General features: G+C 51.5%; 8 protein-coding genes and 2 long non-coding RNA genes across 42 annotated transcripts in view; 7 read left to right on the forward strand and 3 right to left on the reverse strand.

The window, feature by feature from the left end:
- Positions 1-20,111: 20,111 nt before the first annotated feature.
- ATXN2L (ataxin 2 like) lies at positions 20,112-32,401 on the forward strand. Of its 21 annotated transcripts, none has more exons than XM_038539933.1 (24): positions 20,249-20,550; positions 22,088-22,124; positions 22,306-22,362; positions 22,450-22,521; positions 22,870-23,020; positions 23,405-23,529; positions 24,377-24,468; positions 24,887-25,087; positions 25,806-25,981; positions 26,162-26,275; positions 27,259-27,474; positions 27,564-27,635; positions 28,101-28,171; positions 28,354-28,649; positions 28,738-28,807; positions 29,296-29,442; positions 29,562-29,634; positions 29,725-29,912; positions 30,226-30,355; positions 30,441-30,562; positions 30,714-30,926; positions 31,102-31,345; positions 31,495-31,654; positions 31,923-32,401. In XM_038539933.1, the coding sequence occupies exons 1-23, from the start codon at positions 20,249-20,251 to the stop codon at positions 31,647-31,649; spliced, it is 3,324 nt and encodes a 1,107-aa protein (XP_038395861.1). In that variant the 3' UTR covers positions 31,650-31,654; positions 31,923-32,401. The 21 variants fall into 21 exon arrangements, with proteins under 21 accessions (XP_038395860.1, XP_038395880.1, XP_038395879.1 ...); XM_038539931.1 differs by having other exon boundaries at positions 31,900-32,386; XM_038539947.1 differs by having other exon boundaries at positions 31,102-31,291; positions 31,618-31,654; positions 31,900-32,386.
- Positions 32,402-34,218: 1,817 nt separating this feature from the next.
- On the reverse strand, positions 34,219-37,858 carry TUFM (Tu translation elongation factor, mitochondrial). Its single transcript, XM_038539953.1, has 10 exons — positions 37,661-37,858; positions 37,363-37,557; positions 36,741-36,907; positions 36,382-36,486; positions 36,127-36,291; positions 35,842-35,974; positions 35,656-35,760; positions 35,392-35,543; positions 35,165-35,284; positions 34,219-34,585 (listed from the first exon to the last, which is right to left on the reverse strand). Exons 1-10 carry the CDS (start codon positions 37,701-37,703, stop codon positions 34,412-34,414), a joined length of 1,359 nt encoding a protein of 452 aa, XP_038395881.1. The 5' UTR covers positions 37,704-37,858; the 3' UTR covers positions 34,219-34,411.
- Positions 37,859-38,105: 247 nt separating this feature from the next.
- On the forward strand, positions 38,106-40,763 carry LOC111096259. Of its 2 annotated transcripts, none has more exons than XR_005360755.1 (2): positions 38,106-38,250; positions 39,096-40,763. It is a non-coding gene; the product is annotated as an uncharacterized LOC111096259 (long non-coding RNA). The 2 variants fall into 2 exon arrangements; XR_005360754.1 differs by lacking the exon at positions 38,106-38,250 and adding an exon at positions 38,257-38,733.
- An 8,106-nt stretch (positions 40,764-48,869) lies between these two features.
- Positions 48,870-57,919, forward strand: SH2B1 (SH2B adaptor protein 1). 6 transcript variants are annotated; one of them, XM_038539958.1, is made up of 10 exons: positions 49,004-49,019; positions 50,649-50,674; positions 51,041-52,068; positions 52,520-52,621; positions 52,867-52,958; positions 53,068-53,243; positions 55,496-55,708; positions 55,883-56,094; positions 56,218-56,389; positions 57,127-57,919. In XM_038539958.1, the coding sequence occupies exons 3-10, from the start codon at positions 51,130-51,132 to the stop codon at positions 57,501-57,503; spliced, it is 2,283 nt and encodes a 760-aa protein (XP_038395886.1). In that variant the 5' UTR covers positions 49,004-49,019; positions 50,649-50,674; positions 51,041-51,129; the 3' UTR covers positions 57,504-57,919. The 6 variants fall into 6 exon arrangements, with proteins under 6 accessions (XP_038395885.1, XP_038395886.1, XP_038395888.1 ...); XM_038539957.1 differs by lacking the exon at positions 50,649-50,674 and having other exon boundaries at positions 48,870-49,019; XM_038539961.1 differs by lacking the exon at positions 49,004-49,019 and adding an exon at positions 56,844-56,943 and having other exon boundaries at positions 49,068-52,068; positions 56,218-56,445; positions 57,127-57,269.
- Positions 57,883-63,392, reverse strand: LOC106558930. The gene is made up of 2 exons (XR_005360756.1): positions 62,478-63,392; positions 57,883-58,468 (listed from the first exon to the last, which is right to left on the reverse strand). It is a non-coding gene; the product is annotated as an uncharacterized LOC106558930 (long non-coding RNA).
- On the forward strand, positions 61,911-77,155 carry ATP2A1 (ATPase sarcoplasmic/endoplasmic reticulum Ca2+ transporting 1). Of its 2 annotated transcripts, XM_038539955.1 has the most exons (23): positions 61,911-62,229; positions 62,557-62,574; positions 62,991-63,073; positions 64,421-64,525; positions 65,176-65,314; positions 67,246-67,326; positions 68,179-68,264; positions 68,420-68,717; positions 68,886-69,052; positions 70,786-70,874; positions 71,149-71,251; positions 71,455-71,586; positions 72,913-73,035; positions 73,164-73,382; positions 74,089-74,424; positions 74,584-74,804; positions 74,918-75,120; positions 75,308-75,393; positions 75,486-75,619; positions 75,744-75,861; positions 76,026-76,143; positions 76,393-76,437; positions 76,870-77,155. In XM_038539955.1, exons 1-22 carry the CDS (start codon positions 62,112-62,114, stop codon positions 76,395-76,397), a joined length of 2,982 nt encoding a protein of 993 aa, XP_038395883.1. In that variant the 5' UTR covers positions 61,911-62,111; the 3' UTR covers positions 76,398-76,437; positions 76,870-77,155. The 2 variants fall into 2 exon arrangements, with proteins under 2 accessions (XP_038395883.1, XP_038395882.1); XM_038539954.1 differs by lacking the exon at positions 76,393-76,437.
- On the reverse strand, positions 77,109-90,362 carry RABEP2 (rabaptin, RAB GTPase binding effector protein 2). The gene is made up of 13 exons (XM_038539963.1): positions 89,717-90,362; positions 89,041-89,247; positions 84,506-84,663; positions 81,971-82,081; positions 81,537-81,884; positions 81,190-81,285; positions 81,006-81,104; positions 79,923-80,078; positions 79,012-79,189; positions 78,877-78,888; positions 78,724-78,779; positions 78,378-78,494; positions 77,109-77,767 (listed from the first exon to the last, which is right to left on the reverse strand). Exons 1-13 carry the CDS (start codon positions 89,775-89,777, stop codon positions 77,666-77,668), a joined length of 1,701 nt encoding a protein of 566 aa, XP_038395891.1. The 5' UTR covers positions 89,778-90,362; the 3' UTR covers positions 77,109-77,665.
- Positions 90,363-95,928: 5,566 nt separating this feature from the next.
- Positions 95,929-101,777, forward strand: CD19 (CD19 molecule). 5 transcript variants are annotated; one of them, XM_038539964.1, is made up of 15 exons: positions 95,929-96,080; positions 96,317-96,571; positions 96,906-97,109; positions 97,219-97,533; positions 98,556-98,663; positions 98,905-98,953; positions 99,222-99,310; positions 99,751-99,864; positions 100,014-100,118; positions 100,207-100,275; positions 100,380-100,439; positions 100,536-100,592; positions 101,127-101,219; positions 101,321-101,422; positions 101,577-101,777. In XM_038539964.1, the coding sequence occupies exons 1-14, from the start codon at positions 95,993-95,995 to the stop codon at positions 101,410-101,412; spliced, it is 1,698 nt and encodes a 565-aa protein (XP_038395892.1). In that variant the 5' UTR covers positions 95,929-95,992; the 3' UTR covers positions 101,413-101,422; positions 101,577-101,777. The 5 variants fall into 5 exon arrangements, 4 of the variants coding, with proteins under 4 accessions (XP_038395892.1, XP_038395893.1, XP_038395894.1 ...); XM_038539965.1 differs by having other exon boundaries at positions 97,240-97,533; XR_005360757.1 differs by lacking the exon at positions 101,577-101,777 and having other exon boundaries at positions 101,065-101,219.
- Positions 101,778-109,781: 8,004 nt separating this feature from the next.
- On the forward strand, positions 109,782-120,298 carry NFATC2IP (nuclear factor of activated T cells 2 interacting protein). Its single transcript, XM_038539968.1, has 8 exons — positions 109,782-110,168; positions 110,727-110,799; positions 113,228-113,345; positions 114,139-114,219; positions 114,311-114,497; positions 115,865-116,009; positions 116,138-116,247; positions 118,109-120,298. The coding sequence occupies exons 1-8, from the start codon at positions 109,782-109,784 to the stop codon at positions 118,265-118,267; spliced, it is 1,260 nt and encodes a 419-aa protein (XP_038395896.1). The 3' UTR covers positions 118,268-120,298.
- Positions 120,299-126,177: 5,879 nt separating this feature from the next.
- The window catches only part of SPNS1 (sphingolipid transporter 1 (putative)), an 8,455-nt gene continuing 653 nt past the window's right edge, over positions 126,178-133,979 (forward strand). Inside the window, exons 1-12 of one of the 2 annotated variants that reach the window (XM_038539969.1) lie at positions 126,178-126,511; positions 126,595-126,803; positions 126,904-126,969; positions 129,175-129,311; positions 130,447-130,598; positions 130,707-130,773; positions 131,586-131,731; positions 132,028-132,183; positions 132,472-132,661; positions 133,062-133,127; positions 133,391-133,489; positions 133,823-133,979. The exon at positions 133,823-133,979 is cut by the window's right edge and continues 15 nt beyond it. In XM_038539969.1, coding sequence (XP_038395897.1) covers positions 126,381-126,511; positions 126,595-126,803; positions 126,904-126,969; positions 129,175-129,311; positions 130,447-130,598; positions 130,707-130,773; positions 131,586-131,731; positions 132,028-132,183; positions 132,472-132,661; positions 133,062-133,127; positions 133,391-133,489; positions 133,823-133,979 — 1,576 coding nt within the window. In that variant the 5' untranslated portion in view covers positions 126,178-126,380. The remainder of the gene's footprint in view (positions 126,512-126,594; positions 126,804-126,903; positions 126,970-129,174; positions 129,312-130,446; positions 130,599-130,706; positions 130,774-131,585; positions 131,732-132,027; positions 132,184-132,471; positions 132,662-133,061; positions 133,128-133,390; positions 133,490-133,822) is intronic. The other variant, XM_038539970.1, reaches the window with a different exon arrangement.

Below are 133,979 nucleotides of genomic sequence, written 5' to 3' on the forward strand. Positions count from 1 at the left end.
CAGGATCGTGAGATCAGGCCCCGTGTAGGGCTCTGCACCCAGTGAGGAGTCTACTTGAGATTCTCTTCCTCTCCCTCTGCCCCTCCCTCTCCCAACTCATGCTCCCTCTCTACTCAAATAAATAAAATCTTAAAAAAAAAAAAAAAGAAAATAGGAAATGAGATGTTAGTAATCCATGATGTACAGTGGTGTCACAGTTCATCAAAATGTTACCTGTGGCTTATTTGATGAGTACATATTAACTAAAACATGTGTTTTGGGAGCCCAAGTGGCTGTTGCATTTGACTGTTGTATCAGTAATGATAACTATGATGACTATAGTGTGGGATGAATTCTTCTATGTGCACTGGATGTTTACAGAGGGAAACTGACAAACTCGGATCCTTTAACTCTCGGGTCCCTGTCGTGTTCTCAGGACCAGAGAGCTTCTATAACAACTCTAAAATTATCGATTATTTCTTGTAGCCACATTATTTTAAGCTGATTTTGCTTAAAATAAAAAATAAAAACTGTGTGGAGGATTTCTGCTTCCAGCCAAGATGGAGTAACAAGGACCAGATTTATCCTCTCTAGAAGAAATGAAATTCTTTTTTCACAGAATATGTGAAATCATCTATGTAAGAAGTCCAATGAAGTCTGCAAAAGTGCTAGTAGAACCAATAAGTGAGTTTAGCAAGGCTATAGAACACAATATAACATGCAAAAATCAATTGTACTTCTATATTCTAGCAACAAATAATTAAAAATTTAAAACACTTACAAAAGTACCCAAAAATGAAATGCTTGGGAATAAACCTAACAAAAGGTGTGAAAGACATGTGCTCTCAGAACTACAAAGTATGAAAAATGAATAATCTCAACAAATAAAGAGCTATAATTTGCTTATTGATTGAAACACTCTATTGTTAAGATAGCAATTCTTCTCAAAATGGTCTATGCAATCTAAACTAAATCCCAACAGACTTCTTTGTAGAACAAGCTATTTCTAAAATGTATATGGGGAATTCCTGGGTGGCGCAGTGGTTTAGCGCCTGCCTTTGGCCCAGGGCGTGATCCTGGAGATCCGGGATCGAATCCCATGTCGGGCTCCCGGTGCATGGAGCCTGCTTCTCTCTCTGCCTCTCTCTGCCTCTCTCTCTCTCTGTGTGTGTTTGTGTGTGACTATCATAAATAAATAAAAATTTAAAAATAAATAAAATGTATATGGAAATGAAAGGACCTAGAATAGTAAAAAAAAAAAAAAAAAAAAAAAAAAAAACTCTGTAAAAGAATGAAAAAGAAGAACAAAGTAGAGGGCTACCACTACAGTAATCTCAAGTTTCATTGTAAAGCTACAGTTATCAAAAACAATGTAGTCTTGTTGTAAAGACAGACAAACTGATCAGTTAAACAGCATAGGAAATGCGGAAATAAACACACACAAATATGGACTGACTTTTGACAAAGGCAATAAAGTAATGCAATGGAGCAAGGGTACCCATTCAACAAATTATGCTAGAATAATTTTTTATTCACATCCTCCACCAAAATACTTTGATCTATATCTCACTCCATATAAAAAAGTAACTCAAAATGGATCATAGACTTTAATGTAAAACATAAAACTATAAATCTTCCAGGAGAAAACACAGTAGGTAATCTTTGTGAGGGACACCTGGGTGGCTCAGAGGTTGGGCATCTGTCTTCGGCTCAGGGCGTGATCCCGGGATCCGAGTTCAGGTCCCACATCGGGCTCCTTGCGGGGAGCCTGCTTCTTCCTCTGCCTGTGTCTCTGTCTCTCTCTGTGTCTCTCTCATGAATAAATAAATAAAATATTTAAAAAAAAAGCAAATCTTTGTGACTTTCTGTGAGGGCAAACACTTCTTAGATTCAACATCAAAAATCTTTTAAAAAATAAAGACTATTAGCCATTAAGTGAGAACAGTTGCTCAAAGAGTTGAGAAAATTTAGGGCAACATAAAAACAATCAGAAAACAAGAGGAATGATTTCAAATGGTTCTTCTTGGCTCTTAATGATTTAACAGATATAACCAATACTGGCTAGTTAGTGTTTAGTTGAGGAAATCAGTGATGAGTTTGAAGTGATTCAAGAATCAGCCTCTTTTTGGGGTGCCTGTGGCACAGTCCGTTGGGCATCTGCCTTTGGCTCAGGTCATGATTCCAGAGTCCTGGATGGAGCCCCACATTGGCCTCCCTGCTGGGTGGGGAGTCTGCTTCTCCCTCTCCCTCTGTCCCTTGCCCCAGCTTGTGCTCTCTGGCTCTATCTCTGCTAGATAAATAGATAAATAGCTAAATAAGGGCAGCCCTGGCGGCTCAGCGGTTTAGTGCCGCCTTCGGGCCGAGGCTTGGTCCTGGAGGTCCGGGATCCAGTCCGGCGTCCAGCTCCCTACATGGAGCCTGCTTCTCCCTCTGTCTGTGTCTCTGTCTCTCTATGTGTGTGTGTCTCTCATGAATAAATAGATAAAGTCTTTTAAAAAATAGCTAAATAAATTTTTTTTTTAAGAATTAGCTTCTTTTTTTTTAAGATTATTTATTTATTTATTTGAGAGAGAAAAATAGAGCAAGCATCAGTGGGAGGAGGAGCAGTGGGAGAGGGAGAAAGAGGGAGAAAGAATCCCAAGCAGATTCCCTGCTAAGTGCAGAGCCTGACTTGGGGCTTGACCTCGGGACCTTGAGATAAGGACCCTCACCAAAACCAAGAGCTGGATGCTCAAGTGACTAAGCCACCCCGATGCCCCTAAAGAATTAGCTTCTGTGAATAGTCTGGGTGGAACAAGGACAGGCAAAAAATATTTTTTTAAAGATTTATTTATTTATTTATTTATTTATTTATTTATTTATTCAGAGAGAGCGAAAGAGAGGCAGAGACACAGGCAGAGGGAGAAGCAGGCTCCATGCAGGGAGCCCAACGTGGGACTCGATTCCAGGTCTCTAGGGTCAAACCCCGGGCTGCAGGCGGCGCTGAACTGCGCCACCGGGGCTGCCCCAAAAGATATTTTTAAAGAAATTGAGGAAATACTAATTTACAAACTAAAGTTACAAACTAAAGTGGAATCTGCTAAAATGTGTTACAACTGATGTTGGTAAAAACATGTGAAGTAGAAAAAGCCTTGGTTGGACAAATTTACAAAGCTTGTGAAAATGTAAAGTGTTTAAAGCTTGTAATTATTAATGTATTATTCTTCAGCAGGTACTTTGCAGAAATTTTTGAATCTATTATATGAACTTCATTTACTCTTGTGGACTCTACCATCATAAATTTTTGTAAGAAATAGAAGCTGAATATTCTGACTTACCCTACTACATAACAATTTGATGTCTTAACAATACTAATGTTCTGTTGGGGTTTTTTAAATTCAAGTTTTAAATTGAAATTTTTCTGGATGAGAAGAACCACACTCAGCCAGCCACTGTTGTCAAACACTGAATGCCTTTAGTAACTAGCTTTTGTTGCAGACTTGACAATGTTTCTTAATGAATTCAACCTAAAATCATAAGGCAAAAATAGTACTTATATACATAACTTATAGTGCTGTAAAGTAATTCTGGTAACAATTGTTTGAATTACAACTTTATACACATGATGCAAAAAGTTAAAACAAAAAGATATCCATCCCCACATAAATTTGAGATGTCTGTTTTCCAAACTTGAGCTACAATTCCAGGAGCAATTTTAGGACTTCAATACAAGTATAAAGGAAGTTTCCATATTTCAAAATCCATTTGTGTGATTGAGGCAATTTCACTTAACCTTCAATTGGAAGTGGTCAAACTGCAATGTGGTGACATGCTGAAAAGCAAATATCAAGTGAAAAATATAATAGAAGTCTATAAGTGTTTTTCAAGTGACAAATATGATTATGTAAAATCATATACTTATGGACTGACATCTGCATTTAACAGTACCTATCTGCATGAAAGACATTTTTAAATATCATGTTACAAATCTGAATTAATAAAGATTTGTGACAGATTTTGATGAGAGGGAACACTAACTTTGAACATCAATTAGACAAAATGTTATAGAAACTTCATTAGTAGACTTATATTACAAAAATTGTACTCAATTATTATTCTACTTTTAAACTCACCAATAAAAATTGTTTTCTCTCTTGTTATACAAGTACTTTATCATACAATACAAATTATACAAGTAATATCTTCATTTTTGCCTGTTGTCCACACCTAAAATATTTACTGTTTGGCTCTTTACATAAAATATTTGCCAACTGCAGCTCTAGAAAATGCAAATAATCTATAGTGACAGAAAGCAGATCAATGGTTGCTTGGGGATAAAAAGGCTCAGAGAGGGGCAGGTGGGAGAGATTACAAAGGGTGACAAGGAAAATTTGGGGGCAACAAATATGCTATTTCTACTATGGTGATGGTTTTTTTCTCTTTTTTTAAGATTTTATTTATTTATTCATGAAAGATACAAAGAGAGGCAGAGACATAGGCAGAGGGAGAAGCAGGCTCTATGCAGGAAACCTGATGAGGGACTCGATCCTGGGACCCCAGGATCATTCCCTGAGCTGAAGGCAGATGCTCAACCACTGAGCCACCCAGGTGTCCCTGGTGATGGTTTTACAGGTATATGAATATGTCAAAATACATCAAGATTTGCACTTCATATATGTTCAATTTATTGTATTTTAGTTATATCTTAATTAAGCTGGTTTCAGAAATGAATTCCATGAGTCAATGAATTACAATAACAGTCTCATAAGTTTCTTATGTGCAGTTCTGGGCACTGATTGAGAAAGAATGGGATCCTGAAACTTGGAACAAGAATGTCTTATTGAACCACGATGAAACTGAAAATTGTGAAAATACCTGTTTTCTGAGTGCTTGCCCGTAGAAGTATCTTGCCTTCCAGTGTCTGGGAATGTTTCTTCCTTGAAAACTCTGTGATAACCTCACCTGGGACAGATTCCTTGGAAGAGGATGTTCATCCTCCTTAAAATAATCACAATTCCCTGTTGCCATTAAACTCATAATAAGGATCAAATATCACTGAGCCCAAAGGATTTAGGTGCACACTGTAACCCAGGAGGAAACAATTTATACAGCAAAAGGACTACAAGATTGATAATATCTATCAGCAAATACCTGGAGAATATGTATGAAAAGGGATCCTATGGGTATTAGGCCAAGCTGAGCAAAATATAGTCCTAGGTTGGGTCAAATTCTTTGATGTGGGTGTACTTATTAGGCAGTATGGACTTAACGTATTAGCTCATGCAGATGGAGGTGGCATTAACAGTTTACTTATTACACTGACTGAAACTCATACTCAACAGTGGCCTACCATAATGAAGCTGCCAGAACTTCCCCCATGTTGTGGAAAAAAGAACCCAAAGGCTTAGACTGATAGGAATATTGGAGTAGACTTATCATGTGCAATCAACATACTTACCTCCTAACTGCATTCTACAAGAAGTCCTAGAAGACATTTCCTCCACTAAGGCATTGAGAAATGCGTTGGTGAAGAAAGCACCTGCGTTACTGAAAAGCTCTGCTGTTGCTCTGTGTTTGTGTAAGCCAACTGGTATTCTATGGAGGATTCACCCTGCAATAGGTTCATCAGATGGGCTCCCTGATTTCAGTGAGGATAATGGGAATCTGAAGTAGCAGAGGCCAAATGACATTATATTTCCACCAAAGATATGATCAGTACATCTGCTGTAAAGGGCAGCAGAGACATACCAGTAATCAGAATACCTTGGCCAAGAGCAATCTTTGGTGGTGGCTAATTGGTCACCATGTTCCTAAGGAAAAAAACAAATGAGCTGAGCCGCCTACTAAGAAGTCACTTGATGTACATAATAAGAAAAAAAAAATCTTGCTCTGGTAGCCGAAATATCTAACTTGAGTCGTTACAGTGGAAAGCCACAGACTCTCTCCCAGTTTCTAGACCTAAATCAGTACAGATTCAGAGCACCTTGATTAAAAGGAAGATGGGGTTGGGGGCGCCCGGTTGGCATAACCGGCTGGGTGCCAACTTTTAGTTTCATTCAGTTCAGGTTGTGATCACAGGGTCTTGGGAATGAGCCCTGCCTTGGGCTCTGTGCTCAGCATGGAGTCGGCTTGAGATTCTCCCCTCCCTCCGTCCCTGTCCACCGCATTCTCTCTCTCTCTCTCTCTCTCTCTCTCTCATAAATCTTTTTTTAAAAGAGAGAGATTGGAGTGCCGTCTGAGTGGCTTAGTCAGGTAAGCATCTGACTCTTGATTTCTGTTCAGGTCATGATCTCAGGGTCGTGGGCTCAGTGGGAAGTCTGCTTCTCTCCCTCTCCTGCTGCCCCTCACCCTGCTCTTGGGCTGTCTTTCATAAATAAACAAACAAACAAACAAACAAACTACACACACACACCCTTTTTTTACCTCCCCCCCCCCCTTTTAAAGGAGATTGGGTCTCCTTGAGAAAAGAACTGTGGACTATTTACTAGAACATGCATTAGGGAAAAGAAAATACCCAGATCTTTTGAGAATTACTAGATACTGGCTCTGAATTGATGCTAATTCCTGGAGGATCCAATTGCATTATGGCCCACCAATCAAGGTGAGGGCTTAGGGTGGCCACGTAATAGATTCTTTTCTCAAGTCCAACTCACAGAGGGTCTCAGCTGATTCACAGTCCCAACCTGTGGGACTTTTTTTTTTTTAAGATTTATTTATTTATTCATTAGAGACACAGAGAGGAAGAGGCAGAGACATAGGCAGAGGGAGAAGCAGGCCCCATGCAGGGAGCCCAATGGGGGACTCTATCCTGGGACTCTAGGATCACACCCTGAGGCAAAGGCAGACGCTCAACTGCTGAGCCAGTCAGATGTCCTGTGGTTATTTCCAAATTCCTGAGAGTATAATTAGCATAGACATCTGTGGCAACTACCAGGATTCCCTCATTGGCTCTCTGACCCTTGGAGTGAGAACATTACGACAAGTAGGTCTAGGTAAAAGCCCCTGGAACTTCTATATCCTATTAAGAGTTAACCAAAAGAAATATCACATCCCTCAGGGAACTGCAGAGATTAATGCCAACCTTGAAGACTTAAATGAACAGGAGTTTGACCTGTGCAGAAATCAGATGGATCTTGGGGGGTGACTGTGGACTATCATAAACTTTATTAGTCGGGGACTCCAATTGTAGCTGCTGTCTCAGATGTAGTATCCTTTTTAGAGCAAATGAACACAGCCTCTATGTGGTGGAATGGCTTACTAAAGACTCAATCATGGTATCACTTGGGAGACCATACCCTAGAAATATGAGGTTATGTGGTGCTGTCTCCCCTACAGCCAGAATACATGGGTTTGAGAATCAAGGGATAGAAATGGATCTTGCTTTATTTCAGTATCACACTTAGTAAACTACTTGTAGAATTTTTGCTTCCTATCATGGCAACTTTGAACTCTGCTAATTTGGAGGTCCTAATCTTTAAGAGGGGAATTCTTCAACGAGGTGACACCAGGATGGTTCCATTGAATTGGAAGATGAGACTGCCACTGGGCTGTATTGGACTTTTTATGCCACTGAAACACCTGGCAGAAAAAGGGATGACTTCTCCGGCTGCTGTGATTGATCCTATGACCAGGGAAACTGGGTTGCTGCTACACAATGGGAGGAGAATGGGTGTTTGGAACCTAGGGGTTTTCTGGGGTGCCTCTTACTGCTTCCATGCCCAATAATAAATGTTAACAGAAAGCTAAAGCAGGGCAGCCCGGGTGGCTCAGCAGTTTAGTGCCGCCTTCAGCCCAGGGTATGATCCTGGGGACCCAGAATCAAGTCCCATGTTGGGCTCCCTGCATGGAGCCTGCTTCTTCCTCTGCCTGTGTCTCTGCCTCTCTCTGTGTGTGTCTCTCGTGAATAAATAAAAAAAAATCTTAAAAAAAAAAAAAGAAAGCTAGAGCAACTACAAGAAGGCAGGACAATTGAGGACCCTTCGGAGATGAAGCTTTGTATCACTCCACTGGGTAAAAACTGAGATTCTGACTGAGTGCAGAGGAAATATGGCTTGGATTCTTGAAGAAGGAACCATAGTTATTAACTATGACCAATTACAGAAACAAGAATCATCATAGAAGCTTGGTATAGTTTCTCTTTGCTTAATCTTTCGTGTATTTATTTGTATATGATGGCCATTTTCTTTTTTTAAATTTTAAAAGATTGATTGATTGATTTATAGCACGCACACATGATCAGGGGAGGAAGAGGGAGAAGGTGAGGGAGAGAATCTCAAGCAGACTACATGCTGAGCAAAGAGCCCAGTGTGGGGCTTGGGCTTGATCTCATGACCCTGAGATCATGACCTGAGCCAAAATCAAGAGTCAGAAGGTCAACCCACTGAGCCACCCAGGTGCCCCTCCTTTTAAATTTTTTATACACATTGTTGCAAGTTAACATTACAATTCACCTTTAGGTAGTAGAATATTCAGGATTGTGACTGAATTTGAGTAGTAATTAACATAACTAGCGATTTATACAATGGTAGTTCCCTCATTTTAGGGAAAAATAAGAACTTCACTTGTATGAAGGATAGCTATGTCTTATTTGATGGAAACATATTTGTTTCATTGTGGTATGGCTGTTCTAATGGATAAAGAAGGGTACATCCTTGAAAGCTGAGCAGCCAAAGATACTATGACAATTGTCAATTTATTGCCTCTCAGCTCCAAATTCACTCTCATTGCTCTGCTTGTGTCTAGCACATAATGGATGCTGATAGGTGAATGAATGACTGAATTTCTTTTTTATTTTTAAGATTTTTTATTCATTTGTTCATGAGAGACACAGAGAAAGAGAGAGAGGCAGAGGGAGAAGCAGGCTTCCTGCGGGGAGCCCAATGCGGGACTCCATCCCAGGACTCTGGGATCACGCCCTGAGTCAAAGGCAGATGCCAACCGCTGAGCCACCGAGGCGTCCCAAGAGACTGAATTTCAACCCTGAGTTTAGAGAATGGGATGGATTAGAAGGTAACTGCCGGAAATATGATATAGTTCTGGGAAACAGAAATTAACAGATAGAACATGGGTACAAAATGAGTCCAGCTGAAAGAGAATTGGATAGGTTGAAGGAGAGGAGAAGGTAGAATTTGGGAGGGAACCAGAAAGAGGAATCAGACAGAAAAAAAGAGGACAGAAGGCACCTGGAAAAATGAATGAAAAGGTGAACTCTAAGTCAGTGAGTGGCATTTTAGACATGAGAAATGGGAGGGGCACTGGGGAAATGAGTACAGGTCTAAGAGGGAGAAGAGAGTTTGTAGAGCGAAGTCTGAGGTTTATGTGGAATTAGACAAAGAAAGTTCCTGAATATGGACTCACCTTCCCCACATCAAGAAAAGGCTGGAAATTCAGGGATTTGGGGAATACTTGGGTGGTGGGGGGATCATTTCTAAAGGATTTGAATATCGAGTTATGGAAAGACCTTTCTTCTTGGTATAAAGGGGAAAGTCTCAAGAAGAGCTGGCTCCAGAGGTTTTAGGAAACTGATTCCCATTTCTTCTTTCCTCTATGGTCAAGAGACTGGCAGTGATGGCAGGGTTTTCAGAGTGATGATGAATCATCTTGGCTATTTGGATGAGTATCACTTCCCTGGCCATGCTATTTTCTACATCTAAAGAAGCATAGAGGTATCCAGGGTGGAGAAGGAGCAAGGTGAATGAGGGGCCCAGATCAAGAAAGATATGAAAGATGGGTTCATGGTGACATGGACTGGGAGGGACAGGACAGCTTGAGAAAGGCAAGAACCTTGCTGCCTTCTAGGTCAATGTGGAAATTCTAGGATTTGGGACATAGAAAGGAGGAAATTAGGCAGTTGTTTCTTTTGAAGGAAATACTTCTCTACTCTGGCTGCCTTGTGCATTCCCAGTCTCCAAGATCTAAAGAGAAGCAGATGGAGAGGACAGGAAAGAAGTGCCACAGAAAACTGAGTTTCTGGCCTTGAGGGAAACTTGGAAGCATAGTCTCTATTAAGATATAGGCTGGAGCTTCCAGGAGACAGGGATGCTGGACCCCCCTGTTCTGGGGAACAGTGGCTGCACCAGTTTGCATTTCCAGGCAACAGTTCAGGAGGGTTCCCGTTTCCCCCACATCCTTGACAACACTTGTTTCTTGTGTTTTTTATTTTAGCTATTCTGACATGTGTGAGGTGATATCTCCTTGTGGTTTTGATTTGCATTTCCCTGATGATGAGGGCTGAGCATCTTTTCATATATCTGTTGGTCATCCATATGTCTTCTTTGGAGAAATATCTGTTCATGTCTTCTGCTCATTTTTTAATTGGGTTGTTTTCTGGGTGTTGAGTTCTATCAGTTGTTTATATATTTTGGATGTTAACCTTTATCAGAGATATGTGCAGATATCTTCTCTCATTCAGTAGGCTGTCTTTTTGTTTTGTTGTTTCCTTCACTGTGCAGAAACTTTAACCTGATATCCCAACAGTTTATTTTTTAAATTTTATTTATTTATTCATGAGAGACACAGAGAAAGAGAGAGGCAGAGACATAGGCAGAGGGAGAAGCAGGCCCCCTACAGGGAGCCTGATGTGGGACTCAATCCCAGGACTCTAGGACCATACCCTGAGCCAAAGGCAGGCGCCCAACCACGGAGCCACCCAGGCGTCCCCTGACAGTTTATTTTTACTTTTATTTCCCTTACCTCAAGGGACTTATCTAGGAAAATGTTACTATAGCAACATCAGACAAATTACTGCCTATGCTCTCTTCCAGGATGTTTATGATTTTAGGTCTCACATTTAAGTCTTTAATCCATTTTTTAAATTTTTATTTATTTATGATAGTCACACAGAGAGAGAGAGAGAGAGAGAGAGAGAGAGAGAGAGAGAGGCAGAGACACAGGCAGAGGGAGAGCAGGCTCCATGCACCGGGAGCCCGACGTGGGATTCGATCCCGGGTCTCCAGGATCGCGCTCTGGGCCAAAGGCAGGCGCTAAATCGCTGCCACCCAGGGATCCCATCTTTAATCCATTTTGAGTTTATTTTTGTGTGTGGTGAAAGTGATCCAGTTTCATTTTTTTATGTATTAGTGTCCAGCTTTCCCAAAACCATTTGTTGAAGAGATTTTTTTTCCTATTGAATATTCTTTCCTGCTTTGTCAAAGATTGATTGACCATATAATTGTGGGTTTATTTCTGGGCTCTCTATTCTATTTCATTGATCTGTGTTTATTTTGGTGCCAGTACCATACTGTTTTGATTTATACAACTTTGTAATATAAGTTGAAGTCTGAAATTGTGATACTTCGAGTTTTGTTTTTCTTCTTCAAGATTGCTTGGGCTATTCAGGGTCTTTTGTGATTTCACACAAATTTTAGGATTGTTTATTCTAGTTCTGTGAAAAAATGCTGTTGGTATTTTGATAGGATTGCATTAAATCTGTAGATTGCTTTGGGGAGTATAGACATTTTAATAATATTTGTTCTTATAATCCATGAGCATGGAATATCTTTCCATTTGTGTCATCTTCAAATTCTTTCATCAGTGTTTTACAGTTTTCAGAATACAAGTCTTTCACTTCTTTGGTTAAACTTGTTCCTGGGTATTTTATTACTTTTGGTGCAATTGTAAATGTCGTTGTTTTCTTAATTTCTCCTTTCTCCTATACTGTTTCATTATTAGTGTGTAGAAATGCAACAGATTCCTGTACATGAGTTTTGTATCCTGTGACTTTACTGAATTCATTTACCAGTTCTAGTAATTTTTTGGTGGAATCTTTAGGGTTTTATACATATAGCATCATATCATCTTCAAATAATGAAAGTTTTACTTCTTTCTTATAAATTTGGATGTACTTTTTTTTTAAGTTTTAAGTATTTTATTTATTCATGAGAGACACACAGAGAGAGGCAGAAACACAGGCAGAGGGAGAAGCAGGACTGGTACTCCAGGATCATACCCTGAGCCAAAGGCAGATGCTCAACAGCCGTCCCTGGATGTACTTTATTTCTTTTGTTGTCTGATTGCTGTCACTAGGACTTCCAGTACCATGCAGAATAAAAGTGATGAGAGTGGACATCCTTGTCTTATTCCTGACCTGGGTTTGATGTTCACTGTGGGTTTTTCATATATGGCCTTTATTATGTTGAGGTATGTTCCCTCTAGATCTACGTAGTTGAGGGTTTTTATCATGAATGAATGTTGTACTTTGTCAAATGCTTTTTCTGCATTTATTGAAATAATCACATTGTTTTTATTCTTTCTTTTACTGATGTGATGTATCACATTAATTGATTTGTGAATTTTTTTTTTGATTTGTGAATATTGAACCACTCTTGCATCTTGGGAATAAATCCTACCCAATTGTGGTGTATATTTTTTTAATGTATTGTTGGATTCAGTTTTCTAGTATTTTGTTGAGGATTTTTGCATCCAAGTTCATCAAAGATATTGGCCTGCAGCATTCTCTCTCTCTCTCTGTGGTGTCTTTGTCTGGTTTTGGTATCATGGTAATACTGGCCTCACAGAATGAATTTGGAAGTTTTCCTTCCTTTTCTATTTTTTGGAATAGTATGAGAAAAATAGGTATTTTAAAAAGATTTTATTTATTTACTCATGAGAGACACAGAGAGAGGTGCAGAGGGAGAAGCAGGCTCCCTGCGGGCAGCCCTATGTGGGACTAGGATCCCAGGACCCCGGGATCACTCCCTGAGCCAAAGGCAGATGCTCAACTGCTGAGCCACCCAGGTGCCCCGAGAATAGGTATTAACTCTTCTTTAAAAATATTTTATAGAAGGGGATCCCTGGGTGGCTTAGCGGTTTGGCGCCTGCCTTCGGTCCAGGACACAATCTTGGAGTCCTGGGATAGAGTCCCACATCGGGCTCCCTGCATGGAGCTGCTTCTTACTCTGCCTCTCTCTCTCTGTGTGTGTCTCTCATGAATAAATGAATAAAATCTAAATTAAAAAAAAAAGAATTCACCCATGAAGCCATCTAGTCCTGGACTTTTTTTTTTGTTGGGAATTTATTGATTGTTGATTCAATTTCATCATTGGTAATCCATCTGTTCAAATTTTCCATTTCTTCCTGCTTCAGTTTTGGTAGTTTATATCTTTCTTTCTAAGATTTTATTTATTTATTTGAGAGAGAGCGAGAGAGCACAAACAGGGGAGGAGCAGAGGGAGAGGGAGAAGCAGACTTTCTGCTGAGCAGGCAGCCCACCAAGGGGTTGATCCCAGGACCTTGGAATCACCGACTCAACCGAAGGTAGACACTTAACGTAACCAACTGAGCCACTCATGCACCCCTTGGTAGTTTTTATGTTTTCTAGGAATTTATCCATTTCTTCTAGGTGGCAGTTTGTTGGCATATTTTTCATAGTATTTTCTTATCATTGTATTTCCGTGGTGTTGGTTGTTATTTCTTCTCTTTCTTTTGTGAAAGAAGACGTTTCTAGCTAGACGTTTATTTATTTTGCTCTTTTCAAAGACCTGAACAGATCATTTATCTATTTTTTTAGTTCTTATATCACTATTTGTGTTCTAATCTTTTTTTCTTCCTTCTGCTAGGTTTGGGTTTTGTTGTTGGTGGTGTTCTCACTCCTTTAGGTGTAAGGTTAGGTTGTTTGAGATTTTTCTTGCTTCTTGAGGTAGGCCTGTATCGCCATAAACTTCTCTCTTAAAATCGCTTTTGCTGCATCCCAAAGATTTTGGACCATTGTGTTTTCATTTTTATTTGTTTCCATGTAATTTTTTAAATTTCTTCTTCAATTTCTTGGCTGACCCATTCGCTGTTTAGTAGCATGTTATTTAACCTCCATGTCTTTGTGCTCTTTCCAGATTTTTTTCTTGTGGTTGATTTCTAGTTTCATTGCGCTATGGTCAGAAAATATGCATGGTATGACTTTCATCCTTTTGAATTTGTTGAGACTTGTTTTGTGGCCTAACAATGTGATCTATTCTGGAGAATGTTCTGTGTCAAGATCTCTGGCAATCCTGGGACACAACCCTACCTGGCAGAAGTTGATTGGAACTGAAAAGCAGAAACCTCTTTTAGACAGAGTACATGCTCTCCAGCTGTCATGGGTGCCTCCTTGCTTCACTCCTTTTGATTACCAGTCCTTTTCATGTAGGTATTTGAGTTAGGGAACCCTCCTCTATTCTGGCCTCTCCTTTTAGATTGAGACTTGGGCCCCAGAGATCCAATTGCTTGCTCTAGTTGGTAGCACTAGTAAGAGACAAAGGCAGAGCTAGAATTCTTGTCTCCTGGGACATATCCTCTTTTCTTTCTGCTACCAGGTGCTGCCTCTTCTTGAAATATGTTTTGGCATTTATGAAGGAAAACTGTCCTTAGAGGATGGGTGTTGGGGAGATGTAATTGGGTTAAAGTCCTTCCTCAGGAATGTCTCATCTTGTTGCCCCAGCCACTCTCTGACATGTCTTGAGTGAGGAATATGGCTTTATTGTTTTGTATGAATAAGGGTTCTACTATCATTTGAGCCTCAAATGGGATTACTCAGATACACTTGGATAAAACACAGTGAACACTGGAATACTGCCTAAGGGTACTCTGGAGAGCTAAAAACTGCTCACCTAATTTATCAACGAGTTTGTGAGTGTTCAGTATATAAAATTAGGTGGTTTACTCTTCTCCTTTCCCTTACTTTAGGGGTACCAAATGATTCTTACTTATATGTAAATTCCTTATTTTGAAAATCATTTCAAACAGAGAAATTGAAAGGCTCCTAACAAAGAACTTAGTATGTTTACCCAGAATGGGGTGCCTTTCTGGCTCAGTCAATTGATCTCTGGGTTGTGAGTTCGAGCCCCATGTTGGGTGCAGAGATATTTAAAAATAAAATTAAAAAAAATAAAGTTTACCCTAGTAAACTTTTCACTAGTTAACATTTTGCCATACCTACTATTTTCTTTGTGTGTACATAAAGAAAATACATATAGGGGCACCTGGGTGGCTCAGTGGTTGAGTGCCTTCGGCTCAGGTCATGGTTACAGGGTCCTGGGATAGAGTCCTGAATCGGGCTACCTGCAGGGAGCCTGTTTCTCCCTCTACCTACGTCTGTCTCTATCTCTCTCTGTGTCTCTCATGAATGGATAAATAAAATCTTTTTAAAAAAGAAAATACGTAATTTTGAACTATTTGAGAGTAGGTTGGCTATTATCTGTATCTTTATTAAGAATATGCTTTTACATAGGGATCCCTGGGTGGCGCAGCGGTTTAGCGCCTGCCTTTGGCCCAGGGCAAGATCCTGGAGACCCGGGATCAAATCCCACGTCGGGCTCCCGGTGCATGGAGCCTGCTTCTCCCTCTGCCTGTGTCTCTGTCTCCCCCTCTCTCTCTGTGTGACTATCATAAAAAAAAAAAAAAAAAAAAAAAAAAAAAGAATATACTTTTACATATCTTTTTTTTTTTAATTTTTATTTATTTATGATAGTCACAGAGAGAGAAAGAGAGAGAGGCAGAGACATAGGCAGAGGGAGAAGCAGGCTCCATGCACCGGGAGCCTGATGTGGGATTCGATCCCGGGTCTCCAGGATCGCGCCCTGGGCCAAAGGCAGGCGCCAAACCGCTGTGCCACCCAGGGATCCCCCTACTTTTACATATCTAAAGTAGTTATCACATTCAGGAAATTATCATGGTTGTATTATAGTCTATATTACAAATTCATTGATTTCCCCCCCATGCCTCCTTTTTTTTTTTAAGATATGTATTTATTTTAGAGAGACAGAGTGTGCAAGCAGGGGGAGGGGCAGAGAGGAGAGAGCCAGAGAGGGGAACCAGACTTTCCCACTGAGCATGGAATCCCACATGGGGCTCCATAGCATGACCCTGAAATTATGACCTGAGCTGAAAACAAGAGTCAGACAGTCAGCCAACTGAGCCACCCAGGTGCACCCCATTATGTCTTTTATAGCATTTTTTTTTTCTTGATCTAGGCCAGGATCAAGTTCATTTATTGTTAGTCACTTTAGCCTTCTTTAACCTGGAACAGTTCCTCAACCTTTTGTCTTTTTTTTTTTTAAGGTTTTCTTTATTTATTCATGAGAGACAGAGAGAGGCAGAGACACAGGCAAAGGGAGAAGCAGGCCTCATGCATGGAGCCTCACGCGGGACTCAATCCTGGGTCTCCCAGGATCAGGCCCTGGACCGAAGGCGGCGCTAAACCGCTGAGCCACCCAGGCTGCCCCCCAACCTTTTGTCTTTTATGCCATGGGGCAGTTTTGAAGAATATGATCTTGTTATTTCTCCTATATGTTTTTCTTTTTATGTGTGTATGCATGTGTATTTATACCTATTAACAGTATGGATTCTTCTTTTATTCAATGGATTATAATCTATTGTTATACTTGCATACTGTGGTACTCAAATTGTATCAGATTTGGCCTCTTCAAGCTAGCTCCTATGCCCTAATACTTTTTTTTTAGTACTTATTTCCTGGCACAACAAAATATTCCAAACTCCCCTGGTATCTTCCTTGTTCTTGCCCAAGCTGGACTGAGGAAGGAGCCCTCAAGAGGCCCTGGGCCCTGGGCTTTTTTTTGTGGGATATTTAGAAACCAAGAACTGAGAACTAGGTATGTGTAAATCAATCTATCATCTTTTTTTTCCCATAAATTTTACACTGATATGTCCTGTTCCTGCTCAGCCCCACAAAGTTTTTGCTCACTTCTTTCATTCCATAATTGCTCTTCCCTACTTCTCCAGTGAGAACCCTGGTTCCTAGCAATGTCTATGTTTACTTGCATGTTCAATCCCCATACCCAAAATAATTTCAAATTGCCATGCCACTATCACTATTGCAAACCTACTAAGAACTCAAGGTTTCCAGTTTTTTCTTTAGGCAGAGGGTGCCTGAAAGTTACTTGAATTAGTTCTATATTTCCCCTTTCAGTGGATTACTTTTATTCATCTGAAATAGAGTTGTGTTCATTTATAAATGTCTGTATTCCATTGTTTTCCTTCCATAAGAATGTGAACAACTAAGCAACCCTCATTTACCCCTAACTGTCATAGGTAACCAATTTTATTGGGGTTTACACGTCTCTTGATTCTCCTCTTCTTTTTTTTTTTTTTTAAGATTTTCTTTATTTATTAGAGAGAGAGACCACAAGCAGGGTTGGGGGAGGGGGGGCTAGAAGGAGAGGAAGAAGCAGGCTCCCTCTGAGTGGGGAGCCCCCCATGGAGCAAGGAGCCCGATGTGGGGCTTGATCCCAACACCCTGGGATCACAACCTGAGCGGAAGGGAGCCTCTTAGCCAACTGAGCCACCCAGGCACCCTTTTTTTTGCAAAAACTTGCAGATACATTTGTTTTCTTTTCTTCTCCTCTTCCTTAAACAAGAGGTAGCATGGTTTGGACTATAAACTTTGCTCTCTTCAGATAATAATATATCATGGAAATCAGTCCATATCAAATCACAGCAATATATAATTTCTAAATTGCATTCAGTAAGATAACATTCCATTCACTTACCAAACAATTTGAGTGACTGCGTGCCAGTCACTGATCTAAACATGAAGGATAGGAAAATGAGTAAATATAGTCCCTGCCCTTTATAACCTCAACTGCATGTAACCAAAACATCCCAGTGCTCTGGGAGCCCAGAGGAGCAGGTCAGTAACAGGATGTTCAAAAGGACTAGGGAGGGCAGCCTGGGTGGCTCAGCAGTTTAAGCACCTGCCTTTGGCCCAGGGCGTGATCCTGGAGACCCGGGATCAAGCCCCACGTCAGGCTCCCTGCATGGAGCCTGCTCTCCCTCTGCCTCTGTCTCTCTCTCTCTCATGAAAAAAAAAAAAAAAAAAAAAAGGACAAGAGATGCCTGGATGCCTGGGTGGCTCAGTGGTGGTTGAGCATCTACCTTTGGCTCAGGTCATTATCTTGGGGTGTTGAGATTGAGTCACGCCATTAGGCTCCCTTCAGGGAGCCTGCTTCTCTCTCTGCCTCTCTGTGTCTCTCATGAATAAATAAAATCTTAAAAAAAAAAAAAAAAGACTGATGCCTGAGGTTGAAGAATGAGATGGTGAGTGAAAAAACAGCACTTGTAAAGGAAGAGTTGAAAAAGGGCAAGGTGAGGGATGCCTGGGTGGCTCAGCAGTTGAGGCCCTTTGGCTCAGGGCCTGATCCCAGGATCTGGGATTGAGTCCCACATCAGGCTCCATTCAGGGAGCCTGCTTCTCCCTCTGCCTATGTCTCTGCCTCTCTCTGTCTCTCATGAATAAATAAGTAAATAAATAAATAAATAAATAAATAAATAAATAAAATCTAAAAAAAGAAAAAGAAAAAGGGCAAAGTGTGCCATGGGAATGGGAGTTTCATGAGGCTAAAACTTAAGAATTTGAGGGTAGGAGCAGGATGTACCTGGGGGGAGACAGAAGTGGCATAGAGAGGCTGGAGTGAGGCGCGGCAGTCTATGCCAGGAATGCCAGGAGAACACTGGGCTGTGTTATTTAAGCATCCAGGAGACAGAGTCTTAAAGACACCACTCAGATCCATTCACTTCACAAGTATTTAATCAACTACCTGCATTGTGCTAGATACTGCAGGAACGGTATCAGTAAGGTCCCATAGGGAGTGGACAGAAACAAAAAGAATTAAAGGAGTTCTTAGAATGAAACGGGGAAATCTGCCAGCCAAGCACGGGAGGAGAACATAACACACTTGAAGCCTGGAGGTAGATGGGAGAGAAGGAATACTTCCCCCAAAAGTAAGGCTGGCTTTTAGCTAGGTATGTGCCTGTTGGTGGTAGAGGGCTTGGGAAGGGTTCCAATGCTAATGTCTGGAGCGAAGGGAGATTTGAGATCCAGGGAGACTGAGATATCCAAAGTTTCATTGGGATTAAGACCACAGACTCATCACTGCTCTACTCCACTCTCCACACTGCAAGGAGTAATCCTCTAGAAATGCAAATCTGACCTCCTGGTTTTCTGTGAAAGGCTCCCTGCTCCTTTGAAGACGATGTCCCAGTCTCCTTAAAAATCTAGTCCCAGGTTCCTTACCTCTCCAGCCTCATTTTTTTTTTTTTTTTAAATCTCTTTCATTTTATACTTCTGCCACGCTTTTTCTTAACTTGGCCACATTCCCCTGCCTAGAAATCCATCACCCAACGCCGGATTCAGTGTCACTCCTCTCTGCTCTCATGGCGCCCTATGCTTCACCTAGTGGATGTCCTCTACCGCCAGCTTTACCTCGGGGAGGACAGGACGTGCTTACATCACGGTTGTATCCGACGCATTCAGCCCCGTGTTCTAACGCCCAACTAATTTTGAGGCCATAAAGCCTGGTTTCATTGAAGAGTTGAATGAGGATCTTTGAATTACACCTATAGGTGCTCTGGCCTTCTGTCTCTGTTACTACGGTGTAAGGGTTCGTTCTAGGGCACGGAGAAACCATTTAGGTATTAAACCGTCGACACTTAAAACGATTTCGGATCTAGCGCAGACTTCTCTGTAACAGGCGGCGTTTCAAGCCGGTACCTCCTAAGGTCCGCCCGCCTTCTCCTTAAAGCAGACAAGGTCCCGAGTAACCGCTCACGACGCCTCGGACCGGCCTAAGAGGGGCGCACGCGGGTTTAGACGTGGGATTTCTTTGCACTAGACTCCGCCCACGGGCCCCAAACGGCGGAAGAACCGCGCGCCCCGCCGTGACACCTCACTCTGCGGCGGAGGCATCCCGACGCTTCGCCGCCGGCGTAGGCGGGGCGGCCGGCTCTTCCTTCCTCACGGCTACTTGGGCTCCTCCCCCCGCGCTTCACACGCTCATTGTGAAGCGACAGCGGCAGCCAACCTCTAGGGCTGTCTGAGACCTAGAGACCCGAACCCCTTGGCGCGCGTGAGCGCCCGCGCCGCTCCTTCCGCACCCCAGGGGCCGGGGGCGCGCGCGAGACTCGCCTTTTTATTCCCCGCTCCGGCCCGGAGCCAACCGCCCCGGCGCGCGCGGACCTCTCGCGCCGCCGCTCCCTCCTCCCCGCCCCTCCCCCGTCGGGAGCTCCCGCCCGCGCGCTCCTCCTCCTCCCCTTTCCCCGGCGACGCGCACGCGCGCCAGGCCGGCTCGCGCCCTCTCGCTTTCCTCCGGCCCGCGAGACCCCCCTCCCCTTCCGCCTCGCGGCGCTTCCTCGCGCCGCGGTCTTCTCTATCCACCCCCGACATCGCGGGGCTCCCCCCGCGCCCGCCAACGGCGGGTCCCCGGCTTCCCGAGCCCCCTTGCTTCCCGCGCTCTCCGGCGGGGGCCTAGCCCCGGCCTCCTCTCTCCCTCCCTTCCCCCTAATTCCCCTTCCGGACGCTGCCATCATGTTGAAGCCTCAGCCGCCACAACAGACCTCCCAGCCCCAGCAGCCGCCCCCCACGCAACAGGCCGTGGCCCGCCGGCCTCCCGGGGGTACCAGCCCTCCCAACGGCGGCCTCCCGGGGCCCTTGGCCTCCGCCTCGGCTCCCCCAGGGCCTCCCGCGGCCGCTTCTCCCTGCCTGGGGCCTGCAGCCGCCGCCGGGAGCGGGCTCCGCCGGGGAGCCGAGGGCATCTTGGCGCCGCAGCCGCCGCCGCCGCAGCAGCAACATCAGGAGAGGCCAGGGGCAGCGGCTATCGGCAGCGCCAGGTGAGGAGGGGTGGGCTTCCGGGCGCTGGTGCCGAGGCTGCGGGGCGGCGGCGGCGGCGGCGGCGGCTCCGGCCCAGCGGCCGGGACCCGAGGACCCTGCGCGAGGCGGGCACCCAGTCCGGCCACCTTGGCGGGGCGCCGGGGGGGAGTGGGGAACTCCCGCGAGGCTAGGGGCGGGCCCCCTCCGGTCCTAACAGGTCGGAGGGAAAGGGTCCCCGCGCGGCCACCGGGACATTTGGGGGCCGTGCTCAGCTCTCAGAGCCTCGTTGGGCCTCGGGGCTCGGGCCCTAAGGGCAGGCGGGGCGCATCCCCCCAGCGCCGTCAGAACGAGGCTTTGGGGGGGCGAAGAGGTGATCGGGGTCCCCGGCTCCATTACCACGAAGGGTCTCGCGGTCCCCGGCTTCAGCCAATAGGGAGTCAGCTGCGGGAAGGGGTCCCCGGCCGTAGCCAATGGAGGGGGGCGCGCGGCCCACAGTTTGGCCAATGGGGAGGGAGGGACTTGGGAGCAGGTTGCTACCTCCCCGTTCCCGGTCTGGCCAGTAGGAGGGGAGCGGGGTGGGCGGGGGGACGGAAGGAGGGACGCCTGGGAGGACTGCGGGCTGGGAACCTCCAGCGCGCGCGCGCTCTCCCCGTACGTGCGCGCGGATGCTCTGTCTCATGACCCGGGCGTTCGTGAGCCGAGGGTAACCTATAGGGCAGGGTTCGGAAGTGTGCGTGGACGGGTTCGCCTGGTGTTTGTGGATGAGTCGTGGACACCGCACTCGGTTTCTTCTGTGTGTGGGTTAATGGAATTGAGAGTGGCGGTACACGCAGGCGCAGTGGGTTCTGGTCGCGGGAGGGGGGATTTTGGAGGCCCGTGGGCTTTACTGCGCAGGCGCGAACCGGGCGAGGCCTCCCCGTGGATGGCTTTTGCGGCTGCGCTGTCCCCCAGCCCCGCCAACGGCCCCCTCATCGCCCTCCTCAACCGCCGGTTACATCAGCCAGCGAGGAGCAGGGTAACCAGGCGATCGGTGACCCCTCCTGGAGTGGGTGGTATTGAGTAAAAGAGGTCGAGAAGGGTGGGTTGTAAAGGGAGTACCCTCCTCCCAGACTTTGGGGCGTAGGGCTGGTGAAAATGATTGTCTTTTCTGTTTGAGAGGTAACGTACCTGAGCTAGGTGGTTCTGAATCTGCATTCCCTGAGCTTTCACCTCTATGTCTAGGGTGGATTGTTGGTTAACGACTACTGTAGCATTGCTTTCTTGGAAGCATGAGGCCCTGGTCTCTTGGAGAAAGTGAGAAGGTTGTGAATTGACAACCGTTGTTGATCAAGGTCTTATTTTTAGTGGCATTTGGTGGAACGTGTTTCCTGACTTTTACTGTCTATGCCTTTCTTCCTCTGAGAGGTGAGAACTTGAAAATCTTGTTGATTAATTGGTTGGTAGTCTAAATTATTTTCTCAGGGTATGTGGTTCTAGGAAACCGAGTTCTTTGAAATTAATTCTATAAGACGGATTGAATGTGGTTAAGTAACTAGTTTCTCGTTTCCTTTCTCACAGGGGACAAAGCACAGGAAAGGGACCCCCACCATCACCGGTGAGTGCCACCCCTCACCCCCAAAGTACAGAGGAACGTGTGGGGATATAGGACAGATCATGTGCACAAATAGTTGGGCTCAGAAGAGCTGGGGCCCAGCACATACAAAGTGGGTGTGAGTGGAGTGTGGGTATTCAGAAGGAAGGTGAAGTGCTGACTAGCTCTTTTATGTTATTGATAGGTGTTCGAGGGTGTCTACAACAATTCCAGAATGCTGCATTTTCTTACAGCTGTTGTGGTAAGTTGGTAGCTAAACCCTAGGTTGTTTGAGACGAGTAAAGCACCAGTTTGCTGGAGACACTTTTTTTTTTCTCCACTCTTCCAGGGCTCCACTTGTGATGTAAAGGTGAAGAATGGTACCATATATGAAGGTATCTTCAAGACTCTGAGCTCAAAGGTTAGTGTACTCAAAATAGTTTATTTTTGGAATTTCATGGGAGGAGGAGGATGAAATAAGCTTACTGGAGATGTGAGTTGAATAGCATTGGACAGCATTGTGTTACTCATTTCTGTAGCTCTGTGCCAGAGTGGTGCTGGAAGCAATAAGAAATGTGGGTTGGAAGTTTGAGGACTGGGTACTTTAATGTTAAAATACTTAGTCCTGGGCTGATGTTGAGAAGGCTGTTTGTGAGAGATAGTGTGGTGTTGGGACAAGGTTGGAAAGAGTAAAAGAAAAGTAGTCATATTTTTACCATCACATTTCCTGATATTGACCCTTTACTATTCGGGAATGGGACTTTTATAGTTTGAACTAGCAGTAGACGCTGTACACCGGAAAGCATCTGAGCCAGCAGGTGGCCCTCGTCGGGAAGACATTGTAGACACAATGGTGTTTAAGCCAAGCGATGTCATGCTTGTCCACTTCCGGAATGTTGACTTCAATTATGCTACTAAAGGTATTGGGTTTTTATGTCAGACTAGAGGGCAGAGAGCAATTACATAATGACTTTTTTTTTTTTTTTTTTTCCTTTCCCCTTTACCATCTTTTTGTCTGAGGAGATGGGCTGGATTTTTCTTCTTGAAAATATGTCTTGATGTCTAAGTTACAGTGGGATGAATTTCTGGCCTGTGTTGCTATTCTTCATGTTTTCCTTGCTTTGTTTTCAACTCCTTCCTCTTGATCTCTTAAGATGAGTCTTGTGCTGCACCCGCCACATTCTCCCCTCCCCCAACCCTGACACACTTTTCTCTGCTCCCCAACTACTTACTGGGGGTGGGAGTGTTGGAAGAAGGCTGTGAAAGAATCCCCTGACTCCTGATCTTTGACTCTACCCCCACAGACAAGTTCACTGATTCAGCTATTGCCATGAACTCAAAGGTGAATGGGGAGCACAAAGAGAAGGTGCTTCAGCGCTGGGAAGGGGGCGACAGCAACAGCGATGACTATGACCTCGAGTCTGACATGGTACAGCCCCCCTTCCCTGAGAACCTGAGAGCAGGGCACTCTGCTGCCCGAGTGTGGGTTGTTGACCATGATGTCACTCTTGAACCAAGAGTGCTTCTGGGGAGGGAGAGAAAAGTCTTTTACTGTTGCCCATTGATGGCTGTCAGGTTCCAAACAAAAAGCTACAAAAAAATAATAGCAAAAATTTGTATTCTCCCACTATCTCTGATTGACAGCTATTAGCATTTGCTTGAAGATTTTTTTTTTCTTCAATTTAACAAAGCATAAGCAAGATTGTGGACCATGTAGACCCATATACCTTCTAAAAACAAATACTTTGCATCATTTAAAAATTCTTATGAGTTAATGCATTGTTACACTTTATTTCATTTGCACAAGAATTTGTTTTCCCTGCTTGTTTTTGAATTTTCATGTTGGTGTATAGTTCTAGTTACTGCTTTTAACTTCCATCTACTTGTGCTTATATGTGTACACATACATGTATATACAACAAAACGTGTTTATCTTTTTGTTTACTGATTGGTACTTGTTGCCATTATTTTGCTGTTAAAAATAGTGCCTTACTGAACTTAAGAATGTGTGTCCCCATGTACACCTATGCCAAATTTTTCTAGCACATAAACCCGGAAATGGATTTGTTAGGTCTTAAAACTTTGGTTTTACTTGTTGCCAATCTGTGCTACAAATTGGTAGTACTGTTGATATTTCTACCAGCCTTGTTCCTTCCTATTTTTCTATTCTTGGTGTGGTCAGATTTGTATGTTTTTCAACCGGGTGTTGGAGAATGACAGGTCATTGTTGTTTTCCTTGCTGAGTTTTAAAAACATTCTCCTGCATCCCTCCTCAGTCCAACGGATGGGACCCCAATGAAATGTTCAAGTTCAACGAGGAGAACTATGGTGTGAAGACCACCTATGATAGCAGTCTTTCTTCTTACACGTGAGTGTCTTGGTACTTGCCACATGGTGTAGTTTGAGGCATGGGGTCATGGCATTTGTTCATGCTTTTCTGGGTGTCCAGGTTGCCTTTACCACACTCCTGGTCTGCTTTATGTGTAATTGTCCTCTCAAAATATCAGGCCATCTCATGGGTAGAATTAGCTGCTGCTTGTCCATTCATCCATACTTTTCCTCTAGAACTTAACCCATGCTTAGATAATACTCTTCTAGTTCAGAGAGAGGCCTTGTTGCCCCTCCTGGGACCTAGTAGGTGCCCATTATATGTGTGCTGAGTTGCTGGAGGGCTTAAACATCTGTATACTTGAGCTGCTGATAGGACTGGCAAATGTTTTTCCTTTCTCTTCTCTTCTCTTGTCCCCTGACACTGGGGTGGTGCTGGTCTATGGTGATCCTCTCAGGGTACCCTTGGAGAAGGACAACTCGGAAGAGTTTCGTCAGCGGGAGCTGCGTGCAGCCCAATTGGCTCGAGAGATTGAATCAAGCCCCCAGTACCGCCTGCGGATCGCCATGGAGAACGATGATGGACGCACTGAAGAGGAGAAGCATAGTGCAGTCCAGCGGCAGGGTTCAGGACGAGAGAGCCCCAGCCTGGCATCTAGGTGATTGCTGGGGACAGCCTGGTGTGTTTGGGGTTCTGGATGCTCCAGGGATTGGGCCAAGAGCTTTGTATGCTCCAATTTAAGCTTCACGGCCATGTGAGATGTAGGTTAGTACATAGTTACTCCCAATTTGCAGGTTTAAGAATGGAGGCCTCCAAGGGAGTGACCAGCGGAGGACGCTCCGTGTCCACGCTCAGCCCCACGCCGGCCCTTCCCGCTGGGCCTTGGGGGGAAAAAAATGGAGGCCTAGAGCAGATGAGTAACTTTCCCAAAGTAACAAAACTAAAACTTACAGATTAAGGGAAAAGTATTGAGTTTTGATAGTCCTTTTTTTTTTTTTTTCTCTGCACATTCATCCATATGTGTACATCTGCTTTAAAGTAAATGAAATCAAAGCGTACATGATGTTCAATAACTTGTAAAAGCTGTACTTTGAACTACGCTGTGACTCTATCTTTCTCATAGGTGAGGAGTGGTAGAACTGTGGAGGTTGGTCAGGTCAGCATTGAGGCAACCTAAGGTCATAAGCTTATAGCTACAGAGCATTTAACCAGAACAGATCTTCAAGCGGGGTAGTGCAAAAAGCTGGAACTAGGCTCTGTGTGTGCATGTGTGCACGCATGCATGTGTGCGTGTGCACTTTTAGAAGGAAAGGTTTCATCTTCCAAAATGTGTGGGGTTTATGACTAATTGACCATACTTGAACTCTCTCCCTTAGGGAGGGAAAATATATCCCTCTACCCCAACGAGTTCGGGAAGGTCCTCGGGGAGGAGTTCGATGCAGTAGTTCCCGGGGTGGCCGGCCTGGCCTTAGCTCTCTGCCGCCTCGTGGCCCTCACCACCTTGACAGTAGCAGTCCTGGCCCAGGTTCTGAGACACGTGGTATCAATGGAGGTGAGTTATCAAGCAAGCAGGCTTTTGTTAAGGGGGTAGAAAAGAGGAAAGGAAGGGAGGTGTGGGAAGGATCCTTGAAAGGGTACATGATCGGGCTGGAAGGGTGATGTGTTGGTGATAATGTAATAGCAGATACTCTGCCTCTTTTTTCCCATCTTTAAAAAAAAAAAAAAAAATTAGGCCCTTCCCGCATGTCCCCTAAGGCACAGCGGCCTCTGAGAGGTGGTGCCAAGACTCTGTCTTCACCCAGCAGTAGGCCTTCTGGAGAAGCTTCTGTTCCACCTCCTCCTGCAGGTAAAATTTCAGTGTTATATATGAAGAAACAAATTGGTGGGGGGCTGTAAGTATCAGTTATGGGAATACTGAAATGGGAGACAGTTTCAAGATACGAGTTGTTTTTTTTTTTTTAAGATTTTATTTATTTTAATCATGAAAGAGCGAGAGAGAGAGAGGCAGAGGGAGAAGCAGGCTCCATCCAGGGACCCCGATGTGGGACTCGATCCCGGGTCTCCAGGATCACACCGTGAGAGAGAGGGAAAGAGAGAGGCAGAGGCACATGCAGAGGGAGAAGCGGGCTCCATGCAGGGACCCCGACGTGGGACTCGATCCCGGGTCTCCAGGGTCACGCCCTGGGCCAAAGGCGGCGCTAAACCGCTGGGCCACTGGGACTGCCCCAATATGAGATGTTTTATAGGGGCTTGGATTTATGCTTTTTTAGGAAAGAATTTATTTCCCTCATGTAGAAATGCCAGCACAGCAATCCATGGCTTGCATTTGGCTGGCAGATGTTTTTTGTTAGTTGTCAGGATGCCTGGCTGGCTCAGTCATGGAACATGTGATTCTTGATCTTAAGGTCGTGAGTTCAAGCCCCACATTGGGCCAAGTCTCCTTAAAAAAAAAAAAAAAAAAAAAAAAAAAAAAAGTCAAACTTAGCTATCAACATTTTAAAACAGGTTTCAAACAGGAGACAAAATTTCTGGTTTCTTTGGAAATACAGAAAGTTCTTTTAAAAAAAAAAGTTCTGCAAACACTGAACGTATTCTGACAGCATGATCCTAGTTAGTTGGGGCTGCTGAGTTGTGACTGCCTTTATAAACATTCCGATCTCTTATAGTGCCCAAGAGTCTATCTTACCTGTATTTGTCACCTGTCTGTTCTCTTGGGCATTTAGGTTTGTGACCTTGCGTATAAAAAAAAAAAAGTGGATAAACTTTCCTTGTGTTTCTGATGGGTTTCCTATGCCCCTTACTCATTGACCAGCAGTAACCATCGTACAGCTTTCCCTTTTCTTGCAGTGGGCCGGATGTACCCCCCGCGCTCTCCCAAGTCGGCTGCCCCTGCCCCAATCTCAGCTTCCTGTCCTGAGCCCCCCGTCGTCGGCTCAGCAGTACCGACCTCTTCAGCTTCCATCCCTGTGACGTCATCGGTTGTGGATCCTGGGGTAGGCTCCATTTCCCCAGCTTCTCCAAAGATCTCATTGGCCCCCACAGATGGTAAGAGCCAACTGGATGAGGGCTTGTGGACAGTGTGAAGTGTGGTTCTGGACAGAAGGACCTTCAGGCATGTGTCTTGTCTTGCTCAGTAAAAGAACTTCCAGCCAAGGAACCTGGGAGAACTCTGGAGTCCCAGGAGCTGTCCCGGATAGCTGGGAAAGGTGAGGATTTTGTTTTCTGAGGTGTAATGTCCCTTTGATTAGGAGAGCACTTCAGATAGTTAAGTGTCTGCCTTCGGCTCAGTCATGATCCTAGGGTTTTGGGATTGAGCCCCGCATCGGGCTCCCTGATCGGCAGGGTCTGCTGCTCCTTCTCCCTCTGCTCCTTCTCCCTGCTTTTGCGCACGTGTGCGCGCGCTCTCTCTCTCTCTCCTCTCTTTCTTTCTCGCTCTCTCCCCTTCTCTCTTTCTCTCTCTCTCTCTAAGAAAATGAATAAAATCTTTAAAAAAAGGTAACGAGAGTTGTGGGGGTTCAGAAACAGCGTGTGGTTGGTTGTGTGATCCTGATTTGCTTTATAGAACTCGTGAGGGTTTTTTTCTTGTTTTCTTTGTCCTTTGGGGTACTGGCATTGTTACCACCTTTTAGAAGAGAAATGTGTATTTTTTCCTTTTTCCCTGTTTGTCCTAGTCCCTGGCCTTCAGAATGAACAGAAACGCTTTCAACTGGAAGAGCTGAGAAAGTTTGGGGCCCAATTTAAGGTGAGGAGTCTGAGAAAGAGCCAGGGTTGTTAGGATGAAGGTGGTAAGGGGGCTTATAGAAGAGGCGAGGCACAGGACTAGGACCAGGGGGGATAGATGAGAGCAAGGATGCAAGAAGGGAGGCCAAGCCTGGGGTCCAAACCAGCTGTCTGAGTACTCTATGCGTGCTGCTTTCCTTCCAGCTGCAGTCCAGTAGCTCCCCTGAGACCAGCCTGGATCCTTTTCCTCCCCGGATCTTAAAGGAGGATGCCAAAGGGAAAGAGAAGGAGGTTGATGGTCTGTTGACTTCAGAGCCAGTGGGGTCCCCGGTCTCCTCCAAGACGGAGTCTGTATCGGATAAAGAGGACAAGCCGCCCCTGCCACCAGCAGGAGGCACTGAGGGGCCAGAGCAGCCCCCGCCACCTTGCCCAAGCCAAACTGGCAGCCCCCCAGTGGGCCTCATCAAGGGAGACGACAAGGATGAGGGCCCGGTTGCTGAGTGAGTAGGATGGGGAGCTGGGTGGGCATTAAGGGAGAGGAGCCCTTAATGAAGGGCTGTGAAGATTGACTTTCCTCTTTCCTCACAGACAAGTGAAGAAATCAACACTGAACCCCAACGCCAAGGAGTTCAATCCCACAAAGCCTCTGCTGTCTGTGGTGAGATGGGATGGGAAAATGAGGACTGGTTTCCTGAGAGGCTTGAGAGTTGGGGTGATAGAGCATGGGGGAGGGGCTGTGAAAGTTGGGCTACTCTGGGGAAAACAGGTGTGACGCTTGGGAATGAAGGGTCATGATATTTCTGAGGAGTGTTTATATGTTTCTCCCTGAGGTTTAGGGGGTTCAGCTCAAGGAAAATGTGAGTTGGGGTAGTTAAGTGTGGATTTCATTCAGGCCCCTGATTTGGTTCGAACTCCTGTGCTTAAAAAAAAAAGCTTGGTGATCATGGAAAAACTATTTAACTTTTTTGCCTTGGTTTCCTCACCTATAATTTGAAAATGCCCGTCTCCTGGTGTCCAATGTGAGGCTTAACCAAGATGCAGGGTGGAATGCATCTGGCATGCAGCACTGTGAATGCTGTATTGCTGTTTAGGCACTGGAGGGGCATACGAAAAGCAAAATTACGTGTCTTCCGTTGTCTCTTACAGAATAAATCGACCAGTACCCCAACTTCTCCGGGGCCCCGAACTCATTCAACTCCCTCTATCCCGGTGCTGACAGCAGGCCAGAGTGGGCTCTATAGCCCCCAGTACATTTCTTACATACCTCAGATCCATATGGGACCAGCTGTTCAGGTAAGAGAGACTGAGCCAGGTCTGGAATAAGGCTCAGTTGGGCTGGTGAGGACCAGATGAGGTCTGTTCTGGGCATTTGTGAGCAAGGTATTCAGCTTCATCTGTGTTCTTGTCCCTAGGCACCTCAGATGTATCCATATCCTGTATCCAACTCTGTGCCTGGACAGCAGGGCAAGTACCGGGGAGCAAAAGGTGAGCGGAGTTCGCAGGCTGGTTGGTGGGGCTGCCCCATTTATTGCCTCCAGATGGAGCTTGAGCTTGGCACTCTTTCCCATATCCCAGGCTCCCTGCCCCCCCAGCGCTCGGACCAACACCAGCCAGCCTCAGCCCCTCCGATGATGCAGGCCGCCGCTGCTGCTGGCCCACCTCTGGTGGCTGCCACACCTTACTCTTCCTACATCCCTTATACCCCGCAGCAGTTCCCAGGCCAGCCTGCCATGATGCAGCCCATGGCCCACTACCCTTCGCAGGTGACCGAGGCACAGGGAGGATGTGGGGGTGGGGTGGGGAACAGAGCTAAGGATCACATCTGTCCATCATCCAGACTCAGTTGGCTGAGAGAGGCCAGCAGTGTTCTGGGTGTCAGACTTGGGCTTCAGTCCTCACTGTGGTAGGACTTGTAGCAAGGTGCTGCTGTTCTTTGCAGTAGAGATAAAATAGTTATCTCCTTGTTGGGGTCACTGTGAATGTTATAAAGGAGTGGTTGTGACAAGGCCAGAATTGTGCTGTACTCGGGTTCTCAGGTGGCAGGATGTGCTGACCACTTCTCTCTTGCCCCTCCAGCCGGTGTTTGCCCCCATGCTTCAAAGCAACCCACGCATGCTGACTTCGGGGAGCCATCCCCAGGCCATTGTGTCGTCCTCCACTCCTCAGTACCCTTCTGCAGAGCAGCCCACCCCCCAAGCCCTCTATGGTGAGTTCTGTGTCCTTCTTGGACTGTGCTCCTTAGCTGCCTCCAGTGTGCTTAGCACTGATTCTCTCCCTCTTTCCTGCTGTAGCCACTGTTCACCAGTCCTATCCACACCATGCCACGCAGCTCCATGCCCACCAGCCGCAGCCGGCCACCACGCCTACTGGGAGCCAGCCGCAGTCCCAGCATGCGGCCCCCAGTCCCGTCCAGGTGCCTGCCCTGGGAGATCCTGAGTGGTCCGGGCAGAAGGGGGTAGCTGGAAGAGGGGGTTGGAGCCCCAGGGGGAGGTTCAGGGTCAGTGGGTGGTAGCCCTGGCACCTGAGGAGCGGGGTGGCACTCACCCTTCCCCTCCCCCTAACAGCACCAGGCGGGGCAGGCCCCACACCTGGGCAGTGGACAGCCACAGCAGAATCTGTACCACCCAGGGGCCCTGACAGGCACGCCGCCTTCTCTGCCACCGGGACCTTCTGCCCAGTCCCCTCAGAGCAGCTTCCCCCAACCAGCCGCTGTGTATGCCATCCATGCCCACCAGCAGCTGCCCCACGGCTTCACCAACATGGCCCATGTTACCCAGGTAAGAACCCAAGGAACTTATTTCCTGTGCTTCTGTTTTGCTGTCAGGACTCAAGACCCAGGCCTGTCCTGTTGTTCAATCCTTGGTGTTCCTTTCCTGAGTGCTCTTAACACCGGCATTCTCAGAGCCCATGTCTAGCTTCTGGGTTGCTCACAGCTGTTCTCATTCTCTACAGGCCCATGTCCAAACTGGAATCACAGCAGCCCCGCCCCCTCACCCTGGGGCTCCCCACCCGCCCCAGGTGATGCTGCTGCACCCACCCCAGAGCCATGGGGGCCCCCCCCAAGGCGCGGTGCCCCAGAGTGGGGTGCCTGCACTCTCAGCTTCCACACCCTCACCCTATCCCTACATCGGACACCCCCAAGGTGAGCAGCCTGGCCAGGCGCCTGGATTTCCAGGAGGAGCCGATGACAGGATTCGTGAGTTCTCGTTAGCTGGGGGAATTTGGCATGGAAGAGCTGATGGGCTGCAGGTGGGGCAGGATGCACGGGTTCTGGGAGGGGAGTGAGGGGTCTTGGAGGCAGGGCTGTCCCACAGGGCGCCCGCCGACCTGCACCTGTCTGTGAAGTATGTAGGGTGGGCAGAAGCCACAGTCGCCGCCGCCAGGGGCTTGCTCCTGGCTCTGTCCTTTGCTTCCCTCCGTCCTCGCTCAGTTGTGATCCAGCAGCCCCCCTCCCCACTGCCTCCCCAGCTCTCAGTGACCCCGACTGTCTCCTGACTTAGCCGAGGTAAGGTCAGCGCAGCAGACAGGGCCAGGCTGGGGTGTGGGGGGCTGAGCTGGGCACATGAGTAAGGGCTCTGGCTCACTGGGAAACAGCGATTGATCTGTGCTTCTGACAGCCCCATGAGACACCTTGAGGAGGCCGCTCCTACCCAAACACTCCCCCCACACCCCACACTGGACGGCATTGGATGAAGGGACAGCTGCTTGGGTTCTAATGCTCCTGCTCTCTTCTCTTTCCCCTCCAACCAGTTCAATCTCATCCCTCCCAGCAGCTCCCCTTCCACCCCCCGGGGAACTGAAGATTGTCCTGGCCGCGACCTGAGACCTCCATGAGTGGAGGGAAGAGTGATCTATGTCTCTTCCCCCAAGCAGCTCGGACCAGTCCCAGCTCCCCAATCCCCCCTTTCCCCTGGGGGAGCTGGGGAATTCCTGCCAAGCACCTTGAAGGGGAGGGGCCTCAAGTGGGCAGGGCCAGGGTCCAGCGGGGGTGGGGGGGTTCCTGCTCTGCCCCTGCCCGTCCCCACCCCATCTTGCCCTCCCATCCTCTCATCTATCCCCCGCTGGAGACGGAAGATCTTTTATTTTCTATTATTTATAACCTCAGACTTGGGCCCCTGTTTCTTTCTTCCCCATTAACTTGAAGTGACCTGTGTGAGAGACAGACAGACAGATGCCCCACAAGGATGGTTGGACAAGGACTTTTACTTTTTATTACATAAAAAATATTAAAAAAAAATTAAAAAAAATAAAATTTTAAACTAACTTAACCTGCCTGTGGTTTCCTCTGGAGAACAGAGTGAGGATGGTAGCTGTGAAGTCTTCGGAGGACTGAGGTAGCCCCCAGCAGTGGGGAGAATGTGGCAGTACGGTCTGAGGATGCTTGTCCTGTCACTGCCACGGGTCACCCAGCTTCCCAGTGGCTTTATTCTTGGATGCTGGCCTCATCCTGAGGTACGATTTCAAGTTTTTATTGCTAGTGTGAGTACTTACGAATTTCATCTACCTCTGCACTGAAAAGTGGTTTTGGCTGCTGGAAACAGCCTACAGGATGCATAGCTGGGAGGTGTGGTGTGTTGGTGGGTGTTGTGAAGATGAGCCCATTGGCAGAAGAGGGGAGATGGCTGGGTTGAGGAGCCTGGTTTAGGGGAGCAAGAAACTAAACCAGGGCCTAAATGGCACAAAAGAGCTAGGTTTGGGAATGTGGAAGTGATAGGTTGCAGAAGTGTTCGGTTATTCCCAAGGAAACAGGTTGCAATTTTTACTGTGTCCTGGCCTCGGTTTTCTTGTCTTTTAAGTGAACATCATTTTGCCCTTAGAGCATCAAGGGGACAGGGCTGGTATTCATGGGTAGGTAGAGGTGTTTCAGCTGAGACCAAAGCCAGAGAAGAGGAGCTGAAAGCAGGGCAGGAAAAGTAAAGGTTGCATCACATCACGGGGAAGAGATCCAGTGTGAGTCTGAAAACATAATTGGTGGCTGTGATGTGGGAGGGAGAGGGTATATAGAGATAGAGGAAAACAAATGTGCAGGGTTGGGGTCCCCAGCGGAAGAGCTCAGGGGCTGGCACTAGGGGCAAGGGGGCAGCAGGAAAGTCACCTGGGGTCAGGATGGCTCAGGTGCAGATGGGACTGCAGTGCTTTTGGGTGGCCTTGAGGCTCACGGGAAGGTCCCTGCCTTCATGCAGTCAGAAGTCCCACAAAACTTCAGCTCACCTCAGAAGCTGAGGAAGGAGAGTAAAGCAAACCTGCCCTGTTGCTGGATAGTCTTTTGTGAAGCTTTTGTCCTTTGTTTAGCCCACCTCTCTGCCTGTGCTGTAAAGTCACAGATTTCAGTTGTGACTCAAAACAGCTCTTGGGTTGGGCCTACAAGCCTCCCCTTTCTGGGTGGCTAGTCAGTGCTGAATATGCTCATTTGTCAGGAAGTAAGGTTGAAAGGGGTGCCCTGCCCTTTAATCCCTGCTGAAAGTTAAGCTTTTTTGTTTTTGTTTGGGGTCAGCATCCTGGCCAATCGTTTCAAGTTTTAAATACATACGCATTCCCATCCTTACTTTAATTTTAAATCTCAGTACATGTTCAAAATGAAACCTTCACTTTATTATTTCTCAATTCTGTGTCTGAAATGGTAGGGGGATAACCTACACAGACTTACCAGGTTCCTCCTTTTAAATGCAGGGTGTTGGTTCTAGCAGTGAGCTACAGTTACCACTGTCCTAAAGCTTAGACAAGGGTAGGTAGATGTTAAGAGCCTCAGTAACTACTACGAGAGGAGAGGTGGGCTTGGCACCTCAGCTGAACACGCGCTGGCTCCAAAGGATAAGTCCCCAGTGTCTCCCATAGGACAGCCAACAATCCAACCACAGTATTTTGCTAGGCAGCCACAACTAACTTCAATAGACCAACTGTGCTCCTTTTCTCAAGTCATTCGTAACAGTTGTGACAGCATTAAGACACGAGCTTTTCCAAACTACCAGAGATGAATTGAGGGATCTCACAAGCTCACATGTCCCCAGCTCCATGTTTAAGTTGGAGAGGATGGGGGAGGGAGAAACAAAGGACACAAGACACACGGCGTCCCTCACTATTCACAGAACAGTTTATTGACCTACCTCACCTGGCAGGCCCTGGGGCCCCTCCTGACCAGGGAAGGGTCAGTCTAGCTGCACCGCTGGGCTGTAACCCACGCTCTGGGGAGGGAGCATCAGAGCTAGGAGAGAATGCTGGGCGGTGTGGCCTTCCAACAACAGAGCCAGAGCAGAGGCCAGACTCAACTCCACTTGAGGTTCTTGTCTTCCTCAGTCATGGCTGGTGTCTCGGTAACCAGGCCTGTGCCAATGGTCCGGTTGCCATCTCGCAGGGTGAAACGCTGGCCTTTCTCTAAGATCATGGGCTGCCTCAGGATTAGGCTGAGCTTCAAGTCCTCCCCGGGCATAGCAAGCTCCTGGCGGGGGCAGAGACAGGGTTCATGCATGGCCCTCAGGACACCTTCCCAACTATTTGCTGCCTACTAGAGTTAAAAGCAATTGACTTTAAATTTTTAAAGTTCTAGGAAATGCAGCAGGGCGGTGTGTGTGTGTGGGGGGGGTGTCTTTCTGGGGACAGCTTCACCCCAGCTGCCAGGCAGATACAAACAGCATATATGGTGACAGAAAAGGATAAGGTGACCAGTGTCCTAAGGTTCCTTCTTGAAAGTCCAGAAAACTTTGGGTCATGCAGCTTTCTTAGTCACAAAACTTTTCTGAGCCATTATGTGTAGCGGAACTCTCAACAGGGAGAATCCTTTTCTGGAAGATCTTTGTACAGATAAATAAATGATAGGCCATGCTAAGTTTTTCACTGGCCCAGGGAATACTGGGTGGAGATTCTCACTCTAAACCCACCCAGCCACCTTTCCATCACTGGCTTTATACCAATCAAGGAAAAGTCACCCATGTTGTCACATAATTGGAACTGTGAGTAGATAGAGCTGATAACGAAGAGTGTCTCTTCTACTTCTTCACATTCCCTGTACCCACCATACCTTCCCTGGTGGCAAGATAACCCGACAGGCCATGTCCCAAGTCAGGGAGAACATGACAGGCATGAAGTGGGACACAAAAGGCTTATGGCGGCCACCCTCTTCTTTGCTGAGGATATAAACCTGCAAGAGAGAGAACAAGGGTGAAGCTATGCTTGGTTGGAAAGACTGCCTCTGCATGGGGCAGTTTGGCTCAGCACTGCCCATCCTCATTGGGAGCCCTCCCTCACCTGTGCCTCCACCTTCTGGTGGGGCTGGATGGATCCTGGCTTAGCCATGACCAGGCCACGCCTCAGGTCCTCCCGCTTCAAGCCTCGGACCAGGGCCCCCAGGTTGTCGCCTGCCTCTGCCCTCTCCAGACTCTTGTGGAACATTTCAATACCTAGGAGGGAGGCGAGACAAGGGAGGAGGGTCTAGGGCAGAGGGAAGGCACAAAGGATCTGCAAGGGAAATCCTGGAGCCAGACCCTGGGTCCCAAGGCATCTTTCCCATACCTGTTACCACAGTGCGAATGTTCTTGCTATGTCCCAGGAACTCACACTCATCTCCCTTCTTCAAAATGCCACGCTCTAGTGTACCTGTCACCACCGTGCCCCGGCCTGGAAAAAAATAGGACAGGACATCAGGTATTCTGGATCAGGCTATAGCTAGAGAAGGGTGCAAGTGAACAGGGTCCTCACCAGGAATAGAGTAAATGGACTCTACAGGCAGCAGGAAAGGCTTCTCCAGGTCTCGGGTGGGTACTGGGATGTAAGTGTCCACAGCATCCAGCAGCTTCTGCACAGACTTCACGCCTAGCTCGGGGTCTCGTTGCTATGGGGGGAGATGACAGGATTCTGAAATTGTCATTCTGTTCCTCTTACTAAGAGATGCTCCCCAGACTCAAAGCAAAGCTCTGGACACCCATCCAGCCCCATCCGATGCCAGTAACAGCCCTTGCCTGACCCCCTCCCCCCCCCCCTCACCTCAAGGGCACAGAGGGCAGAGCCTATGATGACGGGGGTCTCTTCCCCTTTGTAGCCAAACTCAGTGAGCAGTTCCCGGATCTCCAGCTCAACCAGCTCCACCATCTCAGGGTCTTGGACAGCATCTGCTTTGTTTACGTACACCACAACATGCTCTACTCCAATCTGTGGATGGCAAAGAGAGAGAAATAGTATCCTGAATGGACCCAATTTCCCACTCTTTCTCTTTCCACCCCTCCCCAGGCTCTTGAGTACCTGTCTGGCCAGAAGCAGATGCTCTCGGGTCTGGGGCATAGGGCCGTCATTGGCCGCCACCACCAGGATGCAGCCATCGAGAGGGGCGGTGCCTGTGATCATATTCTGAGTAGGAAGAGAGGAAACAACAGCCCAGTTCAAGGACCCCCTCACCTCAGCTCCAAATCCGTCTAACCAAGCACAGCAGTTAGGAATGGAGGCCCACCTTTTTCTGCTATCTCCTTACCACCCACTTTGAGTGGCTATGCCCAGAAATCCAGGACCTCAACCCATGCACCCTGAATATCCTAACCTCTCCACAAGTCCAACATTTTTTCTGGTGGGAGACAGCCCCTGACCCTGTACCCAGCAACACTCACCTTAACGTAATCTGCATGACCTGGGCAATCTGTGTGGGCATAGTGGCGGGCAGCAGTGCTGTACTCGACGTGAGCCGCGTTAATTGTGATTCCTCGGGCTCGTTCTTCAGGGGCATTGTCAATCTCTTCATATTTCTTAAACTTGGCTCCACCTCCCTCGGCTAAAACTAAGGGGAAGGAGAAGAATAAGCCTCTCAGATGAAGTACCAGAGGTAAGGAGGCAAGGCTTAAGCCACACCGAGTCCCTCCCACCTACTATACAAAAGGACCGTCGGCCAGAATAATGTGTCCATGACACACCCTCAGCTCCTGCAGTGGGTGTAACTCGGGTCAGAGGGAAATGTAACAAGGCCTCATGGTCCAGCCCTGCGACTTCTCTAGGGTAAAGCACCCTCTGCCTACAGGGTACTGGCCACGACAAGAGAGAGGCCATTCCGGCTCCCCAGCTTATGCATCACAAAATCTTTCACGTTCAGGAGAAATGTGTTTCCCGCATCTTGCAATCCACTGCCCGCAGGGTTCTGGCTCCTGGGGCCACAACACTTCCAGCAGCACCTCCCCAGCTCCAGGTCTCTCCTGCTGGGCGGGCGCTTCCGGACGCCCCCGACCCATCCCCGCTTACTCTTGGTGATGGCCGCGGTCAGTGTGGTCTTGCCGTGGTCCACATGGCCGATGGTGCCCACGTTCACATGGGGCTTGTCGCGCACATAGGTCTTCTTGGCCTCCACGGCCAGGCCACGGCATAAGCGGGGCAGGGCTGGGGCCTTCAGCGGCCGCAACAGACCCTGCAGCAGGGAGGTCGGGCCGGCGCCGAGACCTGCCGGGGCAGAGGCTGGGAGTCAGGGCGCGGGTCCGATCCCGGCCGCTCGCGACAACCCCCACGTGGCCCCGCGCCGCCATGGCCTTCCCCGCCCCCTCACCGCTCAAGAGGGGCGTCGCGCGCAGCAGGGTGGTGGCCGCCATGGTGGTCGTACTCGAGCCCCGAGTGCCGGGTCCCGGGCGCCCGCGCGTGCTGAAAGGGAAGGGCACGGGGGACTGGAGGTCACTTCCGGCGGAAGTGAAGGCCCAGAGCACAAGTCTGGGTCTCTCTAGCCTCCAGTCTTCATGGCCATCATACGACTTCCGGGCGTAGGACCCAAGACAAGGCCGGGAAGGTGCCGGTGTCTCGAGGGCGGGGAGGGAGGGAGGTTTCCGCAGCGCCCTCGGGCCTCGCGTGCTGATGAGGGCAAAGCGGTTGTCTCTGGCGGCGACGTGGAGCGTCCGGTCTCTCCCCAGCGCCGCGGAGGCTCACGGGCGTTGTAGTTCCCGGGGCGGCGCGCTGTGTTTGCGCGGGGCCTGGGAGTCAGGTAGGGCTAGGCGGGGTCGGGAGCGAGGGGGCCGGCCTCCAGGAGCCCGAGGCGGCGGCCAGGGCCCGGGCTGCTCGGGGGCGTTCTGGCCCAGAGCCCCCGGGAGGCCGACGCACCGCGCGGGTCTGGCGAGAGATCTGGCGGCCGTTGAGCCGCCGCTGGAGGTAGGATCAGGCCCTGCGGCCAGGCTGAGACACACGGGCCTGGAAGCCTTTCGCGGGTAGCGCGCAAATGTGACCCATCTCTCCGCTGAGCCTTTGTTTTCTTATCTGTAAAATGGGAACAGTAGTATCTACTTCGTGGGGAGATTCTGACATCTGGCCCTGAGAGGAAATGAGCTGGACAGGAGGCAGCAATGAGCCCAGGGGCCTCCGGGCCCCACAGTCCTTGACCCTCAAATACCCGCCCTCGGGCTCACAACCTGCGGGGAGAGACAACTTGGCCGTCCACCCCTGGGGCCCCCCAGCAGGCCAGAGACTAATTCCCTTGATCGCTACCCAGTTAACGCAGATGGTACCGAGGTGAGGGACCCGCCGCAGGTGCCCATACCCGCAGCCTGAGTCTTTCTTGTTCCTGCAGTGTCCCCAGCACCAAACATAGGGTGGGGCACCCAGTGAGCGCTCAGGAAACTTCTGTTGACTGAACAAGTGAGTGCAAACCTCGCAAATGACCTTTAACTTTCACCTCCATCATCTCATCACCCTGGGATGAGAATGGCAGTGCTTAACCCAAATGGTGTTTCCCAAACTCATCAGATCCTAAGACTCCACCCATGGTTTTTGTTTCAAATAGATCCCCTAATTCCTCCCTTGAAGATTATAATTCAGGAGGGTCTGAGCACAGACAGGGAAACTATTTATTATACCACACGCTGTTTCCCACGCTCCAAAACTCAGAGCTAGAGCTTTGTGTGTGTATCAGGCATTGTGCAAATGCTTCGTATAGGCTCACATTCAAGGCACCCATGTTGCCCTGTGTGATTGGAGCCATTATTTCCCCCATTTTACAGGTGAGAAAACTGAGCATCAGGGTGATTTAGGAACTCAATACAGCTAACCTCCAAAAAAGTGTGCACTTAACCACTGCCTGGTACTGGCATTGAGCTGTCAATCTACTCAGATAAAATGAAGAACTTGCTAAGACTTCTGTCCTCCTGGCCCTCCAACCCGTCAACTCTGCTTTGGAAGGGCTGGTGCCATAACTAAAGGCTTTCTTTGTCTTTATTCTGTACCTTTGTCACTCCACTTCTAGGAATTTCTCCTAAAACACTACCTGCCACTATCAGAATGTAAGATTTTGGGGGGAGGGAGTGGCACTTGAACAAATGCTTTCTGTTTTAGTGGTACTGTGTTTATTTGAATGTGTGTTAATTTGGAGGAAAAAAACTGGGATGGCAAATACTGAGCTTAAAAAATGAGTCAGGGATCCCTGGGTGGCTCAGCGGTTTGGCGCCTGCCTTTGGCCCAGGGCGCGATCCCGGAGACCCGGGATCGAATCCCACGTCGGGCTCCCGGTGCATGGAGCCTGCTTCTCCATCTGCCTGTGTCTCTGCCTCTCTCTCTCTCTCTGTGACTATCATAAATAAATAAAAATTAAAAAAAAAGAAAGAAAAAATGAGTCAATTTTTAAAAAAATGAGTCAATTTAAGAAACTATGTGGTAGATGATATGGGTAGTGTAACTATATGGCAGATTTGGGGGGCAGATGGTATACGGATGACTGAAATTTGAGAAACAGCAGCCGCTGGAAAGGAGTCCAAAGGAAGAAGACTTTTTGTTGTTGATGAGCTGTTGACTGTGGCATCCTCTGTAAAAGTTGGATTCCTTGATTTACGAGTAACAGAATTTACATTGGCTGGTTTACACAGAAGAAGGATTTGTTTAACTGTTTGAGTTAGCTTACAGAATTGTGGGACAGGCTAGAAAAATTACTACCAAGCCACAGAACTGAATCTGACTTGGCAAGAGAAGCGCTGCTCTCGCTACTGCCACCAAACGCAAAAGGCCAGGACTTTGACTTATCTGTGCCACCTACTTGCTCATGGCACTGAAGCCACGTCTACATCAAGAAAATGACCTTCCCTTCCGACCCTCCTGCCCCCCAAAGTCAGGCACATTCAAAACCTCCTTTGAATGCGTCTGATTGGAGAAGTCTAAATCATCCTGTGTCTGTGTCAGAGGAGTCTGAGAGAGCTGGCTTCACTTTGATGCTGGAGAACAAGAGTGCTAGCAGGGAATTTCCCCAGGTGTCAGCCTTGCCCAGTGAACCCAGATGTCCTGCATGTGGATGTGGGAGCATGAATCTGGCATAGCCACTAGATGACATAGTAATAGAGGGGGCTCAGAGTTGCAGAGACAAGGGGAGCCAACCGCCTGAAAAAATGCTTGTGAGCAGTGCCAAGTGAAGAAGGAAGGCTGACTGCTGGAGAAACACAGCATGTGGGGGTTGGCGAGGGTTAGGGTTAGAGGAAGAATGGGGAGTGAGGGGATGAACAGCAAAGGAAATGGGAAAAAAATCAGGACTTTAGGAGGCTGTGAATTTGCTTAGAGAAACATTTTTCTCTTTCAGACGTGAGTTTTTGAGTGATTATAAAGACTTTTTTGTGCAGAATCTTGAACTCTTTAAAAAGATACTCTTGAAAAAAAAAAAAAAGATACTCTTGAAATCAAATGGCAAATCACAGGCCAGGAGTCTGTGCGTTTGAGCTCATGCTTAACGGCCATTTTTCCATCTTCCTACACACAGGGTCTCGAGTCTGCTCAAGGTGGCCCTTTTCCCAGTTCTGAGAATAAATCCTGACAGGTCTCGTCTACTTCTGGTGGTCCCATTCTCTTTGCCAGGGGCTTTGTTTAGGGTTGGGTGTGTGACTTTCTTGGGGCCGGTGATTGGTAAGAGGAGATCTGCTTTGGGGGGCTTCCAGGAAAGGGCCCCTCACTCTGAAGGAGACACCAAAGAGATGGACTGCCTTCTGATTCTGGGTGTTGCTGGGTGGGTCTGGACGCACACTGGACCAAACCTGGAACTGCTCTGCCCATCATATTTCCAGTCAGTGATGAAGCCGAGATCCAGAAGAGGGCAAAACAGGATTTTAGAAGACTGGACTCCTTGTGAAGACGAATGTCATTATTTAAGCCAGACTGTGTCACAGTTTTCTGTTTGCATTCAAATACCTCCTAACAGATAATCTGTCTTACTGCACTTGATACCCTGAGACATGTTTCTTGGTTTCACTTGTCTGAGACAGAGTGGCCTGAGTAGGGCAAGGAATGGATTTCCTTTCTGTCTGTATCCTCCGCTTGGCCACTGTAGGGCTCTGGTTGATTGCGCTTGAACTATTAATGAGCCTTCCAAACTAAAGGGTGCCACCATGTGGTGTGTATAGACCAAACAATCACGTCTAAAACAGAACCCTTCATTCTCTCCCAAGCTCTGCTTGCACATCTGAATAAAAGGTGCCACCTTTCTAACTTCCCCTCAAGCCCAAAGTCTAACCCATTTACTCAGGCCTGCTGGTTTCGTCTCCAAAATTATCTCAGATGTGACCATTTCTGTCTATCTCCACTGTCAACCCTGTGGTTCATTCTGGGATCATCTGTCACCTAGGTTAGTTCACAACCTCTACAGCTCCTGTTCTTCTCAATAGCTGGCAAATCCATCCTCCACCCAGTCCTCAAATCAGCCTTTAAAATGTGGATCAGAAGGGGCTCAGTTGGTACAGCATGCAAGTTTGTTTTGTTTTGTTTTTTCAGATTTTTTATTAGAGAGAGAGCAGGGGCAGGGAGGTGGAGCAGAAGGAGAGGGAGAAGCAGGCTCCGTGCTAAGGAGGGAGCCTGTTACAGGACTCAATCCCATGACTGGGATCCCATGACCTAAGCCAAAGGCAGATACTTAACCAACTGAGCCATCCAGGCACCCTCAGCATGTGACTCTTGGTCTTGAGAATGTGAGATCGAGGCCCACCCATGTAGAGATAAGTAAATAAAATAAAAATAAAGATTGCCTTTCAAATTTAAATAAGTTAATTAATGTGGATCAGAAATTAACCCTCCCCTTGTGATTCCTTACTATACTTAGAATAAAATCCCAATTCCTACTTTAAATGGGAAAATTGTATGGCAGATGAACTGTATCTCAATAAAGTTGTATAAAAATCCAAACTCCCCCTGTGGCCCACCTCTTTGACTCCATCTAGTATGATTTTCCTCACTCCCAGCCACACCGGCCATCCTGTTCTGCAAACATCCCACCACTGTTTCTACCTCAGCCTTCCCTGTCCCTGTTGTGTTCTTCAATGTAGCTTTCCCCAGGGCTGTTTCTTTCACCATTCAGGTCTACCTCAGATACCACCTCTTCTGTCCAAAGTAGCTCCTAGCCATCCTCTTACCAATGGTCCTCTGTGATTTTCTTCATAGCACCTAAATGTCTAAAACTGTCTTAATAGTTTGCTTGTTGGTTGGTTTCTGGGGTTGTTGCTGTTCCCTGTCTCACCAGATCATGACAATCAGAGCTTTTTTTTTTTTAATTCTGCGAACAGTGCCTGACACTCAGGTGAAGAAGGATTTGTTGAAGCAGCTATGTGTTGAATTATTTCAGTTGAGCATTTATGCTGGGCTTATTAAGTGTCTGATGTTTTCAATGGAAAGCAATTCTTGTAATCACATTCATGTTAAAAATAAACGTGAGCCCCTGTAACTCTTGAAGCCTCTGCTTTATAAGATTGGGAGGGAATGATGAAGTTAAATGTTATGATCTCTAAGGTTTCTTCCAGGTCTGACCTCTAAAGGGAGGGTGGGGTCTGGTGTAACTGGAATGAGTAGTAGGTTGGTCAACAACTTATTGGCAAATGGGGCACTAGGGCCCAGAGCTTTGTCCTCATCAGACTTATTGGAAACTCAAGGGCATTCTTCACTCTTCCCCACCAGCCAGCCTTGGCAGTGCCTCCTCAGAGATCTCACTGGTTATTCTCCTTGCTGCTAACCCCACTGTACTGCCTTGGCCAGGTCAGCACCAGCCCCTCCTGGACCACAGCACTAGTCTCCTCTGCTTCCAGTCCCCACCCACCCCCATACTGGCCCTGGATTTCCTTCCAAACACATAAATCTGATCACTACTACCCTGGTCACTCAGATGTGACTGAAGACATTCCAATTGGAAACACTTTGTGAATATCACACAATAACAAAGGAGTAGAAGGCACTTTTGAGGTGGCCTAGGTGGGTTGGCCATCCAAGAAGACGCCACACTTTGAAGCCTGAAACAGAAGGACGAAGATTGGCACAAGTAGGGGAAATGGTGTATGGAGTGAAGCTGGAGTATTTTAGGCTGTCAAAATGTCCTGAGTGAGCAGAGTATGATTTAGAGGGGCAGGAGGTCCTGACCAAAGCACCAAAGCTGAATTTGACATCCCAGAAAAGACGACATAATAGGAGAAATCCCCATCTCTTACAATGGGGTAGGGTCAAGATGACCTCCAGAAGAATCCCATGAGCAACCACTTCCCTTCCTGTCAGAGACCCTAGTTATTCTTTGTTTTAAGATTTTATTTATTCATGAGAGGAGAGGCAAAGACATAGGCAGAGGGAGGAGAAGCAGGCTCCATACAGGGAGCCCTATGCGAGACTCTATCCCCTGACTCCGGGATCACACCCTGAGCCGAAGGCAGACGCTCAATCACTGAGCCACCCAGGCATCTCCCTAGTTATCCTTTGAAGAGCTACTTTCTGCCGTGCTCAGCCCATCCCAATCTCAGATGAGTGGTCTGTGATCCAGTAATCTATCCCTTGTGATCATAAATACTGGTTCAGGGTTGGTATTCTAGCTTCAATCCCAACTAGTGCACTGAAGTTCAGTTCTGGCACTAACTGCCCAAAGTTAACTCAGACCCCACAAGTTAAAGGGCTCAGAACTCCACAGACTGACCCCTTTCAGATGTGAGCTGCAGGTGGGGTTCCCCAGCCATCTTTGCTTCTGACCACCCTGCTACAGATCTGGGAGTTTCCCATGGGTTCCCCCCCCCCCCCCGCCCCAGGTGTGATAATTTGCTAGAACAACTCACAGAATGCAGGAAGATGCTATACTTATGATTACAGTTTTATAGTAGAGAATACAAGTCAGGAACAGCCAAATGAAGAGAGGCATAGAGTGAGGTCTGGGAGACCTCGTTTCATTTCTTGGGCATGCTTGATTAAATCATTGCCATGTGACTGAATCTCTAGGTCCTCCTCCCCTTCCCGGAGGTCCAGCTGCCTCAAAATCCCAAGCTTCTGGGGCGCCTAGCTGACTCAGGAGAACATGTGACTTTTGATCTCAGGGATTGTGAGTTCAAACCCCATGATAAGTGTAGAGATTAAGGGATGCCTGGGTAGCTCAGTGGTTGAGCGTCTGTCTGCCTTTGGCTCAGGGCGTGATCCCGGGATCTGTGATGGGAGTCCCACATTGGGTTCCCCACAGGGAGCCTGCTTCTTCCTCTGCTTATGTCTCTGCTTCTCTGTGTCTCTCAGGAATAAATCAATAAAATCTTTTTTTTAAAAAAGTGTAGAGATTAAACAAACAAACCTTTAAAAAAAATCCCAAACCTCTAATCACCAGGATAGGCTCTTTGGTGACCAGCCCTCATCCTGACTCTATCTAGGGACTTACCATTAGTTATCTCATTAGCTAAAACTCGGGTGTGATCTAAGGGGCACTTCTTGGTACTACTTGGTAAATTCCAAGTATTTTAAAAGCTCTGTGCCAGGAAGCTAGGACAAAACCCAAATTCTTCATTATACCCGGTGACCCAGGCGGAGCTTATGAGAGTCAGTTCTGTTGCATTTGCCAGAGCTATTGGGAAAGCTCTGATCTTTTCCCACTACAATTGTTAAGCTAGTAGGATGTATGTTTGGAGCTGCTGGTAGCCATCTCGCTACCTACTAGGGGACAATCTGCCTAAGAATTGAGATAGTCCAGAGGGGAGCAGAGCTAAGAGAACAAGTTCAAATGGATATTATTTGAGCCTCTGGCTTCAGCCATGCCTGAAGTCATTCTACCTCTGATTTTTCAATTCTGTGAACCAGTAAGCTCCCTCTCGTTTCATATTTAAATTACTTTAAATTGGGAGTGTGGTGTGTGTGGTGGAGGGTTCCATTACCGGTAGCTAAAAGCATCCCATCACATCCCCTGTTCCTGAGGAAAAAGTGTTTCTCCTTTTTGTATTAATACCTTGGCTTAACATGGGTCTTGCATCCTACCGTTTCCACCTTCCCCAAACCCTTCTTCTGTCATTTCTTTTTTTTTTTTTTTAAGATTTTTATTTATTTATGATAGTCACACACACACACAGAGAGAGAGAGACAGGGGCAGAGACACAGGGAGAGGGAGAAGCAGGCTCCATGCACCGGGAGCCTGATATGGGATTCGATCCCAGGTCTCCAGGATCGCGCCCTGGGCCAAAGGCAGGCGCTAAACCGCTGCGCCACCCAGGGATCCCCTATTACTGTCATTTCTACTGGCTCCTTTCCCTTTAGACTGTTTTTGTTTTTGAAAAGGTTTCTTTCTTTTTTTTTTTTTTTAAGATTTTATTTATTTATTCATGAGAGACACACAGAGAGAGAGGCAGAGACACAGGCAGAGGGAGAAGCAGGCTCCATGCAGGGAGCCGGACCTGAGATCCCAGGTCTCCAGGATCAGGCCCTGGACTGAAGGTGGCGCTAAATCACTGAGCCACCCGTACTGCCCTGTTTTTGAAAAGTTTATTCAAGAGAGACACACAAAGAGAGGCGGAGACACAGGCAGAGGGAGAAGCAGGCTCCCTGTGGGGAGCTGGATGCAGGACTCAATCCCAGCACCCTGGGATCACACCCTGAGCTGAAGGCAGATGCTCAACCACTGAGCCACCCAGGCATCCCTCTCTTTAGACTTTCCACATGATCAAGTCTCCCTGGGGACAGCTCTCAATATTCCTCCTCCCATTTCTTCACTTCCATTAATTCCTCAATCCACTACCATTTGGCTTCTGCTTTTCCCACTTACCTAAAATTACTCTCACTAAAGCCCCTATGCCGTCTTAGGTGATGAGGGATAGAAGTAGAAAAATATTCACCTTTAGCCCGGAAGGCTGACCTAACCCCTGCATAGCCCTGACAAGGATCAACTACGTGCTGGCTGCTACATTCTTAAAGGGTCTTGTGACTGTCTGTACATCTCACTGATAGTTAATATCCAACTGACTGATAAGCACCAGAGAAATCTTGCGAAAGTAGTTACGAGTAGAAATTGGAAGAAAACATTTATGATCTCCCTACATGTCTCCTCCCCCTGAACACTAAGCATATAACCACCAGCTTCATAGGGCAAAATGCAGCTCTTTCTACCCACAGGTCTTGTCCCTATGCTATAATAAAAGCACCTTTTTGCACCAAAAACACCTCAAGAATTCTTTCTCGACCATTCACCCATGGCCCCACATCATTAGTCATCAATGTTTTCCATAGGAGACAATGGCAGTGCCATGGATACCTTTCTAATCATTTGCTTGTGATGTATCTGACCAACTGCACACACACACACACGGACACACACATTCTATATTCCCACACCCCCTGATCTTTGTTGTGTGGTTTCTCTTCCAACAGTAGAATGTCCAGATTTTTTTCTTTTTTGGAGCAATGTCCCCAGGCCACTGGAGGCGTTGTCTTGATGAACTGATGTCTCTAGGAGTATTCCTTGGTCAACGGCTGAGGCATGTTGGTATATGAAAGGCCCCGCTCTGGACAAATCTGACAAATAACGTTCATCAAGCTCCTCTGCAGGATCAAGTTGAACTACTCTCTGCCTGAGATCATGTTTGTTTTTTCTCTCCTACCCTCTCCTGCTTCTCTCCTTACGGGTTTCTTCTAGTAGCATTGTTTGACTAAATCACTCACACATAAATCCTCATCTCAAGGTCTGCTTCTGGGAAACCTGGCCCAAGAGATCATCTGAGTACTTTCTACTCTTTCACTGCCTACCTAATAAACGTGGCTTGTTTTCCACAGCTAGGTCCTGGGTGCTATTCTCTATAGATATTGCCTGGACAGGCACTCATGTCCATACCTTCAGCTGCTCCTCACTTCTGATTATCACCAAACTGCTTTATGCTTTATCAAACTGTAGCTCCATCTCTGCTGGACAGCTCCACCTAGCTGTCCGCAGACACCCCTACACTAATAGTCATTAGCCACATGTGGCTATTTTAATTAAAACTTAAATTGTTCCCTAGTCTCACTAGCCACATTTCAAGTGCTCAACAGCTACTCAATAGATCCAGGCTATCACACTGGATAGTGCTGATACAGAACATCCATCATGGCAGAAAGTCTTACTGGACAGCTTAGACACATTTCCAAACCTAACTCATCATCACCAGACCCTTGCTTTTCTGTATTCCTCAACTGTGTCCCTCTCCTGGAGACAGTGGGCAGAAACTACAGAGACTACAGAAACTAGAAACTAGAGAGAGAGGGTGTGGAAGGGTTTCAGGGACGAGGGAGGTGACCAAAGAACTAGAGTCTTTTCCATTGATATCTTCCTCTGAACTGGGAAGACGGATGGACGAAGATGGTGATGAGGACCTTAGCAAAGGCCACCTGTGAGCTGATGTTAGATTGCTTAGAACACTGAGGAGAGGTGGGGGACTAAGGCTGGATAGGCCAGAACCTGCCCTCCGCAAGGAAGTTTTCCAATTCCATCTGGCAGCCTCAGCCTTGACCAAACATCCTTGTGTGAGTCAGGGCATTTACTCATCCCCCGTCTCTTGTGTTCCAGGATGAGCATTTGATGGAAGCAAATCAGCTAAGGTCAGTTCTGGAAATTTTTTGGCAAATCTTGGAAAGGGGCACGTTCCTTCCACGTGAGTTGCTAAGCTATTAGGAATTCAGTTTGGAGCCATGGAAAGCCATTTTGCCACGGAGATAGGCCTGCCTGCGAATGAAGGCAGAGCTCAGAGAAAGTGAACCACGGTTCCTCACATCTTTTGTCTCTTTTACTCGGCTGTTGCTGAAGAAGCTCGATCTGTTCTTTTCAATGGTTTCAGCCAAGATTCCCCTCTTCCTTAGGCCAGTTGGAGGTGGGTCAGTGACAGACCTTACTGATCTTCATCATGCTTAGGATTTCAACGGCTCGCTCTCGCTTAACGATTCCCAGTGTCTGTAACTGGCCTCGCTGACTCTAATGAGCTCCAGGCGGAATGTCCACCGGCGCCCTGACGTCCCACACGCACGTCCGAAGGGATCCCCCTTATTTCCGCCCTCTGTCTTTATTTCCCGCCTCAGATGGAATCTCCTAGACGTGTACTCCAGTCCCTCGGCTCCGAGAAGCCAAGGTCGTAAGTTCAGGCGCCGCCTCTTCGCGGGGCCTCACCCAAGGTCACCCGCGTCTTCCCTCGCCTGGCTCCTTGGGGGCGGTGTCCGCGAACCCCTCAGCCGCAGGGCCCGGCGCTCTAGGCGGCGGCGGCGAGCCTGCAGAGACCCTCCTCAGCTCGCTGGTTTCCGGTAGCCGGTGGCCGCTCTAGCCCACAACAGGGCCTCGGGACTCGATCCCCTAGGCCGGCTTCCCTATGGCTGGCGCCTCTCCTTTGTGCCGAGTTTCCTCCGGGAGGGCTCCTGGTGGGAACCCCTTCCCACGGCCGCTTTTAGGGCCCTTTCGGGGGCAACCGGAGAAGGCCCTGAGCCCACCGAGAGTCGCAACCTCGCAGCACTCGAAGGGCCGGCGCGGAACAGGAGGATGGCGGAAGTGAGTGTATAGCCGCCCTTCCCTCTCGCCGCTCTTCTCTATGGTCGCTTCCTTCGGTGACGGGAAAAGGGGTCCCGGCGCCTGCGCAGAGGCGGCCTGGGAGCTAGTCGCGGAGTGCGGGGGGAGGGGCAGGGAGCGGGAGCCGCCGCCGCCGCCGGAGCAAACCGCGGGGACCGAGATGCAGGTGGGACCGGAACCGGAACCCCCCTCTTCAAGTACCTCTTCCCTCTCCGCGACCCGGCCCCGGCGCCTGAGAGGAGCCCTGGGTGGGGGCGGGCGTAGGGGGGCCAGAGGCAGGAGGGGCGCTCGGCCCCGCACAGTGCAGCAGACGGGGCTGGTCCCGAGGCGTCTGCGGCCCCGGGGAATGGGCGGGTCGAGGGTGTCCAGGGAGTAGGGTCGGGTCGGAGTGCATTGACCACCGGGCCCGGAGGGTCCGAGCCGGGAGCGGAGCCTGCACCCTCCACCACCCGCCCTTCGGGAAATTTCAGAACTGAGCCAAGAGGCAGGTGCACCGGGAAAATGTGTCTGAGTCCTGCTTGGCAGAAGAGAAACTGAGTCACCAGCTCAGGAGCCGCAGGGTCAGCGGGCCTGAAGGGGGCTGGGTCTGCTTGTGGTGCAGAGGTTTGGGTGGGCCCTGTGTGAGCTGAGGTGGCCTCTGCCTGGAGATTGGTCTCCCTGCTGTGTCTGCACCTCTTGGCTCGGTTCCCCTGTGCTCCATGACTCTTGCATCTCTTGGCTGCTTCTCGTTGGTTTGGAATTGTCCCTGCGGCTGGAGCCATCTGAATGTGTAGGGTCTAGGCCAAGGAGGCAGGGGAGGGGTTGCTGATTGTGGGATTGTGGGTCTGAGCAGAAGGCTGAGGTTTGGGGAGACTTTCCTGAGCTCCTGAGCTGCCCTCCCCCATCCCTCCCTGTCCTGGTGCCAGTCATCTTCCAGTATAATATGGGGGAGGAACACTAACAAAAGAGCCATGGGTTGTAAATGCCATGCCCAGCTCTGCCACTTGCTAGTTGTAAGATCTTGGGAGGCCTCTTCCTTTCTCGTTGCTCTTTTAGAAAAATTGGAACCTATAAAGTTAGTAATAATGGCGGTCGTTTATTGTGTGCTTACTTTGTATCGAACCCTGACTTGTTCCATTTAATTCTCCCGATGATTCTGTGGGTTAGAGAGCATTAGCTCTTTTATAGCTACAAATCTGCACTTCAGAGAGGATATATAATCTCTTCCAGATCACCCGGCTAATAGGTGGCAGAGCTGGGATTTCATCCCAGGTCTAACTCCAGATCCGATAGCCTTAACCACCAGGCTAACCAGCCTTTAGGGCACACTCCCTAGTGAAAGAAGAGGAAGTGAAAAAGCCTAGGGCCCCAGCTCCCTGTTATGTTTTATTTACTTTGTGGCCAGCAGAGACTTGCTCTGACCCAACCCACAGTCTTTCCCTGCCTGGTGCTGCTGCTTCTGGGCCCCAGGGTGAAGGGGCACCAAAGAAGCGGGCTGTGGCCATTCTAAGCCTCCGTCACACTGTGCCAGGGAACTGGGCCCCGGGGTCTGCTTTCAGGACAGGTGTGGTTTCGATCCATCATTCATCTGTCCTCCTTCCTGAGCAGCCACCCTCCTCAGAGCTGGATCTCAGGACATATGAGGCAGGGTCTGTAAGCGCTGCAGACCTACCTCCCCTGAGAGCTGGGGCAGTGAGGGGCTGTGCATGAGGCTGGGGCAGCCAGTCCCTGGGGATGAGGACTATGCAGTAGGCAAAACTGTAGACTGGGGGTTCTGAAACTGTTCTGAGCTTCGGTTTTCTCATCTGTTGTCAAGGTTATTAAAGCCTGTTACAGGGAAAGGTAAGAACAGCACCTGGGAAGCATGTGATAAATCTTGAAGGACCTGTTTTAGAGAAGGGAGGTGGCGTGAGGGATAGATTCCTTTTTAGAGGAAGGTGCTCCACAGCTGTCTGTCACTCCCAGAACCAGAGCCAGGGGGAGTGGGTTGGGATGGCAGCAGAGTAGGTGCGGGCTGGACCCCGGGGAGCCAGCCAACTGGGGGTGTGTGGGGTGTGAGGATCGGGAGAGGGAAGGGGGGCAGTGTGTGGTGTTCCCCATGGCTCTCCAAGGAGTCCAGACCAGAGTAGGGAGTCTGGCTGGGGGTGGGGCTCAGCCCCCAGTCCCACCTCAGCAGTGACTCTGTATGTGCCTCTCTTCCTTCTGCAGCTGCTGCCGCTCACCCCGTGTCTTCTGGCCGCTTCCCTCTTTGCTGCCCCTCCCCACAGGCTCTCCCTCTCCACCTCCTGGGGACCATCATGAATGGTGCCCCTTCCCCAGAGGACGGGGCCTCCCCCTCTCCTCCCCCTTTGCCACCACCCCCTCCTCCTAGTTGGCGGGAGTTCTGCGAGTCCCATGCCCGGGCTGCTGCCCTGGATTTTGCCCGCCGTTTCCGCCTCTACCTGGCCTCCCACCCCCAGTATGCAGGGCCTGGGGCTGAGGCTGCCTTCTCCCGCCGTTTTGCTGAGCTCTTCCTGCAGCACTTTGAAGCTGAGGTGGCCCGGGCCTCCGGCTCCCTCTCGCCACCCATCCTGGCTCCCCTGAGTCCCGGTGTGGAGATTCCGCCACATGACCTGTCCCTTGAGAGCTGTAGGGTGGGCGGGCCCCTGGCTGTGCTGGGCCCTTCTCGATCATCTGAGGACCTGGCCGGCCCCCTCCCTTCCTCAGTCTCTTCCTCTTCTACGACCTCCTCGAAGCCGAAGCTAAAGAAGCGCTTCTCCCTCCGCTCAGTGGGTCGCTCAGTCCGCGGTTCAGTCCGTGGCATCCTACAGTGGCGGGGGACTGTTGACCCCCCGTCCCCTGCTGGGCCCCTCGAGACCTCATCAGGCCCCCCAGTCCTGGGTGGAAACAGCAACTCCAACTCCTCTGGTGGGGCTGGGACCATTGGCAGGGGACTGGTTAGTGACGGAACATCCCCTGGAGACAGATGGACTCACCGATTTGAGAGGCTGAGACTCAGTCGGGGAGGGGGCGCCTTGAAGGACGGAGCGGGGATGGTGCAGAGGGAAGAGCTGCTGAGTTTCATGGGGGCCGAAGAGGCAGCCCCTGACCCAGCAGGAATGGGCCGGGGAGGAGGGGCAGCCGGGCCTACCTCAGGGGGAGGAGGGCAGCCTCAGTGGCAGAAGTGTCGCTTACTGCTCCGAAGTGAAGGAGAAGGAGGAGGAGGAAGTCGTCTGGAGTTCTTTGTACCGCCTAAGGTGAGGCTCCGACAAGGGTGGGTACCCGGGAGCGGGGCAGTTGAGCCCATGTGCATAGTTTTGCTCACTTTGATTTTTTTAAGATTTTTATTTATTTGAGAGAGAGAGTATGTAAGAGAGAGAGCATGAGCAGAGGGAGGGGTAGAGGGAGAAGCAGACTCCCCACTGAGCAGGGAGCCCAATGCAGGGCTCAGTCCCAGAACCCCAGGATCATGACCTGAGCCGAAGGTAGACGCTTAACCAACTGAGCCACCCAGGCATCCCCTCACTTTGGTTTTTAAAGCCAGCTTCTGACTCTGGGGTAGTAGTTGTGGGCAGGGCTGGAAAAATAACATTATGACCCTTTGTCTAACCCCCTTAGGGCATAGAAGGAAAGATGGGTCTCTGGAAGGAAGTGAAAGGTGGTTCCTGCACACCAAAAGTTTGGATCCTGTTCTCTTTCCCAACTTAGGCGTCTCGGCCTCGACTCAGCATTCCCTGCTCTACCATCACGGACGTGCGGACAACAACAGCCCTGGAGATGCCTGACCGGGAGAATACGTTTGTGGTTAAGGTAGGAGCTCCGAGCTCCTGCCCCCTTTGGAGCACTTGTGTTGGGGAAGAAGTTCACGTAGCTCATTGAAGGAAGGGACTTTGTGGAAGGAGGTGCCTGTGTGTCAAGTGCCTTGAGAGTGTGTCCCTGGGGCTGTAGCTTCTCTAGCAGGAGGGAACAGGAGGAGGATGTTTTTGTTCTTATTAAGGGAGGCTTATAGCCTCTGGACCTGGAAGTGGCCTGTGGGCCTCCTCTTGTCCTCGTAGGTGGAAGGCCCCTCCGAGTACATCCTGGAGACAACCGATGCTCTACATGTGAAGGCCTGGGTGTCTGACATCCAAGAATGCCTGAGCCCAGGGTGAGGAGCCTGACTGCTGTCATTGAGGGGATCAGGAGGGGATGGGGAGCAGCCTTGTGCCTCTCACCTGCTGAGTTTCTTCATAGCACCATTCTCCCTGTCTCTGCAGACCCTGCCCTTCCACCAGTCCCCGCCCTATGACCCTCCCCCTGGCCCCTGGGACCTCATTCCTTACACGGGAGAACACAGACAGCCTGGAGCTGCCCTGTCTCAATCACTCAGAGAGTCTGCCTAGCCAGGATCTGCTGCTGGGACCCAGTGAGAGCAATGATCGCCTGTCGCAGGGTAAGGGTGGAACCTCACAGGGCTGGGAACCTCAAAGCCGCCCCCGCCCCCCGTGCCAGGCCCAGGACTTCCTTCCAAACTCAACTGCGCACCCCATTCCTGCCCCTCAGCTGCACCCCCTACACACCGAATGTCTGGCTTTTGTCCCAAAACGTACCCTGCCACAGTTGGCCACTTAGAATCATCACCATCACCACCTTGCACGAGCCCCAAGCAAACTCCCTTCCAGCCTTCCGTACCCAGCCTTTGCTCCTTTTCTTTTTTTTTTTTTTTTTAAGATTTATTTATTTATTCATGATAGACACATAGAGAGAGAGGCGGAGACACAGGCAGAGGGAGAAGCAGGATCCATGCAGGGAGCCTGATGTGGGACTCAATCCTGGGACTCCAGGATCGCACCCTGGGCCAAAGGCAGGCGCTAAACCGCTGAGCCACCCAGGGATCCCTGCTCCTTTTCTATAAAGCTCGTGCAGACCTCCACTCTGGCTGGAGATAACGACTCTCTTTCCCAAGCTTCTGGAACACTTCATACACGTCTTTGTTTTGCTTTTACTCTGCATCTCTGTAGGTATGTCGATGTTTTTCAGTCAAAAACCAGATGTTTTTGACTCTTTATTTCTTGGCCTGACTGAACATACACAGCCCGACTTGCACACAGGTATGCCCAGAGACATGTGTCTGCCTGGCCCAGCTCTCACCTTTTTAGACTCTATTATTCCCTTTGTCTTGCTCCTCTATTCCGAGTGGAGGTTCAGTGGTGCCTGGCACCCTGGCTGTGCTCACTGAGTAAACAAACAGATTGAACAGTCTTGGAGCTAAGATGGACCTTACAAGTCATCGGTTCTATGCCCCTCAGGCAGCTAAGACCAGGGAGAAGCAAAGGCTTTTCTTTCTTTTCTTTCTTTCTTTCTTTCTTAATATTTTTATTTATTTATTCATGAGAGACAGAGAGAGAGAGAGAGAGAGAGGCAGAGACACAGGCAGAGGGAGAAGCAGGCTCCATGCAGGGAGCCGAATGTGGGACTCGATCTGGGGACTCCAGGATCACACCCTGAGCCAAAGGCAGGTGCTCAACCACTGAGCCACCCAAACATCCCTGGGAAATGGCTTTTCTGAGGGTACCCGAAAGCCCCTGAAAAAGACCAAGGCTATGCAAGTCTGCTCTCTGCCCCCCTGCTCTCCATACCCCACATACACCTGTCTTCTGAGCACTGACTATGTGCTCAGCCTATTCCCACAGGCTCAGGCCTGCCAGCCAGCAGACATTCAGGAATGCCCTAGTCCACAACTGAGCCTGTGCTAGGGTCTGGGGCAGGATGCAGGAACCCAGAGATGCTCGAGATGAGCTCCTTGTCCCAGACCAGCTGAATTGATAAGCTGTCACTCCCTCTGAAAAGTAGGACTCCAGAATGGAGAGCCTGTGCTAGTGTCCTCTGAGCAGCACTAGCAGGAAGCACTGTGGGAGCTCAGAGGAAGAAGGGAATCGAGGAAAGTGGGATAGACAGGATACCACACAGGGGAGGTGAGAGAGAACAGGGCTTAGAGGAAGCAAATGGCCAGAGCCAGACCTAAGGTGGGGAGAGCCTGGGAGCTTGGGAAAATCGGGCGGGATGATCAAGCTCATGTGGAGACTCCAGGAATATAAGCCAATGTGAACATCAAGGTGGGGAGGTTGGGCTGATTAATAGGAGGATCTTTGATGCCTCTGAGACTTGGGGACTTTGTCCTGTAGGCCAAAAAAGGACACTTTTGGGCAGTCCCGGTGGCTCAGCGGTTTAGTGCCACCTTCAGCCCAGGGTGTGATCCTGGAGACCCGGGATCGAGTCCCACATCGGGCTCCCTGCATGGAGCCTGCTTCTCCCTCTGCCTGTGTCTCTGCCCATCTCTCTCTCTCTGTCTCTCATGAATAAATAAATGAAATCTTTAAAAAAAAAAAAAAAAGACACTTTTTAATGTGAGAATACTTGCAGGATTCTTCCCCCAATCCCGGCAACAATCGCTGTCATTTCAGCTATTGATTCATAAAAAATGGAGGCACTTTTGGATTCCAGGACCTCCTTGCAGTAACTCTCCGGTCCCCTAGCAGTGCCTGAGCCTCAGTCAGGAGCCTGCAGCCAGCAGAACCATCAGAGTGGCTGCCTGAGGAAGGGGTGGGCATCTCAGCCCACTGACTCTGCCCGAGCACAGCACATCCAGCACACACAGGGCAATTTCGCTGGTTCTCAACTTTGCCCTCCTCCCTCTCTTCCCAGGGGCCTATGGGGGTCTTTCTGACCGCCCTTCAGCATCCATCTCCCCCAGCTCTGCCTCCATCGCTGCCTCCCACTTTGACTCAATGGAACTGCTCCCCCCAGAGTTGCCCCCCCGCATCCCCATTGAAGAGGGTCCCCCAGCGGGCACAGTTCATCCCCTCTCGGCCCCCTACCCACCCCTGGACACTCCAGAGACAGCCACAGGTACCAGAGGTGAGCGTGTGTCCAGTTCCAGGCCCAGCTGCCTAAACCCTTGTCTCGGGATCCTGAGGGATCGGACCCCGGGGGAAGGAAGTGACAGGCGGAGGGGAAGCCAGGCTTCTCTTCTCCCAGGATGGGGGAGGCTTCCCTGACGCCCCGGTTTCCCTCCCTCTCTCCTTCCTGAAGGATCATTCCTGTTCCAGGGGGAGTCAGAGGGAGGTGAAGGGGACCAGCCCCTCTCAGGGTACCCTTGGTTCCACGGGATGCTCTCTCGACTCAAGGCTGCGCAGCTGGTGCTGGCCGGAGGCACTGGCTCCCATGGTGTTTTCCTGGTACGGCAGAGTGAGACGAGGCGGGGCGAGTACGTCCTCACTTTCAACTTCCAGGGCAAGGCCAAGGTCAGTGAGGAAGAGGCTGTGTGCCACAGAGGGAGCCTGCCGGGAGTGGGGCTGGCCAGGGGAGGTGCTTCTGGGACACACAGGGCGTGGGCTCCTGTTTCACCTCCCTCATCCCACCCTTAGCACCTGCGCCTGTCGCTGAATGAGGAGGGTCAGTGCCGGGTCCAGCACTTGTGGTTCCAGTCCATTTTCGATATGCTCGAGCATTTCCGGGTGCACCCCATCCCTCTGGAGTCTGGAGGCTCCAGTGACGTTGTTCTTGTCAGCTATGTCGTGTCCTCCCAGCGACAGCAGGGTGAGCAGAGCAGGTCTGCAGGGGAGGAGGTGCCCGTGCACCCAAGAAGTGAGGAGGTGTGTGTGCCAGAAAGACGGGGCGGGGGGGGGGGGCTATGAGGAGGAGAAGCTTCGTGAGGGAGAGTAGGGTAGAGAAAGTTTCTGGGTGTTGGGCTTTTGAAGAGGAATCAGGACGCTAAGGACATAGGGAGGCAGAGGGCTCCTTGCTGGAGCCGGGAGGAAGTGGAAGTTGGGTTGGTGCATCCCCATTCCATCAGACCCCCGTTCCATCATCTGTGTGTCTCCTGGATCCATCCTCCTCAGCCTTGTCTTTGCCCTTTGTCACAGTCTTGCCTTGGGCCTGTCCTCCTTGGGGATGCTTGGTCTGATCCTGCTCCCTCCTTCCCTGATGTCTGATCTCTCCTTTTCCCCACCCCAACGTCCCATCTGTCCCCACGTTGCCCCTCCCCCCCCAGGCCGGGAGCAGGCTGGGAGCCATGCAGGGGTGTGCGAGGGAGATCGATGCTACCCCGATGCCTCCTCCACCCTCATGCCCTTCGGAGCGAGTGACTGTGTGTAAGTGTGGTCCTCCTCTCACCACCGCCCATGATCCATCTTCCATGGAGTGGGGGGGGTGCTGCTCAGGAGATGGGCTGTGGGGGAGATAGCACATGGCTTCTGGGGGGGTGAGTGCAGAGGGGAGGCTGCTGCGAGAGCTGGCCTCCCTCCACAGTCTGTCTTCTTGCCCTTCCTATCCAGAACCGAACACCTCCCATGACCCACCCCAGCCCCCTGAACCCCCTTCATGGACAGATCCCCCACATCCTGGGGCAGAAGAGGCGTCGGGGGCGCCAGAAGTGGCGGCAGCAGCAGCCGCAGCAGCCAAAGAGAGGCAAGAGAAAGAGAAAGCGGGCAGTGGAGGGGTCCAGGAAGAGCTGGTCCCCGTGGTTGAGCTGGTCCCCGTGGTTGAATTGGAAGAGGCCGTAGCACCAGGCCAGGAGGACCAGGGAGGCGCTGGATCCGGTGGGGCCCCAGGAGCCACCCCGATGGTGCAGCTCCAGCAGTTACCACTAGGGGGCGATGGAGAAGAAGGGGGCCATCCCAGAGCCATTAATAATCAGTACTCCTTCGTGTGAGACACCCTACCCCACCCTTTCTCCACTCTTCTTGCTCCCCAGCCCCTAGTGCGTGAAATTGGGGCTGGGCCGGTCGTAGAGGAGCGGTAGGAATCCCCTCCCCCATGTGCTTCCTGACCCTTGATGGCCAAGGGAATATACGTTGGTACAAGAGGTTCAAGAGCCCTGTTAACTCCCCAGTTCATACACTACAGGTGCCCCATCCCCTGGGCAGGGGATTTGGGCTCCATTACCTCCCCGAGGGGCTCTTATGGTCAGCCCCACCCCTGGGGGCCATTTCCCCGCTAACCACCCCCTAGCCCGAGGAAGGGTGAGGGGGAAGGGCTGTCAGTTATATTAAGGTGGTTGTTGTTGTTGTTTTAAACAAAATGGAGAAGCATAAATAAATAAAAGGGTTTATCTCAGTTGCATCGCGATGGCTGTGGCCAGTGTTTGCAGTGGGGGGCTGGGACAGGGGAGTCAGGAAGGCAGTCCACTCAGTGTTTCCACTCCAGAGCTGAGAGGCCAGAGGGTCAGGTCAAGTCCCTGTTGCCCTCCAGCACTGTGCTTTCGGCCCGTTGTTCCCCTGTGCTGTAGAGTGGTAAGTGCAGAGCCATACCGTGCTTCCCAGTGTCTCCAGCCAAGTTCTCATAATGGGACAGGACAGGACAGGGAGCAACGAGATTGACAACTTCTAAGGACCCCACACACACACACTCTGAATTCTTCAGTTAAGGCTTCTCACCCTAGGGAGAGTGAGTGGGGCCAGGGCCTGGTTGGTGGCTGTGTCAGAAGAAATTTAAAGTGGCAGTCACAGGCTGGCTGCAGAGGGGCCCGGGGACAGGCTGGCTGCCCCCTTCTCAGGGCTGAGCTGGGAAGCTGGAGGGTAGAGGATGGAGCCCCATTTTTTTTCACTCCTGGCTTTTCCTCTCCTTTGCTCTTCGGCCTAGGCAAGGAGGTAGGCTCTGCGGCCTCAGTGTCCCCATCTGTAGAGTGGGAGGTTTTATCTGGGTTGGTGCCGTGGACATGATTTGCTTGGCCTGGATATCATCTCCATTGGGATTTCACAATAGAAGTTCAGATTACCGGCTTCTGAAAATCTGAAGATCCAACCTCCCATGCTCCCCACCTTCCACATTCCACACCTGCTCCATCCCCACTGGCCCACTGCACCCATGTGACCTTCTCAGCACTGGGCATGAGTTTGCAACATCTCTCCCTCATTGTGGCACCCCTCATTAAACCCAGGCTCTACTCTTTTAACGGAACTGCAGCCATGCCCTCCTCCAACGGAGGGCACCTTTGGGTTTCCCAGCTCTTTGGGTGGCAGGTGCCCACAAGGAGGGGCCAGATTTGAAAAAACCTGTTTTGCTTGGCCCTCTCCCCTCCTCACCTCCACCCAGGACTGCCTATCACCTTCCTTCGCAGGCAGCATGGAGCCTATATTCTCACGCCCCTCAGCCACTGTCCCCACCTCTAAGAGGCCCTAGCCATGCTTATGACCTTGCTATTCTGGGCCTTGTGTCCTGTTGGGAGATGGACAGGAGACAGCTGGGCTCACAGGCCACCCAGGCTGGGGGCTAGCTGGGGGAAGCCTGCTGGCTCTCCCAGTTTTGTCTAATTCCTGGGGCTCCCCCAAACCTTGACCTCAGGAGACCGGGGATAGAATTGGCCTTGCAAAGGAGGGGATGGTTTGGGGATCTAGGTGCTGTGTTCTGGAAAAGGAGGTGGTGAGTGAAGGCTGTGGCACCCCAGGGTAAGCAGGAACTGATCCCCTCCTAATCTAGCAGCAACTGGTGCTGCAAGGCTCCCCCTCCCCCTAAACCCTATCAGCTTCAGGGACTTGCCTTCTGAAGTTGGGTGGGGGAGGGGGCCAAGGAGCAACCCCCCACCCCAAGGTTTGCATGTCTTGGCTGGAGAAGCCTAAGAGGCTGTTTCCCTCTCAGCTTTGCTTTAAGGATGGGGTTGAGATGAAGTTTGGGACCAGCCAGAGACCAGCCAGGCTCTGTGTCCCTGTCCTTCGGAACCAGGCCTCTCCCATTCCCAGCTTCAGCCCTCCTAGGAGGGGAGGAACACTCCCACTGTGGGCTTGGAGACCCCCCCGGGGGGCGGGGCAGGGGGGGGGAGGAATCCTAGAGAACCAGTAAGACACTGGTCCTCCACCCCAGTCCACACCCCCAGCCTCCCCAGCTGCCAGCCTTTTGTTTCTCCCTCTCTAGCTTCGGCTTCCCCTCTGGAAGTTGGGGGTGGGGGGCGGGGTCACCTTAGAGGGCCCCTGCTGGCAGCAGTGTCTTGTCCTCAGCCTCCTGCTCTCAGCTCCTCTGAAGCCTGGATCCCTCCAGTCTTCTCCCCCTTCTCCATGTTTGGGCATTCCTGCTCCTTTCGGGACCGTGCCCCTGTCACTCCTCCAGGTGGTGGCAGGGAGAAGCCAGAGAGCACCAAAAGGCTTGGCCCATGCTGAGCCTGACTCTGCCTAATAAGGGGGATGCTGGGCCACATGGAGGTGCCTGGGGATGGGATCTCATTGTCTCAGCACCCCCCTCCTCAGGTCACAGCTCAAAGGAGGGGTTCATGGGAACCATGAAAATGGGCAGGGAAGGAGTACCGTGTCCTCACCTCACCCCCGAGGCTCCCCTCCCCTCCAAGTCCAGGCAGAGGAAGGGATAAGTGCGGGGGGGGGGGGGGGGGGGCTAAGTCCTTAAATGTCTGCCTGCTCCCCCAGAAGTGGGGCTCCTGGCCTGTCTCCTGGCCTGCCTGCTCCCCCAGAAGTGGGGCTGCCCTTTCCTTTTCCCACTGTCTGCCTGCCATCCTCTGCTTAGGAACCTGAGTGCTGGGGGCAGGAAGGGGGAGCTGCTTGGAGAACCCTTTCAGTGGCCCACACTCCTGACTGTCCATCTCAGGAAGCCAGAGGCCTGGCCACAGGAAGGGCTCAAGGCTCCTTCTTCCCCTCCTGGACCTTCCATCACTAACTCTCATTGAGAGGCTCTCCTCTCTCTGCCCTCCTTTCCTCCCCTGCCCCCGGTGCAGGCTATCCTCTGTCTGCTCCTCCAGCAGCTGCCCTGTTAGTAACCAAGACGCCCCCATCCAGGAGCGGGGGTGGGGGTGGGGGGCTCAAAGCAGCTGCTTCTACAAGGAAGCTGACACCAAGGCCAGCCGCTCAGCAACAACTTGTGGCTTTGCACCCAGCCCTGGGCCCCCACCCACCTGGCTGCTGCCTGCCAGCTTCCTGCTGTCCCTTTTCCCACTGCTCCTCAGACTTCCCTCTGACCCTGGCAGCCCTGTCTCGGTTTCCCCAGTCCGATTCTGTCCTTATTTCCCCTAGACCTGTCCTCATAAGTCTGCCCCCTCCCCACTCCTTTGGTCTGGAGTGTCTGTCTGCTCTGTGCAGCTTCTCAGCCCCGTCTTTGACGCTTCTTCCCTCGCGCCTCTTCCTGGAGGTTATACGCCCAGCACCTGAGCATGCAGCTGCCATCCTCTCTCCCCTGAAGGAAACACTTAAGAGCCAGGGCAGAGTGCGGACTACACACCATCTGGGATCTGCTATGTGAACCCCTTGAGTTAAAGAGCACAGTAGAGGCTGAGGGGACCCTCATTCCAACACTTGGAGGGACTCTTGCCGCCATCCTGAAACATTCATCCCTCCCCCTCACCATCAGCACATTTTGTGGCCTCCTGGATTACCTAGCTGCCTGGGTATCCCATTTTCTTGGGGGGGGGGATTCCCTGTCAGGGAAGGGGGCCCCCCAAGGCTACATTTCCAGAGGCTGAGTTAGAGCGATGGGGAGGGGGGGTGTTTGGGGGAGAGACAGGCAGTCCTGGCTTTGCTCACCAGGGCTTGGACACTAAATCCCTTGTTGATGGCTGTAGCAACCCCTCCCGAGGGTAGGGTTACCGTCTTCTGCCCTGTCGCCTTGACCCTCTCCCCTCCCTACTTCCCCTTGTCCCTCTAGAGCCATTTCCTCTCGCCCCCAAAGGATGTTGTTCCCCTCTCCAGTCCCCTGAAGGCTGGAGTATCTGCTGCCCTTTCAGCAGACTGGGTGAGGAAGGAGACTGTGGCAATAGAAACAGGTTGAGAGTGGGTAGGACGGGAGGGGATCAGGAAAAGAGAAAGGTGGAGGCCTGAGAGTAGAAGTGGAGAACTTCAGGGATAAGTTTGGACCAGGAAATTCGGTACAACTGAGGAAGTCTGGGCAATTGAGGGAGGGGTCAGCAAAAGACAGAAAGTGAAGTCTCTCCCTGCCCCCCTTCCCTGGGGCTGGGGCCACCTTAGCTTCCCTCATGAGTGACATCTCAGGCTGCAGCCCCACTGTTCCCCCTCTGTCAGCAGAAATATCTTTCTTCTGACCCCTCCTGCCAGAGTCTTAGCCAGCCAATCCCTGATCTGGGGGGGGGGAGGCTGGCCCCCCCTACTCCCTCATAAGGACCAGCTGGGGGTTGGGGGGTGGCCGGCTGCTGCAAGTGGGACGGGGGTCAGAGCTTTGTGGAAGGAAGAAAAACCTGGGGGGGGGGCAGGAGAGAAAAGCAAGAAACCCAGGCAAACAGGCAGGTGGACACTGAGGAAGGCCCCCAAAGCGTGAGGACCCCCCCAGAAGGAGCACACCGCCCCCTGGCCCCCAGGAAGGGAGCACAATGGAGGCTGCACACTCCAAGACCACAGAAGAATGTTTGGCCTATTTTGGGGTGAGCGAGACTACAGGCCTTAGCCCGGACCAAGTGAAGCGGCATCTGGAGAAATATGGCCCCAATGGTAAGTGTCTCTTGGAGGAGAGGCTGGTAACGCCCTCTTGCTCCCTCACAACACAGATGGACACATACACACACTCACACACTTACACTGGAGTCTCTCCCTCCAGAGTACCTCAGGGAAGAGCTGGGCCATGGTCCAGTGACTGCAGGGGATTCTGACAAAACAGAGTGCCTGAGAGAGTTTTGGGAGGTTTCATGGGATGACCTTGGTGAACCTCAGATGCCCTTTAGGTAGCCTGATTCTCTTACCTTAGCCAGAATCCTGGGTGTGGGGGGCATTAGACTGAACCCCAAATGAATATGTCCTTTTCTTCTTTTTCCTGGGTAGAGCTCCCTGCTGAGGAAGGTAAGTTACTGGAATCCCTGAGCTCTCTTAATGACCAGCCCCCGCCTCCCAGCCCCTGTGCCCACTCCTTTATCCCCACCTTCTCCCTACTGACTCCCGGGGCAAATACCCTCTCCAAAGGTTAGAGTCTGGCTGGGGGCAGGAGTTTCCAGGCACTTTCTCCCAGAGGCCTCCAGTCCTTGAGCAACTAACTGCCCACCACCAGTTTGTGGAGCCCGTTTCAGGACTCCCGGCGAGAGTGCCTCCTCTCAATGCCAGGCGGCCTGCTCATCCCCCTAGAACCTTCCTGCTCAGGCTGGAAGTTAGGCCACTGTTGGTCCCTGGATCCCAGCCTGCCCTTAGAGTCCGAGCCATTCATCCTCCAGACCTTAACCCCCTCCCCCGGGGGCGGGACCCTCCCCTGCCTCTTCCCCCAGGGAAGACCCTGTGGGAGTTGGTGATAGAGCAGTTTGAAGACCTCCTGGTGCGGATCCTTCTCCTGGCCGCCTGCATTTCCTTCGTAAGTTTGGGCAGGCATCTGGGGGCGGGCTGAGGTGTGGGTCGGGGGCGCTCCGGTTCCTCGGCTCCTCGGGTCCAAGTCCTCACCATCCTCTCCCCTACACCAGAACTGAGGGGGCAGGGAGGGGCGCTGATGCGCACGCCTCGGTCCTCCTCCACACCCCACAGGCAGGTTTTATTTTAAGCTTTAAGGGTGTTCTCAGCCAAAACACTGAAGCTAAGCCACCCCCGCAGCCTCAAGGGCTTCGAGGGCTCGGGTTACCCCCAAGCGCCGGGCTCCCCGGCTCCGGCTCCGGCTCTGTGGCGCTCAGGCACCAGCACTCCCGGCATGCCCCGAGGCGCGCAGCCGCTCCACCAATCCCCGAGCCTCCTGGCGCCCCCGCCCCTCCCTCCTGGCGCTGATTGGTCGCCGCAGAGACTCCCTCCCAGAGGCGGGAAAGAGCTGCTGGTGTGAGGGTGCCTCTGAGTGCACCCGAGGGCCGGCCGGCCGGACCCCTCCGCTGGCCCCGGGCTTTGATGCCTGCCGCCCGTCAGCGCTAGGGCTCCGGGACCCCCTCCTCACCCACCCGGCCTGACCTTGCCCGCCCTCTCTGGATCCCTCGCAGCCGCAAGGCCGCCACCTCTCTGGCCCCTGAGGCCACCCCCCCCACCCCCCACCAGCACCCACCACCCCAGCAGACCGCCTGCCTTCTGGAGTTTCTTCCTTAACATCTTAGTCCCACCAGAAGATAAGGCTGGGGGCAAAGAAGTTTCCCTGTCCCCTGGTCTCCTTCACGGAGGCCCTGTGGGCCTCTGAGTACTAGCTGGCAGGGCCTCCCTTCTCCCGTCTCAGATTTGCTCCTTGACATTTGCCTGTGGCTGTTGCTTGGCAGTGGCAACAGCTGGGGTGGGGTGTGTACAGGAGGCCCCGTAACACTATCCCCCCTCCTGTTCCCTCATGAAATTGGAGCTTCCCTTGCTGTTGGGGAGGGCTGGGGGGGGGTGCGGGCAGTGTCTGCAAGGACCACAGGGTTTTCCCTGCGGAGTTTTGGCTCCCGTGGGATGGATGTGGCTGTAGGGGACCATTGGCCTGGGTGGCCCATGAGCTTTGTTTACAGGCCAACAGCCCGGCCAGGGAAAACCTGAAAGCATTCCCAGTTAAATCCGGAGTTGTGCATGTCTACACCTGCCAGTTCCTGTTGCCTGAGAGCAGGGGCAGTGCTCCTGTGGAGTGTGTAGGACCTCAGACTGATGAGGGGCTGCAGTATCCCCGAGATGCCCAGCCCCATTTGCTCCTGCACACACACTCACCCTCACTATGTGTTTGAGGGGTTTCATTACCGTTAGTCTCCATTTCCCTGCTCCCCAGGTGCTGGCCTGGTTCGAGGAAGGCGAAGAGACCATCACTGCCTTTGTGGAACCCTTTGTCATCCTCTTGATCCTCATCGCCAACGCCATTGTAGGGGTTTGGCAGGTTAGCCATGACCCCGCCTCACTGTCTTCCTCCCAGTCTCCTCCTCCTCCGTCACTTCCTCTGGACTTGCCTTGATCCCTGTCTCTAATGCCCAGTTTGGAAAGGGGATGGAGTGCAGGAAAGAGATGGGAGACTGGTGTTCCCACTGTCACTTGCTGGCTTCATAACCCAGGCAGGTTCCTTCACCTCTCTCAGCCTCAGTATCCTCATCCATAAAATGGGGCTAATAATCCTGTCCCTGAGTTGTGCTGAGATGGAACAGAGTGATGCATGTGGCATGCCCAGCCCTGCACCTGACATATAGTAGCAGGTCAATAAATGCTAGCTTGGTTTTCCTTCTCTTCCCTTACCACCCTCTACTTTTCCTGTCCTTTGCTTTCTGATTCTCTTTTCTTCTCTCCCCTAAGCCTCCTTACGTGTCTTCAGCCATAAATGGCAATTTCCTCAACACAGACACCTACCCTCACGTAGACTTTGTCTACTCCTATGCCAGGAGCCACTACTGCATGACCTGCCTCTTCCTCTGTAATGTCCCTGTTTCCCCCAGGACTCTGGCCCCTGCCCCTCCTAACTCTCCCCACCCAGTCCCCTCCCATTCCCCAACCTTCCTCCCTCCGATGACCCTTCTCTCTTCCACCCTGCCCCTCCAGGAGCGAAATGCAGAGAATGCCATCGAGGCTCTGAAGGAATATGAACCCGAGATGGGAAAAGTGTACCGGGCTGACCGCAAGTCAGTGCAAAGGATCAAGGCTCGGGACATTGTCCCTGGAGACATTGTGGAGGTGGCTGGTGAGTGATGGGAATAAGTGGTCCAGGAAGGGAAGTCTTGACTTTGAGGCCGAGAGGATGCATATGGTGAGGGTGGGGGCCCCTGATCCTGCTGTCCAGGAGGTAGCTGGGATGGTGGAGTCTTTGCTTCTCCTTCTCAGACTCCTCAGGAGGTCACCCCAGGGCACCGTGGCTGTAGCACCCCTCCCTGTCGGAGTCTCAGCAGGAACAGCCAGTCCTGTCCCTGACGCTCCAGGCGGACCCCCTGCTCCCCCTCCTCTCACCCAGCACTTGCAAGCAACAGGTGGAACCTAGTCCCTGCCAATGGCCCCGTCTCCACCCCCCTCGCGAGGCCTGGCTTCTCTCTCCTTCCACCCACCCCCAAGCTTGGTCAGCTTTAAATCTTGACCTCTTGGTGCCCTTGAGGCCTCTTGAAGGGGAAGGAGTGAGGGTAGAAGGGAGGAGGGGGGCCGAAGGCTCAAGCCCCCAACCATGTAAGGGAAACTCAGGCCCCAGCGGGGAACACGGGACCTGGGAGGAGGGGAGCTCAAGGAGGGGCCCCGCCTCTCCGGTGAGGGACACTTAATGCCTGACCAGGGAGGGGTGGGGGCCGGGTGGCTAAGATTACTGGGATTCTGCCCCCTTCAGCGGTTTTTATATTTGCCTTGTGCAGGCCTTCCCACATCTTCAGGCCCCTGGCAGAGGGGAAAGGATCTAGGCCTGCTTCCCTCCACTAGACTCCCCAGTTGTACCTCAGGAAGCCTAGGGAGGGGGGAGCAGGCTGAGGACCCCGGGGCACCATCACAGGGCCGTCCTGCCACGGTGACAGTTTGGAGTCAGCGCCATGAATGTCTATAAATATCGCTTGGGCTTGGGTGACAGGGTGTCCCGCCCAACTCCTTTGCCGACCTCCTCCCTCCTCTGTCAGCTTCCTCTGACATAGGAGGAGGAACCTTAAAAACAGGGAAAAGAAAGCAGCCCAACCAGCCTTGTCCCCAGTATCCCCCGTTGGAACAGGGGGCACTAGGTCGAGGCAGTGGAAAGCCCTGAAGTTCCAGGGGGGCATCATCCGCCTTGTCAGCCCCTCTGCAGGGGGGTCTCCTGTACTGACCCTCTCCCATGCATCTCCTGCGCTCTGCCCCCACTCTGGCTCGGCTCCCTCCTGCCCTGCCGTTCCTTGTTCCCTGCAGACCTCCCCTTCTCTCTGTCCTGCCCATCTCCCCGGCTCACTCACTCGCTGTGGCTTCCTGCCTTCCTTCAGGTGCACAAACCGGGGCCTGACAGGGGTCTGACAGGTGGTTTTCACCAGGCTCTGCTGGACCTGCACCCTCTGCCCCTGTGCCTCCCCTCTCCTTCTGCTTCTGCCCTTCTTACCCTTTCTTTTGCTCTGCCTTCTGTCCTATTGGACACTGCTTTTCTCGATTCTCATAACTTCTCCTGTTTCTTCCTGTGTCTTCCTGTCCCCCTCCCGCCCCCGTCTGTGATTCCACGACCTACTCTCCCCCTCCAGGCGTGTCTTTCAAATTCAGTCTCCTTTCGTTCTTTTCTTGCTCTTCTCTCTCCATCTTTCTTTCTCTTGTTTCCCTCTTGGTTTTGCTGTCTCATTACACAACTGGATGGTTCCTAATTTTCCCTTCAGCCATTCAGCGTACGTTTATTGAGCACATGCTGTGTGCCAGGCAGTGCGCAGGGCCCTCTCACAGGCTCATTGCCCCAGGGTTTAGGGAAGGGGAGAGAAAGCAACGAGGGGGCAGTTGGAATAAGTGCTGAGAGGGGGGATGCTTGCTGGAGCTACAGGAGCCCATGCCAAGGGCCTGACTCAAGCCCATGATGGGCAGCCAACCCTGGTGACCTGAGGACGAGGTGAGGTTGTCAGACAGAGGTTGGGCTTTAATGGGAAGGAAGAAAACTGCTTTCTCAACTGACTTGACTCTCGTTTACTCTCTCCACAGTGGGGGACAAAGTCCCTGCAGATATCCGCATCCTGTCCATCAAGTCCACCACCCTCCGGGTGGACCAATCCATCCTGACAGGTCTGGTGGGCCAGAGGTGGGAGGATGCTTCAAGGGGGTGTGGGGATGAAGTGGGGAGCTGAGTGCCACACAAGGATGAAACTCTAGGTGGATAAAAAAGAATAGCCAGCCACATGGCCCGCTCCTGGCTCTGTAGCAACAGTGATGTCAGCATGGCTCAGCTTCATTCATCATGGCAAGCCTGAAACAAAAGGGGTCATGGGAGAGGGTGGGACATTTGTGCCCATTCTCCACATGGTCATCGACCCCATCCTTCCCCATGGACATTCAGACACCCAGAGAACTGTCCTGTTGCTTCAAAAGCCCCCAAGTGAGGAACCATAGATTCTAGGACAAGATGGAGGGTCTGGATGCACTTAAAACCACAGCTGCTTCTGCTTATCTGCTGGGAGAGAGAGGGTGAAGAGCCAGCGAGCGTTCCCTGTGGTCCAAAAAGGCAAGGCTGGACGGGTGTGGGGCAGCTGCCTGAGCCCCTGCCCAATGTAGGGAAGGAGGCGGCTCTGCCCTTGACCCCACCTCTTCACATATGTCAGCTTCTTTGACTTTCACCAAGACCTGGTTCTGGAGGCTATATAGCATCGTCCCCATTTTACAGAGACCAGAGGTTAAGTGATCCCAAATTATACAGCTTTTCAATGGTCAGGCTGAGGCTCAGGTCAAGGTCTTTTTACTGTAAGTAAAAATATGGATTTCCTATCTGCCTCCAGTGGCTTTTCCAGTGTTCAGCCTTCCTCCAGGACTGCAGCTTGGTCCTTACCAGGCTCTGTCCTGCCAAGCAGGGCGAGTTAGGGGTGGGAAGGATGGGAGGAGGACATGATGTCATCTGGAAACCTCTTGGCTCCTTCCCCACAGGCGAGTCCGTGTCCGTCATCAAACACACAGACCCCGTCCCTGACCCCCGAGCTGTCAACCAGGATAAGAAGAACATGCTTTTCTCGGTGAGCCATGCAGGGCCAGCTGTCATGCGCTCGAGCCAGAGGCCCTGGTGTGGGAGAGACGTGGCAGTGCGAGGAGAGATGAGCCCTGCCATCAGGAGGGTGCCGAGTGAGGGCTGCCTCTCGCCTGAGTCCTTGCCTCTTGCTTGCCCTCTCAGGGTACCAACATTGCTGCTGGCAAGGCCTTAGGCATCGTGGCCACCACTGGTGTGAGCACTGAGATCGGGAAGATCCGAGACCAAATGGCAGCCACAGAACAGGATAAGACCCCTCTGCAGCAGAAGCTCGATGAGTTTGGGGAGCAACTTTCCAAGGTCATCTCCCTTATCTGTGTGGCCGTCTGGCTCATCAACATCGGCCACTTCAATGACCCCGTCCACGGGGGCTCCTGGATCCGTGGGGCCATCTACTACTTTAAAATTGCTGTGGCCTTGGCTGTGGCCGCAATCCCAGAAGGTACGGCAAGCTTCCTTTCATCTCCCACTGGCTAATCTGAACTGCAAAGGCCCCTTTTGCAAGCAGGGTAACATTTTCAAGTTCCAGGGATCAGGACTCAATTTCCTTGGGGGGCTGTGGTCCTCCCCCATCACTGACCCTTCACTCCTTCTCCTTCCTCCCCCACAGGCCTTCCTGCAGTCATTACCACCTGTCTGGCCCTGGGCACCCGGCGGATGGCAAAGAAAAATGCCATCGTGAGGAGCTTGCCCTCTGTAGAGACTCTGGGCTGCACTTCTGTCATCTGTTCTGACAAGACGGGCACCCTCACCACCAACCAGATGTCTGTCTGCAAGGTCAGGGGAAGTGTGGGAGACTCCCACTCCAAAAACTGCCTTTGAGGGGAAATAAGCCCTCCAAAGATGGGGTTAGCGGTTCATCACTGGCAGCTTCTGCTTCTGGCCAGGGAAATAAATGTACAGAGGACAGGTATAGATTGCCACCCTGCCAGCTGTGAAAAAGATGACCCCCTGCCCTCAGAATGGCCCTCCATGGCAGGATCTGGGGAGTCTGGCCACAGTAATCTTTAATAGCATTTCCTAAACCAGGGCTCTTAATCTTTCCTGAGCCTCAGACTCAAGCAGTCTGGACCTCTTCTCAATATAATAGTTTAAATGTATAAAATAAAATACACAGGATTCTGTTTTTAAAAATGCATTGGGTTACAGAGGAAACCAGTGATTGAGATACAGTTATCAAAGTATTTTAAAAACAAATTTGTGATGTGGTCACACTTATGCTTCTGCACGAATGCATTCGGTAGCAGACCTAGCGGCGGGTCTGAGCAATTTTGAGGGCTTTGCAACAGTGCAGTGTGATAGGAAGGGATCTGTGATCATATGGGTGGTAAAGTTATGGGTTTTGCTAATATCGATGTGATCCACTGCCTACATTCATGATTGGAAGGAAATGCTCATGTCAGAGAGAAAATAAGAAATTTTTCTTTCTTTCTTCTTTCTTTCTTTCTTTCTTTCTTTCTTTCTTTCTTTCTTTCTTTCTTTCTTTCTTTCTTTCTTTCTTTCTTTTCTTTTCTTTTCTTTTCTTCCTTCCTTCCTTTCTTTTCTTTCTTTTTTTTTAATTTTTGTTTATTTATGATAGAGAGAGAGAGAGAGAGAGGCAGAGACATAGGCAGAGGGAGAAGCAGGCTCCCTGCAGGGAGCCCGATGTGAGACTTGATCCCAGGACCTTGATCCCAGGACCCCGGGATCACAACCTGAGCCAAAGGCAGATGCTCAACCACTGAGCCACCCAGGTGTCTCTCTTGGAATCTGTCTTAAGCCCTATCCCCCTCCCCCCCCCCCCCCCCCCCCCCCCCCCCCCCCCCCGGCCCCCACTGGCTACAGTTTGGGATGGGCTGCTTCTCTCTGGGACCTTCCAAAGCACAGGCTTCAAAGCCAGACCTCAGGCTTCTGCAACCGGTTCCTAAAAATGAATTGATTGCCCTCATTTGAAAGTCAAGAGATTTCACAGGAAAATAACCTGAATTTCTGGCTCTTCCTGCAAAACTGGAAGATCCTGGCCATGAGTGGCTAGAGCTATAGCTGGGCCACATGCTATTGTGTACCTTATTGCTCACACCTGCTTTTACCAACTCATCTAAAGGAGCCTCCAGTGTGGCCTTCAGAAACTAATGACTTCTGTTTTGAAGCCATTAACGCCGAACAAGAAGGGCAGCTCTGGTGGCCAGCGGTTTAGTGCCGCCTTCAGCCTGGGGTGTGATCCTGGAGACCCGGGATCGAGTCCCATGTTGGGCTCCTTGCATGGAGCCTGCTTCTCCCTCTGCCTGTGTCTCTGCCTCTCTCTCTGTGTCTCTCATGAATAAATAAATAAAATCTTTTAAAAAAAAACAAAACACTGAACAAGGAGAATGACAGCCAAGGGGTGGCGGGAGAAGGGAGGCAGGTAGTGGGGAGCCTTGGTTAGTCTACAAGGGTGGTTGGGAGAGGAACGGGACGCCAGCCTCTCCTCTGTACCAACTGTCAGGGATGGTGACAACCAGACATGTGTGCTCGTGTCCTTCTCCCTGCAGATGTTTATCATTGACAAGGTGGATGGAAACCTCTGTGTCCTGAACGAGTTCGCTATCACTGGTTCCACTTACGCTCCAGAAGGAGAGGTGTAAGTGCCCCAAAGCCCTTCCCTCAGCTCCTTGTGCCTCCACTAGACACATGCACACCCCACTTTCCCGAGGGCCTCCCTCTCGTTTTATCTTCCTTCCTCTCTCCTCTTCCTTCACCGACCTTGTTCTCTCTCCCCCTCCCACCCTGATTATTCTCCATGCTGGTTGCCACGTCCCTGACTGTCCCTCACTCTTTCCCCAAGTCCTCTCTGCATCTCGGTCTCTATTCTCTACCTGTCTCTTTTCCTTCCTTCCTCCCTGCCCTGCTACCAGCTTGAAGAATGATAAGCCAGTCCGGTCAGGGCAGTATGATGGGCTGGTGGAGCTGGCCACCATTTGTGCCCTCTGCAATGACTCCGCCTTGGACTTCAATGAGGTAACTTCTTCACTCCTGACGCAGCCCCTCTGTCCTCTTCCAGCTGGCCAAGGCCACATGGGAGGGAGACACCTTGTACTGAGTCCTCTTCTGGGTGGAAGGGGGAAGGAGTGGCTGGCCCCCTTCCCGTTCTAGGGGGAAGGTGGAAGCAAGGGGCCGGGAGCACAGGGCACTTACTTCCTCTTCCTCCTCTGTCCTCTCAGACCAAAGGTGTTTATGAGAAGGTGGGTGAGGCCACCGAGACTGCACTCACCACCCTGGTGGAGAAGATGAATGTATTCAACACTGACGTGAGAAACCTCTCAAAGGTGGAGAGGGCCAATGCCTGCAACTCGGTGAGTGTGGGCGCTCCTTTCCACAGGGTCCTTCTTTGCCCTGTGTCGCATTGCACAGGCAAGGACCAGAGAACCTCAGGGGAGCAGAGGCCCCCAGTCCAGCCAGGAAGGGCCTCAGGCCCCAAGCTGGGACGCCACTGGCAGGGGCAAGACCTCTTGCCCGTGGACGGATGTGCCGTCTGCCACCTAGCTGTAGCCTCCCTGGATGACACTTCTCCCGTTGTGTCCCTAGCTGGAAGCAGTGGCACTGGGCACAGAAATCACAAGCCACCCATCACAGTGCTTCCCCTTGTCCAGATGAACAAACCCATTCTGCTCCTCTCTAGGATGCTACTGTTAATATTTACTGAATGTGTATATTGAGCTCCTCTTATATATTATGTTCTTCATATAGCTCATTCTTTTGTTTTCTTTTTTTACATATGTAAGATGCTCATTGCTGCCTAATATGACAAGATTAATGAAAACGATCTAAATATCAGTAGAGAGTACGTGTAAGAAATTTACAAATGAGAATATTAATGTCAACTTCTATTTATTGTTACTTTTGTTCGTGTTTTATTTTGAAACACCTCTGACACATTTGATGAAAAAAGGATCTCATTCCTTTTTGGGGAGTGCTTATCACTGCATGCCAGGCACTCAGGCTGCATTGTCTGATAACGCGTCTCTAGGAGCTCTCATATAGTTCTTCCAATTTATTTTTTTTTTATTTTTTTTTTTAATTTTTATTTATTTGTGATAGTCACAGAGAGAGAGAGAGAGAATGAGGCAGAGACACAGGCAGAGGGAGAAGCAGGCTCCATGCACCGGGAGCCTGACGTGGGATTCGATCCCGGGTCTCCAGGATCACGCCCTGGGCCAAAGGCAGGCGCCAAACCGCTGCGCCACCCAGGGATCCCTAGTTCTTCCAATTTAAATTAATAAATAAAAGTAAAAACTCACTTCTTCAGCTTCACTAGCCATATTTTCCATCTTGAATAACCGTGCTTAATTACATCCTACCGGGCAGTTCAGAGTACAGAACATTCCTGCCAACCCTGAAAGTTCCACTAGACGGTGCCATATTGTGCCATCCTGTTCCTGTTGTGCTTTAAACTGGACACTAAGAAAGTGGCAGCATCAGTCTTAAAGTTCTCTCCATTTGTGCTACAGGCACCAGACTAAGCTTCAGTCTGAAACTCAGCTTGGGGTCTGCTCTGATCCCCAGATCATCTTTGGCTGTGTTTTACGGGGTCTGAGACTCTGCCCTTCTAGCACAGCATCATCATTCTCAGCCTACCAATTTCACATCTGGCCTCTCCCTCTCTGTCTCCTCTTTTCCAGGTGATCCGCCAGCTAATGAAGAAGGAATTTACCCTGGAGTTCTCCCGGGACAGAAAGTCCATGTCTGTCTATTGCTCCCCAGCCAAATCCCGGGCTGCTGTGGGCAACAAGATGTTTGTTAAGGTCAGAAATCAGAATGGGCCTCAGTCCCCCTCTTCTTCCTAATCTCAGAGCCCTCTCCTATCCCTGCTCCCTGTCACTGTGGCCCAGAAAAAAGACCGTAGTCTCTGAAAGCTCTCTTGGTCACCTAGGGCGCCCCTGAGGGGGTCATTGACCGCTGTAACTATGTGCGAGTTGGCACCACTCGAGTGCCGATGACGGGGCCGGTGAAGGACAAGATCCTGTCGGTGATCAAGGAGTGGGGCACTGGCCGGGACACACTGCGCTGCCTGGCCCTGGCCACCCGGGACACCCCCCCGAAGCGAGAGGAGATGATTCTGGACGACTCTGCCAGGTTCATGGAATATGAGGTGAGGGGCCTCCCATTGCCTCAGAATCATCTGCCACCCCCCTGCTCCACCCATGTCATTCCTATTGCGTCACGGGCCCTGGAGTCCCAGGAAAGGACTTAGAATCTGGAAGAGTGTCAGGAATCATCTAGTCCAAGGCTGCTCTGCCTGTGGCCGTGGACTTGTCCCGGATGAGGTGAGGCGCTTGCAGCCAGAACAGAGACCCAGGTGGTAGCTGGCCATTCTTGGTTCTGCTACATGTTTCCGTAGTGAGACACCCTTGAGACGAGAAACGGGGCATAGACCTGCATTCTGGTGCCAGCGCTTTATCTTATGGTGGACAGGCTTTCCAAATAGCACCAAAGTCCACCACTTCCTTTTCTAGATGGGACCCAGTGGCCCGGCAGGTAGCCTAGATTTGCTCAGGGTTGTAGGCCAAGGAAGTGGCCCCACTGAAGGCAGAAATCACTGCTCTAACTCCCAGCTCCAGTTCTTTCCTTGAAATACAGGCGGTCGCTATCTACTCTGGGCCTGGCAGCGCCAGACCTACAGGCACACATGTGAACACGGTGCGTCTCCTGCCCCTGGTCTTATGGGACCCCGCTGAGATGTGCACACCAGGCCAGGGGCAGCTTTCTCCCCATCTCCACCCCCAAACCCCTGAGCTTCCTCCCTGGCTTACTTCCAAGTCCTTCCCTGACCCCGTCACTCTCTGCTGTCTCCTCAGACGGACCTGACATTCGTTGGTGTGGTAGGCATGCTGGATCCACCACGAAAGGAAGTCACCGGCTCTATTCAGCTCTGTCGGGATGCCGGAATCCGCGTCATCATGATCACTGGCGACAATAAGGGCACAGCCATTGCCATCTGCCGGCGGATCGGCATCTTCGGGGAGAACGAGGAGGTGGCGGACCGAGCCTACACAGGCCGGGAGTTCGACGACCTGCCCCTGGCAGAGCAGCGGGAGGCCTGCCGTCGTGCCTGCTGCTTCGCCCGCGTGGAGCCATCCCACAAGTCAAAGATTGTGGAGTACCTGCAGTCCTACGATGAGATCACAGCCATGGTGAGCGGACAGAGGGGCTGTGCGGCTGTGGGGTGAGGGGCAGTCTCTGCCCAGAGCCCCTTGACAGGAGGGTCTCAGGAGCAGGGGGGGCAGGGGGATCAACTCCCAAGGAGGAGTAAGTGCAAGAGTCCACGCTCCACCTTCTCATTCTGCCCTCAGACAGGTGATGGAGTCAATGACGCCCCTGCCCTGAAGAAGGCCGAGATCGGCATTGCCATGGGATCTGGCACCGCCGTGGCCAAGACTGCTTCTGAGATGGTGCTGGCCGATGACAACTTCTCCACCATCGTGGCTGCGGTGGAGGAAGGCCGTGCCATCTACAACAACATGAAGCAGTTCATCCGCTACCTCATCTCCTCCAATGTGGGCGAGGTGGTCTGGTGAGCAGCCAGGGCAGGCCCCTGCAGGAACCCAGGGCCGGTGGGTGGGGGTGGAGGGCCGGTGACCACAGGGCCAGGGCCAGGCCAGACATGTGACCACCTCCTTCTGGCAGCATCTTCCTGACCGCCGCCCTGGGGCTGCCTGAGGCCCTGATCCCTGTGCAGCTGCTGTGGGTGAACTTGGTGACTGACGGGCTCCCGGCCACGGCCCTGGGCTTCAACCCACCAGATCTAGACATCATGGACCGCCCCCCCCGGAGCCCCAAGGAGCCCCTCATCAGTGGCTGGCTCTTCTTCCGCTACATGGCAATTGGGGGTGAGCAGGATGGGAGCCCCATCCTTCCCAACCCTTGGGACTAACCCCCCCCTCTGGGATACCTGTTCCCCTAGCACAGACACCTCAAGGGCCCTCTTCCTCAACAAGCTGTTGATGGCCATGAGCCCTCTTGACAATTCCTGTCTTCCCAGCTGGGACCCCAAATTCCATCTTCTCTCTACCACAGGCTATGTGGGTGCAGCCACTGTGGGAGCTGCTGCCTGGTGGTTCATGTATGCAGATGACGGGCCTGGTGTCACCTACAGCCAGCTGGTAGGGAGGACAGAGAAAGGAGGAGGGTGGGGAGCAGGAGGGAGGCATGGAGGCTTCTGTGGGATGCCACTTTCTCACTCCTCCCCCTGCAGACTCACTTCATGCAGTGCAATGAGGAAAACCCTAATTTTGAGGGCGTGGACTGCGAGATCTTTGAGGCCCCTGAGCCCATGACCATGGCCTTGTCCGTGCTGGTCACCATCGAAATGTGCAACGCTCTCAACAGGTTAGGCCTGCCCACCCACCCCGGCTGCCTTCCAGGGGCCTCTGTGTCCTCCCCCTTCCTTGCTCTGCTCACCACCACTTTCTTGTGCTGTCCCCCACCCTGGCCTCTGCCCGGCCCTTTGCAGCCTGTCTGAGAACCAGTCCCTCCTGCGGATGCCCCCCTGGGTAAACATCTGGCTGCTGGGCTCCATCTGCCTCTCCATGTCCCTCCACTTCCTCATCCTCTACGTTGACCCTCTGCCGGTGAGCCTTCTCTGGGCCAGGGACCACTGTTCTGCACCCCACAGGGAGCCTCTGTGGGTGGGGACGCAGACAGAGGGAGGAAAGGGTGAGGGGGGTGGTGCCGGAACCCTGGCCCCCTCCCAGAGAGGAACACCAGTCCTCACCACCTCCACCTGCCCTCGCAGATGATCTTCAAGCTCCGGGCCCTGGACTTCACCCAGTGGCTTATGGTCCTCAAGATCTCATTTCCAGTCATTGGGCTCGATGAGGTCCTCAAGTTCATTGCTCGGAACTACCTGGAGGGTAAGCCTCAGCCCTCCTCTGAGCCATGTTTGCCCCTGGCCCCCCACAGGCCCTCCCTCTGCGCTGCGAAGGTGCCCGCCCCCCTTCCTTTTCAGCAGGGTGCTCTGGCCCTGAGAGGACCAGCGTCCCTGCCCCGGGCCCCCACGTCCCTGCACCTTTGCAGGTGCCCACAGCCTCCTTAGCCTTTCTGGCCCTCCACGCCCACCTCTGCCCTCCGTAACTCTGTCTCTCTGTCCTCTCTGGCCATAGGATAACCCGTTTCCCCTTCCTCCATCTCTTTGAACCGTGTCACAGGTATCGCCCCCTTCTCGCCCTCGCCCCCAGCTGCTGTGCCACCCCCGCCCCCCGCGCGTCCTCCTCTCTCCCCCTCGGTGGCATCCGAGGTCACTTGCGCTCGCTGCTCCACCCGGAGCCGCTGCTGCCACTGCCACGCTTCCCAGTGGGTGGGCTGCTGCCCTCACCCTGTACGGTCAGTGCCGCCCCGCCTCGGACGGCATGGTGCCTGCTGGGCTGCGCTGCGCTGGCTGGGCGCTGAGCTGTCCGCTGCCTGGGCTGCAGTGCTGGGGAGGAGTGGGGTCTGGGACACAGGTGAGTGGGGGGGGGGGGCCTGCAGCAACCCTCCAGGTGAGTGTGCCAGGGGAGAGGGGACAGAGAGCCTGAGAGGGACGTTACCTCTCCCCTCCTGCCCCCCCTCACTCCACTTCATCCTCCCCTTTCGCCTTCCAGATCCAGAAGATGAAAGAAGGAAGTAACCAGTCCTTTTGCCCCTTCTTCCCCACCCTGATAGTGATGCATCTTCAGCCAGAGCTGTGGCACAAACTCCCACGTTCCCCTCCCTGACATTTTTCTGTTTATAAACATGATGGTCCCTTCCACTTTGCACCCTCAACACCCCATCTTCCCTTCTGCTCTTGTAAAACCTCCCCTCCCCAACCCCGTGGGGCTTGCAGGGACAAGGCGACGGATTGAGCTGAGCTGCTTATTTATTGAAAATAAATGACAGAAAAGTCTGGTCTTGCCTCCGTGCGCATCTTGGGGCCTGGGTGGGGCCCTGGGGGGACAAGCATCTTAGTGTCATGCAGTCCAGAAAGCAGCTGCCTGTCCCAGGTGCACGTATGGAGGGACTGCTACCACAGGCCAGAGGCGCCCAGCCACCGCTTACAGCTTGGCTGTATCTCGGGAAGGGACGGTGCCATAACAGGCTGTTAGTCCGGCTGGGAGGGGGCCAGTGGCAAGAAGGTTGGGACCCAGGAGGCAGCATGGCAGCCAAAAGCCACAGGGTGAAGCCTGCACCTCTGGTGCCTGGAAGGGGCTGGGACTCCCACCCAGGTGTCATCCTCGGGAGCAGAAGGCCAGCCACCCCTGGGAGGAGGTGCTGCAGAGACAGGGCAGTAGAGGCCCCATCACCTCAAGCCCGGGCTTGGAGGGGATCAAGCCTCTATCCTGAGACCTGCAAAGCCCAGGCCTCTCAGTTCAGATGTGGGGAAAGGCAGTCTCCCCCAGGTGGGTGGGTCCTAGCCCCTCAGGTGTCCTGGATGTCCCTGACGTCCCTCAGGGGCGCCTCATCCATGATACTGCGCACTTGCTCCAAACTTTCTGCCTGGCGGATCCGTTCCAGGCGCACCTGCAGGGTTCAGTGCGGGAGGAAGAGGGCCCTTGGTGGGTAAATGCAGCCCCCTCCCATCTGCCAGGCCTCTAATGGGGCAAGGGTCCCCACCTTCCCCAAGCCACGGTGAAACTGGGATTCAAGGGAAGAAATGGGTCCTAAGAAAGTGGCCTGACCAAGGGTGGGCAGGGCAGGTGGGGCTGACACAGGGAGTGTGGAGGGACTGCTGCCACAAGCCAGAGGCTCCCAGCCACCAGTCTCAGCTTGGCTGTGCCTCAGGAAGGCACGGCAGCATAACAGGCTGTTAGTCCAGCTGGGAGGGGGGCAGCAGCAAGAAGGCTGGGACCCAGGAGGCAGCATGGTAGCTAAAGCCACAGGGTGAAGCCTGCACCTCTGGTGCCCGGAAGGGGCTGGGACTCCCACCCAGGTGTCATCCTTGGGTGGGCCCGGGGCTTTACACATCCAACAGAGACCTGCACACAACAGTTTGTTTTGAACAAAGCTCAGAGGATAAAAGGATGACAGCCTCAGGAGGAGGAAAAGGATTCCCCTGATTGGGGGACTGTTGTAGGACCTAGGATTAGCCACCTGGACCATGCCAGCCCAATGGAAAGGGGACACACCATACCTGCAGGGCCTGAGACAGTCGGACAAAATCCCTCTGCACCTGTTCACTGGTCTCCAGCTCCGCCTGCAGCCGCAGCACCTTTGCCCTCTGTTCCGAGAGCAGGTCTGTGAGCTGGGCCTGGGGGGACAGAACACAGGGGTGGGGCCTTGTGCCACATGGGAGGGGGTGGAGCCGGAGACACAGGAGGTCTGGATAGGGGAGCCATCCCTGGCTCTGACCTCTTCTGTGAGGCCAGAGCCCCACCCGGCCTCCTGGAGAAAGGACAGAAGGGCCCACTGAGGGTCCCCACACTGTAGTCCCTCCCGCCAGTCACAGAGTCTGGCTCCAGAGCCCAGCCTAGCCTCACCTTGCTCTGTTCCTGCTGGACCCGCTCCATCTCTGTCCTCAGGCTGCACAGGGAGGCTGGGAAGTCAGGCAGGAGCCAGCTGTCAGGCCCACGCCCTCTGTCCCTCCCTCCCTCCCATCCTGCCCCACCTGGCAGGGCTCTGGCGGTACTCACCCTCTAACACCTCTGTGTGGAGAGAAAGAGAGAGAGGTCAAAGCTCCTCCTCACACAGGCTCCTCCCTCTCCCCTCCTGGCAAGCCCAGGTGCTCCCCTGTGGGGGGAGGTCAGCCTCCGTTCTTCCTCCCTTACCTGTCTCCTCCCGCTGCACCCTCAGCTGCCCCTCCAGGCTGGCCCTGGCTGCTGTCTCCTCCTCTAGCGCCTCCCGGAGTGTCACGATCTCAATCCGGAGCCTCTCGGCCTCGTGCTCCCGGGCCTGCTGCTGGGCCCGTGCCTCCTGCCTCGTGTGGCGCACCAGCTGCTGTAGGTCCTGGAGGGGAGCCACCATCCCAAGGGTGGGGGGGAGGAGGAGGGGAGGGAGGGAGGAAACTTAAAAGGGAAACCACCAAAGTGCCGGGCACAAGGAGTGGGGACGTCCAGAGATGGCCACCTGGAGGAGGAGCCCAGTCCCGGTGCCGGTGCCTAGTGATAGTCCTGCCCAGTTCCCTAGAGCAGGATGCCCCTTTGTCATGCTCAGGACACAAAGGTCAAAAAAAAAAAAAAGAACACAAAGGTCAGTTTGTGTTTGGGCAGCTGTGCAGGTGTGAAAACAACACCAAGAAAGAGCAAGGCAATGGCAGAGGTCAGGACAGCAGACACAGAACCAAGGACCGCAGGGGTGCATGTCGGGAGGCAGACGTGGTGGTTCTCAGGGTGGGCAAGGGTTCTAATGAACTCAGTCAATGATGACAGTTTCTTATAAACCAAGACAATGATCAACTCCGTTTTGTGGATCTCACTTAAAAATAACTAATCAACCAAATCACTGCTTCTCCGTGTCACACATTCTGCTAACTCATTTTCTCTTCACACCAAGGCTGGGAAGGGGGTACAGTCCCATTTTTCAGACGAGTCGAGTGAGTTGGTCAAGGTGACACAGCTAATACACAGCAGCCCGGGGTGAGTTCCTGAGTCCCATGGTCCCGGGCCAATGCCTTTCTGTGTGTGGAGGGAGGGGGCCAGAGGAGTGGCCCTTGGGTCCTCAGCACCCACACTCCGCTTACCGGCACCGAGCTGGGCAGCGAGTCCTCATGGCCCTCATCCTGCTCCAGACCCCAGGGGGCTGAGGACGGCGGCTGCTCAGCCCGGAGCCCTTGGTTTTCCTCAGTCAGCTTCTTCACCTTGTGGCTCAGGCACTTGTGTGAGGTGGCCAGCTCTGCCTGGGGATGGACAGTCAGTAGGATGGGATGATGGGGACCAGCTGTCACCAGTGCCCCATGAGGCCAAACCCTGAACCCTCCTCCCGACACCGCTGAGGGCCAGAAAGGAAGGATCATACTCCTCCTCTGCTGAGAAAGGAAGGATCATACTCTATTAAGTACCTTTGACCACCAAGCTCTTTTTTTTTTTTTTTAAGTAAACTCCATGCCAATGTGGGGCTCGAACTCACGACACTGAGATCAAGAGTTGTGTACCCCACCGACTAGCCAGCCAGGCGCCCCTGACCCGCAAGCTCTTTATGCATGCTCCCCGATGGCCTGGAGGTCACAAGTGGCAGGCCACTTCGAGTGTTTTATTTGTTCCATGTGTTTTTTGTTGTTTTTTTTTTAAAGATGAAATTAGTCATCAACTTTAAAAACTGGGAGACAATACAGAAGTACCCAGGTTTCTGGCTTCTGTTGACAAATCAGAAAGTGTGTTGGCATCGGGCTCACATTCCCACGTGGCTCCCATCACAGAACCGAGGGACAGCAGAGCCCTTTGCGAGCCTCCCGGCCTCCGCACTGCTCCTTCCAGTCTACACCTGGCCTGACTCCGGGCACATTTGATTTTGCAAGCCTCACTCATGACTCTGCAAGCGCAAGCGAGATCCTGCCATCTCTATTTCAAGGAGGCAAGGCAGAGGCTCTGAACTCGTGGGATCAGCTCAAGATCACAGAGCTGGTATGTGGTGGGCCCCCTAGAACTCCTGCTCCAACCACAGTGCCTGGTGCTTGGAAACATTTTATGCACCGGGCACCAAACTCCAGGGGGCAGCTGGAGTGGCTGGAGGCGGGCGGTGCAGGACAGGTGCCTTGACCTTCCTGCAGGCCCCTCTCAGCCAATTCCCGTCACACACTCCTGTCCCTCATGCCCCGGCCCCTCACCATCTGTAGCTGAACCCGCTCCTGGGCCTGGCTCACAGTCCCCTGCAGGGTCCGTAGCAGCTGCTCTGAGTTCTGGACCTGGGCCAGGAGTACTTGCATCTGCGGGTAGGAAGCAAGGGTGAGGTCGGGGCCAGGAGGCAAGCAGCCAGGGACCCTGCTGGGACGGCGGCAGAGCGGGCCCCACCTGCTTGGCGCAGTCTTCGTTGCTCCGTCTCAGGCCCTCCTGCAGTTCGTCCCGCTCCTGGCTCATGCTCTCCAGGTCCTTCTGCAGCTGCCGCCCCTGCCACAGATGCCAGCCTCAGTCTCAGCCTCCAAGCGGAGGCCTGCACTCCTCACTGTGCCCCTTGGGGCTGCTTCTGCATCACAGGGGCTAGGCAGGGGTGGGGGGACAGCTTCCAACTGGCCCCCCTGCTTCTGTGGCCCGAGCCCTGGTTCTAGCTCTGGGTGTGGACGCAGCAGGTGCTCAGTGAGCATCCGGGGGAGGAAGAGGATGTGTGCCCCTGGGTGGGCTGCCCCGCCCCCTCCACTCACCTCTGTTTGCAGCTGCTCCCACTGGGTGTCAGGCACGAGCTGGTAACCAGGAGGGGGCAGGTAGATGCCCTCGGGGACCAGGGTGCCCGTGGACACCAGAGAGGCTGTCTCCTCCTGCTCGGGGCTCAGGCCCTGGCGGCTGCGGGGCAGGGAGGTGCTGCCGGCCCCACCGCCGAGGGAAAAGGAAGAGATGGAGGCACTGTCATCACAGTTGTGGGCGAAAGCTTCGGCCGCTGCACCACCGTCTCCACTCAGCTCCTCGAGAGGCTCCAGCGGGGGCGATGGGTCCCGGGACAGAGTCAGCAACTCCGTGGAGCCGTGCAAGGAAGGGGGGTGCCGGGGACGTCTCTAGGGGAAGGATCAGGGAGGAGGCTGGGGGGCCAGGGTCCTGCAGTGCCCCCTCTTCCCGCCGTACCCCCTGGCCGCCCCCTCACCTGGATCTCTTGAATCAGTTCCTCTGCCCTGAGCAGTTTTGCCTTCAGCTCCTCAATCTCTTGCTCCATAGGCAGCACGATCTCCCGAAGCTTCTCCGAGTCCTCATGGGCCTGGAAGAAGGGGGTTAGGTGGTAGCAGGCCCCCCTCCCCCATCTCTAGACAACTGGAACCCTCAGGTCTGTGCCGAGCCTTCTCTCTAAGCATGTCAACCCTTCTAATCCTCCCAAGGAGGTGCTGTCCATCCCCATTTTATTTTATTTTGTTTATTTATTTTTTAAAGATTTCTTTATTTATTCATTCAGAGAGAGTGAGAGAGAGGCAGAGACACCGGCAGAGGGAGAAGCAGGCTCCATGCAGGAAGCCTGATGTGGGACTCGATCCCAGGTCTCCAGGATCACACCCCGGGCTGCAGGCGGCGCTAAACCGCTGCCGCCACCAGGGCTACCCCCATCCCTGTTTTAAAGATAAGAACACAGAGGCTCTGAGAACTTACACGACTTGCCCAGGTCCCACAGGAGGCAAAGGGGCTGAAGTCATGACCATCTGCCTGGTGCCCACTCACTCATCATCCTTTCCTTCCCCACCATCCTTTTTCACTTGTATTTTTTATCACAGGCGCTTACATTTGTAGTTGAACACATGCCCTAAATCCTACACCACCATCTACATTTTTCAGCTTCCCTGTAACTAAGCATAGTCACATGACTCATTTCTAGCTAATGAAATGTTAATGCAAACTTCCGGGACAACTCCTTCAAGGGACAGGGTGTGCTTTTCTTTACTCCTCCTCCTCCTTGATGCTTAGACTGTGGACATGATGGCTGGCACTCCAGCGGTCATCTTGGACTGTGAGGCAATAAGCTACCATGGCAATACAGTAACATAACAGGAACCTGTGTTCCTGATGACTTGTTGAGCTAACATCATTCCTGGAATGTCTATCTGTGGATTTTAAGAAAAATAAACTTCTATCTTATTTAAGCTACCGTTGATTTGGGTTTTCAAATCTCATCCTAACTGATATGTCATTTACTCCCATCACCCCCGCATTGCTGGCCATTTCTTTTTGGTCTGTTTTCAGGTTTGGGATCCTGGTGAACTTGCAAAGCCAATGGCCTCTGGCCATCTCTACCTGGATGTCACACAGGCTCCTCTATTCAAGTACAGCCAAGCACTTACAACGCTGTTTGTCCCCCTATGGGCATCAGGTCACCTGCCCAGCTGTCCAAGGCTGAAATCTGCCAGTCACCCAACCTCTTCTGATCCATGCCATTTCTACCTCTTGAATCACTCAAACGCCTGTCTCAAGGAAGCTCAGTTTAACCCTCCAAATCCCTTCTGTGAAAAGTTGCAACAGCAGAGTAAGCCTGAATGGCCCAAATAAAAACACTTCTGGTCCCATCCGAAGTCCTGGAATACACGCTCTGCAGATGCCCGTGCACTGGGCGGACATGGCCGATGCAGGAGGTGGGTGGGGACTGACTGCCCGAACCTACGCCTGCTGTCCTTCTGCTCGCTGCACTAGGCTACTGCTCGGCAGGGCCCTCTCCCTCACCCACCGTGGAACTGCTCCCTAGCATCACTGGCAATGCAAGCAGCAGCCTCTGCTGGGAAGCCGTGGGTTGCAAGCCTCCTTTCTCAGGCTCCTATTTGGATCTTTGTGTTTCTATCCAGGCCATCTTCCCGAGCCTTTGCTTCCTCCTGCATGAAATGAGGTAAGCACCTACACTACCTCACAGGGCTGCTCTGAGGATCAAATGAGGTAATGATGTGAACTCGTTTTGAAAGACTGAAGTCTGGGAAATCAGTTCCCTACCACATCAAGGGGACACCGATGATAAAGGCGGTGATAAGCCACAGAGATTAAGAACAAGATTTTTAGAACCAGACTGCCTAGATTTTTAAATTCCTACTCTGCAGGCTACCTGGGTGGCTCAGTGGTTGAGCATTTGCCTTTGGCTCAGGTAGTGATTCCAGGGTCCTGGGATCGAGTTCTGCAATGGATTCCCCATAGGGAACCTGCTTCTCCCTCTGGCTATGTCTCTGCCTCTCTCTGTCTCTCACGAATAAACAAAATTTTAAAAAAAAATAAACAAAACAAAATAAAATAAATCCCTCCTCTGCATTTTATATGTATAACCCGGGAGATTTACTGAACTTTTCTTAACCTTGCCTTACTCATCTGTGAAATGGGCCAATGAGGAAAGCTTGGAGACAGATCTGTCAAGCACTGTTCTCAGGGCCTGATGCACAAGTGCCGTCCTTAAGTGTCAGCTCCCTTCCCCTTACGTGATCTCCTTCATTTTGGAGGCAAACAAATCGAGCCATCCTGCCAGGAAGCAGTAAAGCCAGGACCTTGCCCAGTACAGAGTCCGTATGTGACACACCTGGAATTATTACTGGGTGCCCTGCTCCCCACCATCTGGGAATGGGACTCCAACAATCCCTCTGCCCCGTGGTCACCTTGGCTGCCTCAACATCTTTCCAAATCCTGGGGAGTGTGTGTGTGTGTGGGGCGGGGGAGTCACCCCAACCTTTTCCATCTGCTTCTCCAAGGAATCCAGGGGGTGAGCCCGGGACAGCAGCTGCTTCAGGCGCCCCAGCTCCCGATCCTTCTCCTCACAGTCCTGCTGCTGTTGCTGCCGCTCCTGCTTCAGGGAAGTGATCTGAGCTTCATAGCTGCTGATGGAGTCTGGAGAGGTGGGGAGGGCAGAGGAGAAAGGGTCAGCGCCCTGGCTCTACCTGTGGGTGACGACGGGGGGGCTCTTTACCCCCATCGCTCTCTGCGAGGCCATTTATCAGAGCGACGGAGGCCATGGGCTTTGTGGAGAGATGGCCCTGGGCCATCGGCGTCCTCAGCTGCGAAACGAGGACACTAACGAGTACCCCACAAGCTTGTTGGCAAATGAGATGACATCTGGAAGGTGTTCAGCCCTCCTCCCGGTACACAATAAATGAGGAAGATATGATCTCTATTCTCATTGCTATGCACCAGTAACGAGCAACCTCCAATAACAGTAGTGAATTTTTACTCTGGGCCAGACTCTGAGCTGGGTTCCGGAAACAGAGAAATGAATCAAACACAAAGGCTGACACCAGAAACCCACATTCTGATGGGGAAGGCAGCTGTGGGAACAGCTACAGAGGAGCGTGATATACAGCTCCAAGAGGACCATTCTCGGGCTTGTGGGTCTCAGAGGAGGAGCTCTCCAGTCTGCTTGCCTGGCCAGGAGAGGACACCAGCAGGCAGTGGAGGAGACAAGAGACAGACTAAGTCACAGGACCAGCCTGAGAAAAGGCTCAGTGGGGAAGTGGATGGTGTATCTGGGGCAGGCTGGGCATGTTGCAAGAGTTAGAGTGAAGGTGCCTGAGGAGAGATGCCAGAAAGGCGGGACAGGGTGGTAGTGGATGGCTCCTGAGGCCCTGAATGCCACACCAAGGAGTTTGAAATTTGTCCTACGGGTTAGTGGGAGGTGGAGGTGATGCTGGGTGGCACGGGGCCACTTTTTTTAAAGATATTTTTTTGAGAGAGAGTACGCATGTGTGAGTGGCAGGGGCAGAAGGAGAGAGAGAATCTTAAGCAAGCTCCACTCCCAGCATAGAGCCTCGTGCAGAGCCCCATGTAGGGCTCAACTCGAGACTTGACTTCACACCCGTGAGAGCATGACCTGAGACGAAATTAAGGGTCACTTAACTGACTAAGCCACCCAGGCGCCCCCCTAAAGTTTCTTTTTTTAAGTCATCGCTCCAACCAATGTAGGGCTCAAATTTACAATCCCAAGATCAAGAGTCCCATGCTCTACCAACTGAGCCAGCCAGGCGCCCCACCACTTTTTATTTGCATAGTTATTTATTTTAACATGTACTAACATTTGAAGTAAAGATTCTCTTTCCAGACTACCTGGGTTCAATCTTCTGCTTTCTAGTTGTATGACCTGGGGCAAGTTATTTAACCTCTCTGGGCCTCAAAGCATCCCCTGCAAAATGGAAACAGATACTAATTCCTACCTCATGGAGATTGTTATGCAGATTAAATACTCATAAAGTGGTGTCCCTGGCTGCCTTAGTCAGAAGATCATGCAACTCTTGACCTCAGGGTTGTGAGTTTGAGTCCTAGGTTGGATATAGAGATTACTTAAGTAAATAAAATTTATTTATTTATTTTTAAAGATTTTACTTATTTATTCATGAGAGACACAGAGAGAGAGAGGCAAGACATTAGAGGGAGAAGCAGGCTCCTCACTGGGAGCCCAATGTGGAACTCTATCCCTAGACCTGGGATCACACCCTGAGCCAAAGGCAAATGCTCAACCGTTAAGCCACCCAGTCGTCCCAAATAAATAAAATTTATTTATTTATTTACTTATTTATTTAAAGATTTTATTTATTCATTTGAGAGATATAGAGATAGCAACAGAGATAGAGAGAAAGAACATGACCAGGGAGGAGAGGGAGAAGCAGGCTCCCCGCTGAGCAGGGAGCCTGATGTGGGGCTTGATCCCAGGACCCTGAGATCATAACCTGAGCTGAAGGTAGACGCTTAACCGATTGAACCACTCAAGCACCCCCAAATAAATAAAATTTAAATAGATAGTCATAAAGTATTTAACTCAGAGCCTGGCACATAGTAAGTGCTCAACAAATGTTAACTATTGGGGTACCTGGGTAGCACAGTCAGTTGAGCATCCGACTCTTGGTATCAGCTGAAGTCGTGATCTCTGGGTTGTGAGATCAAGCCCCAAGTGGGGCTTCCTGCTCAGTGGGGCGTCTGCATCTTCCTCTCCCTCTGTGCTCTCTCTTGTCTCACTTTCTCTCAAATAAATAAATAAAATCTTAAAATAAAACAAATAAACGTTGACTTTTGTTATTATTATGACTACAGGTATGCTGCATTTTTCGAAAGTTCACATTACACCACTTCACTTTTACAAAAATCCTGTATTAGTACCTGTTTTTACTAACTAAAAGAAACCAAAGAGGATTTTCACTTTTGCAAAAAAATGGCAAAAGGTGAAAATGGTGGTTAGTGCTTGTTTTGCAGAGCCCTCAGAGGCAGTGTGCACCCCGAGCAGCCACAGTGGCACTGCCACGCCCCTTGCCAGGGCACTACACTCAGCCTCTCAGTATCATGGCCTTGAACTGTGTGAGCATCTTGATTTATTTTATGCATTCATGAGCAAAATGGGTCGTAAAGCATCAGAAAAGGGTGGTAAAGTATCAGAAAAATCATAAAGTATCAGGGATTATTTTTTAGATCTGGGAATACTCAAAAAATTTTCCACATAAATTAGTGGTAATTGTGCCTTCACCTTCATTTTACACGCTATTTTGGTTTAGAAAATTTTCATAGGAATGCTTGAATTTTGGATAGTGGGGGAAACCTACATTATTATCATTTAGGACACAGCTTCTCTCATACGGACAGGAAATTTCTTTTCTTCATCATTATTTTTTTAAGTTTATTTATTTAAGTAATCTCTACACCCAACATGGGGCTTCAACTCATAACCCTGAGATCAAAAGTTGCATGTTCCTACCAACTGAGCCAGCTAGGTGCCCCAAACTTTTTCTTTTTCTCTTTCTTTTTCTTTTTCTCTTTTTCTTTCTAGATTTTATTTACTTATTTGTGTGACTATCATAAATAAGTAAAAATTTTAAAAAATTAAAATAAAATAAATGTGAGGGGTGGAGAGGGGAGAGAGAATCCTTTATTTTTTTTAAAGATTTCACTTATCTATTCATGAGAGATACACAGAGAGAGGCAGAGACACAGAGGCAGAGGGAGGAGCAGACTCCATGCAGGGAGCCCAACGTGGGACTCGATCCCAGGTCTCCAGGATCACGCCCTGGGCCGAAGGCAGGGACTAAACCGCTGAGCCACCGGGAATCCCGGGGAGAGAGAATCCTTTTTTTTTTTTTTTTTTAATTTTTATTTATTTATGATAGTCACGGAGAGAGAGAGAGGCAGAGACACAGGCAGAGGGAGAAGCAGGCTCCATGCACTGGGAGCCCGACGCAGGACTCGATCCCGGGTCTCCAGGATCACGCCCTGGGCCAAAGGCAGGCGCCAAACCGCTGCACCACCCAGGGGTCCCCCGGGGAGAGAGAATCTTAAGCAGACTCCGTACTCAGCACAGAGCCTGACATGGGACTCGATATCGCCACCCTGAGATCATGGCCTGAGCTGAAGTCAAGAGCCAGAGGCTTAACCAACTGAGCCACCCAGCACTCCCCAAAAATGGATCTAATTTAAAGAATAAATAGTAAGTAGATAACAGAGTAAGTTGTATGAGGAGATAACCATGGTGCACAGATGGTATGTGGATGCCTGCAGTGTGGATACAGACCCATAGAAGTCTGGAGCCAGCAGTGGTTGTGAGAAAAGGAAATGACATGGTGAGATGGGAATTTTAGGAAGTTTACTGTGGAAGCCAATGTCAAGGCCAGACTACAGGGCCAGACCTGTGAGAAGGCTGGGGGCATGCTCTAGGGGAGTTATCCAGAACCTCACTTCAGCAGGGGCCACGGAAACAGAGGAGTGGGAGAGGGCTGGAAGCAATTTCAGAGACTAGAGTAGAAGGGGGAAATAACAACGTTGGCTGGCGGGGTGGGGGAGGGTGGAATCTGGGGTATCGGGAGCTGGTGCAGCTCAAGGACAGAATGGAAGGGAGGACAGAAAGTCTGAATATGTGTAGGGCAGTACAAATGTACGAGTGCTTGTGGAAGGAAGGAAACCAGAGGGTTAGACTCACAGCAATGGGGCCCAGGGCTGAGTCTGAAACCCAGAGGCTTACATGAGGCTGGTTCCAGGAACTGAAAACTTGCCCATCTTTCAGGGTTGATCAGTCATCAGTGAGGGACCAGAAATGACACCGGGCAAGGGAAGAGGTAGGAGCTCAGAACTAAACTTAGTTGGAACCCAATAGAGCTGCTTCTAGCAGGGGCAGCACCTCTATGCAAATCAGAAAAGGACACCCCTTCCTCTGGGCCCTGAGGCCTGCCCCATGCTAGGCAGCCCCATTAACCTACCCCACAGCACATCTGGGCCCTCTGATCGGGGCTGCCTCACCTTTCAGGATGGCCTGCAGCGAAGCCACCTCCTCTTGGCACTGCCGCTGCACTGCAGCCACGGCCTCAGCCTTCGTGCTCTCGCTCACCTCCGCCACAGCCTTCATGGTCTCCATTTCTGCCAGGGCGCCTGCCAGCTCAGCCCGCAGCCGGCTGAGCTCTGACTCGGTTTCAACCTCCGCCCCCTCTTGGGGTTGGGGGTCCAGGGCTGTGGAGGACAAGGATCAACCTTTTTCCCCATCACTCCCAGGTTCCCCTGTACCCCCAGACTCTCAAATCTGTAAGTACTGCAACCTAGCGCTTGCTGCCACGGTCCTCCCACCCCCACCTGGCCCCGCCCCGCTCACCTGGCCCCGCCTCCTTCTCACCTCGCTCTGCCACGTGCTGCTTGGAGCCCCGCCTTCCCCCTCCACCCACCTCTTCTCCCAGACGAGACCCCTCCCTTCCAATGGTCCCGCCCCCTCCCCCACGGTGCCGCCTCTCACCTGCCGAGGGCCCCCTCGACGGCCGGGCCACGCCCCCTCCTCGGTGGCCGCAGGCCCCGCCCCCTCCCTCCAGACGGCGTGGCCCCGCCCCTTTCTCCAGTCTCCCCTCACCGCCCCCCATCCGCCCGCTCCGAGCTCGGCCCCGCCTCCGGCTCCACCGCCCCTCGCGTGCATGGACGCGCCCTCACGTACCGGCCCCCGGCCGCCGTGGCCAGCCATCCTCGCCCGCGGCCGCCGGCGCAGCCGCCGCCATCGCCTCCGCGCAAACGGCGGGTTCCAGCACTCCCCGGTGACGGCGCTCACCCCTTCCGGGTCTCCTCGGCTGTTTCCGGATCCGCTCGGCTGTTTCCGGATAGGCCCCGGGCTCGAGGCCCAGGCGGGAGTCGGGGCCCGATTGCCGAGCCCGGGCCGAAGATTTCCGAGTCGCAGCGCGAGCCCGGCCGCGGGCCCACGCCCCGCCCCGCCCCGCCTTCTTTCCTGGGCAGCGCTGTTCCAGAAGGACGCTTGTCCTTCAAACCCTGAAGAAGTGCTTTCATCAAAGGCCTTCTGGCATTTCCGCGTGACCTTGGAGGGTCTGCTCAAGTTACACCTTCTCCGGGACGCCCGCCTCGGCCTAAAGGGGGTGAAGCTTCGCGGTCTCTTCCGAGCCCCGCAGCCAGCTCCTCGATGGTCCCCTGACCCCCTTCCGCCGGGGCGCGGCTCGCATGACAGCGAGTTGTGGCCGAGCCTGCCTGCACCTCTGCCCTGGTAGAGCGTCCCTCGGGGCAGGGCTGCGTCGGCTTCACTTTTCAGGGCGCCGGAGTCCCGCGTAGTCCGTTCGAGAAGTCGGAAACTTCCACGTCCCCGCCCCCACCTTGATACTCAACCAGTCAGGGCTTCCTGCTAATCCCCCCCTCCCCGCCCCGCCGCCCCGCCGCCCCGCCGCCCTTTCCTGGGCCTCTCAAATCCCTCCTCTCCTCCCGGGGCCCCTGCCCTAAATCAAGGTCTCATTATCTGTGAACTTTCCAACAGGCGACCTGACATCTTCCCTTGGGCGGTGACAGGCAGCTCAAACTTAGGTCTAGGATCTTGATTCTCATTCTCCCAAGCCCGTTTCTCCCTCTTTGAAGTACATTCCAGGAGCCTGCAAGTCCTGTAAACCTCTACCTCCAAAGGACTGAATATTCCAGAAGGTGTTCCTTTTTCTTCTCCCCACTAACGCCATCTCTCTCCTAGACTTCCATAACGTCTCCTGTTTCCCTGTGTCACCTTTTGGCTCCTTTAGTTAATTCTCAAAGCGTTTAGAGTGATCTTTGCAAAAACATCATATGTCAGCTTAAAATCTAGTTCAATGCACGGGCAAAGGACAGGAATAGACCTTTCACTGATGTCACGGATGGCAAATATGCGCAAGAAAAGACTTTCGCAGTCATCAGCCATTAGGGAAATGCAGATTAAAACCACAAGGAGTTATCAGTACAAACCTACCAGGATGGCTAAAATTTAAAAAAAGAGTGATAATACCAAATGCTGGTGGGTATGTGGAAAAACTGGATTTCTCTTATATTCCTGGTGGTAAATGTAAACGGTATAGCCACTCTGGAGGTGCCTGACTGATCAAGAGCATGTGACTCTTGATCTTGGGGTACCGAGTTTTAGCCCCACATTGGGTGTAGAGATTACTTAAATAAACAAGCAAACTTCTAAAAAACAGTTCCTAACAAAACTAAACATGACCTTACTTGAATACTAAACTTTTCCCCACCTCAGAAGTCACATTCTTCATGAGGCCTTCCCTGACCATCCTGTCTCAAGGAGCTACCTGTATCACCGATCCATCATTAGATAACTTCTCACCATTTGAAATTGTTTACTGATTAACTTGCTTATTACCTGTCACTCTTTGCCCTTCCAAGTCCCCAAAACTTGAATCAAAACTCTATGAAGTGTCTTGTCTCCTGCTATTTCCCCAGCACCTAGCACAGGGCCTGATTACAAAAAAAAGGTGGGCGGGGGGTGTGGGGGGGGGAACACACCTGGATGGCTTAGCTGTTGAACATCTGCATTTGGCTCAGGGTGTGATCCTGGAATTCCGGGATTGAGGATCCCTGCAGGAGCCCACTTTTCCCTCTGCCTGTGTCTCTGCCTCTCTCTGTGTTTCTCATGAATAAATAAATAAATAAATAAATAAATAAATAAATAAATCTTTAAAAACAAACAACCAAAACATAGTAAATAAACATTTGGGAGGCAGCCAGGTGGCTCAGCGGTTTAGTGCTGCCTTCAGCCCAGGGTGTGATCCTAGATGCCCCGGGGATTGAGTCCCAAGTCGGGCTCCCTGCATGAGGCCTGCTTCTGCCTGTGTCTCTCTGCCTCTCTCTCTCTCTGTGTCTCTCATGAATTAATAAATAAAATCTTTAAAGAAAATAAAATAAACATTTGATGAATAAATAAATGAATGAAGAATGAACACTTTGCTTAGTGATCTCTCTGGCCTCTCTCTACTCTCCCCCTCCACATTGCAGCCAGCCAGTGAGAGTTTTAGAAAATGCAAATCTGGCCAGATTAGGGGTGCCAGGCTGGCTCAGCATGAGGAGCAAGTGACCCTTGATCTCCTGGTCAGGTTGTGAGTTCAAGCCTCATGTTGGATGTAGAGATTACTAAAATAAGTAAACTTAAAAAGAAATCTAGCTAGGTTAACTCCAGTTTATAAATCCCCAGCAGCTTACTGCCCATAGTGGCTGACTGCCCTAAGATTCCCTGTGTGTGAGGCAGAGTTTCTTGAAAAGGTGAAATGAAGATGATAACAGCTCCAGTCAACTATTAGGCTTGGAGTTTATCCTGAGACCCTGGGAGCCTCTGAAGGCTGTTGAGCAGGAGACACACTTGACTAATACCAAGGAAGTTCTTTCTGTGTGGAGTATAGGTAAAAGCAAAAGAGGCAGAAGACAGCCCACAACAAAAGAGGCTGTTGATGTGGTTCTGATTGGAAGGGAAGAGTCCAATAAGAGGAGGAAGTTGATCCTAGAAATATTTAGGATGAAAACTGTGCTAGCCTTGGCAACTGAGTGCATGAGAGGGAAGTGAAGAGAAAGTTTTCTTTTGCTCTTCCTAATTTCCTTCCTTTTGTGGATGTTAAAAATAAAAGGTACTCTACCAGCGAAAACTGAGTTTAGGGATCCCTGGGTGGCACAGCGGTTTAGCGCCTGCCTTTGGCCCAGGGCGCAATCCTGGAGACCCGGGATCGAATCCCACGTCGGGCTCCCGGTGCATGGAGCCTGCTTCTCCCTCTGCCTGTGTCTCTGCCTCTCTCTCTCTCTCTCTCTCTCTCTGTGACTATCATAAATAAATAAAAATTAAAAAAAAAAAACTGAGTTTATTTGGGAAGAGCAGAGACTTGCAACTCAGAAGAGGCAAGCACACCAAAAACCATAGGCTAGCCCAACAAACAAAGGAGAGGAATGTTATTTTAGGGAGAAGGAAAAAGAAGTCAGGAGGGGTTGTTTGGAAGAAAGTCCACTGGGGAAAAGCAGGAGTTCAGGGCGATGATAGTTTCTTATTGGCTGAGTTGTAGGGGTGGTCTATTTCTTGTAGGAGACCCAACCTACATCCATCCTTCCTTTTCCTACATCTTTTCTTGTAGGAGACCCAACCTACATCTTTCCAACCTACATCAACCCACCCAGGGCCTGTAACTGGTGACTGTTTCCCTGGAGGGCTTTTCTGTTGGGTCTGTAATTTACTGGGCTTCCTATGATTGGGGTTGGGTGGTACAGCATGAAAGCTCCCCCTCTGGCCTGGTTTCCCTTGAGGGACTCTCATGCTCTGGCGGAACAGATACTTAATTGAGCACCTACTAGATGCTGGAGAGCGAGACAGGAAAGATCCCTGTTGTGAAAGAGCAAACGTTCTGCCACAGGAAGCAAATGAGGGATGAACAAAGAAACAAGCATATTTGGGAACCAGGCAAATGCTGGGAAAGAAATAAAAGTGGGGTGTGAAATCAAAAAGTAGGTGGGAGGGGGTGTTAGGGAAGACCTCTGTGAGGAAGTAACATTTGAATGGAGGCCTGAGGGATGAAAAGGAGCCAGTGAAGCTGAGACCCTGAAGACTGAAGAGCCGAGGGTACATCCAGGAGGAAGAGCAGCAAGGAAGTGCGAAGGCTTTATTTGGAGTGATGGCTGCCCTGAGCAGCGGAGGGTGGAGGTGGGAACTGCAGCTGGGGGAGCCTCAGGCCTTTGGAGGCCATGGCTTGGAGTGTGTATTTTAGGCAGAGAAACAGCCATTCTTGTTCTGAGCAGGGGGATGATGTGTGCTCATCAGGAAACTGCCCATGAGGCGGCTGGAAAGCTAATGAAGAGAACTGGACAGATTTTGTTGGACGGAAGGCAAACGGGGTCCTGCTACCTCATCTTCTCATTCTCCAATGCCCCACTCTCCCCCTCTGGGCCACCCCAACCCGACCAAAAGGAAGTGGGGGCCCTGACAGCTGGAGGGTCCCCTGGGGTTTGCCTGAAGCAAACAGGAAGCTGCAGCCCAGCAAGCCCCGGTCCTGGGAACCAGCAACTGAGAGAGCAGATCTCCTGGGTGCCTGGCCCCTTTCCGAGTGACTGCAGAGTGAAAGAAGTGCAGAGAGAGCCAGAGGAGGAGGGAGACGAAGAGACAGACGTTGGCGGGGGTGGGGGTGGGGGGGTGGGGTGGCAGAGCACAGATTTCAGAGTTGGGACCCTGGAGTTCTAGTGCACCACTAGCTCTTTTTTTTTTTTTTAAGATTTTATTTAGTTATGAGAGACACAGAGAGGCAGAGGCACAGGCAGAGAGAGAGGCAGGCTCCCTGTGGGGAGCCTGATACAGGACTTGATCCCCAGATCCGGAATCACCTTGAGTCAAGGCAGACGCTCAGCGCTCAACTGCTCAGCCACCCAGGCGTCACTATACCACCAGTTCTCGTGTGATCTCAGGCAACACTTTGCCCTTTGGGGGCCTCAATTTCCCCATTTCTAAGTGGGTTCCTTCCATCACCAAAGCAGGGGCTTCTTGGGGGAAGAAGTGGGAGACTAAGGGGCATTTGTCACCAGGCATGTCTTGGGTTTGCTGTGCAGGAGCTCCAGGGGCAGCCTGGCTTGTGCTCTTGGCCATTGACTGATGCTGTCTCTCAGTAACTGAGGGCCTACTATGTACTGGGCCCTGGGGACAAATGCCATAGGTACACCACCCTGTTTAATGTCCACAAACAAGGGACGCCTGGGTGGCTCAGTGGTTGAGCGCCTGCCTTTGGTTCAGGGTGTGATCCTGGAGTCCTGGGGTTGAGTCCCATATCGGGCTCCTTGCATGGAGCCTGCTTCTTCCTCTGCCTCTCTGTCTGTGTTTCTCATGGATAATTAAGTAAAATCTTTTTAAAAACTGTTCACAAACAAGATTTAAAAAAAAATATTTTAGTTATTTATTCTTGAGAGACACAGACATAGGCAGAGGGAGAAGCAGGCTCCTCAAGGGGAGCCTGATGCGGAACTCGATCCTGGGACCCCAGGATCCTGGATCCTGCCTTGGGCTGAAGGCAGACTGAGCTCAACCACTGAGCCACCCAGTGCCCCCCAAATGAGATTTTGCTAGCGCTATTATTATCCCCAGTTTACAGAGAAAGAAACCAGAGCTTAGAGAGATGAAGAAACTTAGCCAAGTGGTAGGCACAGAGTATTCTTTTTTTTTTTTTTTTTTTTTTTTTAAGATTTTATTTATTTATTCATGAGAGACACAGAGAAAGAGGCAGAGACATAGTCAGAGGGAAAAGCAGGCTCCATGCGGGGAGCCCAACGTGGGACTCGACCCTGGGTCTCCAGGATCACACTCTGGGCCGAAGGTAGTGCTAAACCACCGAGCCACCCGGGCTGCCCAGGCACAGAGCATTCAGTCAAGTCTTCCAGATCTCAAAGGATGTGTGACAGGCTGGTTTTACCGAGTGGGAAGGAGGCCCAAGAAATGTCAGTCGAAAAAATGAATGGGGTGTATGTGTGTGTGTGAAGAGAAATGGGTTTAAAGCCTGGGGTTAAAGAAGGGAAGGGGAGGAGAGAGCCCCCAAAAGTGGAGCCACTCAATTCAACAAATATTTATTGGGCCCCCTGCTATGCCCCAAGCACCGTCCCAGAGCACCGAGCATACAGTGTTGAACAAGACCAAGGCTCTGCCTCAAGGGGCTTACATTCTAGTGGGAGGAACAGAAAGTGAACAAGTAGACACACAAACAAGATCATTTCACACGGTGGTTAAGTATCGGGATGAAAATAAAAGCGTGGCAGGGAGAAGACAAGTTTTGTGGGTCTAGAGGGGTGCATGGAGAAGGGGACTGGAGGTGTGACCACCCCTTCCTCCCTGGGGGACTGCCCGCTCGCCCGCCCCCACAGACGCTCATGGTTCAGTGCCCCCCAGGCCCCCGCCTGCCCCAGCATCCCCTGCGCGGCCAAGCTGGGTGCCCCGGGGAGTCTGGCCGCCATGCCACCTCCTCTCCTCCTCTTCTTCCTCCTCTTCCTTACACCCGAGGGAGTCAGGCCCCAGGAAACACTGCAGGTGGAGGCTAAAGGTATGTCCAAAGGGTACAGATGGAAAGAGTTGGGGGTGGAAACTTGGCTTCCGCTGGGTGCCCTCGGCCAAGGAACCCACCCTCTCTGGGCCTTCATTTTGTTATTTGCAAAATTCAGGGAGGAGTTGGGACTCTGAGAGCTCACACACTCCCAGCTGGTGGGGGGTGCTGGGTAATAATCCAGTGTGAGGAATGAAGGGGGCGAAGGGTTCCTCTCCCTCTTTCTTTCTCCTCAGAGGGAGGCAAAGCTGAGCTGCCATGCCTCAAAGTTCCCTCAGATGGTCCCCTTGAGCAGCAGGCCTGGTTTCAGGGGGCTCAGTCAGAGCTGGGCCTCTGGTCACAAGGCCTGGGCGTCCGGAAGGGGTCTCTGGGCATCCAGCTGTTCGTCTTCAACGTCTCTGACCAGATGGGGGGCTTCTACTTGTGCCAGCCGGGGCCCCCTTCCGAGCAGGCCTGGCAGTCCGGCTGGACAGTCAGCGTGGAAGGCAGTGGTGAGGTCTGGGCTGGGGCAGGGAGGGGCGGACGAGAAGAGGGAGGCCCAGCTCGGATGGAGGCCTTCAGCAGCTAAAACAGATTTGGGAGGAGGGGCTGGAGGGGCTGAGGATCGAGCATGCCTGCCGCTGGTTCCAGGTGGCTCCTCAAAACTCCTGTGGCTTTGTGACTTCAACACTGAGCTGTTCCATCTTTCACTCTCTCCTCTCTCTGAGTTGTCGTTCTTATCTCTCTCTCTGGGTCTTTGTCTCCATCTGTCTTTGGTTTTCTGGGTCTCTGTATCTCTCTGCCTTTCCTGGATGTGTCTGTATCTGGTTCTGGGTCTCTTCCCAGGGGAGCTCTTCCGGTGGAATGCTTCAGCCCTAAATGACTCAGGCTGTGGCCTGGGGAACCGACCCTCAGAGGGCCCCAAGCCCTCTTCTCGTTACCCCACAAGCTCCCAGCTGTACGTGTGGGAAAAAGACCACCCTGAGATCTGGGAGACAGACCCTGAATGTGCCCTGCCCCGGGGCACTCTGAACCAGAGCCTCAACCAAGGTAAGGTGCTGCGGAGATGCCGGGAAGGGAGGGTTTCAGGGATGAGGGGATGGTGATTGGGAATTGGAGGGTTTGCAGGGAGGAGACCCCAAGGATCACATTTTCCTAGCCTTGGCTCTCCCTGCCCCAGACCTCATCGTGGCCCCTGGCTCCACATTCTGGCTGCCCTGTGAGGTGCCCCCTGCCTTCGTGGCCAGAGGCCCCATCTCCTGGACCCACGTGCGCCCCAAGAAGCATAACATCTCCTTGCTGAGCTTAGACCTGAGGGAGGATGCCCCAGGCAGAGAGATGTGGGTCCTGGGCACCCTCAGCGGAGGGGCTGTTCTGTTGCTGCCCCAGGCCACAGTTCGAGATGCTGGTACCTATCGTTGTTACCATGGCAACAGGACCGTCGAGATGCAGCTGAAGGTCATTGCCCAGTCAGGTAGAGCTTCTCCCAATGGTGGGGCATCTGTGTGGGGCTCCTGGGAAGAACTGGGAGCCAGTCAACCTTGGCGCCCCTACCTGGGAGCTAGTACCAGACTCATCCCAAACCCCAGCTTCTATCCTGACCACTGACGCTACCTCTGCCCTCCCTTGTTTCCAAATCACTACTTTTCTGGGTCTCCTATCACTGGTTACTTCTTCCCAACTGCTTTGGTAGGGTCTTCCTTCTCCTCCTCCCCCCTCACTGTTGGACCTCTGAGGCCTCATCCTGTTCCATCAGTGCTCTCTCATTCTTGTTTACACACTCTTCCTGTTTGACCTCCTTTACTCCCATGACTCCTTAGGCCTCCACGCCTTAGTGACTTGATTCCAGGCTCCATACACCTCACCCCCAGCCATTTCCTGTCATTTGATGCCCCTGAAGGTTCAAAATATACAAAGTCATACTCAATATCTTCCCCAAGTCTTGTGGGTGTCTGTGTGTCAGTGAAGGACACTACCACCTGCCCATGGGCCAAAGCCAGGAACCTGGGTATCCTTCCTTTTCCTCACCCACCCATCAAACTGGTCACAGTGCTCTGCCCCTTCTTACTCCCTTGATATAATCCTCCCATGCTAACCGTAACCACAGTTCTCAAACTCAACCTCAACTTTCACTCTACACTTCACCCCAGTACATTGCTGCTTCCTACCTCTAACTTTGTGAATGTGACTCTGTCCTTCACTTTGAACATGACTGTCCTTAACTGCAGCAGGAAGCTGATCTTCATGCTCTCCTGAATCCCAACATAGTCTAACTATAGTAATGTTTTTTTTCTGTAGATACTGCCCTAGGCCTCAGGTCAGGCTCTGGGGCATGGTCCCGGACCTCAGAGGGAGGGAGGCGAGCCCCCCTGGTAGCTTGTGATTTGGGGGTTGTGTCTTGTCCATGTCCCCAGACTTATGCCCCTTTGAGGTCTTGAGGCTGGGGAGCAGCATGCCAGCCTGGGGTCCCTTCTCATAGCTGCTTCTCCCTCACAGTAAGGTACTGGCTGCTGGAGACTGGTGGCTGGAAAGTCCCTGCTGTGCCATTACTTTATCTGATCTTCTGCCTGGGTTCCCTGGTGAGCTTTCTTCATCTTCGAAGAGGTGAGTCATGTCCTCCAGCCTGTCTGCCCAACATACCCCATCTTCCCCAGGACCGCCCAGGACAGCTCACACCAGCCAGTCCGATAGCCACCTTTTCTCTTTCCATACCTCCCCCACAGATCTCCAGTCCTGCTTCCCACTCCTCTAACCGCCCTCCAACTTACTTTGAAGTCCCCTCCCCTCCATTGACCCAAGTGACCTCCCCCTGCCTCTTCTGATCACGCCCCCTCACTCCCACCAGCCCTGATCCTCAGGAGGAAAAGAAAGCGAATGACCGATCCCACCAGACGGTAATGACACGAGCGCCCCTGCCGTCTTTCATCCCTGCACTTTGGCTCAATGCTTTGCACTTACTGTGTCCTCCGCTCATCGTGTTATTCCCCACCTCTACCCCTGAAATACTGCCCAAGTTCCAAAGCTACCTCCTCTGTGAAGACCTCCTTGAAGTCATCCCAGACCCCTCTGTAAGCCGCGGCAGAACAGAGGAGCAAATACACGTGACTACATCTTAGGCGCTGAGGGCCAGACCTCACAGTGCAACTCCCGGTCCTCCTCCAGGTTCTTCAAAGTGACGCCTCCCCCGGGAAGCGGGGCCCAGAATCAGTACGGCAACGTGCTCTCCCTTCCCACGCCCACCTCTGGCACGGGTAGGAGGCACCGCCAGGTCACTGACTCCGAGCTGAACCCCACCCCTTTTCCGTCACTCCAATCCCGGGGCGCCCAGCCTCCCCGAGCTCAGAGCTCCGCCTTCAGAAAAAAAGAGCGCACCCCGGGGCGCGGAGTCCCGCCCAGACTCGAGCCCCGCCCCCAACGCCAGGGCCCGCCCCCAAAGCCCGTGGCCCCGCCCCCGGCGCTGGCCCCGCCCCCAGGTCGCGGGACCTGCAGTCTAGTTCCGAGAGCCACACCTCCTGAGACTGAGGCCACGCCCTCGGCTGTGGGTCCCGCCCCTCGGCTCCGGCCCGGGAGGCGCACCTGGCCGCCCCGCCCCCGCCGCCCCGGGACCTTCCCGTCCCCTGCACAGCCTCGCAGACCCTTAGCCTCGACCCGCGGCATCCCTTCTCCCTCGCTACCACGCTCCTTCCTCCAGGACGCGCCCTGAGGTGGGCTGCAGGCTTCGGGGCCGCCGTCCAGTCTTACGGAAGCCCGCGCAGCGACGTCCCGGAGGCTGGAGCCGCGGGGTCTCGGAGCCCGCCGCCGGCAGGTGCTTGGGGGACGGGGGGGGGGGGGGGGGGGGGGGGGCGGGGGGGTCCTCCCCTGAGGCTCTGTGGCAGGAATGCTGGACTGGCGGCGCCTGGAGGCGGGGGGTGGGAGGGCCGTGACTCAGTTCCTATTCGCGTCCCTAAACCCCAGGCCCAGAAGAAGAGGAAGGGGAGGCCTATGAAGAGCCAGACAGTGAGGAGGGCTCCGAGTTTTACGAGAATGACTCCAACCGTGGGCAAGACCAACTCTCCCAGGGTAAGACCGCGCCCCCCCCACGGCTCCCCCACCTTCTTAGCCATGGACTGTGAGCCCACGCTGGACCCCCCTCCTTCTCCACTACCAGATGGCAGCGGCTATGAGAATCCTGAGGATGAGGCCTTGGGTCCTGAGGATGAAGACTCCTTCTCCAGCGGTAATTTGGGGTCCTTGTGGGGCCTCAGAGGCTTGGGAGGACCCAGTTGGCTGTGGAGCCCCTACAGGGCAGGAGTGATCTCTGGAGTTCTCTTCTTTCTGCAGCTGCTGAGTCTTACGAGAATGAGGATGAAGAGCTGGCCCAGCCAGTCACCAGGACAGTAGGTGTGTGTGAGGAGTGTCACATTAATGTGGGGTGTGTAGGGGAGTATATGTGTGACCTGGAGACCAGGAGGAATAACTTCCATCTCCCTTCTCTAGACTTCCTGAGCCCCCGTGGGTCAGTCTGGGACCCCAGCAAGGAGGCAACCTCTCTTGGTGAGAAATGCTAGGAACCGTCCCTGCCTTGCACAGATTGGGTTGACCTGGCCTCAGCTCTGACTCCAGGCTCAGCCTCAACCTTGACCTTGACTCTAACCCCAGGTGTAATTCTGGCTTTGGATGGATTCTAACACTAACCTCAACCCTAATCCTGATCCCAGTATTTACCCCAACCCTAACTTATGAACATCTACTCAGATCCTAGTGGGATTCCCGCCTGGATTTTGACTTGCCCATCACCCCGGCCCCCATGCAAACCACAGCTTTGACTCTAGCTGTCTCTACAACCTCTTCATGGCTCTGACTTTGACTTGTGCCAGTTCTGTTCTTGACAATGATCATAATCCAACCCACATCTGACCAAACTGTTAACAAGGGTCCTGAATGTGATGCTGACCCTAACCACCCCTTCCTAGTACGGCCAGGCCTTCCGCCTCCCTCTGCTCCTTAGATTCCCTCTGTATCTTAGGCTGCACTTCCCTTCTCCAAGCCCAGCGTGGCTCTAGGCCTTCACCTCTCCTGCCCAAGCAGGCTCCCAGTCCTACGAGGATATGAGAGGGATCCTGTATGCAGCCCCCCAGCTCCGCTCTGTTCGGGCGCAGCCTGGTCCCAGTCACGAGGAAGGTGGGTGCCTCTGCTGCTGTCCCCTGTTGTCCTCTGAGGCTCACCCCCTCCCAGCCTACTTCTGGCTCTAGATGCATCTTATCTTTCCTGGTCCTAACCAGATGCAGACTCCTATGAGAACATGGATAATCCCAATGGGCCAGAACCAGCGTGGGGAGGAGGGGGTCGCATGAGCACCTGGAGCACGAGATGATTCCCTTCAGGTGAGCTGGGAACAGTCCTCTAAGGAAGGGGGAGAAAGAGGAAGATGGTAGGAGTGGAAGTGGTTTTCAGGGAGGGAAGGGGGAAGGGGTTCCCAAGCCTGGTGTTCAGGGGGCGGGCTTCTGGAACCTCCCCATCACCATGTCTTCTACCTAGCCTGGGCCTCCTTAAGCTCCTCCTGAGATCTGTACCTGATCCTGAAATCTGGGACCCTAAGCAGACAGCATCAACATCTGGAGCAGCATTGCCTTGGATATGTGTATCTGTGTGTGTGTATGTGTGTGCGCGCATATGTGTAAACCAATGAATCTTGGGCTCCCCTTGCACTCCTCCAATAAACTCAATGACTTTTTCCAATCCTATGACATAAATGCTGTGTATGGGAGGGGAAGGGAAGGTGAGTACTCCCATCCCCCACTTGAATCCAGCAGAGGAGGAAGAGCTGCATCCTGGGTACAGAGGGGCCTTTTTCCTCCTGTGGCTTGGCCTGCTCCCATCTCCCTCATTTGCCTGCCATTGCCACCATCCAGTTGTTGGGTGATTGCTTATCCAGTGGTGGTGGGTGCCCAAGGAAGAGGAAGCTGTCCAGGAAGGGTGGTCATCACTGGCATTTACTGAACATCTCATATATTCTAACATCAATCAGCTCATTTGATCTTTACAATAAGCGGGATGCCTGGGTGGCTCAGCAGTTTGGTGCCTGCCTTTGGCCCAGGGTGTGATCCTGGAGTCCCAGGATTGAGTCCCTCATCGGGCTCCCTGCATGGAGCCTGCTTCTCCCTCTGCCTGTGTCTCTGCCTCTCTCTCTCTCTGTCTCTCATAAATTAAAAAAAAATCTTTGCAATAACCTCCCAAGGTCATTGAGAACTTAGGTATTAATCCACTTAAGTGCGTTGAGCACTTTTTTCTTTTTTTTTTCTTAAAGATTTTATTTATTTATTCATGAGAGACCCACAAAGAGAGAGAGGCGGAGACACAGGCAGAGGGAGAAGCAGGCCCCATGCAGGGAGCCCGACGTGGGACCCAATCCAGGGTTTCCAAGATCATGCCTTGGGCCGAAGGCAGAGCTAAACCACCGAGCCACCTGGACTGCCCTACCAGTAGCATTTCATTTTATCTCTGGAGCAATCCTATGAGGGACAGATACCTAAAATTATTCTCATTTTACAGCTGAGAGAAGACTATGTCACAGAGAACTTAAATGCTTTGATTGCTAATTGACTGTTGGTAACTTGCTTAAGCTCAATGACCCTCGGTTTTCCCAATTAAAGAAGAGCACTAGGGAGGGGGCATGGCATGGTTACTGTTATCTGCATAGTGGATTGAATTTTCCCATGGTGGTGTCACCAGGGGAGGTTTCTTTGACCTCTTCGTGTTTTTCCTACCTGCTGGAGTCCCCTGAGTCCCCTGGCCCCCTGCCCATTCCTAGGGGCCAGCTTGCTTTGGCTTCTACCCCAGTCTTACAGGCAACACAGATTTCTGACCATTTGTGAGTTTCTCAGAGTGTTTCTCAGGTGTTTGTTACCGGAAGTTTAGTCAAAATGCAAGCCCATACTTTGGTGAGCCTTGGGGTTCTGATTTCTCATGGTGACTTTCCCAACCACTACCTGTTGGATGGCTTGCTTGCTGCAACCCAGGGACTGTGGATGGATTTTTTGTTTTTGTCTGTCTTCTGTGCACAGAAGAAACAGCCTCTTCTCAGCTCTTAGCTTTGTACAGAGCACTCAGTTTCACTTCTCTGCTGCTCCTGGGGCCTCAGCTTAACCTCTGTCCCCATGTTGGTATTAAAACCCTAATCCTCAGGATCCCAGCATCCCTGTGGACTGCTTAACTTCAACCACTATTGCCGTTGTGGCTTTAATTTCCTTCTTTATTTCTGGCACTAGGAAGATTCGGTCTTGCTTTTGAGCTCAGATATCTATTTTAAAAAGAGGAAAAAGAAGGGGTGTCTGACTGACTCAGTTGGTCCAGCATGTGACTCTTAATCTCGGGGTATTAAGTTCGAGCCCCATATTGGGTGTACAGATTACTTAAAAATGAACTCCTGGGTGGTTCAGTTGGTTAAGGGTCTGCCTTTGGCTCAGGTCACGATCTCAGAGTTCTGGGATCAAGCCCCACATTGTGCTCCCTGCTCAGTAGGGAGTCTGCTTCTCCCTCTCCCTCTGCCTCACTTGTGTGCACTCTCTCTCTTTTTCAAATAAATACATAAAATCTTTAAAAAATAAAATCTTGATGTGCCTCAATGGCTGAGTCGGTTAAGCATCTTCTTTTGGCTCAGGTCATGATCCCACGGTCCTGGGATTGAGCCCTGCATCGGGCTCCCTGCTCAGCAGAGAGCCTGCTTCTCCCTCTTCCTCTGCTGCTACCCATGCTTGTGCACATTCTCTTTCTCTGTTTCAAGTCAATAAATTAAATAAATAAATAAATAAAATATTTTAAAAAAGAAGAAAGAAATACTGTATCTTGGATAGTGTATGTTTGGAGTTTGGGAGGTGGGATATGGACTTCTAGAATTACCTTGGGCTTCCATTTTGGACAAAGTCCCTGTGGCAAAGAAAGATTAATAAGAAATCCAGATCTAGCTCAGCATTCAAAACCCTACTTTATCCTTCAGCCAAAATAAGCTATTTTGCCATAATCCCTGCCATTCCCTATTACTTTCATCCACCTGCTTTATTCCATTTCACTTTCCTGCCTGTGCCTGAAGCATCTGAGCACGTGACTCTGGGTGAAAGCTTCCTGCTTTCTTGGGGGTGAATCTATGTCAGAGTCTTTTCTATGCCCCTGGTGCCCAGCCAGGTGGTGGCAAAGATCAGGAGCTCCAGAAATGAGTGGGGAAGGAGGAGGGAAGGAATGACTCGGAAAAGCCCTGAGAGGTGAACTGCAGAGGATGGAGCCCTCCTGGGCCACACCACCCAGAGAAGTCTCAGGGGAAGTTGAGAAACAGAGGTGTGCCAGCTCCAGCCCACTGCTCTAGAATCAGCCTATCTGGGTTTGAATCCCAGCTCACCCCCTCTCTAGCTGTGTGACTCATGCTCTGTGTGCTGCAGACAAACATCTGTAAAATAGGGTAATAATTATACCTACCTTAATGAGTCTTAGATGTAAAGCTCCTGACACTGCCATAGTAAGCACTCAAAACAGTAGCCATTATTTTGATTTGGCATTTATTGGGGGGCCTCTGTGTGCCAGGAACCAGAGGGCACCAAGATCATTTGGATTGGGGCTCCTTCCAGTGCAGAGACTTCCCCAGGAGGAAGTCACACTCCAAAGCTTCTCCTCATCCACATGACCTGATTTTTTTGGCAGGGACTGGACCACTCACAGCTCTTGAGCATGGTTTGAGAAGAAAGAGGCTTGAGGGAAGTTCCAGGTCCTCAGGACTACCCACTGCCTCCATAGTTTGCAGTAGCCTCTGGGTGGGGCCCACGGCTGGCAGAAGGGTTTTTGGTGCAATCCCTAGGGTCAACCTAATTACAAAGAGTGGCTGAAGGGGGCACCTGGATGGCTCAGCTGATTAGGTAGCTGCCTTTGGCTTAGGTTATGATCCCAGTGTCCTGGGATTGAGCCCCACATCAAGCCCTGCATCAAGCCCTGAATCAAGCTCTCCATTCAGCAGGGAACTTGCTTCTCCTTGCCCTCTACTGCTGCTCTCTCTTTCTCAAATCAATAAATCAATCTTAAAAAAAAAAAAAAAGTGGCTGAAGGTTTCCTCTACCAGAGCCTAGGTCCTTTGTCACTTGGTAAACAGCACCACCTGCTGGACCTGTGCGTCTTCAGTAGCCTGAGCTCAGCCCGCACAGAGGATTTGAGGTGGGTGAGGTGTGTGCTGATGGAGTTGGGGTGTATGTGTTGGGGGTATCAGTGTGGTGGAGGAGGAGGATGAAATAGGATGTGCGTGGTGATCAAGAAGCTGCACTACATGGATGTATGAAGTCCAAGTTATGTGAACATTATGTGTATGAGAGCCAATGGTACTGGTTGTGTGATGCGTGCTGATTGTGTGTGAAGTGTGGTGTGGGAGGTGTGGGGTGAGGTGTCCGGGGTCATACAGTTGGAGGTGATGTGGGAGTTGTGAAGTGTTGAGGGGGTAGGTCTGTGCTGTGTTGGGGTACATGATATGCAGGAGCTGCAAATAAGGTAGATGTGTGGAGGATATGTAGCTTCTGAAGTGCACAATGTGGTTGGTGGGTGTGTTGGGGAAATGTAATGAAAAAACAAAATCTTTTTCCAACTCTACCAAGGTAGTAGGAAAACCTCCACAAAACTTTTTTTTTTTAAAGATTTTATTTATTTATTCATGAGAGATACAAAGAGAGAGGCAGAGACATAGGCAGAGGGAGAAGCAGGCTCCCTGTGGAGAGCCCAATGCAGGACTCGACCCCAGGACCCCAGGATCATGACCTGAGCCAAAGGCAGATGCTCAACCATTGAGCCAGCCAGGCACCTAACACAAAACAGTTTTTATTATGGAAAGCATTAAACCAAAATGTTACAGGCATTAACCTGAAGGATAATATTGTCATGGGCACCTGGGTGCCTCAGTTGAGCATCTGACTTTTTTCTTTTCTTTTCTTTTCTTTTCTTTTCTTTTCTTTTCTTTTCTTTTCTTTTCTTTTCTTTCTTTCTTTATTTTAAAGATTTATTTATCTATTTATGATAGACAGAGAGAGAGAGAGAGAGAGAGTGAGGCAGAGACACAGGAGGAGGGAGAAGCAGGCTCCATGCCGGGAGCCTGATGTGGGACTCGATCCCGGGACTCCAGGATCGCGCCCTGAGCCAAGGCAGGCGCCAAACCGCTGAGCCACCCAGGGATTCCCTGACGTTTTTCTTTTAAATATTTTACCTATTTATTCATGAGAGACAGAGAGAGAGGTAGAGATATAGGCAGAGGGAGAAGCAGGCTCCATGTAGGGATCCCAATGTGGGACTTGATCACGGGACTCTAGGAACACACCCTGGGCTAAAGGCAGGCACTAAACTGGTGAGCCACCCAGGCATCCCCTCTTGATTTCAGTTCATGGGGTGATCTCAGGGCCTGAGATAGGGCCCTGAATGGAGTTCTGTGCTGGATGTGGAGCCTGCTTAAGATTCTCTCTCCTTCTCTCTCTGCCCCACTTCCCCGCTCATTTATGCACTCTCTCTAAAAAAAAGAATACTGTCAGGTGTTTTTCCAGCAAAAACAGGAATAGCACAGAAATGCTATCCAGGACATGCAAGCTCTGACAAAATCATAGGACAGGCTGGAGAGGAACTGCTCTTTTATTGTGGAACAGAGAAGAGTTGGGAGGGGCTGTTATAAATAAAAAGTCCATTGGAGTGAACTGGGAGTTATGAACATAGTGGCTTCTCATTGGCTGAGTGGTGATGAGTGTCACATTGGCTGGGCTGTTGCTGGATGAAGGGAAAAGTTCCTTCTGCTGGGGTAGGCTTTTCCTCTTGCAAGTACAAGCTAAATCTTTCTTTTTCTAAGTTTCTTGTTGGTTCTGGAAAGGGGTGCAAGGAGTGATAGGACTTGAGAGCTCCCCCTGCTGGTCTCCCAGCTTTTAATTTTTATTTTTAAGTAAGCTCTGATAAGGGATACAAGCAGAAAAATGTTCATTTTTAGCTCAGAAGGCTGACCTAAAGACTGCATAGTTCCAACAAGGATCAAATACATGCTGGCTGCTACATTCTTAAAGGGTCTCATGACTATATATGTCACCAATAGTATTGAACTGACTGATAAGCACCAGAGAAATCTTGTGAAGGTAGTTTTACAAGTAGAAATTCAAAGAAGAGGGGCACCTGAGTGGCTTAGTCAATTGAATATCTGATTCTTGATTTTCCCTTGGGTCATATTCTCAGGGTCCTGGGCTTGATCCCTGCATCAAGTTCCCAGTGGGGCTCCCAGTGGGGCTCTATGCCCAGCAAGGAGTCTGCTTGAGATTCTCTCCCTCTCCCTCCACATATGGTCCCTCCCTCTCTCTAAAATAACTAAATAAAATCTTTATTTTTTTAAAGATTTCATTTATTTATTTGACACAGATTGAGAGAGAGAGAGAAGGAGAGAGAGAGAGAGCATGCGTGCACAAGCAGGGAAAGTAATAGGCAGAGGGAGAGGGAGAAGCAGACTCCCCACTAAGCAGGGAGCCTGAAGCAGGACTGGATCCTGGGACCCTGGGATCATGACCTGAGGCAAAAGCAGATGCTCAACCAACTTAGCCATTCAGGCACCCCACTAAATAAAATCTTTTTTAAAAATAAAAGAAATTCAAAGAAGATATTCAGGATTTTTAATTTTTTTTTTAATTTTTTTTTTTTTTTTTTTTTTTTTATGATAGTCACAGAGAGAGAGAGAGGCGCAGAGACACAGGCAGAGGGAGAAGCAGGCTCCATGCACCGGGAGCCCGACGTGGGATTCGATCCCGGGCCTCCAGGATCGCGCCCTGGGCCAAAGGCAGGCGCCAAACCGCTGCGCCACCCAGGGATCCCGATATTCACGATTTTTAAAAAGATTTTATTTATTTGGGGCAGCCAGGGTGGCTCAGTGGTTTAGCGCCACCTTCAGCCCAGGGTGTGATCCTGGAGACTCGGGATCAAGTCCCACGCCGGCTTCCTGCATGGAGCCTGCCTCTCCCTCTGCCTGTGTCTCTGCCTCTCTTTCTCTCTGTGTGTCTCTCATGAATAAATAAATAAAATCTTTTTTTCCCCTGCGGGGAAGCCTGATGTGGGACTCTATCCCAGTACCCCGTGATCACTACCCGAGCAGAAAGCCAACACTCAACCACTGAGCTACCCAGGTGCCCCGAAGATATTCATGATCTAATAGTCTCTGCATGTCCCCTCTCTCTTGAGCACTAGGCATACAACTACCAGCTTCATATAGCGTAAGTGCGGCTCTTTCTGCCCATGGGTCTTGTCCCCGTACTACAGTAAAAGCACCTTTTGCACTGAAAACAACTCAAGAATTCTTCCTTGACAACCCACTTGTGGCCGCACTTACACTCAAGGTGGGGCTTGAACTCAGGACCCTGAAATCAAAAGTCGCATGCTCTACCCACTGGGCCAGCCAGGTATCCCCAAACTTCATTTTGAATAAGATTCTTTTTCTTCATCTTCCCACAAGCAATTCTACAAGTAGCCAAGCAGGTACAACCCCCTATCCTGTTTTCAGGATAAAATTCCAAAACCCACATCTCATTTTTCTTTTTTTTTCTTTTCTCGTTTCTAAGATAAACAATAGCTAGGCTTCAAGAGGATTTAGCAACACCTCTTGTCCCGCAAAGTTCATCCTAACTTTATCATGGTCATTGGCTTTCATCCAAGATTCTCACTTATTTATGGCCAGAAGTAGTCTAGTATATGTAGCAGGAAGCCCCCACCCCCAACATTAGACTGTTATTCCCCCCTAGAATGTGGGGGACCTAGCTCCCCAGATGTTTGCATTTCAAAAAGATGACTTCCAGCTCTCTGAGCCCCTGAGTTACGAGATTTCCAAGAGGCTTATTTAACCACAATGGAGATTTACATACATATGAAAAGGACCAAGAAAGAAATTCTGAAACAAAAGCAGGAAGGCGGGGGTGGGGGTGGGGGGGGTGGGGGCGGGAACCACACCCCTTCTTTTCAGCAGAGGGAGAAGCAGGCTCCTTGCAGGGAGTCGGACGGGGTACTCATTCCCGGGATCCTGATCACGCCTGAGCCAAAGGCAGATGCTCAACCGCTGAGCCACTCAGGCTCCTGAGCCCATGACTCTTGATCTCACCCAAGTTGGGTGTAAAGATTACTTAAAAATAAGTTAATTAGGGCAGCCCGGGTGGCTCAGCGGTTTAGCGCGGCCTTAAGTCCAGGGCGTGATCCTGGAGACGCGGGATCGAGTCCCACGTCGGGCTCCCTGCATGGAGCCTGCTTCTCCCTCTGCCTGTGTGTGTGTGCCTCATAAGTAAATAAAATCTTAAAAAAAAAAAAAAAATTTAATTAATAAATAAAATGAAAGCAATTCCGAAGCCGTCCAGGTACTCGGAGGACTTACGGACTACAATTCCCAGGATGCCCCGCTCCCCCACCCACCGCGAGCGCCGATGCCTCGGGTGGGCTGGTCCGGAAGGAGGCAGCCGGCCAATGGGTGAGCTGGAACGAATCGAAACCTAGGCCCATTGCGCCGAAACTGGCTGGAATCTTTGGCGCCTCGGTTTCAGTGGCGGATGCTTGATGGGCGGGTGCAGGGGCCAATGAACAGGCGGGGAGGAGGCGCCAGACGGTGTGGGCGGGGCGAGGTGTTGACTGGCGGACGGGTCACCCAATGACAGGCGGCAGTCGCTCGGAGGGGGTCGGGCGAGGCGTCTAGAGGCGGGGGACCGTGGTCGGCGGGCGTTTGCTATGGCGGAACCGGTGAGGAAGCGCGGCCGCCGGCCTCGGGGAGGCGGTGTCAGCCGAGGGGCTCGCGGAGCCCGGGGCGGCCGGGGCCGGCGTCCTCGCGTCCCTCGGTCTCCAGCCCGGCGTTCCCCGGACTCGCTGTTTGTGGATCTGGTCAGCGACAGCGATGAGGATATCCTGGAGGTCGCAACGGCACGCGGCGCCGCGGACTCGGTCGAGGTCCCTCTCCCGGAGCCCCCGGTGCCGGCCGCCCCCCGGGGCGACAGCGACAGTGACAGCGAAGGGGCGGACGCGCGGCCGGCCGGAGCCCCGCGGGCCACGGTCAGGCGGCGGCGGCGGCTGCTGCTGGATCCGGGGGAGGCACCGGCTGTGCCCGTGTACTCCGGGAAGGTGCTGCCCGGCGCCCGGGAGGGCTGGTTGGGGGACCGCCGAGGTTAGGCTTCTGGGGTTGGTCGTGGGGGACCAGATGGCACCAGGAGCGGGGAGAGAGATGCAGGGCTTCTGGAGGCTGGAGAGGTTTGGAGTGTGTTCCGAGTCGGGATGCCGGGGAGCTGGAGTGTCGGGAGGAGAGAGGGGCGAAGGGACCGGGATGCCTGATGCTTCAGAGAGGGGGCTAGCGGGACCTGGGACTGTTGGGTTTTGAGGTTGGAAGCTGGGCCATGGAAGTTCAGAGATGACTTGGGGACTCCCGAGTGCGCTGGGGAGCTGGGATTTCCCAGGAGTCCAAGATAGCAAGCTACTTAGTAAGAGAATAAAAGAAGAATTAAACTTGCGTCCTCAGAATGCCTTAAAGAGGGTGTAGTAGTGAGGGTTGGGGATCTCGGGGAAGCTGGGCTCCTAACTCCCCAGAGAGAACTTGGACTTGGGAGCTGGAGGAAGACAAGAGTCATCCTGCTTTCCCTTTCAGTGGAGGGAGGACTTGGGACTGATTCACTTCTGTCTTTACAGGTGAAAAGCAGCCTTCATCTCATCCCAGATCACCTGTCTCTCCTGAAACTCTGTCCCCCAGAGGCTGAGGAAGGTAGGGGCGGGCTTCCAGGGAGAGTGCCCAGTGCTGGCCTCTCTGAGGAAGCTTCTTGGAGTTTACATCCCTGTAGTCCATTTTTCCCTGAGGCTCATGGGAAGGGCATGGGAGAGGTGACTCCTGCATCCTAGGCAGAAAAAAGCTCCAGTCCTGAATTAAGATGGAGTGTTAACCAGCAGGCATTGGAAGTGCTGCCAAACCACCCTTCCTCCTACCTGATAGGCACAAGAGTGTGCTAATCTACAGATTTCTAACCATCCCCAGAGATTCGGATTCTGTAGTCCTGGGGGCCTAGGAGGAGTAGCTGTTGAGAATCTGCAACATCTTGATACATCTGCAACGACTTCCTTGGGAACATTCTGGAGGCAGCGCACAGTGTTCTTTGAATCTTATCAGGGCTGCCAGCCTTGGTCCTCCCCCAGTGATGTGGTTTTTGCAAACCACCCAAAGGCAGTGAGTGGGATTCAAGTTTAATAAGGCAAGGATCCAGGGGCAGCCCGGGTAGCCCAGTGGTTTAGCGCCGCATTCAGCCCAGGGCATGATCCTGGAGTCCCGGGATCGAGTCCCGCGTCAAGCTTCCTGCTTGGAGCCTGCTTCTCCCTCTGCCTGTGTCTCTGACTCTCTCTCTCTCTCTGACTCTCTCTCTCTCTCTCTCTCCCTCTCTGTCTCTCATGAATAAATAAACAAAATCTTTAAAAAAAAAAAAAAAAAGGCAGTGATCCAGTGGGCAAATGCAGACCTTGGACAGAAATTTCTATACCATAAGCAGGTATGGTAGGGTGAGCAAGAGCTGATTTAGGAACCAGCTGGACTGGGTTTGAATCTCAGCTCTACCTGTTAGTAGTTGTGTGACCTTGTGCAGGTTCATCTCTTAATGCTTCAATTTTGCCATCGGGAAAATAGGGATAACAGTGGACCTATGTCAAGGATTTTGGTGAGAATTAATTAAAGAGACTATATAGAGAGCTCTCTCTTGGGCTACATACAGGGTTTAGGACAGTACCTGGACCATAGAAGTGCAAAGGTACCTCTGCACTTGCTGCTCCAAATGTAGGCCCAGTAGTGCTGGGCATCTTCCAGGAGCTTGTCAGAAGGTCAGAATCTCGGGTCTCTAGCAGCTGCCACATTGAAGACAGGGTTTCTCAGCCTGGGCACCACTGACATTTGGACTGAGTAGTTCTTTGTGTGGAGCTGTCCTGTGCATTGTGGGATGTTTAGCAGCATTCTGACTTCTGTGCGCCGGTATCACACACTCCAACCTTCTCTCCCCCTCATTGTGACAACAAAACTTGTCTTGAGACATTGCTGCACGTCCCATGGGAGGCAAAATTGCCTCTGTTTGAGAACCGCTGATCTAGGATTTATCATTGCTTTGTTTTTGCAGTATTACTTTTATGGTTAACGATAATCCTTTATTGGTGGCAAACAATAGAAAGCGGCTTCTATATTCTAGAATAAATCTCTAGTTTTGTGTTAGAAGAAATTTTAGTTACAATGAGGGATTTTAAAGAAAGATGTGAAATATAGAGATGTGGCAAAAAGTGATAATGATGCTCACATGGATGAAATTTGAGAAACATGGGCTCAGAGGGCCTGTCTTCATCTCTTTACTTCATTTCCCCACTGCACCATGCCACCTTCTACCCCTGACTCCCATAGTGTCTCTCTGTCCATCCAATTGAGTACAGGAAGAAAATAAGAGGAACTTTTTTAAAAAAGTCCTTTGCCAACATCTGGTTTAAAGTATGTTTTATCACATACACAATAGTATGTACATGTGTAATAAGCAGTATTGTAAAAAAAAAAAAGTATTGTATTAAGTAAATGCATATTTCCTAGGTTATGTGTGTTTTTTATTTGTGGGGTGCATGTGATCAAAAAGGTGGGAAGAGGGCAGCCCCGGTGGTGCAGCAGTTTAGCGCCGCCTGCAGCCCAGGGAGTGATCCTGGAGACCCGGGATCGAGTCCCACATCAGGCTCCTTGCATGGAGCCTGCTTCTCTCTCTGCCTGTGTCTCTGCCTCTCTCTCTCTCTCTCTCTCTCTCTCTCTGTGTGTTTCTCATGAATAAATAAATAAATAAATCCTAAAAAAAAAAGGTAGGACGAGATTAACTTAATCATAACTCAGTTGGACTGGGCCACTTTCTGATCGTCCACACTGGCCACACCAACTTGTGCCTTAGCATGAGGCTCAGACACTCCAATTATGTCAGACCCCAACTCATTCTTTTCTCTGCACTAGGTATTTCCCTATGACTCCTGCCTCGTGAGCACTTCCCCAGCATTATTGCATGGTTGTATGTGCGTCTTGGGGTTCCTCAGTCTCCTCCTTTCTTGGGACCTGGAGAAACCCTTACATGCTTCTGCTTGGCCTCTTGCTGCCCTCCCCTAGCTGACTCCTTCCACTCTTCCTTCTCTGTCCCCAGAGGCGGATATGGCAGATTCTAGCAGTCCCCACCCTGAGGATGCCTCGTTTCCAGATTCTCCCTGGAAGAAGAAGCTGAGGAGTAAGAATTCAGAAAAGAAGTCGAAGGAGGTGTTTCTGTGAGTGAAGCCAAGTCACTGGGGCCCCAGGAGCAGAAAGGGAGCCGGAGGGGTGGGCTAGGGTGGGCATGATCCTAGAGTGGCTCCTGAAACGGTAAGGAGAAGAGATGGAGGGCCTGGAGGGAATCTCCAGGCTCAGGTGAGGAATGAAATGCTTCAGGACCACCCCCGGGAGTGGGATGTTTTATCTCTGTGTGTATCCAGCTAGCTGTTCCTTTATCTCGGGGGTTTGCCTCCCTTTTCTGGAAAATGGGGATAATAACGGCACCTAGATTAAGAGTTAAGGCTCCCCTGGGTGGCTCAGTGGTTGAGCATCTGTGTTCGGCTCCGGTTGTGATCCCAGGGTCCTGGGATCAAGTCCCGCATCATGCTCCCCATAGGGAGCCTGCTTCTCCCTGTGTCTGTGTCTCTGTCTCTGTGTGTCTCTCATGAATAAGTAAATAAAATCTTCAAAAAAAAAAAATTAAGGGTTAATACTTGGCCTATGGTAAGCACTTGGTGTCCATTGGATGTTACCAGATATTCACCTGGAAAGTGACTTACCTTGAAAGTTAGGCATTTTCCTCGTTCATATTTGGGTCATGTCAATGTAACAGCGGTGACTTAGGTTTTCTCTGACCTTACCTCCCCCTGTCCACAAGATGATCTCACTGGAATGTGCTTCCTCTTGATTATCCGGCACCCCCTCTGGGCTCCCAGGGGTCCGTAGCTTATGAGGACAGCTGTGGGGCTGGGGTCCCCTCCTCATCCTCTCCCCCCCTTCCTCCAATCCAACCCTCTCTTCTCTTTGCAGGGTTCAGGACACCTCTCCTTTGCCTTCACCTCCACCAAGGACCAAAAGCAGAAAGCATTCCAGGGCACTCCAGAAGCTGAGGTGCTGAGGGCCAGGGGCTCGCTGGGGTACGGAGGGGCAGTAGGGTGGGTACCCCAGCCTGCCTTGATGCAAAGTCCTCTCTGCACCCCAGGGAGGTGAACAAGCGCCTCCAGGATCTCCGTTCCTGCTTGAGCCCCAAGCAGCACCAGGGCCAGGATCACCAGAACCAAGAGGATGAGGTGGTCCTGGTGGAGGGTCCCATCCTTCCAGAGAGTCCCCGACTCTTCCCGCTAAAAATCCGGTGCCGGGCTGATGTGGTCAGATTCCCTGTCAGAATGGTAGGTGCCTGAAGGGCCCGTGGAAGTTGGGCCCCATGGAGCGAGTGAGGTGTCTGGGCAGAAGGGGCAGTGCCCCGCTTTGCCTCTCTTCCCAATGCTCCCTTGGGCCCCCATGCCTTGGGTTTGCTCTTCCCTTTGTCCCCGTGGTCTTTTCCTTACACTCCCTTCACCGGCAGACTTTCCACCCAACCTTCAGGGCTCCACTGATGTGCCCTGAGAAGCCTGGCTGGGTACCCCTCCCCCTTTCCTTCCCTTGGATCCTGTGCTTCCCAGCAGTGCTTGCTTTTACTACATTGGACACACACATGCCATTCAGTCATTCTGAGCTCCTCCTGAGTGGCAACGGCTGTTCTTGTAGAGATGAGCCCGAATCTAAAACAAGAGTGATAACAGAAATGCCCATTTGTTGAGCAGTAACTGTGTGTCAGGAAAGCAGCTGAGCCAGACATTGAAAACACACAGCCCATAGCTCAATCAAGTGTTTTTTTCCTTCTTTTGCCCTGTAGATGTAGAATGCTTTTATTTCTTGATTTTTTTAAAAAAGATGTTATTTATGTATTTGTGAGAGAGAGAGCACATACATGTGCCTGGGGAGGGGCATAGAGAGAAGCACAGGCCCCCATGCAGGGCCTGATCCCAGGCCCCCAGGATCATGACTGGAGCCGAAAGCAGATTCCTAACTGACTAAGCCACCCAGGGGCCCTTGTAGAATGCTTTATTTATTTATTTATTTATTTATTTATTTATTTATTTATTTACTGTTTATTTATTTGTAAAGATTTTACTCATTTATTAGAGAGAGAAAGCCCGCTCATGCAAGCATGAGCAGGAAGGGGAGGCAGAGGGAGAAGCAGACTCCCCGCTGAGCCTGGACCATACCCCGCCCCCAGCCCGAGGCAGGGCTTGGTCCTAGGACCTGGATCATGACCTGAATTGAAGGCAGACTATCCACTCAGGCACCCCCTTGTAGAACGCTTTTAACACATAGGAGCTCATTGCCAACCCTTGCAGTGAGTGATTTCATACAAAGGACCAGCTGCCTGGCCTCTCTTACACAGGAAGACATGGTTGCACTGGCCTGTGTTCCCAAATGGCACCCACTGGCAAGAGCCAGGGACAGCTGGCCTGTTGCATGGAGCACATGAGGTCCACTTTACTGCAGTCCCCACCACTACCCTTTTTCCTCCTGATCCACGACTGCTTCAGTACTTCCCTGAACCCCATATTGACATGACTTTATTCTATACTTCGCCAGGGCAGTCTATGGAACTCACAGCTGAGGAGCTCAGCCAGAAATGAGTCAGAGGTGGTGGGTGGGGTGGGGCGCGTCCAGAGGTGGCCGCCTTTGCTTCTTGTCCCCTCCCTAGTCGGAGCCCCTACAGAGTGTGGTGAACCACATGGCCACCCATCTCGGGGTGTCCCCAAGCAGGATCCTCTTGCTCTTCGGAGAGACAGAGCTATCCCCTACTGCCACTCCCCGGACTCTAAAGCTTGGAGTGGCTGACATCATCGGTGAGAGGAAGGCAGGGAGGTGGGGCCTCCAGGAGGCTGTTGCCACAGGGAAGGGGTAAAGGGAAAGGCTGGGAGGTTGGCCCTGCTTCCAGGCCCCGCTTAGGCCTGGGTTCCGGATCCTCCCACAGACTGTGTGGTGCTAGCAAATTCACCTGAGGCTGCGGAGATGTCCCAACTGCTCCAGCTGCGGGTGCAGGGGAAGGAGAAACACCAGATGCTGGAAATCTCGCTGTCTCCGGTAAGTGGGAGGCATGGCAGGCCCCTCGCTCCCATCAGTTAACTGGGGGGTGGGAGGAGGATTCCCTTTAGGCCCGAGTGGTTTGGAGTTCCTGCCCATCCTAGAGTAGAAGAAGTGCATTGCTCAACTTCCATCCCCCTTGTGCTGGGAACCTCTGCTCCAGCCTCCTGACTCCTCTTTCTGGTTAAAATGGAAAGGACCCTTGGGTGGTGACTGATGAAACCCATCAGAGTTACAGCCCCACACTTCTAAGCAATTAGTACCCCTGCTGAAGAGAATTCATAGTCAGAGCCTTGGCGAGTTTCACAGCCAATTTATATGGAAACCACTGTCATGACCCTCATTTAACAAATAGGGACGCGGTCTTGAGAAGTGGGACAGTTGGCAGTATTCGTTTCCTAGGGCTACTGTAACAAAATACCACAAACTGGGTGGCTTGAAACAAATGCATTCCCTCCTGGAGGTCAGCAGGGCCATGTTCCCCCTGACACTGGGTAGAATCCTTCCTGACTCCTGCCTGGCTCCTGCGGGGTGGCTACAAGTCCATGGCCTGCAGCTGCATCACCCAGTCTCGGCCTCTGTGCTCAGGTGGTGTCATCCCTGTGTGTCTTCTCGCAAGAACGCCAGTCACTGGGGCCTACCCTCATTGAGTGCGTGCCCTCCTTTTAACCTGATGACATCTGCAAAGGCCCTATTTCACAATAAGGTCATGCTTGCACTTACCAGGACTCAGGACCACCAAGGACCCATAATACAGATTTTTTTTTTAAAGATTTTTCTTATTTATTTATAAGAGACAGAGAGAGAGGCTGAGACATAGGCAAAGGGAGAAGCAGGCCCCTTAGAGGGAGCCCAGTGCAGGACTTGATCCTGGAACCCCGGGATCACACCCTGAGCCAAAGACGGACGCTCAACCACTGAGCCACTCAGGTGTCCCAGGACCCATAATACTTGCCTGAGGTTGTGCCTCAGTTGAGTGGGAGAGCCTGGCCTTCAGCTGTCTCCGGTGAGTGGGAGGCACTGCTGATCTGGGCTGTCTGCATCATGGTGTTGGGTGCCTCCATCAGGACGTGGGAACTTGGGGCTTGCAGAACCTGCCTGATCCTAAGCCTATGTCTTGAGCCCTGGGATCTGTGACTCAGTCCCCCAGGGAGGAGCCTGGCTGTGCTGACTTCTCTGTCCACTTGCCTTGTGGGCTCTGACTAGTCCCCTTGTCCTCTCTGGCCTGAGTCCTCTATCCTTCCCTACAAGTTCTCAGCCCTTTCAAATTCTTTTTTTTTTAAATAAGGTTTTATTTGTTTTTTTCAATTTTTCAAAAAGATTTTATTTATTTATTTGAGAAAGAGAGGGGCAGGAGAGCCAGAAGGAGAGGGATGAGCAGACTCCCATGCCAAGCATGGAGCCCAACACAGGGCCTGGTCCTGTGACCCTAAGATCATGACCTGAGCCAAAACCCAAGAGCTGAGGCGCCCAGGTGCCCCTTAGGATTTTATTATTTATTTATTTTTGTTTTTAAGGATTTTATTTATTTATTCATGAGAGACATGAGAGAGAGAGACAGAGAGGCAGAGACACAAGCAGAGGGTGAAGCAGGCGCCATAAAGGGAGCCCGACGTGGGACTCGATCCCAGGTCTCCAGGATCATGCCCTGGGCCCAGGGCGGCGCTAAACTGCTGAGCCACCTGGGCTGCCCTAGGATTTTATTTTTAAGTGATCTCTACATTTGTAGTGAGGAAGCTCCCAATGTGGGACTCAAACTCAAAACCCCGAGATCAAGAGTCACATGCTCTTCTGATGGAGCCAGCGAGGCACCCTGCCTCTTTCAAATTCTTACATCCATTTTTTTCCCCTCTCTGCCCAGGATTCTCCTCTCAAGACCCTCATGTCCCGCTATGAGGAGGCCATGGGACTCTCAGGCCACAAGCTCTCTTTCTTCTTTGATGGGACAAAGCTTACAGGCAAGGAGCTGCCTACTGATCTGGGCATGGAATCTGGGGACCTCATTGAGGTCTGGGGCTGAAACCCCACTCCCTGCTTGGAGGCCCAGTCTGGACTTGGGGAGAACAGCTGCCCCTTTTGGCCCTACACGGGCTTATCCTCAAACTGAAGCAAAATTGAGTAGTGACCTTTGACACACACACCCCTACTACCACCACCATTGACCCTGTTATCAAGCCATTAGTTATTTGGTTAGTTGAATGAGTTTTCACCGCCCTGGGTGGTCTGTGGCTCTATCCACGTGGTAAGCTGGCTGCCTTTGCAGCCTCGCTGAGCCAAAGAGAAGGTATCCCTCACCCCTACCCTTTTCTTCCTGGTAATGTCTGTTGTGTGAGACTGCTTAACTTAGAGAGTGAGTTGAAATAAATGAAGAGTGGGTGTGGATTCCAGGCCTGGGATTTCTGCTGAGTCTGAGACCAGTAGTGGCCCTGGGGGAGGTGGGGTGGGCAGCAGATGAAGTTTGCTTGAGGCACATACATGGCTGTGGTTCCCCAGCCTGCGGAACCTGAACGAGCCAGCTCATGCACACGCTCACTTAAGCACAGGCAGACAGCGGGTTATGCTTTTGAAAGAGTGGATTCTCAGCCTTGCATGTCTTCCTCACCCCAGGACCCTTTAGAGCCAACCTTCCCAATGTGCACACACAATTTAAGGCATAATTGAACATATCCGAGCTTCTTTGTTTGGATCTCAGGATGATAGTCCACAAAAGGCTTCTTTAGTTATTTATGGCTTTTTCTTTCCTGTTTCTTTGTGCTATCCCAAGCATCCATTGGAATGTGTGAGTTATACATCTTTTAATATAAACGGATCCTTGTCAGATACACTGTTGTGTATGTGAATATACTTTTGCCACATGTGGTGTCACTGTGCTATAGATCTTGGGCTCTTTTCTTTCTCACTCAACGTGTGTTGCTTATTCTCCACATGCTGAGATGCTTAGACCACTCTGTGGTATTCCCCCGCAGGCTTCAGCTGCACCTGACACATTTGCTTAGTGGCGGACACCCTGGTGCCACCACTCCTGAGCACATAAATGAGGCCATCTTTTGTGTGTCCCCTTCTGAGCTTGCGTGGAAGGTTTCCCGGCGTAGGTACTGGCACAGGACGGGATGACAGGTCAGACAGGTTAATTTCCTATGGTTGAATCAAATTTTTCTTTTGAATGGTCATGGAGCCTCCTTGTCGGGGGTCCTCATTTCTCTTCATCCTCACCAGGACTTGCTGCCCTGCTTTCCAATTTTTGCCAGTCTGTTTGGGTAAAAAGTGGTGGCCTGTTTCAATGTACATTCATCTGATCAGCAGTAATTGGGGGGATTTCTTCATACACCTAGCAGCCTTTTAGGATCCCTTTTTGTGCACCGCCCTGATGGTTGCAAACAGCTCTCAGGATAGCACTCGTGTTTGATGATTTAGGGGTGCGTATTCTCACCGAACATGAATTTTTCGATTTTAATGTAGATGCATGAGCTGTTTTACCATATCACTTATTGCATTTGTTTTTTTATTTAAAAGTAGTTTAGATCGTTTACGTTTTCTGCTGTTAGCTTGTCAGTTTGTCCTTTCACATTTAGGACACTAAATAGGGCTGAAGTCCAGCCAGTACAGCCCGCTATGCACATTGGCTGGCATCTGTTCTGTGTGATGAAACATTTGTCCTTGGTTGATTCTGGGCTGTACTGGCTGGTAAATATTGAATATTATTTGTAAACTATTTGAATTTAGCTTTGCATATGAGATCCAAGTTTTATTTTCACCCCAGAATGAGCCAGTCTTCTCAATGCTGTCTACTAATAAAGCCATTAATTTTCCACTGATACGTGGTACAGTCTTGGCAAAAATATGTCACCTTCTAAAACCTTGTTTTGTTGGAATGTGCCATTCCTTTGACCTTACAATGTGAGAAAAACAGAAAGAAGCCTCTGTAACATTTAAGTAATCTATGTACGGTATAACTCTTTTTTTTTTTTCCAGATATGTTATGTCCATTAAGAAGTTTGGACATATTAAAATTGTGTATTCAGTCTCAACAAAATAAATGAGAGTACACTGAGCCTGCGTCTCCTTGTGGATTTCTGTTTTTGTGGCCCTCACAGGCCCCCTTCTACAGCCCCTGTAATTGAGACCATTCGTTGTCCCCTTGCATCCATTCTGCCTCCTTCCAGGGTCATGGAACTGCTGGTTTTTAGCAAAGCGCAGAGACTACAGAGTGAGGACACTTGCCAGCCTCTGTTGTAGCTAGGTGCGCATTCAGGCTCATGGGTGGAAGGGGGAGAGGGATGCACCTTGCAGGACCTTTTCAAAAGCAGGCAGCATGAGCCCTTCTCTTGAGTTTTCTTCCTGCTGCCGACTGGAAGTGGAGCAGCGCTGCTGACACAAGATGATTTTGGGGAAGGAAGCCACATGGGACAGGACAAGGAGAGAAGGAGACTGGGTCCTGCCAACCCTGTGCTACTGACCTCTGGGCTTTCATGGGAAGGGGAACTTCCTGTTTAAATCACTGGCTATTTGAGCGTTTCTGTCCCTGGTAACCCAGAATGTATCAATTGCAAGCAGTATTGTAGGGACCCCAGCTGAAATTTTCCCAGGTTTATATCCAGGAATGGAGTCACTGACCATGCATTTTCCTGTCCACTCTCTCTTCAGTAGTGCCAGATTGCTGACCAAAGTGACTGGACCTCTTGATAAATCCATTAGCAAGTGCTAGAAGATTCCAGTTTCTTCTTCCCTAGCACTTAATCTGGGGAGGAGATGGGAAAGACTACTCATTTTAAAATAATTCACATTTCTATGATGAGAGAGATAATTCATCCTTTTGATCGAAGGATCACTCATCAGGTGGTCTTTTTATTTTGTTTTTTTTTATTTGTTTTTTTAAGATTTTATTTTTATGCAATCTCAACACCCAACATGGGGGTCAAACTTATGACCCTGAGATCAAGAGTTGCACACTCCACTGACTGAGCCAGATGTCCCTATTTTATTTTTTAAAGACTTAAAAAATTTATTTCCCCAAAGATTTTCATTTTTTTTAAGAGATTTTATTTATTCATGAGAGACACACACGGAGAGGCAAAGACACAGGCAGAGAGAGAGAAGCAGGCTCCATGCAGGGAGTCCGACGTGGGACTCAATCCCAGGACTCCAGGACCACTCCCTGGGCTGAAGGCAGGCGCTAAACTGCTGAGCCACGCAGGTGTCCCAAGATTTTCATTTTTTAAAAAAGGTTTTGTTTATTTATTTGACAGCACAAGCAGGGGGAGCAGCATGCAGAGGGAGAGGGAGAAGCAGGATCCCTGGTGAGCAGGGAGCCCAATGTGGGGTTTCGATCCTAGGATCCAGAGATCATGACCTGAACTAAAGGCAGACACTTAATCGAATGAGCCCATTCAAATATTTTATTTTTAAGTCATCTGTACACCCAATGTGGGGCTTGAACTCACAACCCCTAGATCAAGAGCCACTCAGTGAGTGATCCACTCACTGAGTCAACTAGATGCCTCATCTGGTGGTCTTTTTAAACTCCTGAAAAAAACAAGACAAAGCAAACCAAAAAACCCTCCCCTGATTAAAAACCTACAAAACTAGAACCCTTAACTCAGTGGCACATGTCAAACTTGGTACTTGTCATGATCTCATTCAGCCTTAGAGCTCTTACAAGGTAGGTGGTGGTATTATTCCCAATCTCCAGAAAAGAAATGGAAGAGTAGTGAACCTGCCCCAGGCCTCACTGCCACTGAATGCAGACCTGGCTGGAAGACGGGGTGCCTAACCTATGATAAGACCAGTGCTTCTCACACCTGAACACAAGTGAGCTGGGGAGCTTGTGACCATGCACACATGGGGTCTGTGTTATGCTGTGGGGCCCAAGATGCTGCTGCATTTCTAATGAGCTCTTAGGAGTTGTGATTGTGCTGGCTACACTTGGAGGAACAAGATGTGGTCTGCCTTTTTCCTATAGCCTCACAGTGTCCCATCTCCTGATCCTTGCCATTCCTTCAGTAAGGCACATTCCCTACCCCCACCCTCCCCTTGCATGGGACTGGCTGTGTCCTCTTGTGTGTGTTGCACTTTAGCCCGAGACAGGGGTCTGGCTCAGCACACTCTTCTGCCCATTGGTCTTTGTCTTCCCTACTAGACTGTAAGCTCCTTGAAAACAAATACTGTATCTTTTTTTTTAAAGATTTATTTATTCATAAGAGACACAGACTGAGAGAAAGAAGCAGACAGGCAGAGGGAGAAGCAGGCTTCTCTCAGGGAGCCTGATGCGGGACTTGATCCTGGATCCTGGGATCATGACCTGAGCCGAAGGCAGGCACCCAACCACCGAGCCACCCAGGCGTCCCCAAATACTGTATCTTGTTCTGAGATCCCTAGCTCTGGGACGCCTGGGTGGCTCAGTGGTTGAGCGTCTGCCTTCAGCTCAGGCCATGATCCTAGGGTCCTGGAATCGAGTCCCACATCGGGCTCCCTGCAAGGAGTCTAGTTCTCCCTCTGCCTATGTCTCAGTGTCTCTCATGGATAAATAAATAAAAACTTTTTTAATTCTTTTTTTTTTTTTAGATTTTATTCACGAGAGATACAGAGAGAGAGAAGCACAGACACAGGGAGAAACAGGCTCCGTGCAGAGAGCCCGATGCCAGACTCGATTCTGGGTCTCCAGGATCACACCCTAGGCCGAAAGCAGCACCAAGCCCCTGAGCCAACAGCCCCTGCCCAAATAAATAAAACCTTTAAAAAAATCCCTAATTCTGTGTCTGATACTTAGTAGTTACCTGACAAATGTTTGTTGGATGAACAAATTCTTCTTCTCAATACTACCCTCCATCTCATTGCATGAGCCAGAAACCCATTTCATTCTTGACACCTCTTAACCCCCATATCCACCCATCCTGACTCCATTCAACTGCCCCAGGTGGCTCTAAACATGGTCCACTTCCTTCTCTCCATCCCGCCGTGGTGCAAGCCACTGCTGCCTACAGCCGTGTGTAGTGACACAGCTGCTTGACAGGTTACTTCTGCTGCCCTTCTGGCCCCCTTCAATCCAAGGACAGTGCAGCCAGAGGGATCTTCTCAAATGCAAATCGGTTTTTATTTTTATTTTCTTAAAGATTTATTTATTTGAGGACACCTGGGTGGCTCAGCGACTTAGTGCCTGCCTTCAGCCCAAGGCGTGGTCCTGGAGTCCCAGGATTCTCTGTCAGATAAAGATTTTCTTTTTGTATTGTCTTTCTCTTTAGCAGCTTTTTGAGAATTAAAAACTGGTTCAATTAAGTCTGGAAAATCTAAATTTTCTTCAGGTTCCCAAGTATTGTCAGCATCTGTAAATCCACCTCCACTTCAGGAAACACTCCATCCTCCCATTCACAGTGCAGTACTTTTTCCATCACAAATTCTTTTATTTTTATTTTTTATTTATGATAGAGAGAGAGGCAGAGACACAGGCAGAGGGAGAAGCAGGCTCCATGCACCGGGAGCCCGACGTGGGATTCGATCCCGGGTCTCCAGGATCGCGCCCTGGGCCAAAGGCAGGCGCCAAACCGCTGCGCCACCCAGGGACCCCCCATCACAAATTCTTTAGGCTCTACCTCTTCTACTTTTTTTACTTTCCATTCTGTTTCTTTCCCATCTCTTGCAATGTGTTTTTATTGGAGGCCATTTTTAAAGGATTTTATTTATTTATCCATGAGAGACACACACACAGAGAGAGGCAGAGACACAGGCAGAGGGAGAAGCAGGCTCCATGCAGGGAACCTGACGTGGGACTCGATCCCAGGACCCCAGGATCACGCCCTGGGCTGAAGGCAGGTGCTAAACCACTGAGCCACCCAGGTGCCCCTGGGGGCCATTTTATTTTTTTGCAGACTTGAAGAGCTATTATTCACTGCCTCCAAGCTAATCTTGTCCCCGGTCTGTGGTGTCTCCTGGTTTTTTTTTTTTTTTTTTTTTTTTTAAGATTTTATTTGAGAGAGAAAGAGAGAGCAAGCATGAGTGGGGGGAAGGGCAGAGGGAGAAGCAGATTCCCCACTGAGCAGGGAGCCCCATGCAGGACTCTATCCCAGGACCCTGGGATCATGACCCAAGCTGATGGCAGACACTCAACCAACTGAGCCGCCCCTGCGCCCCAAAATATTTGCCATTATAAGCAAAATATTTGATTTTTAAAAAATATTTTTAAAAATATTTTATTTATTTATTCATGAGAGACACAGGGAGAGAGGCAGAGACACAGACAGAGGGAGAAGCAGGCTCCATGCAGGGAGCCCGATGTGGGACTTGATCCTAGGACCCCGGGATCACAACCTGAGAGGAAGGCAGACGCTCAACCCCTAAGCCACCCAGGCACCCCTGATTTTTTAAAAAGATTTTTATTTATTTATTCATGAGAGACACAGAGAAAGGCAGAGACACAGGCAGAGGGAGAAGCAGGCTCCATGCAGGGAGCCCAATGTGGGACTCGATCTCCGGACTCCAGGATCACGCCCTGAGCCGAAGGCAGATGCTCAACTGCTGAGCCACTCAGGCATCCCAAATTATTTGATTTTCATTAATCTCCAGTGTATTGAATTTGGATTACAGGCTTTTAGTTTTTTTTAAAACTTTATTGGTTGAAGTGTACAGGTCAAGATGTCTCAGTAGATGTACACAGTCCTGAAAATGGTTCCTGGTGCCTGTTTGCATGTCCTCTTCCCCCTGACCCCTAGCATAGTGATATTGTGGTATTAATTTGTGTTTTCCCTAATGACCAAAGCTTTCATATACTTGTTGGCCATGCATATATCTTTCTTGTGAAATGTCGGTACAAATTTACTTCCCACTTAAAAAATTGTATTATTGGCTTAGTTTTAAGAATTCTTAGTACATCTGGATGTAAGTCCTTTGTCAGACACGTGCTTTGCAAATATTTTCTTTCAAACTGTAGCTTGCTTTTTCGCAGGTGCAATTTTACGTATGGATACGTATGGATATCTGTCTCCTCCAGATAGACCTCCTGAGGGTAGGGACTAAATCGGCTTTGCTTGACACCTGGCATGATGCCAGACACATAGTAATGTGTAATGCTCAGTAATATTTTGTTGAGGAAATTCAGGAACTACAATCTGAAGTTCCTCTCTGTCTCTTCCCCTTAGACCTCAGGGGAGAGACTAGGCTTAAGGTTATGAAACATGAAATATTTTGGAAGGGGGGGGCGCCAACAAGCGATATTCATGACTCAAATGGTTTCTGGTAAGACCTTGGGTGCCCCATGCTCTCCCCATGAGACTCCAGAATTTCAGGAGAAGGGCTTAGAAGTCAGTTTGGAAGAGGGGTCTTGAATGCACATTTATTTGCAGGGAACTGTGGTGTGGGAGCTCAGTCCTGCAGCTAGGAGCATCCCAGATGAGACCACCAGGGGGCGCGAGGGCTTCAGTCTCGGCTGGAGGTGAGGGAAATCGGATCCTGGGTGGCGTGTGGGGTCAACGTCCACCGGGGGAGAAGCTCAGGAATTGACGGGCAGCTGCTTAGGGCATCCGAATGCTAGGGACCCGGCCCGCTGGAGCGGCTGGGCTAGGGGCTGCTGTTCACCATTCACTCCTTCAACGCTTCCTGAGCGTGTCTGAAGCCCACACCGGACATCGAGGAAGGGTAATTGCCAAGAGCGAGAACGGATCGCTGGCATTTCTGGAAGTAAAGTACTTCCAGAACCTTTCACGACTCCATTGTCTCGTTTGATCTCGTTGGATCAGAAGTGTGCCCAGTGGGAGGCGCACACGGGGAAGCCGAGGTTCGGAGCGCTGGGCGACTGCACCGCTTCCCCCCGACCCCAGCGGCGGGGCAGGCGCGGGTCTGCGACGGCCTCTGGTTACCCTGGCGACCGGCCGGCGGTCACGTGACGGGGGAGCCGCGGCAGTCACGTGTCGAGGGCACGCGCGAGGGGGCGTCGGCCTCCTGGGCTCCAGCGTCACATGACCGGCTCCAGGCCAACATGGCGGCGGCCGTGGTGCAGCGCCGGGGCTGAGCGACAGTGACTGCAGTGGGCTCCCGTCGGGGGTGAGGGGAGGCCTCGGCTTGGGCGAGGGGGTCAGGCCCTCTCCGCCCCGCTCCTGTCCCCGGCGTCGCTCGCCGCGTTGCTGTGTCTGCCGGGACCGGGAGGCATGACAGGCCGGGCCCGCGTTCCATCCCAGCCGTGCTCCGTGCTTCCGGGCAAGCGCCTGCGGGTGCCTGGACTCCCCTCCCTCGCCTGGGTTCCCCCCATCCTCCTTTCTCCAGCAACCTCCCCTCGCAGGTGGGATCGTCGGTAGGACCGGAGCGCGGGCGGGCGAGGCCCCCGGGGACCATGTCCGGGTCCGACACCGCACCCTTCCTCAGCCAGGCGGATGACACGGACGACGGGCCGGTGCCCGGCACCCCGGGGTTACCCGGGGCCCTGGGGAACTCGAAGTCCGAGGATCCCGAGGTCCCGGACCGGGAGGGGCTGCAGCGCATCACCGGCTTGTCTCCGGGCCATTCGGCACTCATAGTGGCGGTGCTGTGCTACATCAACCTCCTCAACTACATGGACCGCTTCACCGTGGCGGGTACTGACTTGGGGTGGGGCTGGGGAGTCAGACTAGGGGAAGGGAGGGGGTCGCGGAGGTGGGGCTGCCTCGCCGAGCCCATCCCGAGTCTTCTTCTCAGGCGTCCTTCCAGACATTGAGCAGTTCTTCGACATCGGAGACAGCAGCTCTGGCCTCATCCAGACCGGTGAGTGGAGGCCCCTCCGCAGCACAGCAGCTTTTCTTTCATTTCTGCCCCAATGGGATTACATGCTGGCATGCCTGGGACCTCAGTAAGATAGAGTGGCCATGGGACGCCTGGGTGGCTCAGCAGTTGAGTGTCTGTATTCAGCTCAGGTCATGATCCTGGGGTACTGGGATTGAGTCTCACATAGGGTTCCCCATGGGGAGCCTGCTTCTCCCTCTGCTTATGTTTCTGCCTCTCTCTGTGTCTCTCATAAATAAATAAAATCTTAAGAGAGAGAGAGAGAGAGGCCAGACTTAGTAGTGGTGGTGGTGGGAAGATGGCCCTCATTCTGCTCTGGGCTGACCTGTTCAGTTAGGACACCGCAATTTAAAAGGCAGTTTAGTGTAATGGTTAAGACAGACCTGGGTTTAAATCTCAGCTTTCCACTTACTGTGATGGTAGGCAAGGTCCTCAGTCTCTGTAAGCTTCACTTTCCTGGTCGGTGAGATGGACCTAGTAGTAACCCAGAGCACCTCCTGGGGCTGATGTGAGGATTATGTGCAAACCAAAGCCTGTGAAGTGCATGGTATGGTGTCGGGAGCATGATCAGCACCCAATAAATAATGGCAGAAGTGGGTGTCTGGAATGGGGAGAGTTGAGTTTTACTTGTTCAGAACTTTGGGATTTGTGGGAGAGGCAAAGCCAAGGCCAAATCCTCTTTTCCTTCACTCCTTTATTGAACATTTCTGAGCACTTACTCTGTGCCAGGCCCTGGAGGAAGAGGTGATAACATACACAGAACTTGGCCAAGACCTTTTACGCCCATTGTCTTCTAATCTTTTCACCAGCCAAAGAGTTGGCGGTGTTTTTAATTTATAGAGAAATCAGGTCGTCTTGTCTACATTTTTTTAAAACAGATTTTATTTATTTATCCATGAGAGACACAGAGAGAGAGAGAGAGAGGCAGAGACACAGGCAGAGGGAGAAGCAGGCTCCATGCAGGAAGCCTGACATGGGACTCCATCCCAGGTCTCCAGGATCAGGCCCTGGACTGAAGGTGGCGCTAAACTGCTGAGCCACCAGGGCTGCCCCTCTTGTCTACATTTTTATAGAGAAACTGAGGCTTAGAGATGAGCTCAGGCTTGCCCAGAGTCACACAAGTGAGAGGGGAGGAGTTTGAAACAAGATAATGAAGAGTTCTTTGCTCCACCCAAGACCAGTAAGGACCTAGAGTGATTAAGGTAAAGACTAGAGGAAGGAGAATGAGATCATAGGTCAAAGTTGCAAAGCTTTAAAAAGTTGTTGCATTAGGGCGGCCCCGGGTGGCTCAGCGGTTTAGCGCCGCCTTCAGCCCGGGGCATGATCCTGGAGACCCCGGATCGAGTCCCACGTCGGGCTCCCTAGAGGTAGCCTGCTTCTCCCTCTGCCTGTGTCTCTGCACCTCTCTCTCCCTCTCTCTCTCTCTCTCTCTGATGTCTCATGAATAAATAAATTTAAAAAAAAGTTGTTGAGGTAGAAAAGAAGCAGGACTTTGTCAACCACATTCATTTTTTCATTCAACACATGTTTACTGAGCCTATGTTTTGTGTGATGCCATGTGTTCAGTGGTGGACATACAGCTGTGGCCACTACTGGCAAGGTCTCTGTCTTCACGGAACTGCCATTCTACTGGGAATGAGCACCAGTCCTTAAAAACCAAAACTGAAAATGAGATGATTTTTGGTAGGAGTATTTTGTGAAAGAAAACAGAGTAATTGTGATAGAGATCGAGTATGTGGGGGCTGGGAAGGTATCTAAGCTGGAACCTGAAGGTTCTGTGAAGCTCAGGTGAGAGGAGATATGTTCCCAATGGAGAGGACAGTAGGTGCCAGAAATCCTAATGATACTGAGGTTGGGAGTTGGGCCACTGGGATGCAAAGAAGAGAGAGAGGATGAGCGCAAGGTTGGAGAGGTGTGTGTGTGGAGGGGGTGCTAGATCAGATAGTACATCATGGGCCATGGTGTGGAGTTTGGATTTTGCTCTTGGCTGCATGGGAGGAAGTGATGGGTCAGCCCGGCTGAAGGAAGGTTTGGAGGATGCTGAAAATGGGGCTGGACTTCTCTGGCAGGAAACTCTGGTAGTTTCAGGATTAGGAGGTAATACTGCTCCCCCTTGCCCTTCCTGAGCTGGGGTCAGGGTGGGCGAGGGGTACTGGGGCTGGGCTGTGACTTTCTGCTTCCTCTCAGTGTTCATCTCCAGTTACATGGTGTTGGCACCTGTGTTTGGCTACCTGGGTGACAGGTACAATCGGAAGTATCTCATGTGCGGGGGCATTGCCTTCTGGTCTCTGGTGACACTGGGGTCGTCCTTCATCCCCAGAGAGGTGAGGCCCCATGCTAGTTCCTGCTTCTGGTCCCCCTACTACCCATCAGTCTTTGCTGCTGCTCTTTGGAGTCATTGCAGATTGGACCTGGGGAACTTCTGCACTTCCCTTGGTCCATGCCATCCTCTATCCCCTGCTTGCCTGAGTTAATCTGCCCACCCCTCCCCTTCCCCTGTTGTTCTAGAGCATTCTTCTGTCCATCGCCCACTTCCCCTGAACCGTTGACTCCTTCCACTCCACACCTCAGCACTCACATTTCCATACCACAGAAAAGACCTCACCTGGACTGTTCATTCTCCCTCTTCTCCTTTCTCGTCAGACTTCCCACGAGGCCCCCTTGACCTGGTGCCAGTCTGGGTGAAAGAGCAGCCAGGGAGAGAGGCTCTCACTTTGCTTGCACTTCTCTCCTCCCACTCACCCCGGAACACTGCTGGCCAACCTGCCCCCACCACTCCATTGCCAAAGTCAACAGCCACTTTTTGGTTGCTAAATGTAGCTCTTACTTCCTAATCCTGCTCTTGCTAGATCTCCTGGGAGCCTCCGGCTCTATTGACCCACTTCTTCCTTCCGGAAACTCTCTTCTGACTTCTGTGATGCCACTCTTCTGGTTTTCCTCCTGCCTCCCTGGCTGTTGCTTCTCTGCTCCTTTGAAATCTCCTCTGTCTGTCCATTTGCACTCTCTGCCCTGGAACTTGTCGTCAGCCCCAGGCACCACATACTCCCCTCGCCTGAGCCTGCCCTGTCCTTAGCCTCAGACGTCTTCCGTAGACAAATACACCTCTGCCTAAGATCGCCACTCACTGTTGGGGTGTCTTGGGTGGTAGAAATTGGTTAATTTGGTACCTGCTAGGTGCAAAGTATTGAGTAGAACTTCTCTTATCTAATCCTGGCGATAGTTATGTGAGCAAGTTATTATTCTCCCCCTTTTGCAGATGAGGAATCTGAGGCTCAGAGAGGTTAAGTTGCTTTCCCAAAGTCACAGCTAGTAAGTAGTAGAGCCAGGACTCAGGCTCTGGTCTGTTAGGCTCCGGTCTCTCTCCTGCCATCCCTGCCGCCCACCGGAGCTGGCCGGTGAGGGAGGCTGGGAGGCTGGCTGCAGGGCGGGGTGCCACCTCCCCCACGTTTCGTTTCCCAGCGATTCTGGCTGCTTCTTCTGACCCGGGGCCTGGTGGGGGTCGGGGAGGCCAGTTACTCCACCATCGCACCCACCCTCATCGCTGACCTCTTCGTGGCAGACCAGCGGAGTCGGATGCTCAGTGTGTTCTACTTTGCCATCCCCGTGGGCAGGTACCTGAGGGGGCCGTGGGCCTGGGGAGGCGTGCGGGGGTGGCAGAGGACCTGGCGTGGGGCCTGACTGACCGGCTGCCCCTCCCCTCTCCCATCCCCTTTCCCCAGTGGTCTGGGTTACATTGCAGGCTCCAAAGTCAAGGACGTGGCTGGGGACTGGCACTGGGCTTTGCGGGTGAGTGTGGACACTACCTGGGGGAGACTCAGCAACGTTCTCACGGATTTTCCCGTTCCTGCCTCCAGACACACCCCCTTTGAAGGCAGTGCTTGTGCCGCCAAGCCCGTAGGAAGCCTGGCTGCCCTCACCACGAAGCCATGTGCTAGACAAAACTCTTGGTTGCGGGTTACAGGTGCCCTGTAAAACTGTAAGCCCCCAAATGGGACTCTGGTGGCTCTCCTAATGGAAAGTCCCAGAGTGAGCTTCAGGTAGAGCTGGATCCAGGACTCCCACTTCGTCACAAGAATTCAATCATTCTTTTTCTCAGCTCTACTTTGCTCTATGTTAATTTCATTCTCAAGCAAGTGAAAGCTCCACATGTTTATTTTCCCGTTTAGAAACGTTGGCACCCCAGATCCTTGAGCAATAGTCCTGGATGGTGTCTGATTAGATGAACGTGTGTCACGTACCTGCCATTGAATCAATGACAGAGGCCAGGGATGTTACCACTACTCTTGTCAGCCAAGTCTGGGTTACAAGCCCCCCCGTGTTTGAACCACATGGATTAAGAGAAGTGGGGGGAGTACTTTCCTAGAAGGAAATTAGGGTGCTGTTACCAAAGAGGAAGTAGTTAGGCTTGCAGAAACAGGGGCTCCTAGTGGCACTTGCCCCCTACTCCTGAACGTGGGCTCAGCGACTATGGGCAGGCACTTGCCTGGGGCTTCAGGCCTCGGAGTCAGAGTTATCTTTATATACCCTCACTTTTTCCCAGCCTCAGAGGTACGGTGTGTCCCTGTCCATGCCTGTCCTGAAGCCCACTCTTTCCCCAGGTGACACCAGGTCTAGGGGTGGTGGCTGTTCTGCTGCTGTTCCTGGTAGTGCGGGAGCCGCCAAGGGGAGCTGTGGAGCGCCACTCAGACTCACCGCCCCTCAACCCCACCTCGTGGTGGGCAGATCTGAGGGCTCTGGCAAGAAAGTGAGTTTAGTTCCATTCTAACCCAACATTTGAGGCCTCCTGGCAAGGCCCTTGGTGTCTGGTTTGAGATTTACGCAAGTGTCCTCTTTTTTGCCCACTGGCCCTCCCCCAAGGCCAGGTGTTCAGTCATCACTGCCCCCACGTGGCAGCAGCTTGAATTATAGGCCTAGATCCAGGCCCATCCAAGACTGCTTCCACACCCAGTGTCCCGGCCTTACCAAAATACGCCAGGAAAGGAGGTCTCCTACCCTGACACCTCCATGGAGTCTGACTTCCTCCCCCTCAACTATCTACAGTCCTAGTTTCATCCTCTCTTCCCTTGGCTTCACTGCTGTGGCCTTTGTCACGGGCTCCCTGGCTCTCTGGGCTCCGGCGTTCTTGCTGCGTTCTCGTGTGGTCTTGGGGGAGACCCCACCCTGCCTCCCTGGAGACTCCTGCTCATCCTCTGACAGGTACCCAAATGGGGGTTAGGCTAGGTGACCTGCAGGTGGCAGGGGGTGGAATGGAGAGAGTCTTGATTCAGACTCAGGCTCCTTCCTCCCCCAGTGTCAGTTTCCCGGTGTGGGAAGTAGGTGATGGGCTGATCCCTTCCTCTCGGAGCTGTGTGACCCACGGGGACCCGGGTAGACCTGAGTTGTGTGGGTGGCTGGGACAGAGCATCTTCTCCAGGCCACGGGGGTGAGGTGAGGGGGCTTTGCAGGCAGACGGACTGGCCTCCATGACCCTCCCCCTGCTCCCAGCCTCATCTTTGGGCTCATCACCTGCCTGACCGGGGTCCTGGGTGTGGGCCTGGGCGTGGAGATCAGCCGCCGCCTCCGCCGATCCAACCCCCGTGCTGACCCTCTGGTCTGTGCTGCTGGCCTCTTGGGCTCTGCGCCCTTCCTCTTCCTGTCCCTTGCCTGTGCCCGTGGTAGCATCGTGGCCACCTATGTGAGTAGCCATCAGGTGTCACAGCGGGTGTTCTGGGTCTAGCAGGGAGGAACGGTATACTGGGGCAGGCCTGGGGTCAACCAGGTGGTGGTTTGGAGACAACTTGAACCAGAATGCCTGGTTTTCAACCTCAGGTATGGCTCTTCCCAGCTGTGTGACATTGCATTAGGCAAGTGAGTTAACCTCTCTGTGCTCAGTTTGTCATCTGTAAAATAGGAATGATGACTTTAAAAAAAAAAAAAAAAAGGAATGATGGCTTTGTCTCACAGGGGTATTCTGGGGATTTGATTAAGTGAGTTAGTAGATGGCCCTGGTACATAGTGTACCCTCCATGTGTTTGCTCTTCTTGTGATGAGACAACCTCTTCACCACCTCGGTCTCCCCATCTCCAACCCCTCAGATTTTCATCTTTATTGGAGAGACACTGCTGTCCATGAACTGGGCCATCGTGGCTGACATTCTGTTGGTGAGTAGGTGGGCCGCTCAGGGTTGGCCCAGAGGCTGACGGAAGTAAGGACTGGGGGCAGGAGGCCTCGCTTGCCTTCCCTGTGGCCTGTGCCCCTTTTCCAAAACCCAAATCCAGACTGACTTCACAGTCAGCCCCAGATGGGCCTGTAGTTTGGGCGTGTGCCCCATTTATACTCCTGACCTGGGTTCACCTCTGGTCTCAGCCTGGGCTGAGCCTTGGCCCTGTCTTTGCCCTCTGCCCCCTGCCCCTCCTCTCCCCAGTACGTGGTGATCCCCACACGACGTTCCACTGCTGAGGCCTTCCAGATTGTGCTGTCCCACCTGCTGGGTGATGCTGGGAGCCCCTACCTCATCGGCCTGGTGAGCACTGCCCCTCAGCTGGGCCTGGGGTGGGGCTCGGGGACACTGAATTCCTGGCACCTGCCAGCAGGCAGCGGCCTGAGCTTGGGCCGACATAGAAGGTTTGACCCCAGTTGGGTGTTTGTGTGTTGTGTGCTAGGTACCCCTCACCTTGGACCTTCAGCCGGGCATCCAGGGTTTTGTTTGCACCTTGAACAGTGGGGCCACAAGACCTTCCCCAGTCCTCCAGACTGCCCCTCATTGCCGGCTCCTGACACCTCTGTCCTTCTGGAGTCCAGGGGCTCCCTCTCTGTGGCTCATTCTCCTGGCACTGCTTTACTCGTCTCTCTGCAGATCTCCGACCGCCTCCGCCGGAGCTGGCCCCCCTCCTTCTTGTCCGAGTTCCGTGCCCTGCAGTTCTCGCTGATGCTCTGCGCCTTCGTGGGGGCCCTGGGTGGGGCAGCCTTCTTGGGCACTGCCATCTTCATCGAGGGCGACCGCCGGCGGGCCC

This window comes from Canis lupus, chromosome 6, assembly GCF_011100685.1.
Source record: "Canis lupus familiaris isolate Mischka breed German Shepherd chromosome 6, alternate assembly UU_Cfam_GSD_1.0, whole genome shotgun sequence".
Classification (NCBI taxonomy): domain Eukaryota; kingdom Metazoa; phylum Chordata; class Mammalia; order Carnivora; family Canidae; genus Canis; species Canis lupus.

Coding starts and splice junctions, on each gene's coding strand:
- ATXN2L (XM_038539932.1), top strand. CDS start 20,249: ATGTTGAAGCCTCAGCCGCCACAACAGACCTCCCAGCCCCAGCAGCCG. Junction 22,522..22,869: donor TCAAGACTCTGAGCTCAAAG/GTTAGTGTACTC, acceptor GGACTTTTATAG/TTTGAACTAGCAGTAGACGC. Junction 30,563..30,713: donor CGGCCCCCAGTCCCGTCCAG/GTGCCTGCCCTG, acceptor TCCCCCTAACAG/CACCAGGCGGGGCAGGCCCC.
- TUFM (XM_038539953.1), bottom strand. CDS start 37,703: ATGGCGGCCACCACCCTGCTGCGCGCGACGCCCCTCTTGAGCG. Junction 35,975..36,126: donor CTGCCCTCTGTGCCCTTGAG/GTGAGGGGGGGG, acceptor CTCCCCCCATAG/CAACGAGACCCCGAGCTAGG. Junction 35,285..35,391: donor ACCAGAAGGTGGAGGCACAG/GTGAGGGAGGGC, acceptor TCTCTCTTGCAG/GTTTATATCCTCAGCAAAGA.
- SH2B1 (XM_038539957.1), top strand. CDS start 51,130: ATGAATGGTGCCCCTTCCCCAGAGGACGGGGCCTCCCCCTCTCCTCCC. Junction 52,959..53,067: donor CAAGAATGCCTGAGCCCAGG/GTGAGGAGCCTG, acceptor CTGTCTCTGCAG/ACCCTGCCCTTCCACCAGTC. Junction 53,244..55,495: donor CAATGATCGCCTGTCGCAGG/GTAAGGGTGGAA, acceptor CTCTCTTCCCAG/GGGCCTATGGGGGTCTTTCT.
- ATP2A1 (XM_038539954.1), top strand. CDS start 62,112: ATGGAGGCTGCACACTCCAAGACCACAGAAGAATGTTTGGCCTATTTT. Junction 68,718..68,885: donor TGTGGCCGCAATCCCAGAAG/GTACGGCAAGCT, acceptor CCTCCCCCACAG/GCCTTCCTGCAGTCATTACC. Junction 73,383..74,088: donor CCAGGTTCATGGAATATGAG/GTGAGGGGCCTC, acceptor CTGTCTCCTCAG/ACGGACCTGACATTCGTTGG.
- RABEP2 (XM_038539963.1), bottom strand. CDS start 89,777: ATGGCGGCGGCTGCGCCGGCGGCCGCGGGCGAGGATGGCTGGCCACGG. Junction 84,664..89,040: donor GCTGCAGGCCATCCTGAAAG/GTGAGGCAGCCC, acceptor CCACCTCTCCAG/ACTCCATCAGCAGCTATGAA. Junction 81,105..81,189: donor ACGAAGACTGCGCCAAGCAG/GTGGGGCCCGCT, acceptor TCCTACCCGCAG/ATGCAAGTACTCCTGGCCCA.
- CD19 (XM_038539964.1), top strand. CDS start 95,993: ATGCCACCTCCTCTCCTCCTCTTCTTCCTCCTCTTCCTTACACCCGAG. Junction 100,440..100,535: donor GCCAGTCACCAGGACAGTAG/GTGTGTGTGAGG, acceptor TCCCTTCTCTAG/ACTTCCTGAGCCCCCGTGGG. Junction 100,593..101,126: donor CAAGGAGGCAACCTCTCTTG/GTGAGAAATGCT, acceptor CTGCCCAAGCAG/GCTCCCAGTCCTACGAGGAT.
- NFATC2IP (XM_038539968.1), top strand. CDS start 109,782: ATGGCGGAACCGGTGAGGAAGCGCGGCCGCCGGCCTCGGGGAGGCGGT. Junction 110,800..113,227: donor TCCCCCAGAGGCTGAGGAAG/GTAGGGGCGGGC, acceptor CTCTGTCCCCAG/AGGCGGATATGGCAGATTCT. Junction 116,248..118,108: donor TGGAAATCTCGCTGTCTCCG/GTAAGTGGGAGG, acceptor CTCTCTGCCCAG/GATTCTCCTCTCAAGACCCT.